The sequence below is a fragment of the Stigmatopora nigra genome, chromosome 8 (genome assembly GCF_051989575.1).
Source record: "Stigmatopora nigra isolate UIUO_SnigA chromosome 8, RoL_Snig_1.1, whole genome shotgun sequence".
In the NCBI taxonomy this organism is placed as follows: domain Eukaryota; kingdom Metazoa; phylum Chordata; class Actinopteri; order Syngnathiformes; family Syngnathidae; genus Stigmatopora; species Stigmatopora nigra.
In genome coordinates, this window is record NC_135515.1 from 5115185 (window position 1) to 5233499 (window position 118315).

General features: G+C 38.7%; 9 protein-coding genes across 15 annotated transcripts; 6 read left to right on the forward strand and 3 right to left on the reverse strand.

Annotated features, from left to right (window-relative positions):
* Nucleotides 1-1768: 1768 nt before the first annotated feature.
* Nucleotides 1769-53946, forward strand: gramd1bb (GRAM domain containing 1Bb). Of its 4 annotated transcripts, none has more exons than XM_077722109.1 (20): nucleotides 1769-2034; nucleotides 12550-13562; nucleotides 17799-17891; nucleotides 34924-35134; nucleotides 39117-39137; nucleotides 45298-45382; nucleotides 45804-45907; nucleotides 45992-46087; nucleotides 46225-46305; nucleotides 46453-46568; nucleotides 46936-47095; nucleotides 47195-47387; nucleotides 47523-47666; nucleotides 47748-47866; nucleotides 47933-48075; nucleotides 48173-48276; nucleotides 48588-48888; nucleotides 49160-49267; nucleotides 49419-49539; nucleotides 50037-53946. In XM_077722109.1, the coding sequence occupies exons 2-20, from the start codon at nucleotides 13153-13155 to the stop codon at nucleotides 50124-50126; spliced, it is 2700 nt and encodes an 899-aa protein (XP_077578235.1). In that variant the 5' UTR covers nucleotides 1769-2034; nucleotides 12550-13152; the 3' UTR covers nucleotides 50127-53946. The 4 variants fall into 4 exon arrangements, with proteins under 4 accessions (XP_077578235.1, XP_077578236.1, XP_077578237.1 ...); XM_077722110.1 differs by lacking the exons at nucleotides 1769-2034; nucleotides 12550-13562; nucleotides 17799-17891 and adding exons at nucleotides 27070-27537; nucleotides 35685-35705; nucleotides 49066-49077; XM_077722111.1 differs by lacking the exons at nucleotides 1769-2034; nucleotides 12550-13562; nucleotides 17799-17891 and adding exons at nucleotides 27071-27537; nucleotides 49066-49077.
* Nucleotides 53947-56374: 2428 nt separating this feature from the next.
* Nucleotides 56375-70447, forward strand: dact3a (dishevelled-binding antagonist of beta-catenin 3a). Its single transcript, XM_077722570.1, has 4 exons — nucleotides 56375-56846; nucleotides 62749-62854; nucleotides 63200-63310; nucleotides 64485-70447. The coding sequence occupies exons 1-4, from the start codon at nucleotides 56619-56621 to the stop codon at nucleotides 66014-66016; spliced, it is 1977 nt and encodes a 658-aa protein (XP_077578696.1). The 5' UTR covers nucleotides 56375-56618; the 3' UTR covers nucleotides 66017-70447.
* Nucleotides 67689-69753, reverse strand: c5ar1 (complement C5a receptor 1). The gene is made up of 2 exons (XM_077722571.1): nucleotides 69715-69753; nucleotides 67689-69262 (listed from the first exon to the last, which is right to left on the reverse strand). The coding sequence occupies exons 1-2, from the start codon at nucleotides 69720-69722 to the stop codon at nucleotides 68212-68214; spliced, it is 1059 nt and encodes a 352-aa protein (XP_077578697.1). The 5' UTR covers nucleotides 69723-69753; the 3' UTR covers nucleotides 67689-68211.
* On the reverse strand, nucleotides 70104-74510 carry lbhl (LBH regulator of WNT signaling pathway, like). Its single transcript, XM_077722572.1, has 4 exons — nucleotides 74127-74510; nucleotides 71979-72051; nucleotides 71551-71854; nucleotides 70104-70868 (listed from the first exon to the last, which is right to left on the reverse strand). Exons 2-4 carry the CDS (start codon nucleotides 72045-72047, stop codon nucleotides 70789-70791), a joined length of 453 nt encoding a protein of 150 aa, XP_077578698.1. The 5' UTR covers nucleotides 72048-72051; nucleotides 74127-74510; the 3' UTR covers nucleotides 70104-70788.
* A 797-nt stretch (nucleotides 74511-75307) lies between these two features.
* On the forward strand, nucleotides 75308-76659 carry polr2i (RNA polymerase II subunit I). The gene is made up of 6 exons (XM_077723394.1): nucleotides 75308-75505; nucleotides 75639-75693; nucleotides 75772-75845; nucleotides 75962-76036; nucleotides 76219-76270; nucleotides 76459-76659. Exons 1-6 carry the CDS (start codon nucleotides 75444-75446, stop codon nucleotides 76519-76521), a joined length of 381 nt encoding a protein of 126 aa, XP_077579520.1. The 5' UTR covers nucleotides 75308-75443; the 3' UTR covers nucleotides 76522-76659.
* Nucleotides 76660-77166: 507 nt separating this feature from the next.
* On the forward strand, nucleotides 77167-78438 carry snrpd2 (small nuclear ribonucleoprotein D2 polypeptide). The gene is made up of 3 exons (XM_077723395.1): nucleotides 77167-77314; nucleotides 77941-78120; nucleotides 78203-78438. Coding segments are annotated over exons 1-3 (357 nt in total). The 5' UTR covers nucleotides 77167-77312; the 3' UTR covers nucleotides 78378-78438.
* Nucleotides 78439-80175: 1737 nt separating this feature from the next.
* Nucleotides 80176-98030, forward strand: vaspb (vasodilator stimulated phosphoprotein b). Of its 2 annotated transcripts, none has more exons than XM_077722264.1 (15): nucleotides 80176-80496; nucleotides 80579-80695; nucleotides 89967-90138; nucleotides 91816-91996; nucleotides 92356-92422; nucleotides 93931-94028; nucleotides 94292-94530; nucleotides 94810-94922; nucleotides 95083-95134; nucleotides 95247-95274; nucleotides 95358-95403; nucleotides 95605-95661; nucleotides 96313-96382; nucleotides 96470-96527; nucleotides 96711-98030. In XM_077722264.1, exons 2-15 carry the CDS (start codon nucleotides 80691-80693, stop codon nucleotides 96743-96745), a joined length of 1221 nt encoding a protein of 406 aa, XP_077578390.1. In that variant the 5' UTR covers nucleotides 80176-80496; nucleotides 80579-80690; the 3' UTR covers nucleotides 96746-98030. The 2 variants fall into 2 exon arrangements, with proteins under 2 accessions (XP_077578390.1, XP_077578391.1); XM_077722265.1 differs by having other exon boundaries at nucleotides 80594-80695.
* Nucleotides 98031-98409: 379 nt separating this feature from the next.
* LOC144200242 (clathrin heavy chain 1-like) lies at nucleotides 98410-115655 on the forward strand. 3 transcript variants are annotated; one of them, XM_077722263.1, is made up of 34 exons: nucleotides 98410-98751; nucleotides 99603-99810; nucleotides 102186-102454; nucleotides 102579-102740; nucleotides 102850-102963; nucleotides 103128-103301; nucleotides 103800-103997; nucleotides 104111-104311; nucleotides 104393-104545; nucleotides 104694-104816; nucleotides 104967-105104; nucleotides 105285-105449; nucleotides 105541-105721; nucleotides 105803-105966; nucleotides 106060-106185; nucleotides 106486-106628; nucleotides 106709-106943; nucleotides 107015-107137; nucleotides 107315-107460; nucleotides 107530-107713; nucleotides 107806-107998; nucleotides 108100-108257; nucleotides 108345-108509; nucleotides 108615-108722; nucleotides 108826-108993; nucleotides 109188-109337; nucleotides 109422-109553; nucleotides 109675-109785; nucleotides 109910-110080; nucleotides 110207-110428; nucleotides 111565-111585; nucleotides 113733-113770; nucleotides 113869-113944; nucleotides 114093-114232. In XM_077722263.1, exons 1-33 carry the CDS (start codon nucleotides 98710-98712, stop codon nucleotides 113897-113899), a joined length of 4917 nt encoding a protein of 1638 aa, XP_077578389.1. In that variant the 5' UTR covers nucleotides 98410-98709; the 3' UTR covers nucleotides 113900-113944; nucleotides 114093-114232. The 3 variants fall into 3 exon arrangements, with proteins under 3 accessions (XP_077578389.1, XP_077578387.1, XP_077578388.1); XM_077722261.1 differs by lacking the exon at nucleotides 113733-113770 and having other exon boundaries at nucleotides 114093-115655; XM_077722262.1 differs by lacking the exons at nucleotides 111565-111585; nucleotides 113733-113770 and having other exon boundaries at nucleotides 114093-115655.
* cfap45 (cilia and flagella associated protein 45) lies at nucleotides 114518-117988 on the reverse strand. The gene is made up of 9 exons (XM_077722883.1): nucleotides 117839-117988; nucleotides 117597-117767; nucleotides 117271-117449; nucleotides 117064-117193; nucleotides 116852-116998; nucleotides 116632-116745; nucleotides 116370-116563; nucleotides 116067-116291; nucleotides 114518-115990 (listed from the first exon to the last, which is right to left on the reverse strand). Exons 1-9 carry the CDS (start codon nucleotides 117986-117988, stop codon nucleotides 115930-115932), a joined length of 1371 nt encoding a protein of 456 aa, XP_077579009.1. The 3' UTR covers nucleotides 114518-115929.
* Between the last annotated feature and the right edge of the window lie 327 nt (nucleotides 117989-118315).

Below are 118315 nucleotides of genomic sequence, written 5' to 3' on the forward strand. Positions count from 1 at the left end.
GACTGTGGCTGGTTTTGAAATGCTTTTCTTGTATTTTATATGTGACAGTGGAGTTGCAGCGTTTGCACGAGCACACTAATGAGGGTACAAGTCAAAGTCGTGACTACTGAATGAGAAAGCTCAGTTTGGGAATTGATCTTTTTTTTTGCCCTGAAAAAGCTCTGATCAACATGTTGAAAAAGAGCCTGATGATGCATTTCCACTCTTCCGCTACCTGTATTGTTTGAAAAACTTTTTATAGGGGTTATTTGTGGTTGAAGAGATGCAGATCAAAGAAATATGTTGAAAAATGTTATCTCATGCATTTGTTTTAACTTTTTGGTACATTTTTGCAAAAATCTGAGTTTTAGATTAGATGTTTAAGGAAAGTAGGGCACATATAGCAGACCTTTGGTTTAAGAAAACTATTTTAACATTGACATTACGTCATGTGTGTGTGTATATATATTTTTTTCTGTGGGGCTGTAGCAAAGCATTTTCATCTAGGTTACATTTTAATTTTAATCTGCTGTGTGCTGCAAATAACTGGCGTTTGACTCATAATTCATTGACCGTATAAGAAATCCAGATGATAAACTGCAATGGCAGTTAAACTCTTTGCAAGGTAATTAAATTCATATAATCCAAACAACAAAAGCCATAATTCTGTTTGAATTTACTATGTTTTGTTGGTATTTAACTGGCAGACCAGTTAACAAAATTCAGCCAGAGAGATTATAAAAACTGAGCCCTTTATTGGATCGCAAACCACAAGTTACTCTGCATTATGTTATGCCATATGTCATAATTATCTGTATGCCATATGTTTTAGCAAAGTGTGCGTGTTCAGTCAGTTGAATTATTACTCCGTTTGTATTTCATTATTTTAAATTGTCCATAAATAATCAAGCTGCACTTCCCCAAAATATGCATATAGGCTGACTGAACACTCATTTTCAGCGTGAGCATCAATGAATGTTTGTCCTGCCAAATTAGGGAGCCCCCCACCTGCTGCCCATATTTGGTTCAGATTACCTCCAGCACCCCCGTGCTCCTTTGTAAGAATAAGCAGTCGTGGATTATGAATGTTCAAAAATATTGTGTGTAGTTGATATTGTGTCAACTAATGCTCTGAGCCTGAAATATCCCCTGAGGGCATTTCCTTTGAGTCTGACCTTGATTAATCTCTCTTTCTCATTTTTGCTTGAATTAATATGCAGGATCAAGAAAAACCAATGTGTCGCCTGAGTTGTGGCTCAGCAAAGCTCCACCACTTATTTCTTAGTTCACACTTTAGGGTCCTTGTTAATTATCCACCAATGAAAAGTAGACTCTTTAAATTAATAAGCCTATTGAGTAAATGTAAATGCTATGCTGTAAAGGCAGTTTAGTATATCATATTTCACTAAATTAACCAGCCTTTTCACAGTGCAGGAACAGATTTTTTTTAATCCGCTTGTGTGACCACCATATGAAGTCATGATAATATCCTTATGGTTCTCTTTAACTTCCCACACACACACACACACACAGATGCCTACAGTTAAATTGTATGTGGCTCTAAATCAAAGACTGTAATATTTTAAATTAAGATGTAAATCCAATTGTCATTGTCATGCAATCCTTACTATCCTGGATGAAGGTTGTTGTTTTGTCCACATGGTGGCAGAAAAACTTCACTCTCAGTTGACATAGAAACGTCAATGCATTGAGAATACACCAATCACATTACAGGTGTTTTCAATTGAGAGCCAGCACACGGCTGGGTTAACCCAAAAAAAGAAGTGTTGCTTTTCTGCATAGCGTTTTCTTTATACTAAGCTTTACTTTGCATTTCTAAAGATCTGCAGGATTACATTGTGCAAAGGTATTCATCAGGAAAGTGCACATGCATTCCCAATTTTCCATGAATCATCATGAAGACATTCACAGTCATGTGGAGAAAATATGGCACAAAATGTTTGTTTGCCATGTGTACTGGACAGCACTCCATAACTGATGGGAAGGAAAAGGCTCAAGAGAACTCAACTGAGCTACAAGCTGCAGGAATTTCTGGTAAGCACAAGCTTTTATACAATAATATCACATTTTCCTAACATGTTTGTGCAATGAGGTACTTATGCTAAAACAAAGTTATGTTTACTGAGATGCACACTCAAGCTTGATATTTTACTTCCTTATTTTTTAGCTGCTGGAAATTGAGATACTATTTTATTTTATATATATATACATTTTATTAAATAGCACAAACAAAATGAGGAGTGATTCGTAGGTATTTGACGAGTGCAGTTCATTTAATGAGTTCATTTCATAGAGGAATTTGAATGAAAATTAGCATTAAGCATTTGAAATCCTTCCTGCATGTGAAAAATTGATAACTGCTGCAATGGCTTAGGTCACTACATGACTACTATTTTCATCCTCAAGTCAAACCCATCACTTGCTCCTTGCCTTGCACTTGTTATTAACCTCAAAGCGTAAAATTGTTCTTAAAGACAAGAGTGGAAACTGGTATGGATGTGATGAGTAAGAAGAGTGGTGCACTTTTCGGACAGATTCTCCTAAAAGAGTCACAAAAATCCCCCACCCCCCTTTCTACCATTGTGCATCACAACTGAGGGTCTCAAAATAGCGCATCTAATCCGATCCTGCACACACACTCACCAGCTCACATATAGTGTATTTCATTTTTTTGCCATCATTGGGAAAGCAGCCATAGGATTAGATTTTTTTGTATATATGTGTTTATATATATACTATATATATAAAGATGAGTCACTACATCTGTCCTCAATACATGAAAGACCTTTTATTCTGTCCCATTTGTATTGTACCGTTCAGCAATTAAGAAGCAGAAAACATCGTCATCCTTAAAGATTTTGCTTTTTTTTTTAGCCATCCCTATTTAAAGCATCTGTGACATCATCTACACATGTTCTAGTGTACAACAGTATTCTAAAAAACTGAGTTGACTGGAGGATTTGTCTGCCTTGTAATATTTGCATCTGATTGAGTATAGCACAGTGTGCTGCTCTGTGGTTTCCTCTATGAATGCACACCAGTGAGTGAGTCCAAGTGGAGCGGGACGAGGAAGTGCAGAGAAAGGAGGCGGGCGACGTATGGTGAGAGGGGGGCAATGGCATTGTGCAGTAGCGGCAACAGTAGCAGGGGGGACGGGGGGACGTTGTGATTCCTGAGAAGGAAAGCATCCTTCTCGTTTGCCTCACAGCTGAAGGAGAGCAACTCTTCCTATTTGCCTCCTCATATTTGGGGGGGAAATACACTTTTCTCCCCATCAATAGAAAGCAACAGGGGAGGAGGAGATAGGCTTGCTTTCTTTTGTAAATCTGCTTGACAGATGGCAGAATGATCTTTGACTCTACTCCACGCCGAGGTAACGTATACGTACCACCTCGTTTTTATAGCGTTTGAAGAGCAATACATATACAAAGCTGCATGCTGCTAACGTGTTCTGTCTGCATGGTTTGCCTTGATTGTGCTTGAGTGAATGAGCCAGTAGGGAATATGTCCCACTTTTACTAAATGTTTGGGCAGTGTCAGAAGGGATGTGATAGTTGAGAACTGAGTACTTTGACCCCATCATCACCCCATCAGCACCTAGATTGAGAGACCGTGTTTGTCTTGTCAGGAGTCTTGAGATAAAGGTGCTTTACCTTCGTCAGCAGGCGGGTATTTTGATTAGTTAAAGTGAAAGGTGCCACTTTAGCGTCAGCCTCAAATTTCTTAGCTGAAAACAGCCATAAATAAAGTATTTTGCCCTGAAATGCAGTAAACAACAGCTGTGGCTTGTTATAAATGGATAGGGTTTTGTCTAAAATAATAATACAATGCATCTGTTTTTTGAAAATGTGATTTGCCTTGAAATGGAAATATATGAGGTCATCAATATTTAATAGCCTTCTCAATATTTGTTTGTTGTGGACTGTGGCAATATGCAAAATAAATCATCATTTGGCCTTTTTCCTGTACTTTGTGCTGTTTTGAACTGAGAATTAGCATCAGGGGATTTGGATAAATGCCATTCTTTTCATTTTAGGAAAGTCTTCACACAATGTTCTTTCTAGCTTCTCCCCAACATTTGACACCGTAGGACACATATTGTTTGATTTCCTTAAGAAAATACAAATCAAACAGATTTTCAATATCGGGAAGTTAGCTTCCAAAACAATATTGTGTCACACAGGTTTGTGCACGCACACATTTTCAACATGATCCTCATAACAAAACTTCACTCAGAACATTAATTCGACCTATTTAAGAAGTTTTTGCATTATAATTGTAGGGCAAATGTTCTTTTGCTTTTAATGAAACTACAAGAGACATCTTTAGAAGCTCTATGACTCCTAAATAGTAAAAGAAATATTTAGAATTGTCTTTGTTATTCTTATCACAAGTATTCAGATTACCATTTTTTCTATTAGTGTAAGTTTTTTTTTGCAGTTCAGTAATACTGTTAAGAAAAAGTACTTGTGTTTTCAACTCTCTCAAGTGCTCTGTCTTATTGGGAAGAATGTTTTTTCTTCTCTTTACGTCAAAATTAGCGAGGTCATAATCAAGTACCAACAATTAATATTAAATTGCCGTGCCTGACATTGCCTAGCATTGTGTTGAAAGGTATGCATTCTTTCTTTTCTTAGTTAAAAGATTAGATTTCTTTAATAATAATAATAATCCTTTCACTAATAAACAACCCTTTTATTAACATTCCTCCAATAATCGCTTTCATGCCTACTCATACAAATGAAAGGCTACAAAGGATTTGCGTACTTAGAATACTTGACCGGTATTAGTAGGTGTTAATAAAAGTTATATTGATCCCATTCATAGAGCTTGTGTTTACTACATGTATTGTATGCATATATATGACTTGAATCTACTTTTCATTGCTGACAACTTTTTACATGGAGGCATTTTTAAGTGTCAAAACTACAATTAGAATATCACTCGCCATTTCACTCCCAAGTCCTTTTCTTCAGTCTGGTTTCATAGCAACAGCGTGTAAATAGAGGTGACTTCTCCTCCCTCTAAAGAATTAAATAATTATTGCATTTCAGCAGACTTTTTTTAAATAAGGTTAGGGCAGAATTCTTTGTTCCATATCCAATTAAGTAAATCACTGCTGTAATTACCTATGTATTGAATGGCATATATAAAAATGGCTTAGTTAAATCCAGGTGTCCCCTATGACATCTGGATATAAACTGTGTCATTTAGTAAAACAAATGAAAGTAATTTTCTTTGAGCTCAAGTAACAAAGCTTGTAATGTGTGCATTTTTGCCCTTGGGAAATGATTAACCAACTTACTATCTTTTTCCATAATTGTGTCCGTCATTAGGAGGCTGAATAAAAGTAGATTGTAATTATTACCTCTGAATGCTAAACACACCCTTAACAGCTATTATGCATGCATAATGTACTATTATACTGTCCATGTTCCACAGATAGCCAAAGGACAACATTAAACTGTCCACAAAACACTTTCACGGGGCAATGAAGCAGATGTTTATACAAGATGAAAGCCGTAATTGCGATAGTATTGTTCACTGGACAGGTTAAATGCGTGCTCTATTCTTTACCCACGATAATCTGTGTGATATATGTACATCCTTTGTTATACCAAACACCTTCTTGCCTTTTTTTAACTTGAATTTGTCTTGATAACAGATTTATGCAGGATCATAGCGTGGTTTTAAAATAATATTAAGTGGTTTGTTAAGAAACCATAAAGGAACTTGGTATGCCCTTCGAGTGTGAGATTGTGCTTAAAGTTGTTAAACTAATTTGCTACTGGAAATTGAATTCTTGCGGCAGAGTTTTACTTCCATACCCAATAGGACAAGCTATTCACAGTGGATGATGATAAGATGACATATTAATAGTGTGTGGAGGAATTTCTCATAATTCCTACTTCAAAGTTGGGGCAAGGGTATTGAATCAGTGTAGTATAGACCAAAAGTGTTTAATTAAGATTTGGACATTCAAAAAACACTACGTAATTAACTTCATTGTACACTAGAAACAAAAGTGGAAACAAATTGTTCTAAAAACACCAGGCATTATTTTTCATTGAAAACCAGAAATCATGATTAATTTAAAAAAAAAAACTGCAATTATGCAATCAGTCACTTTAGCAATTCATCTAGAAGAGAAATATGAAATGCATACAAATCTTGTTTTCTCATCTCCTCTCAGGAACAGTTTAAAAGCGCACAACTCCTATTTACTTTGCAAAGCTTTTAGCATATGTCATCTTTGAACATCAGTACAACAGCTCTATATCAGTTTTCTGGCAACAATCAAATAATTAAAAACGTGACATGAATGCTGTCTTCTCTCTCGTAAATCAAATATCTTTGTGTGTGTGCGCGCCATTGACTTCTTGTTTGTTTTTAACCATTAATCAATGGCCCACTTTAGTCCGGTAGTCTGTTCAATTTAGCTAATGAATGAGCATATCGATTAGGGAGAAAAAACTCAACTGAACATAATAATTGCAGATAAAATGTAAACCTATCTTCACCATTTAGTACAGAGTAGATGAATTTGAGTTTGTCCAATAGATGATTGATCCCGTTTTCTTTGGCTGCAGAACAAGTCAGTGATGTAATGAACTAATTTAGGGTGGATGCATGTCCATCGAGCAAATCTAGATGGACGTGCTGAAACTTACAAGTAATCATGTACATCCAAGCATTACACATTATGGAAAAATAAGATATATTATGGATATATCCTGTAATTAGTGTATTGATTAAACACGAGCTGGTAAATAATCCTTTCCCAACAGATTTTTATATTCAACAAATTAAGGTCACAAACATTGATGAAACATTCTCTTTTATAAATTATAGATATTGACTCTACATGCTGTTACCATTTATCTCAGATGACAAAATGGTGATGTCTTAACTGGGTTTGATTCTTTTACCAACCTTTATACTTTCATAGCTGATATTTTCCTCTCTGAAATATATTAATGAATTTGCTGGGTATAAAAGTAACAAAATCCATGTCATTATGAATTATTGCTTCCCCTTGCTTTAAGATTACTTTTTTCTCCTTGTATAATTTATTATAGGTTTGTTTTTGTTTTTTTAGTCAAATGGTTTCCCTCCTAACTGCACTGGCATTTTGTGAAGTTTACATGTCCTGGTGTGTAGTTTTTAGGCTTATTAGAGCATATTTTTAGCATTGTGCTGGCAGCAAGTTGTCTGTATGTCTGCAGACGGTGGAGCAAAAGGGAGAAAAATATAACATATTCAGCAACCTTTTCAGCATAAATTGAATTTTCTCCAATAGACAAAATGATTTATTCACTCCGTAATAGATTGACTGGACAAAGAGGAGATCTCTTAAGGGATCCAATTGGGAGAATTCATTCAGTATGAATATAGACAGGTGAAATTTTGAATGGAACAACACCAGCACTGATAAAGGCCTGCATATTAATAAATTAAAAGCAGCATTTTACCATGAGTTAGTATAGATTGTTCCCCAATCTTTATAACTAGCTACTATAATCTCTTACCTGGAAACATTATCGTATATTGAAACAATAATGTTTCGTAACCTGTAAATTTTGTCGGTTGAAGCATTGGTAAGTAGAAGTACTGTTGTAGTTAAAGCCCAAGTTATGTTATTTATGGGCGGGGATTGAAACAAAAGGAGGTTCCATTGCTGTGTCCGATGTTATGTAATATTAGTATTGCCAAACAAGACTAACCTTCACCACACATTTCAGATGTTAATGAATTTGAAGTGATCACTAGGGGCTTCTGTTCATTCTTTATTATTTAAATGTACTTCTCTCAGTCTCCACTGTGAGTAAATGGATAACTGAGATGGGATTTTATAAGCATGCTATTTGGCAGTGATGCCAGGTATTTGACTGGCCAATATAGTCACTGTGTGCTTGCACTGAATTACTCTGGGTGAATTCACATTACAACCAAACCATTTAACTGCCAGTTCCGTTCCCTGACAGTACAAGCTTGTTCTAATTGTCCTATTTTTGTATAGTAGCTTTAGTGTCATACATTATTTGCCATTGTATTAATGTAAAACAAATGTGTAAACATGAGGAAAAGAAAACAACCCCATTATTAAAATGTAACTATAAGCTCCAGTGCTTTTAATTACAACTTAAGGAAGTGTGAAATTCCATTAACATTATTCAGCAGTCATAAAATGCCACTTGCAGTGAATGAATACATGCTGATTATTTACTCAACTGTAGAGAGTACACATGTATGTCACCATCAAATCTCAGTCACAGCAAACTTAAACACAAAAGCGCATTTTATCACAAGATCTATATTTTGCTACATTAAAAGAATAAATCAGTAAATAAATGGAAAGACAAAGCTAGTATAGCCTGTTTCAATGTCTGTATATTTGGACCCAACTAAAGAGGCTATACATTGTGAATCACAATCAATATCAAATTAAGAGCTATGTTACGTGTATTGTATTTTTTCAATAGTAAAATTCACATTATTAGAGTGTGTCTTAGTTTGCTTGAAGACTTATTTACATGTGACATGAGAGCATTTTCATACTAGCAATTTGCATCAACTCAAAATATAAGAGCCATCATTTGGCATTTAAATAAACACCTGACCAGCAATATGATTTGTTTGGACAGTGTAATCAAACCTAAACTGTCTTACACCCTGCTTTCTTAAAGCTATTGTGTGTTTTAATTGGCAACACTGTCACAATATTTATTGTTATATACTTTGCAGGCAAGTTATTTTATCACATTGGAATTCTGTACCCACAATGATATCTTGCAACAGTACAAACATAAAAAAATTCATGTTTAATTATTTTTTATTCCTCTTCTGTTCCACTTATCCTTATAATGATCATAGTTGCACTCCCAACTAAGTCCAGTAGGTAGCGGGACACTCTTAATTGATTACCAGCCAAACACAGGGCGCAAGGAGTGAGTAACAGTTTTCCTTTACTGCAATGTTCTGCTGGGCTGCACAAGGAGAATACAACTGCTGACCCTTGAACTTTTAAAATTTAAACGCTGGCGGTTTAACGGGAATCTCGGCTCAAAGTTGTTTTTCCCCTGCCTGTTAAGGAATATATAAATTGGATGTGAAGTCAAGGGCTCACTTCCTTTTGCTTGTTTGTGAACCTTTAGGGAAATGGTTTTACTGTTGTTATAAATATAGTCGTCGACTCTTGAATATAGTGAGTGTTCAGTAAATTCTGCATGATTTACTTTACCTCCAAATTGTGCAGTCCATACACATTTTCAGAGCTACTAAATAGTTGTTGAAAGAAACTGCAGACTTGGATGTTTTTTGTCCCCCATGGTGAAATGGCTTCAAGCACCACTAAAATGTTTGAAGATACTGTATAAGTTATATGGTGTGGATCCATAATAACAGAATTCACTGACTTACTCTCAGCACTCACACAGTTGTGTCACATACAATATAGTTTACCTTACCATTAGTGACAGTAATGGTTTTTGTGCTGCAGTTGCTTCACAGTGGAGCTGACAGCGTGTAACATTATCACCATGACCTGTCCTGGTAATGTTGTTTCTATGAAAACGCTCACTACAGATTTCTTAAAACTGCTCGTTAGTTTTTCAGCTTCGATTCCAGGTTTGTGTCCCTTTTGGGTGAAACCACTTTGAATGCACCTCACACTCTCGACAGCCTCTCTTTTCTCAGCTGTTTTGAAACAGTCAGGCCTTGGGAAAGGTCTCCTTTAAACAATGGTCATTGGCAGTCTGTCTGTATTTATCAGCAGGGAATGAAGGGTTTTTTTTTACATTACACTATAGATGTGTACCCAATCAGTTTTTAATAATCCTATTCTCATTGCAAATTTCCACCTTTAATTTCAGATAAGTATGCATTTGAATGTGACTGCGTAAATTGCAAAATTGCAGTGATTACGATTGCCTTAGCAACTCCTCCTGGCAGGCTTTTTCGGCCCTTTTTGTGCAGTAGTACAATCTATAAATGTGAGACTCATTATTTGCTACTTGTGATTAGAATTTTTTTCAGGAAAGGTAGGAGCGACTAATAGACAGGCTATTAAAAAAAATGGGCAGTTGGGGTCTTTTACCCTTTTTTCAAAGGAGGGTTACAGTACGACTATCCAGAGGAAGATGGCAAGCTTGCAACAACGCTTGACATCGGAGACTATAAAGTCAGCTGTAATTAAATTCTGCCAACTGACAAACAGCCGTTGTGGTTAGTCTTGCACACTGACATGATAAAAAGCTGAGTTGCATTTCCGGACAATTGAGCTTGCAGAACAGATTTCAGCAGAAGGGTTACCTTGACTGGTTCGGTTCAATAAATCAGCACTAATATCATTAGCAGAATTAAGTAGTAGTTGCTTTTTGTATAACATGCTAATCACCAGATTCTCAATTTATTGTGGTGAAGCTTTAGTCCCTTGACTAAAGTGAAGAATGCTTGAATCTCAGCAATGCTTACTTCAGTTATATGCTGTTCGAGTATTCCCATGAAGAATGACAATAACAATTAACACTCACATTTTTTCCCTTACTACGTTCACCTTGACAACAGTGCTTGTTGAATCTCTTTTGTGTTGTTTGTCAAAGTTTGACAATTATTTATATCCACATGAAAGCATTTCATTATTTGCTTTTCGTGGTGTAAAAACACACAATGTTGTTAACAACAGTGTTGTCCAGGGAAAAAAAACTCATGACTCAATGCAGTTAAAGCTCTTTACAATAGAATAAAAGGCCTACTGACACAATCTATGTGATTTCCACATTTTAGAATTACATGAGAAATCAAGACTATATTTAACCACAAACACCATCTGAGTATAATCATTTATTTTTAAAAGGTCAAGCAGGCCCGGACATAATATTCTGTCCCCAATAACTCAACTTTTTTTGACTATGCCCTTACGCTCAAACATATATTTTATTAATAATGTTGTTTATTTAAAAATATGTATTTAATTTAGGGCTATTCATTTTTTTGTTTATTCATTCATACTGATAAATATTTTGCTAAAAAATAGGTCCTCTTTGGGAGACCATGAAGATCAGATACAGGACTTTGGTCCACATATTGTCAGTCAGCAGTCTTTGCTTCGGTTATTCCAGCAATGATTATAGCAATGACCCTGCAGCTAAACAGCTTGGAGCACTGTGTTCTCTTATATCGAACAAGAAAATTGTAGTCACCCTTTTAAATGCATAATTTTTTTTAATGCTGTGTGACTCCAGTAAACACAACAAAAAATACATAAAAGTCTGTTTTCTGCTAGTTTTGGAATTCAAAAATGAATCAGAAATTGTGATGAACCATTTAGACTGACTCTGATGGTCAATTGGTGAGATTTGTTTATTTTTCAACCCAGCTTCTGCGTATTTAGTCCATCTTTCATGACATTAATGTATGGATGACAACTTTATCAAGATGGGTTGACAGAAAATAGCTGGACTGCTCGGCTTTGCCACCTGCTTTGCACTCTGTTTTTTAATATTGTGGCGTTCTCACATTGCACAGTTGTTTTGTATCTGCCATATGGTTTTCTTGATTTGAATTACACTTTCTCATTTTAAATGTGAAAGAAAAAACCTAGCAAAAAATCAATGAAGTAGCAGTCATGAGCACTACATTCTTTGACATCTCCCTTTAGCCTGGAAATAGCATCTGACCCAAAGCTGCCAAAACATGTGAGGCTGTAATGAGAAACGTCTCGTCATGGCTAATTCATGATGTTTTCCTGCTTCCAAACCACAGCCTGCGGGTCACTGGGAGTACGTTTTAGTATTCACCCCTCAGCCATACATAAAAGATGGTTTGCATGAATGTTGCTGCTCCCTTTTGCTTTCCTCTGCAATAGCTCCTTCTTTAGAATTCTTTCCAATACTAATTAGGTTATTTTTTATCAATAGAGGAAGATTGATGAACTCTTTTAAAATGTATGACAAGAAAATTCAATAACAGAGTTTGAACTTAAAGATGCATATCCATTAACAAATAATTATGGTAATGTAATTCGTTTCTCACAAGTATCTACTTAATATCCAATAATATTTGTTTAAAGCAAGCGTACACCGCATATAAAAAATGATGAAATAGTGACTTGTTCGCTGAGCTCAATCAAGAGTTTATTTATCAAGTAAAATACATCCTCATTTGAATTAATAATTTTATCATACGATATTTCAGTTGTATAAATTCTGCTGTAGTTATTTGCGTGTGGCTTTCATGTTTGATGAATGAAAATCTGTTTGTTGACACAGTTGATTGCTGCTTAAATGTCATTGAGCCACAGTGGAAAGATAATATAATACGGTATTTAGGCACGTGCATGGTGTTGGCTTTAGTCCGTTTGTTTATACAATCATGTAAGAGTGTGTAACTTTGTACACCCATTCACTACAATGCTACCATTTTTTGTGATTGACTTAATGGTGTGTATGTGTGGCTGTCTTGGGTATGTTATTGATTTATTAACTTAGCCATCAGCACCATCAGGCTTATCTGAACCCTGCAGTTCTATCACTTCACTCTAACCCTTAGGCTGTAACTGCATGGAGAAAATGATACCATCCAGCGCACAAGATTGGATGCCACAGCCAGGCCTACAACAACCAGGATCAACTTTACATTAAGATCATCAAATTACCTCACTAACCTTAAACTACATCAACATATACCATATCAAAAGTACCGCCCACATTACTAAGGGGCCGAGGTGATAGCTCTGGCAGGAAAGACTCTGGACTCGACCTAAACATTTGTCTGCAGGTGCCCAGAATGGATGAGGACAGGGAGTTAAGTTACGCTGCCTGACATGCCTTATACATGTTTCATCAGTTACTCAAAAGCTCCTTTTGTTATCCAACACCACCCCTGTCTCCTCCTCTAACCTGAGAGTTTTGTACGATAAGAATATCCTACAGCCACAAAACAAAGTATATCTTCACAGAACCTTGTTAGACCCAAAAGAGCTGCTATCAGGACTTAGCCATTTAGTCATTACTCCAATTGATGGTGCCTGAGGAGCATGAGGACCACCGACTAGGCAAGGATACACTGTATATTGTTACTGTGTTCTTCAAAAGCCACAAAGCTTCCAGGCGACAGCTCCGTCATTCCTGAATTGAAATAAGTATATTTGCCATGAGTGACACACTTAGACCACCTTCGCTCCAAGTAAGCATTCCGAACGATGTACCTGTCTACTCCGATGGAGGTGGCCACACAGTGTCAGAGAGCTCCATGAGATCTAGCTCCTCGACTCCGACTCTCCGCCGCAAGCGCTTCAAAATGCGTCGAATGAGAAACGTACCCAGTGAAAGGACGCAGGAAAGTGGACAGGACAGTGGCATTCACCTTAAGGCTCGTTCGCACTTTGGGTCCAAGGAATACCTTCAGCTGCCATCTATTGAGATCACCCCATCCAGCGATGAAGATGCTCCCTCTTCATGGTCTCGCTGCTCAACGCCCAGTGCCTCTCCACGGCGGAAACGTTTCCTGTTAAGGAAATGGCTGAAAGTCAGAGAGAAGAAGGACCAATGCAGTGAGAGCAGGTTGGTATGGGCCTTCCCTACGTAGCTTTTCTCTTTACTATTACTTCACTCATCTCCATTTTCCACGCTGATTCAGGCCATATGATAATTCACTAAGGTATCATATAGTACATGATTAACTTGAGAATTTAACTTTAAGATTTTGGCATATTCTGTCTTCTTTTGACATTACTCCATCATCTACATTGGAAATTAAACCATCACTTTGAAATAAGAATGTGTACAAGAACTAAGGATTGGCCTGTATTAGTATTTGGGGCTGAAACATTCCTTCATTCATTCATTTTCTGAACAACTTATTTCTAAAAAGAGTTGTAGGGGGTGCTGGAGTTTATCCCAGCTAACTACGGGCACCAGGCAGGGGACAGCCTGAATCGGTAGGTAGACAATCGTAGGACAAAAGGAGACAGACAACCATTCACACAGGGCTTAGCTAAATCCTCAAAGGAAAGTTAAATGAATGGGTTTGTTGCTCACATCATCAATAGCTTATCTTTCTCCAAGATTCCATCTTTCCTTAGAGATCATTCTTGGAACTGATTCTGTCATTGTACCCAGTGAAGCATCAGCACAGACCTGCTTTCCCCTCACCTTGAAATCTGCTATTTATCCTCCATGTATTTAATATTCAGACTGCAGTCTGGCATTCATCAAGCATAATCTTCAGCATCTGTTGGTGTATTATAAATCATTCAGGTATTACAGGTTTTGTCATTTACAATTATAGCAATATCACATCTGCATGCAGATGTGTGTTATTTTTGTATGCTTTTGTATTTTTGGACACCTGTATTCAACCTGTTTTGTAGCAAGAAATGAACAGAACTATAGACTATGCAACATCAGTTTATGGATTTATTCTGTTCTGTAACTTGCAAGAACATTTCCCTTAGAAACTGAAGCATTAGTCTGTTTCTGCCAAAGTGCAATTATTGTTCATTTGTTTTCAGTGCCATGTGGAAACCAATAACTACCTTAGACATAGGGGAAGCAGTTCCCTGGCCAGGCTGTCAATTTTATCATATACACTGCCCTTGCTTACCCACATTTGCATCACTCCTTCACATTGATGGGTTAATGATTGTCAGTCAAGAATCTGGCAACAGTTATAATAAGGTGGTAGTGTGATTGGTGTAGAGCTTCTCTCTTCATCCAACGATGCCTGTGATGGCCTTGTTTTGTTATTTTGACCTCCATTTTTGTCCCATGTGTTCCGGGTTAGCCGGCATACTGCCCTGCCCGAGGCAGGTGGGGTGGGAAGCATACACTTTTTTTTCCAGATGGTGGTCTGTTCTTGTGCTGGGTCAGTTGGTAAAGGGCTGCTGTGGAAAGGTGGTGGTGGTGGTGGTGGTGGTGGTGGTGGGTGTGGTCGGGTAGTCATGTACTCGATTACCTAATGTCTTAAGGCTGGTGGGAGGTGACTCGGATAAGATGGGGGAACACCCTTGTTGCTGAGGTGCAAACAGTGCATCATCAGTTTCAGATGATGAGATGCCGCACAATACAATTTAGGATGCCAATTGATTACTGCCCGTACACACTCCTTGGGCTGGTACTTCGTGAAACATTTGCAGTGAGAAGTATATGTAAAAATTCAAGTAAGAGAAGGGTATTTGCATAGAACACTATTTTTAGCACAATCACACGAGCTCTCTTACAATACAGTAGGTGACGTGGTACCCAATTATTTCTCTCAATGTTTTTCAAACTCATTACTTCAGTGTCAGCAGGTTGACACAATAAAAAGGTGCTTCAAATAGATATTTGTTCTAAACACTTTTTTTTTGGCATGTAGCATCACACTCAGTATTAAGCTGCTGCCAAGCAACTAGTTTTGGAATAATGATGTTGCAGTTCACAATCTTTGGAGCTATACTTTAGAGAAGGAAAAATGTGTATTTGATAAAAACCTATTATATATTCTGTAGAAAATCACAAGTGAGACTTCTTGAAACCATAAGGCCGTTTGTGAAGCAATTAGTGTTTGTATTTTTAGAATTTTGCTTTGCAAATTTTGTTCTGATACATTTTTCGTCAACTGGTAAAAAGCAATTGGCCAGTCATTGTCTACTGTAAGCATTTCAATCTATATATTTTTCTATATACACACTTAAGAGTTATGAATTGTTTTACTTTCAAAACCTTGTATCTCTTGTGAAAGAACATCTTGCGCAGTAGCAATTTACTAGATGGAGATACGTGACTAAGCATTGAGTAAATGTTCACTTTTAGTCCATAATCAGTACAGTCACATGAACTACACAGTAACTAAAGTCATTTTAAAAATTCACTAGACTGAAGGATCACCAATACCTTCACCACGTCAGTTAAAAGTCCACTCGGTGTGGCAGGCAAGACTATAACAACTGGATGCAACTGGAGTCCACGAATTAGAAGCGTAGGAACCAAAGTGAAGGGAAATCATTGTGAATGTTCTTGTTCTTGCTGGGACATTTTGCGTAATTCTACAACAACCACGAAGATCTGAAGCAAAACTAGAAGAGGTGACTTGCTGTTGATTTGTTTGTACAACTGCATTAGTGACTGGAAGGACTTCATATGGAGTGAATTAAATATGCCTGAGGTTTGATAATGAATGGATGCAGATGGGCATGGATGCATGGCAGTGAGTGGACAGAATGGGGTACTTTAGGAAGGAGTGGATTCAAAACGGTTTGATGCATATACGAACACCAATTTGAGTGTTAAGGATTGTAATTCAATTCTTGCATTTGCTATGCTAGAAATAAAAACTATAAAACTATTTTTTTTAATGTGATGAGACAGTTTATCTTTTAATGTTCCGAAACCTTCTTTTGCCATTGGCCTTAGCAATGTGTGGCATTTGAACAAAATGAGAATGGCATGAATTAGTTATTTGCAGAAAGAGCTCCATTTTCTATGATTTGTATTTAGTTAGACAGAAATGCTGGTTTCACTAAAATAGTCACTGAAAGTTGGGCACTACTTTGTGTGTTAGCTACTTATAAATGAACTAAGAGCTATCTTTTTGATTTCATTGTTTTTTGGCAATGAATGCTGGTGTCATTTTGTTCAGGTTACAGCTCCTTTCTGCCATGTTCAAAGTGCTATGGTTGTAAATCTAGGGCACTCATTAATTATTTACTGAAAGCCTACACATTACTAACTTAAATCCTTCTTTCATATGAATAAGAACTGAAAAATGGCATTGAAATATGAACTCCTGCTTTAATAGAACCACAACGCATAAACAACACTTAAAGAAAAGGCTTACTAGGTCTGCAATTTTTATTTTTGTGCAACCAAACCTATATATTTGTGTGATTGACAATTCATATAAGATTGAGCCCATGCACAAAATGTTTTCATGCTAAAAAAATGAAGTCTGTCGAATTTATTGCATGACAATTCACTTGTATTTTGGTATTATACTGAGGCCTACATGATAAAACAATAGTGAGGTAGGAATGAGTATCACTTACAATATGATACCCTAAAAATGAAGTACAATGAATTGGAAATACCAAATACGTGCATGATTAAAAAAAAAAAAAAAAACAATTCTTAATATTTTTATTTTTATGCTGCATGCATTAACCTGAATAGAATGCTTGCAGACTAACAAACATTACAACTCAATCAACTATGAATTCTGGCCCCAAACAGATAACATTCTTTTATAGGGCTTGAATAGGGATTTTTTTCAGCTGTTTTTATTTAACAACCTAACCTAAGTCATCATAGTCAGATAGATATGATGTAGCCCCATCTTGTGTCACTACTGGATATGTGCATGTGAGGAAGTAAAATAAATCTCTTGCAAAATCATGTTTAGAAATTATGTATTTATGTTACCTTCCATGTGTTGCATAAATTATCTTTTTTTTAGACTACATTATTGGAGAAAGATGTTTGCTTTAGTTTTGTGATTTTTTTTTTTTATAGTCCTGAGTTTTGCAGAGCAGTTGCATGATAGTGTTTTGGTTTAATCTATTCTATAGTCAGCATAAGCCGTTAGAGATTTGTGTCATGTCAACATATTTGGGGCAGCATGATGGATAATGCAATACTTATGCCCCGCAGGTCCAAAAAAAAAATGCTGCAATGCAAAATGAATCCTACATTAATAATGCTGAAGATGTGTGCTTTGCATTATTTTCTGTGTCCTAGATCCTATGCAGTATTCTTTTTTTGTGCAAATGCAAGTACAGTTTTAGTGTTGAATAAATAATTGTCTCTTTTTTTCTGTGACAGCAGCAGCCAGCAGAGCAGCCAGCAAAGCAGCCAACAAAGTAGCCATGAAGATGATAACACTCGCTTCTTAACTCCAATCTTAAGAGAGGGCAGGTGAGCATTGTGTTTTATATTATTTTGTCTACTTGTGTGTTTAGATGCTGTATGTGCAATTCTTCACTTTAAATATCACATCACCCACCTAGGAGAATAATCACTTAATGTACACGATGCTATTTGTCTACTAGAGGCCACATTGTCCTCCCCTAAGAAAAAAAAGCAAGCTCAAGTTTCCATCAGAATCTAGTGTATTCACTTTGTCCACTATTAATGGTATTACATGAATAATCAGTTGCATTTTCTGTGGTTCACACTTGTGCAGACACCATATGAATATTGGTTCAACCTGAAAGGTTGTCTATCACTGTAGGTACCCTGTGAATGAATGAAAGTTCTTATTCCAGGACATTGTCTTGATTAGATTCCAGCTTCCTTGCAACTATTTATTTTATTTATCTTTTGGACTGGGCAGAGCAACTAGTTTCACTACCCACACTACCTGCTCACTACCTTTTGATACTATAAAAGGACAGTTTTATATTATTCTAGTATAAAGGCTAGAACCACACAAAGTTTTTGCGGGGATGAAAATATGCTGTTGTTAATGTTTAGTTTTTTAAAATAAGGGGTGGAGGGAAAGAATATCACCACCCAGTACACAGTCTTTGAGTCATCGCATCTACTTACAGTATTCTTTCACTGCCCCTCTCCAATGATTCTTTCTCAGGGTTTACCTCCTACTCATTGCTTAAACACCATCTTTACTCGCATACTCGAAGCAGTACCTATGGAATGGCTGGCTGCTCTTTTTTCTTCTGGAGTGGGGCATATGCAGCTGCTTGCAGGGCGAATGGCGTTCTGTGGCCAGCTTTAGAGGGCACGGAATGTCATGTCTCCTCTGCAGGTAAAACGGCTGCATGTTGGGTGGAGGGGGATTGCTGCACTGCTGCCTGTTAAAGACTCTGCCACCTTCATTTTTTGTCAGTTGCTCTGCACTCTCGGGACTTTTGTTGCTTTGCAGAATCTAGCCAAGTACTAGCTGCAGTTCATCTGCATAGATGTGTTTTCTGGTGTCCTAGCTGTAGGCAAAGTGATGCTGTTGTTGCCAGCTGCATCAGCATTGCTGACCAGTTGTCATTTCCGGAATGTGCTTGTGGACTTTCTTTCATTTTAATGTAATGGCTTATATAACAACACAATGTGACTTTGAAAATGTATCTACCATGAGTCATGGATGGAGATGAGGCAGATACAATTTTGGGATGAAGTGAGACGTCACTGTTACATCATCCAGAGTTTTGTATATTAGCATATTCATAGTGAAAGAAAATCTTGCCAGACGTGGAGATCAAATTTAGATTTAATGTCAATGCTACTTTGATTGTTGTCATCTATTGAAGTTATTTATATAAAACATACACATTACGAAACATAATGACAATGAAATTACAGTACTCAATTGGCCTATCATCCCATATATAGATAAAGCTATCATTAAAAAAGTATTGGATACTCATAACTTTTACTTTTGATAAAATTGAGTAATTTATTTGACTTTTTTAGCAAAAACAGTTATCATATTAGGCGTAATTCTAACTTTGTTAGAAATATTAACAAAGGAATTTGATGTGACAGTTGGTGTAAGCACCATTGCGGAAATGCACTTTCTAGCAAATGGGTTGCGATGTGAGAACGGTGCGGTCTCACCGGAATAGCTTTGAATGCCTGTTTCAATATCAGGTCTATGTTGAGCAGACTCATGTTAGCCAGTGAAATTGTGCCATAGTTTGAACTTCCCATACCTTATATCTTTGTACTTGCCATATGCAAAAAAATGATTGGTGAGGAATTAAATATGGGCCCTGCATCTGGTTGCAACCAAGTGTAGTCAATTTGTGTGTGGGAGGATCACGTTGAAATTGTGTTTGTTCTTGTACAGGTCTGACAGTGCGACTGACAAAATCAGGTGAGTGCGCATTGCAATCCAAATGTAATATTGGGCTTGAATTATAAAAGGGTATAGCGAGTTGCTTTACTGCTGTCACCCCATTTGTCGTAGTTCTGCCCACTCATCCCGTGTATGACAGGCATTGACGGCTTTGTGAGAGACGAGCATGTGTCTAAATGTGCTATGCCTGTGGCCTCAATGCAGTTGCAAGCCATGGAATGTCATTGTCGGCTTTGATTGCTGGAACCACACAAACAAGGGCAAAGGGACGGGCGGGGTTCAGAGCATACATTGTTGAGTAGATGTTGGCGTGTTAAAACAGCAAAGTCAGACCAGTTCACCCACAGATGTAGCCAGAAGTATCTTTGCAATGGGAATGAACCTGAAAAGGTGGGTTGAGATGAGACAATGGTGTTAAATGAGAAGATCTGAATTTTATGTTTGTTCTGATTTCACTTAAAAATGTTAGATTCTATAGGTCTTTGATTTCTATGCTTTGGTGCTCTCTGCTGGTTAAAACTATTGCGAGCATCATTTTAAACAGTGCGTCAGTGGGAATGTTTTTGAGAGGCTAGACAGGACCTCAACGCAGGTATATGAAGTCTAAGTGGTGCAGACAAAATTGATTATATAACTACAGTAACTCAGCGTCTCAATAATGCATGGAAAAGGGATTGTCAGAGAGTGCCTGGAAACGTCTAGGTTCCATTCATTCAGGTGTTGAATCCATATGGAGGGCAGTGTTTATACTTATTTCAAATGCTTTTATACATTTGCATAATTGATATTACTGTCAGGGAACTTTTGTGATATTGCATTGTTGGTAGATAGTAAATCAAAACCTTTTTTTTTCCCTTTGAGTTTTTCATCTTCAATATCTTTGTTGCTCTTCCGCTCTCTCGATTGCAGAATTATTGATCTTTTGCTTACGTTGGATAGTTGCTTCCACTCAAAGAGGTCAGCATAATCTGATCTCAAAAGTCTGGAGGCTCATAAAAACAACATCCTTTGAGTGATTGTTAAAACAATACACAAATTTTGGGTATTTTGGGCTTTTTAAGAATATTAGGTGACCTTAGTAAGATCTATATATTTTTAAAAAGGTGTTTGACAAGTTATAACATGTTTTTATTTCTAGCATAGCATTTAACATGATAATTTTGAGTTGTCAGATACTATCTCATTAACTGTTTGTGGAAAGTGATTGTTAATGCTAAGAAACATCTGTCGTGTTTTGTCGCAAATGTTTGGATTCTCCTCAGTGAATTTTAAACACTTGGCTCAGCAGGTCCAGCTGCAGCTGCATAAAAGCTCAGCGTGATGTTATGGCCATGATGATGTAAGAGCACGACTTGGTGAAATTAGGTCACGGTCGTAGGCTAGTTACGTCGGAAAATGATGAATTTGGTTATGCTGTCGCAACCTAGTTGTATCTGTGGTGCTAGCCTTCCATGGAGAGGCGAGGGAGAAGGAGAAGGAGAGGGATGGAGGGGGATGAAGCCAGGAGGCGATGAAAGGAGGTGAAGGACCACCCTTATCGAGCATAACCGTTCTCTGTGAGCCTACCAAAGGGGCCTTCCCACACACACACCATACCCAACTAACCAATCAGAGCACTCGTATCCTTGAGCCGTCCTCCCTCATTCGACTGTTCATCCATGCCTCAGCTCTCACATTTGAACTGATGAGTTTGGAAATGAGGTTGTGCACCGCCTGAGCTACTGGCTATTGCTTCTTATTATTATTTTTAACTCTTATCTTATGTCGCTTGTGTCAGATCACTCATTTTTTTATCGTACTCTTGACACTTTTAAAATGACAAGAAAAGCTTTTTTTTTAATGCGTTTGTGCTGAGGGAGGGGGAAAAAAAGCATCCTTGGCGTGACAACATTCTCTGGTTTTTAGCCGGTTTGAAGAAGACAGGTGATTCATTTCTGCATCATTGGGATTTTTTTGGTCAAGTGCACGCTGATTTTTACTTGCGGAGGTGATTTAAGGACTTAATGAGGATGGGCGATGCTTTCTGGACAAGTGACAACAAACGAGCAGAATTGAAGTGATTGGGAAAAAAAGGCCATGACAGCTAGAAGAGAGGCCAGGATGGTGTCCACCTGTTCACCATGCACAAACAGAAGGTCAGGTTGGATTTCTGTTACCTTATGTTACCTGAGTGCATCAGTAATGCTTTGGAGAGTTTGTGTGACTCCGATATTAAGATCAAGACTTGTAGTGAAATTTTAATATTACAAAGGGAGACCCAGTATGCTTTTGAATGGCCATTTTACCTCTTTTTAAATTTGATAAACCTCATAAAATTATTCAAAAATTAAAAAATGCAGTTTCTAAGTTGAGCTTTGATTTTTCTGTTGCCATTTGATACATTACAATTTTTTTAAACTGCTCTGCTGTACCGAGTATTGCGTATTTGCTAATATGTCCCCATTTAGTTGAGCTTCGACTTTAGTTTTTTTTTTTTTTTTTTGTCTTTGTTTCATCAGAATTTGGGCATTAATGTCTAAAAACAAAATTAAATTAACTATTACTTGGAAGGCACGCATTAGGGAAATACAAAAGCATGTCTTTTTTTTACCTTTTTCAATTAACTCGTTCTATATTTAGTCAGTCATTCAGTTTACAATTTGCACAAACCCAATCACCCGGATTTAAACATAAGTAAGAATAAAGGATGCACTCAAGCTTGCCATTTACTCTTGAAGTATGCTCTACTTCTTATGGTAGTTAGTGCTTGCTGTATTAGATTACCTACACACATCATAGTTTCCTTACACATCATGTATTCGAGTACTGTGTGTGTTCAGGCTTCCACAGCTGAGTCATCTCAAGGCCTCTGGTGAATCACTATGTAATTCACATTGTAAGGTCATCACCAAATGCTGATTGGACTAATGTTTCTCTTACACCATCAGCCCACAAGTTAAGGCATTTTACATACACACAGCAATATGTTCCCATAACCTCAAAGATTTAAAATAGATGTATCTTCTTTGCTGTAGTGACGGTGGATTTTGCAAAGCGGCTCAATTTCTTATGCTGCTTCCTGGTGAATGACTGACCTACATATAGGAATGGTTGGCTAGTCCAATTCATGAGGAAAACAATTGGCTTACTCTATGAATTTGTTTTATAGCTTAGTCTTTCCACAGCAATTTGTCAACATAGTATATATTTTTTTACGTCATATGAACGAGCAGTGACAGCTGCTCATTAAGTGATACATTGATCTTGGATGCTTCAATTCGGCACCCTCTGTTGGGACGAAGCCTGTGTGTTAGACCTTACTCGGAGTTGATCTAGCTCTTATTTATCCGGTTTTAATGGTGTATACAGTGTTCTCGTTACCTCTGCGTCCTGCGTCTGATACGCACAGCTTTTCTTCCAGACGCACAATTTCAAGTAATGTGCTTTTTTCGGACGCAAAGAAATTTTTATAAAAAAAAAAACCAAAACACATATATCCGATAGCAAACCAATTTATTCCACATAATCTTTGCGAAATAATTCTCGCGTGAACGAGACTAGCAGACACTAGTAGACGAAGGAGAGAAAGCGATAGCAAGAGTTTCGTAATAGTGTAAGAAAGATAAAAAATGTTTCAGAAAAAGCAAAACAGTCTGGATAGTTATTTCGCAGTTAAAAAATACAACTAGTAAGAAAAGAACTGCAGAAGATTCGATCGATGATCATGAAGCAAAACGGGGGAAGCAAGGAAAAATACGCACATTTCAAAAGACTTTTGGCTGCAAAGAGAGGAGGATCTACGAGCTGAAAGACTAGTACAATGATAAATAAACCCTAACCCTAAACCATATAATAAATAAATTAAATCTGAATGTTTATATATCGTTGTTTATGTTTTATTTGCATCCGTAGTATGTTGGGACTCGTGACAAGTTTCCTGGGACGCGCAGTTTTCAGACAAGCGAATCCCTGGGACTCGCAGTGTGCCAATTGTAAAATTATCACTGTGTATATATTGTATGTGTGTGTTAGAATATGGCAATTTAGCAGCATCATTTTAAATCCCTTTTGTTTCGCTGTTCCAATATTATATAGACATCAAGATACGCTTCTCTTTATATTTACTTCAACCTAGCAAGGCCTCTCACTTACTTTTCTGTACCTTCACTGATAGGCCAAGCAAAAGAAGTGGAAGAAACTGATATGGAAACCTCAAAGGTAGGATATAATGTTACGCCACACATTGAGCAGTTATACCATAAAGCAAATACGTATATTGTATATAAGTGTGATATACTATATAACTTGATAAAAGGTTTCCTAGTATTGCGGCATTCAGCTGAATTGTTTTCCCACTGCAGAGCATTGAAAGCCTTCAGCTTTGGAGTTTATAATCAATGCTGAAATGCTTGAAAGTTGTGAAGCGTTGTAGCTCGGTCTCTATAAGTGACGCCCATCATTCATAAGGTTGAAAATAGCTCAAGTGGCATCCTTGTCTGAGCCTTGTGGGTGATAATGGCCTAGCAACCAAATCAAGCAAGAGTTTTGGTCCCTGTTTATACTTGACATAGCGTTAACTATTTTAGTGGCATTGTCATGTTTAAAAACAAGATGGAAAACAGTCGAAAAACAGTCTGAAGCTGTAGACTAGATAAATGCATATCATAGGGCTGGTATTGTAGACTTGGTTGTTGCTGTGGTATGAAGGTGACTGATTGACTTGACTTTGTTCCTATAAAATGCTCTGCTATAGATCAGTGACTCCCCTTGGAGCATGTGGTGCCACTAGGTGGCTGTATATAACTTTACTATATCTCCCAGCAGTCATGGCATCTGTAAAGCAGGTTTACAATGAAGAATTGCTTAAAAAACATTTAAATACGTGACAAATGTATTTGATGGACAGCTCAACTGTCAGTTACATTGTGCTTTACAGGTACAATATTAATCTTAAATTGTGGACTATTCTGTCAGCAGTCATATTGGGTTGTCTGGAATAATCCTGATAATCCCAATGTTCACCCCCTTTCTTCTCTGCCCCCATCCCTCTTTGTTATAATTGTGATGAGTATGTGGTGGGGGTTATTGAGAGTTTATTTTTATCCTGCTTGCTCCTGCTGTTGCTACTGCTGCTGATGATGGTGATGATGATGATGATGAAAACAGGCTCCAGTATTTATCGGCCTTTTCTTGCTATTTTGATGAGAAGACCAACCCGCGTCATCTCGTCATAGTATAAAGTAGGGCACCAAAGACAAAGCGTGGGCCATGGCACGCCACAGCATCAAAGGACTCATTTTGTGCAGCACACAAGCAGGACAAATGCACAGCATGGAATTCATGGGGTTTTATGTCAGAATTTCTGGACACACTATTGGTTTGAATTCAGGCTTCAACTTCTCATGGTGGAGATTGCGTCTTACTTTAGCTCAATTAGTTGTAAATGTGTTTTTTATTTTTTGTTGCACAACCTTTTCCTAAAGTTGAGCTTGTCCCTGCTTGCTCTTAAATAGAAAATATAGAGAATACGGATGGCTGGGTCATGACAAAACGAAATTGTTAGCTAACCGTTAGGGGGCGTCAGTGCTGAAATATATATACGTACACTGATTTTGACTATTTGATTGGGAGCTGTCCATTCAGCACCACTTGAGCGTTTCTGTTAAATGCAGTACATATGAGGTAAAATATCGCAAAAAAACACAAGTTTTCTATTCCTGACTTCAATAACAATCCATTTTCTAACTTTAGTCCGTGCTGGATTCTTGAGGTCATTATATTTGCTTTTATTTTTGTTATTTTTTCTTAATTTATATTAATTTAGGTCCTCTTCCATACCCCAGTCAGATTAGTAAGGCTGGTATGACCAGTGTGCTTAGTTGTGATATATACATAGCATTAATTATAACCCTAAATTAGGAGTGACATCAAGCACACATTTAGTGGGTCCATTTCCTCTTTTGCCCGGCTAGTGGAAAATGGCGAGGTGGACACCAGATGGACTCTATGTGCGATGACTTACTGCGCCTTCCCTGAAAGCTCCCGCTGCGTCACACTACCATCTTGTCCTCATTTTTCCCTCACTTTCATCTCCCTGCTGTGTTTCCGTTGGATAACAATACTATAGAGATGGTGGCCTCGTAACTGATCTGATCTGATGTGTGTTGCAGAGTCTCTCACTGTTTCTGTTCTGAATTTCAACAAACATATGCTTTCCTTTTTTCTGATTGAAAACTCTTCACATTTACCTGTTCTTGCAGGAGCTTGAATATTGTGTTCAGCAAGTGCAAATGTAGATTCATACATGTGTCATGCATTTGCTTGCCAGAAGTAGATCAAACTTCAGATACAGATACTTCAGGAAGGAATCAATTTACATTTTATTAGCTATTAAATGTTTTGTACAAGTAATATTCATGAGGAATTGAAAATAATGTGCCCCAACAACTCATTTATTCTACCAAATTGGACATTTTAATCATGTTTGTGACGTAGTTTTCACCTGAAAATTTTAGGTTCAATACCATTTAAAGGATTACTACACTTTGTTGCATCAAATTATTTTTGAGTGGACATTAAACCAAAGTCTCAACAGGCAGAAAATCATTTTATCAATCAAAATACTGACAGTTCGTGTTAACAGGCTGTGCTAAGAGGATGGAATTAATCCGTAAATATGCATTAACTTTATTTCACTCTGCATAAGTAGTACGTTAGCATTCCTTCATTAAAAGTAAATGAGAATGTGGTGTCAAGAGGAACCCTGACCTACTGCGGCCATTATGGTTTTCAAAATGACTCATTGTTTTTAAATCCATGGTATGCTGGTCCCTGCCCTTGTGACCTGCAGATTAAATAAGTAGTGCTTCATTGGGCAGTGTCACTGTGGTGCTGTAAAGGTTAATCCCGTACAAATATAGCTCGCTAAACATGACGCCATAGGTAGTGATGTGGTTAGAGATGGAGTGCCCAAGTATAAAACATATGACCCTTTACAAAAGGTGCTCTGCACTGTGTATTCTGGTCATGATCACATTATGATTGACACGGAGTGGAAACCAATACAAAAGGGAAGACTTGCATGAGGTCCCTTTTTTTAATACCCTTCTCATCGTGGAGCATGGGATAGCCAGCGGCTGCAATCAGCGTCCCCGTCCGGCACTTGGGGTCAGCCGGGCTTATCTTAAAAAGAAGAGAAAGGGAGCCATCTAGGGAAGTGGACAGAGGCAGAACGGGAAAGGGTGTCGAGGGCGGGGGAAGGGAGCGCTCCTGCGCCTGCTCACTGTGAGCGCAGCAAGTGCAGCTTTCATCCGCAGAGGCAGTGGCGGAGGGAGAGACGGACGGGGGAGAGTTTGAGCCAGCAAACTGCGAACAACATCAGCCACAGATTTTGATATTAGAAGGTGTCATTTTTTTTCTCCAGTCATTCTTAACACGCCATTTTGTAGATTGCTCCAAGAACGCTTGTTTCCCATTTGGGAAAACTGAAAAAAAAGACTGATTTTTTTTTTTGGCACATGCACCTAGCGCTGCGGCACAGAATGTAGGAGGAATCCAGACACATCTTTGGCGGCCCCCAAAATTATCTGTCCTTTCGGCAGGCTGTTGCTCTGCTTTTCCTCCCGTGCATTGCTCCTCTTCTGCATGGGAGGTGAGAATCGTGGAGGCTGTCAGTCAGCATGCAGCGGCATCAATGGGCAGCCCAGTGCCCACAACACGCTATGGACATTAGACCCACCTCATTGTACTGATGAAAAGCTTCAAGCTCGCCTGGTAAGTTAGAAAATTCAAATCAGGTCATCCCCCTCTTGTGTTCTGCAAGTGCAATTTGACAGCTTTAACCAAATCATGGTTGCAAAGGACAACCCAGACAGGGTCTAGACTTTGGAGTTTTTAAAGGGTTAACAATGGTGATGCAGTGTTTTGCGAGACTCAGTGGAGCACTCACAGACAGAAAGGTTTCTAAATGTGTTTATAGAGCACATGCAATCAGTGTGGACTTGTCTAGCTGTGTGTGACAGGGGTGACCTCCCTCTGCTCCCATCTGGTGGGCTTAATATGAGCACAGAGCAACTCAGGAGGGGCAGTCACGTGGCTGGAATAAAATAACATGAAATAATAAAAGCGGGATGCAACTGCACCCTGTCATCCTTCTCATGTGTCCACATCCAAGTGGCTCAGTTTCTGCCTTCACTAGGCATGCTGATCCTTGCTTTTCCAGCTGCCCTCCTTTCTTTCATCATCTCCTCCCCTTGTTTGTTTTTTGCTCCTCCTCATCTTCTTTGCATGGTATTTTTAGACAAAAAATTGCAGAGCACTGCAGGGGGCTAAAGAAGAAAACATCGGAAAAGCAGTTTCAGCAATGTGCATCCTATTTGTTTCTTTGGTGTCCATTCAGGACTTGATGATCCTAATGAAATTGATTACGTGGTTGTCAGCAAATTTGCTGGATGGCTTGTGAGTGGCAGGCGTTCCTTCCAAACAAACTGTTAGACTTTTGTTTGACATGACTTAATCAGCCTGATAGACATGAGTTGAGAAGCCATCTGTTTGCGCACTTTGGCCTTCTATACATGAAGACATGGACTGTCTGGATGCTACCTTGTTGTATAACATCATGTACTGTAGGTGTAGTCTTTAGTAGTTGGATTGTCACCATTTGGATTTAGGGTGATCCCCAATACAAGAAACTAATGCAAATAACTCTTGTCATCAGATTTTTTTTCCTGGAAATGGATAATCATCTACAAATGCTTGATCAGAGTAGCACAGTGGTTGAGTGGTTGCCATGCGTTCCTCACGGTGTCAGGATGTCAGAGCAAAAACTGGGGCTTAATACTTTCACGTGGTAGTGGGAACCAGCTTTACAAATGAATTGTTGGTTTTTACATGGGAGCATGTTGTTTATGACTTTTTGGGGGGGATTTTTTCACCTCGTCTCATTTTGTGAAATACTTCATAAGTATGATGTTACACAATATAATTTGAGAGTATAAATCATCAAAGTGTATGAAATAATTAACTTAATGTGTGCTCAGGAAAGGAAAAATGTCTTGAAGTATTTTAGGTAGTTGTTGCAGTGACTCAAAATGGTGCGCATCTTTTCTTCTTTGAGCATAATGAGCTAAAAAGCTGTTCCTCTGATATATCAAAAATCTACATTTTTCAGACAGATGCTTCTTATTTAGAAGCTGCAATTGTTCAGTGCTGAAACCAACTGTCCATATATATACTGCAATACATTTAGTGTATATATACGCATGCGTACTTCTGTGACGTCAAGCAAAACATCTAAAGCATTTGGAAATTTCCCCTGACATGCACAGAGGCTTCAGATCTTCAGAAGAAAGCCCGAAACATCCTCAGGCGTGTTTCTTTTCCAAACCATATCCCTGCTCTCTTCTTGAGTCATTTCTAATTGCATCTACTGTGCCTTTTAAACTCTGCAGAAATATTAGTGAATTAAAATAGACCCCTTACATATGTAGTGCTGGTAAATTCTAAAGGACTGATTAACTTACTTAAAGAGATGCACAGTTTGCAATATGCTCACAAACATAGAAAAAATACTTGTCTATTTGTTATGAATAAAAAAATTAAAAATCACTAATACATGGAGTGCAGTACCGATTTAAAGATTAGCACTGCATCATCAGATTGGTCCATAGTGGAGTTCCCTTCAGGGTTTCTGCAGCAAAAGCAAATGACTTTTATTACCCCACTTCTTGGAACGCTACCCAGCTTTCCCTATTGCATTTTAGCCACATGCCATTTGTCATCGTCACCAGACTCTTTGCTCGGCCCAAAATGCTTGATTTTTGTTCTTATTGTTGGCACTTTAAGGGGACTTGAGGGATATAAAATTTATGAATGCAGTGACAGAAAAAGACGGAGGGATGTTGGGTTATTGCCTCATGATGGAGGAGTTTGTTCTAAATTAGTGGAAGCTCTAGTTCATTATATGTACATCACTCATAGATTGGTTTTGGAATTAGATATGCAGAATCCATTTGCTCTATCTCTGTTAATTTCCTTTTTTTGTGCTTGAGTTTGCTGTGGCAGAATAGGTGCAAATTGAGTGCTACATTCTCGGATTAGATTTTAAAGTATGTGTAACAAAAATTCTGAAATAATTTGATTCAAGGTTTAACCGAATATGGAATATCTGCACAGTATTTTGACAACCTTAACAATATTTCAGACTAAACATTGCATTTTAATCAGCAACAGATAATATTCTTGTCAATAATTGGAATGATTATATGTTTAGCCTAGCATTTTTATTGAAATATCTATTTAAAAAAAATCATTCCCTGGTGTATTGTTGCATAGACATCTTCCGATTTCAATGTGCAGAGATATTCTGCAGAAGACAGCAACAGAGTCCCTTTGGGCTTTTTTCTGGTTGTCAAACTTCCTCTCCCTTGAGACTTAAAGTCTCAAAATAACCTCCCCAGAGTTGCTTTTGCTACTGAATTCAATTCACTGGATACTTGTTTCACCTTTTTATATATGACCAAACCATCTTAACCACACAAGTATAATGACTAATGAATTTAATATCACAGTGTCCTATTACAGAAAGTAAAATGAGTGTTTAAAATGATAAATTCACAGTTCAAAATGCACGTTGATGAGAAATATTTCTTCTAGATATTCTTTTCCTAAATGGATTCAAGCAACTGGCTGCTTAATGCATTAAAGTGTGCTTAAACAATTGTCGCCAGCTAATCAAGTGTGAAAGTAAATGCAACATCATCCTCTCACCACACACACACACGCTCACCCTTGCATCCGGTTGGGAACGGTTCAAGTGACGGAGAACATGAATGGCTTGACTGGCTGCCATGGTAACTGCACGGCCAAGACACAGTCAGACATATCCCAGTTAGCCAGGCGTCGGTCCATTAGTGTTGCCAAGACCATGTTGCTAAAAAGCACACCCTCCCTTCTAATCTGATACCACATTTAACCACTTTGTAGTTTTTCCAACCTAAAAGGGCAATTCAAATGTCAATAACCCCTGTTTACTGCGTTGTGGAACCCATAACCGTTTTTTTTTTGTAGAAACTTGATTACATTTGAATTTGAATCAACCCTGCAAGGATGAAAAACTAAATTCAAAATTCAGACAAGAGAACATACATTTCTGCCAACATTGGTCTGCTAACAAAAAATATTGTTTTTGATTGACTATGATGGGGTAATAATTTCTGCAGGAAACAACAATGAGAGGACAAAAAAATATATGTAGCATTTAGTCAGATTTTTGAGTTTTTGGGTGGTTTAATTATTCATTCTAAAATAACAAATAAAAATAATTAAAAACATAGTATTTCACTAATTGAATAAAATACTTAAATTCAAAATCATCCATATTCACATTAGGACAACCTTTTCATGAAAAAAATTGAATTGAAAAACTAACAAACACAAATACTTTGGTAACAACACTGTGTTAATTTCATCACTTTTTTCTATTGTTTATCTGTGCCAGTGGATTTTTTATACTTTAGTGTTCAGATAATGTAAGGTTACCTAAATAAAATGTAAGAGAAAAAATAATTCTCAGTTGGTTATAATATTTAATTAGTATTGAATATATGTATACTCTTACTATATACTTAATTTTTTCCAATTTAATTTTGACCATCTGTTTCGCCTGCCTATTTCCCAAGTAGTTCACCTACAGTGGTTGCCCCAAGTAGGTCAGTTGCTGTGTGCATGTGCAAGCTCATGAGCGCATGTAATGGAAGGCTACCTTCCTCCTTTTTGTTCCACTGCATTCCTCTGCTCAGTGTTCCCACTGATGCTGCCATTTTGAGGGGGTCACATCTTTTTGGAGCGTTTGGCGCACGTGTCTTGTTAAGTGATGATATTTGTGGCTTTTTGTGTCATTTGCATTTGCCAGTGCTTTTTGTTATGGCTCTTTTAATGGTGAAATTGAATGCTAATATGTTGAATTCTGGTTAGGGATGTATACCATCTTACCCGTAGAAATGCAGTACTGTATATTTAGTGATTAAAAACAAACCTTTCTGCTATTCAGGATTTAATTTATTATCTAGAAGACTACATTGCTGCCATAATTATTGTCCAAAATTGCATTCGTCAATGCTTTATCTTTCGGCAATTACACTTGGAAAACAGTTTGTATGATGGATAATGTTTTCTTTTATTGTTACTGCTGCAAAAATGCCTGAAGGCACAATCAAGCTACTCAGTTGTTGTTTTTTTCAATGGCGAGATTCATTTTAGTTGCTGCTATTTGTGTGTGTGCATGTTTAAATTGAAATTTGGAAAAACTCATTCAGAATCTCTTTGGGAGATAATATATACACCTTTGTATATCCAAATATATTCATATATTTATAATAGACTTAAATTACTATATTACCTTACAATCTTTTCCTCGATAAATGGCCAATGCATCAACCACAAGGTATTTTTTTATGGATAATGTGGTGTTCTTTAATATGTGCATTGGTTTATATTGTCCATGATGTTAATTTTCTGAAACAATATAAATAATTGTAGAACCAAATTTGTTTGTCAGTGAGTCATTGACAAAAAACAGCCCATCTTGTCGCTTGTAAATCATCATCGTCACAGGAAAAAATGAATCTGGCTTATATAGGTGTAACCTCAAAGACGGAAGTCACCACTTGTGAGATGTAGGGGAAGCGCAGAATGTAAAGTAACCTGAATGCCGATGATGTCAACCCCTCCATTCATGAAACACATGAATAATTGAGCTTGCAGCAGGCTCCATGTAGCAGCAGTCACAAAAAAAAAGAGGTGGAATGCAACAAGCGAGAAAGAGAGATAGAGAGAGACACTGTCATTCTCCTTGCTCATATGACGAACAACAGAAATCGCGAGAGAAGAGGCTCGCTCGGGTTGTCGCAAATGCTGCAATCAAGCAGATGATCCGACGAGAGGAAGAGCAGAGTAGAGAAAAAAAAAATGAGGACAAAACACAGCAGCTTGCCCGATGGAGCCTATCAACCTTAATTAGACAAAGAAGAGGAGAGGGAAGGATAAAAGCAGACAAGACAACCTCCAGTGTAGCTTTCCTATTTATCTGACGCCATCGTCTTCTTCTTCTTGTTCGATTTTTCCTCCATTTCTGCTGGCATGAATTGGCAGCCATCCTCCCTCCTCTTCATCATCCCTCTTTTTCTCCCGTACCCTCCTCCTCTTCCTCCTCTTGCGCCTCATCGCCGCTGCATGAATGAAGCCGCTTGAAAAGGGAAAATCAAGCGGCTTCCTACATGGCTACAACCAGGTTAGTGGCAGGGAATCACCTTGTGCAGCTCGTTCGACTCCCCACAGGCTAAATCAACATGTGCTATTTAGGATGGAGGGCAGCCTACCCCTCAGACCCTCAGCGTCTTTGCTTTGGCAGCCAGTGTTAAGGGCGATGTAAGCTGGTTATTAGGAGATCAGAACTGGCCGAGGGGAAGATCAGTGGCTCTAAGCCTCCTAAAGAAAATCTCCCTGCCTGTGTCGTCCATCTTTTCCTCTCTTAGCCTCCTGTCCTTCTCGCAGAAAGACAAAAGGAGGTAGAGAGAAGGACCCTAGCCGTAGTGGGATGATCCGTTGGGTGAACAGCTCGTTGCTGGGGATCGTCTACGAGGACATGGTGGTGTTTGAGTGCGTGAGCGTGGCCGACAAGGGTTGCCGATGCCTCCAGGGCTGTTACGGCGACGTGTTGAGGGATCCAGTCTTTCACCAGGGGTATGGACAACTGCATTTTGTGGTAGAGACATGCTTTCAAAGTGAATTGTTATTGTTGTTGGTTGCGTATGGCAGCTGGATACATGTCATAGGAAGTCTGGAGGTCATTCCATTTGTAGGATTTCAATATTAAATCAAGATTTAACAGATTGGATTGGATAACTTTATTCATCCCGTATTCAGGAATTTTTGTGGGGTTTGTCTGACAATGCATCTTTTAACACACACTAGCATGTTCATCTGTGTTTGTATTTTTCTCCCTCTGCATGCACACTTTGTGAACTATGGCGTGCCGCATGGCCTTATGCTGCCACAAGACTGTAAGAAAGGCTTTTTGCCAGATGTTTTTTTCAGGGTTCAGTAAAACCATGGAAATAAGTATGGGCCCTCCTAGAAAGTCCCAGAATCTGAGGATATTGTGGAACATGTTTGGTTCATTTAAGCCAGTCGGATTTGAGAGCTTTAGATACTTTAAAAGAGACTGTTATAAAACAGTATGGTATTTTTTTTGGATTTGTGTGACTTGCTTATGTGATTGACACCTAAAAGCTCTTCTATTTGTGTGTGCAGTATATGGCATGCAGAGTTCAGAACTCTCGTAGGCTCTTTACTAATTGTGGTAACTCATTGATAAGATCATGATGCATATAAGTTCAGAAAAAAATGTTTCAATCACATCTGACTGTAGTAGATCTCCCAGCACCATTTTTTTAACCTGCGAATAATTGTGTCCACATACATCTCGCTTTCTCAGCTGTTCTGGATCTACCGGATCTACCTTGGGAATGCAGCCACATAACTAGCACATTTAATGTATACGTTGTCCTTCATCCTGTGAGATTTCCCAAGCACCGAACAGTGCAAAAAAAAAAAACTGAAAGGACCTGGTTGTCAGTCTTTTTTATGCAGTATTTCCTCCTCAGGCAGCAGGCCAGAAAAGTATTTTTAGTCACAATGAATATTTAAAACTCCGTTGCTATAGTGATCTTCACTCCAAGTTGAGATTTATTAGCTGTGTCGTTAGGGGCACTGCTCCAAGCGGTATGTTTTTTTCATTTTTATTTTCATTAAGTCTATACTCTCCCATCTTGAGGTGATAACTTAACTTATTAGTCCAATGGATCAATGCAATTATTATTATTACCCAGATTGCACATAGAGCGGCTATCCTAATGTTAAGTTATGAATGCCAACTGCAAAGATCTCATATGAAGGAACCACAGATGTTGATAACTCAATAATTGTCAAGCCAAGGAGATGGTTCAATGATAATTGAACTTGGAATTGTCAAGTCACTGCATCATTATTGTGCTGTCATTCCATTTTTATCCAAATATTTGCATTTAACAAATGGTGTTACAAACTAATCCAGTTTTCAATAGTTTTCTCATCTCTTATCTTTCTTTTTTTTTTCCCCAGCACTACCAGTAACTCAAACAAGAGCACTCCAGCTTGCTCACCAGTCCTGCGCAAACGCTCGCGCTCTCCCACACCACAGGGCCAGGAGGGTGACAACATGGTGGAGAAGGGCTCGGACCACTCCTCGGACAAGTCCCCCTCCACGCCCGAGCAGGTTGTCCAAAGGACCTACTCACTGCAATCGGCACGCAGCGGGGGAAAGAACTCCAAAGTGAGTAATGCCGTTTTGCTTATCTAATCTGCTTCCTAAATAGAACAAATACTTCTTCTAGTACAGTAAAAAAATGGAATTATGGAATGTTACACTTTTCCGTGGTAGGTTATTCCAGAAGGACAACCATAACTATAGTTCTTTTTTTATATGGGCTTTAATGATCTATATATCCTGCCCACAATTCAAAATAAGTGTGTTTACATTATATCAGGAGGTATCCATGATGTTCTTAGAGTACTTTTGCCTTTTTTGAAGGGAAAATGTATTTTATATAATGTATGTTATTGTAGTTATGCCACTGTCATAGTCTCATTGTCTCTCAACTTTTAAAAAAATCATTTACTGACATCTTTGTTCATTCATCCACTCGCAGTTTTCACTCCCTCCTTCCAAGTAACTTATAATACATGATAGCAAGTACCATTTGATGAAGCCAGTTTTGTTGATATTTCCAGCTGTTTTTTTTTATTTCTTGGTATTTATTTCTTTGTATTCATCTTTTTATCTGATTTTGTTTTTCTTTGTTCTTCTCCTGTTTGCATGCTAGTCTCACAAGCGACTTTCCAAAGTAAGCATTACTCTTTCTTTCTGTTCTTCAAATGTTTCCGTGCTTCTCCTCCTTCTCCTCCTCCTCCTCCTCCTCCTCCTCCTCCTCCTTCTCCTCCACTGATCCTTTTGCATCCTTGCTCTTGTCTTGTGAGCTGCTCTGTGGAACCATCTCACCCTCAACCCAACCTGCTTCTCCATCTTGTATCCATGAACAATAGTCTATTATGCCTGACTCACCTGCTCTACCTTCCCTTATTGTTCCTCTCCAGTGATTTACAATGTAGCACTTGTGTTAGTTGATTGATGATGCCTTTACACTCACTGGCTACACTATTATGTACATCTGCACAATCTAATAAGAACGAAGCAACAGATGTACCATATCTTGACTTTAAAAAATAACCTGATGATTGATACATTTTCATCAAAGAGATGTTAAGTTATCCATTTTGGTTCAAGTTAGAAGTCAAGTAAGATGCTAATGTAGTTCATTGCGTCCCTTTTCTGATATACTACACATACTAATATGTCTCTTTTATTGAGCTGATTGAGGATAGGAGCAGGACATCATTGATAAAGGCAAATAATTAATCTCACAAGGTTATGAAAATAGTAATTAGTAAAAAAGTATTATTAATTCAGTAAAGATATCATTTGTATCATAACTAGTATAGTGTGTCTTACTAGATTGTGCAGATTTGCCTTTTGGGTGTAAATGCATTTGGTTACTTTGGAATTTCTCTTTGGTTAGGTACAAAATCAAATCAAACAGTACTGTTTTTATCACAAAGCAGCTTCATGATATTTTTTAGTGTGCTGCACGTAAACAATATGGTAGGAGTTCTTAAACTGTGGTGCCCTGAATGCCCCCCAGAGAGTCTCTGGTATTATGAATGCACACTGAATTAGTTCCATCTTATTTTTTTATTTTTTCAGGAAATATTATTGGTTAAATATGTTTCCCCTAAATGCTTTTCAAAGTATGGTTTACAAATTATGGGGGAAAAGATCCTCTCCTTTCACATTTGATGTGGTCTAATTCTAAATGTTCTCTATTTTTGTTACAAAAAATAATAATATAAAGCCTGGAAGGAGAAAAAAATGGCTGGCAACCAGTTCAGTGTGTACTTTGTTTCCTCCCCATAGTTAGCTGGGATGGATTTCAGATAGAGCTGAATACTCCAGTGATATATAAAAAAAGAGAGAGAAAAGGGAATAATAATAACACAACAAATTAACAGGAGGGTTGTATTTAGGGTGCCTCGTGATGCTCTGTTTGCTGCAATGCACAATCTGCTTTATACACACGCACGCGCACATGCACACAAACACACACACACACACACACACACACACAAATACACACACATACACAAACAACACAACACAAAGCACATGCCAAATGATTACATCACTCCTCACTTGTATGCCACAAACTAAGCCGTCCACAACAAGCTGCTCCCTCCGCCCAACTGCAATCCCCCTTCATGTAAGCCAGTCAGCACTGGTCACATGACTTCAGACCATGGCGTGAGGTCGTCTCAGCAACGTGAGCTTGATCACCCTGGCCCTAATGCAATCCAAATAAAAGTGCATGTTCAGCAAGTGGAGCACCCTGCCTCCCTGCACAAACACCAACAATCACGCCGGCCCGGCGTGTCAAAGCCAACAGGGGGGACATCCTCACCTTTTTTAGGCCTACGTTCAATCAGTAGTTCCTTCAACTCGCTGTGTTCGAAGCTCATTTTATTTATGCGTTGTTTTCTCTTGAATTTTCTTTCAGTATGACAGACTAAACCTGATTAAAGTAAGCATTTCTTCTTGTTGTCTTTTGCCCCATTGGCCTTCCTTTCCGCTCAATCCCTAGACTTTCCCTAATTCCACGTGACACTTGTCAAATCCTCTGTGATAGCTACAGTCCTTTACAGTTTTCTCTCCTCCTGATGAAAGGACTTTCTTGTCACGCTTTGGAAGATAAACAATGCTGAAGTATTTACATTTTGACATTGTTAATAATGGTGCAACTTGGCCAGAGCTACCAATATTTCCACCTTTACACGGAGTGATGTTTGCGTCCCGAAGTATGAATATTGCGCAGCATCGTCATATATTTCTCAGTACTACCTGATACAGATTTCTGCCTTTTAATGTGGGAGCCCCTTCTTATATGTACAGCGAATTGGAAGCACTATTGTAATCCAGAGACAGTCTATGTTATCGTGAATAGACATGATGAGTCAATGTGTCTTGATTCCCATGGCAGAGGCTCCACCGAACCCTTAGGGTTCCATCAAACCCAGGTTAAGAACTAAGGTTCTAGACCCTACGACACACCAGTTGTCTCTAAGCTGCAATATAATGTAGTCACCCCATCAAACATGAACGAGCACACGCATACACACGCACACACTCATGCATGTGTGTTATCAAGCCAGCTCCCTCAAAGTAATTCTCTTGTGTCTCTGTCACCTTCAAATCAGATTAGTCCACATTAACCCAGTGATTTTCACAGCCAGGCCTACAAGTACTGCAAGAAGAACTTTTTTTTTTGCAGGGTGGAATGAATGCATGGCCTTAAATAACTATTTGTCATATTACTGCAAAGCATTACCGTCCTTAAAAGCTTTATATTTAGATTTAGATTTTACGTTTTCTTTTTTTTAGATTAGAGAAAATGTTAAAAAGGCTTTCACACTTTGCTTTTATTATTGCATCTATTCATTATTATTCCTATCCAGGACTTTTATCCATCTGCCCCATGTATCGTCCCTGAACGATGTTCCGTATGGTTCCCAGTAAAACGCTAAATGACGAGGCAGGAAATTGTTATCCTTGACATATCAGTACACTTTGCTTCCATCTGCTGTTTTGAAACTGGGAGGTACACTGTTTTTCATGAGGGCCACCTGTGACTTGAACTCAGTCAAATCTAGAATATTAAAATGTCTTGATTGGTATGGTCAGAGGGCTATTTATCGACAAGACAGTCATTTCATTTTGTACAAATTATTTTTTTATTATTCACAACACAGGTTATGTCATTTTTAGTCCAAACTATTCAAAACGGTTTCACTTTAAACATTTTAAAACACAACCATGCATTCTGTTTATACTCAAGATTTCAATCCCTGCCTTAAAATAGTGTTCAGTTAATCTTAACACAGTAAAACTCTTGACAATATTATGCCTGAAACCTGCAACAATAAGTGTTATTTTAATTTCTCTCTCGCATTATTAATCCAAACTGAATGTTGTTGTTGTGAATGTATTTTTGTGAGTTTTTTCCTTGAATTGTGTTACAATGCGCAAGTATGCTTGCAACAATTTTGATTTGAAGTGTTTTTCATTTTCAAATCCCCGACCTGGAGAAATATTCCTCATTTTAATAATCCAAATCTCCTTTCTCTGTTTTATCTTTTTGCCTCTGCAGAAGAGCCAAAGCTGGTACAACGTAAGTGCCTCAATTTTTTACTGTATATGGGATTGACATGATTTTCCGTGTTCATTATTTGTGGATGTATTGCTTACATGTTTGTGACAAGTATCATGTCTGTCAAAAGGGAGTTTAAAAGCTCAACAGGCGGTCTTTTGTGCAGCTGTCCTAAACATGTTGTCAATCGTTATGTGATCATGCTGGGAACACACTTGAATGTACTTTTACTGTATTTTGTATATTTGTGGTTGGAGAAAATGACACAACTTTCTGGAGGAGCAGCAGTAGTGATATTCTAGATGTACTTGGTATATTTTTTGTAAATTATCTTGGGCTCACTAGGTGTTTTTATCTTTTTTTATGTGTTAAACACCAAGTACATACTCCTGTTGAGCCCACCTGACAGCTGTTGTGTTCAAGAATTTGACATTTATTGACCTTTTATAATGCAAGTAATAGAAAACTAACTTAATATGCGTGGTTACATTTTCAGATTAAACGTGTAGATGAATTTTCACTTAGTGTATTCAGCTATATTTACAAATTCCAGTCGAATTTTTAAGAATGTCATGTTTTTTTTTGAACCGTTAAACAATTCTTGGGACTTTTTTCAAATTATACATGAATATTAATGCTTCTTCATCAAGAAAATCTTGAAATTTCTGACTCCAACATACAGTATCGGAATTTACTTTATGAGAACTCAAAAAATATGAATCCATGTCAGTGACATGCAACATTTGTTGCAGTTTTCAAGCAGACCACAGGGTGGTAATAAACCCTGTATGTAAATTTGCAAGGGGACACTGCTTCTTTTCAACTTCTCCCTGGCACACTTTTTTGACTGCTTGTTGTTTTGATGAAACCCACAATGATGATTATTGGATTTAAAATAGTCTTTAAAACAATCCAAATAATTGTTGGTTTTACCTAATCAATATTCTTATTCTTTTTATTCCTATTATTCTCTTTATTATTGTTGCAGCTATTATTATTATTATTTAGTTTGTATTATTGTTGTTATTAGTAATATTATTAATATTATTAATATTACTATTACTATTATTGCTATTATTATCCCCTCTGTGTGTACGCTCTCTCCCCAGCATGAAAGACAGCACATCATGAGAGTAAGCATGACCTGTATTTTGGATTGTTTTGAAGGTTTTGAGGTTGTTTTGCTCACTGTGGCCTTTTAGACAGGCGGCATGATACCAATCTGGCTCTCCAGTCTGCTTGACACTTCATTTCCAGTTTGTGGTTTCCACCTTGCTGCAATACTAAAATTACAAACTTTTTTTGTATGCCTTTTACAAAGCTTTGAATGCAAAATAACTTGGGGTTATGTCAAATGCATTTGACAGTCAAATCTAGATTGGGATTCCACAAGTGCACATTTAAACTTCTAATTCTGGTACGCAACAGGTGGTAACCCACGCATGGAGGTTCGCACTGTACTAAACAAATCCACAAACCATTAAGTCGGCATTATTGGCAAGCTTTGAATGCCTTTTACATTATATGGCAATGGAGCATGATGGCTGAAGGTTCCGTGTCCGTACGCATAAATTGGAAAGTGGGATACTATTTGCCGAAGACCTGGGCTCTGTCTGTATCTGTCCACAAAACCCTAAACAGATTCTTTAATACCTCACCTGCAAAGTGGATTACAGCTTCCTACTGAGCTACTCACATAGCCTACTAATATCAGCATAACAGTTACTGCTCTAGAGTTGACATAGTTGAAGATGATGTTACTAGCAACTTATGTTATTGACTAACTTTTACACAAGGAAAAATATTATCATTGTCTTCACATCTAGATATTTAATTGATAACATTGCAAAAATAATTTGTTCTTTGAAAATATCTTCTTGCTCCTGTTAATATTCTTCTTAAATTTAGGCAAAAATCTTATAATGCCAAATAGCATGACTTTTTTTTTCTTTTTTCTAAGTATTCAATAGTATTTTATCACTTTTTGTGAAACACGGAAGTAGTGTGTTAACTAACAGATTGAGGAAAAAGGACAGACTTAGATTTTTTGCCACTGTTTCTTATGGAGAATCATTGTTTTTGGAGGTTTGCCATTTGAGTCACACATGCATGAGTCACATGCAGCAAAAATGGTGTCTACTGAAACATGAGTCTTACTCTATAATAACTAACTAATATAATATATTGATCGCTCCTGTTGTAAAGTAAGAAATAGATGGAAAAACAGGTCCTCAAACTTCAAACCCAATTCTAAAAGCTATTTATATTGCTATTTCTTTACCTAAATTTGTAAATAGACTTTGAGTTTTGAGGGTAAATGTTTGACATTATCAATTTTTGGGGCCAATGTTTTAGTTAAGAAAAAGTGAAATAATTCTTTTAAAGTTTGCCAATCTAAATTGGTTTTACCTTCCGTGTACATTTTGGAATACTTTTCTCTTCATATTCAACAGATTTGAGATGTCATAGGAAAAATCATTCTATGAATAGTTTTGATCATTTTTTTTGTTCTGTATGCCCATCCTAACAATAGAAACCTCCAACCGCACTGACACCTTTTTTTTTAATCCCAATTGTATTAGTCTGACTTTTGACACTCTATAAGGCAAGATAAATCTGCAAAAGCCTTATGTGAATCTTTCCTTCCAGCTCTCCCCTCAGGCTGCACACACAAGAGGGAATACATTGGCAAAAAGTGGGGGAGTGTGCATGTAGTTGTTATTCAAAACAGCAGAAGAACTGTTGAAGCTGCCAAAGCGATGCAGTCTCCTAACGTTTTATTCCCCGTTCTTCACCAGTATATTGATACAGACACCCACCCACATTGCTGGCGTCTTGATGTGATGATAAAATGGATTACTACAGTCAAATATTAATGAAAAGCTGCTGTAGAGGAACAATGTTTATCAGACCCTGGCACCGTTAAAATAACTCCAACCCCACCCTAGTTTACCGTACCAGTCTCTTCCATCGCTGTCTGTTTGTGCACAGTGTTAACCGTTAACTAGATCCATAAATATTGTCTCTTGCTGAGTAACCGTGAACTGCTTTCGTTTAACAATGGACTCATTCTTCACAATTATTTTGAATCAACTGCCCTGCAAGTCCTCGCCAGAGAAAATTTACTGCTACTGAAATTTTTAACTGTTATTTAATTTTCAATCTAGATGAGTGGTGTTTTTATGTGAATTAACACCACTTTTGCATCCTATTCTGCTACTATGATTTCAGTTCTTAGAGATGGTTTTACGGTATTTAAGGCAGTTAACAGATTCAGTCCTTGAAATCGAGGGGAAGACTCAAACTGCCATAGCCTCCATGAACTTGAGGTCTTGTGGATATTTTTAGTCTAGTGTCGCATGAAGTTATGCATACCAATTGTATATGGAGTGCCGTCAAAGTAGATGTCGCAAGCTTTGCATCTTTCTGGCCCGCTGAGTGGCAACATAAGGGGATCATGTATCATACCACATACTTGAGTGGCCTCAATACTAATGCCAAAGTGAACAAAGGGGTGACTGCACAAAGCTTACTATGGCTTCCAAAGTGATTCGGCTATAATAATCCTAATATAATCAATTGTGTATATGTTCGTCATTCATTTGTTATTTGTATTGCTTAAACAGCAAGAGTGCCAGGGTGTCAAAGAAAACAGGAAAACTGAGGAAACCCCCCTACAGGGAGAATATGCAAACACTATACAGGAAAGGAGGAAAGTGGGATTGAACAATTGATGTCTGAGCCATTAACCACCAAGTCGACACTTATTATTGGTTTAAAATGTTCAATTTCTAAATTTCCAACATTTGTTTAAAGATATTTTTTCAGTATCTTAAAATAGGCCTGTGTACAGTTAAGTAACATTGACATGTCTGTAAAATAAAGTAACTTTTGGTATCAGTATAACTGCAACTGAAAAAGTGACAGCAAACATTTTAAACAGAAGTTTTCAAAATACTGATAATAATCAATTTGGTGCCAATACAATCTTACTGTTTTTCAATCAATTGGCTTTATCCATGTAGCAACTTCTAGTGTTGCTTAGCTGGGGTCTCAAGATGTCATGCATAACAGCAGATAGAACTGAATGTAAAACCTCAACTTTAAATGTTCCATTTTATTGCGATATATTCAGAACAGAACAGAATTATTTGTTTTATTGACGCAGGCAAGATATCTCAGAATTCATGCTGCTTTCTTAATGGGAATTGCAGTTTCACGTGTTGTCATATCTTACACTGGCTATGTTGTTCTGCAACCCAGTTCCTACAGTGTCATGATTGATGGTGTTGTTTTGCACATAGAGGTAACTGGAGGTTATGTTCACATCTGTTCTCTATAACTCAATCACTTGCCAGACTCAACACTCTCTGCAGCAGCCTTCAAACTTTACATTTTTTTTCTAAACATCCTCAGCCACCTTTTGCTTCTTGACATTTGTCGTCCTATTGGTCCAGAAGGGATTATAATTGCAATGCTCTTAGCACCCAACGCAACTCGCACACTTCCTTAGAATAAGAGCGAGGAGTGGTGTTCGTGGGGAGGTGGGAGCTTCTGGCATGATAATAAAGGACTTGTTGCTCGGGGTTACTCGAGGGCAATGGCCGTAACTCCTCTCCCTGTGTGTAAAAAGGAAGAGAGAGAGAGACACTCACACAAGGCTCATGTGCTTGAAGTGTGCCTATGTGTCCACTGCTCAACATTGACAGGGAGCTGCAACCTAAAACACAGAAGAGGGTGGACACGCAAGAGCGACTCTTTTTCTCAAACTATTCACTGACAGAGCTCTTCAACATCATAGGATATTCCCTTCTATCCATGAGACACAAAGGATCCAACATGGAGCTGGATGACGATTGCTTGATGTCGGATTGGGAGGCTGTGCTGGAACTTGATGAGGCCCTGGCGGGGTGGATACTGCAGGGTCCAGCCAGAGGGGAGTGGGGTTGGGAATGGGGCTGGGCTGCCTCAGATGTTCAGGAACCTGAGGGGAACTCTGAGGAGATTCCTGCAGTAAGTTTTTCCTCTGCTTTGTATAAAAGAAAGTTGTGATGGAAGGGATTGGTGATTTTGAAGGATTCATTTGGCTGCAAGGTCAAAATGAGAGTAATGCTGGATGCGGTTAGTTCTGTGGTGATTCTCCATTATTAAAGAATTAATATATAGTAAAGTGGTGGCTTGGATGGGGTTCAGTGCTCAAAGAGATTTGTTTTAAAATTAGCGTACATCTCGGAAAAAATCACTTATTTTAAAGAATCATAATTGGATGCCATATATTTCTTTCCCAACAGCTTCAGTTGAAGCAATTGTATTATATTGTCGTTTTCAATATGCGCCATGTTACTGGTTGGCAGCTATTGTTTTTTTTTCAAGATTTCCTGTTGGAGGGAAAAGAATCTGGCGCAGACGGCGAGAACTGTGGTTCTGCCACATTTTGGGAGATTTCATACATAAAATCCTCTTAACACAAAAAACAAACACAATATTGTCTTATCAAGAGTGTGTGGTGAACATTTTTAAAGCTGAGGAATTCAATTGTATTTAGAAATTAAGGACTTATCAGTACCTTTTTCAGTTTTAGTGACAAGTACATTTTCACATATTGCCACAGCATCATTTAGACCTGCAAAATAAGATAAAATATCTAATGTAGTGTTTGTGTTTAATTTCATAAGAAATGCATTGATTAAAATACTACTTTATTATTATCATTAGAATTAAGCATTGATACATTAGAACATTATACATTTTGTATGTTTTTTTTTAAACAGCTCTTGTATTTGGACCTCATTACATTGTGAAAGTGTAGCTAATGTTGTGGCTGTTTATATCTTATACATTGACTGTGTGATGCTCAGCTGAGAATGCAACTCATATATGGTCAAAGCATGTTTATGAAATGGACTGCAATATGCTGATGTTTTCTCATTAAATTTTTACTGCAGCTTTTTATGTGTAGGCCTAACACTGCTTGCCATTGAGTCAATATCCATGTCGAACAATCTTGTCAAAATCCCCTAACACAACTCTTGATTATCTTGAGTGCCAGTTAAGGGATTTGACAAGTTTTGAAGTGAATGAATCGGACTGCATAACAGCCTGTTGGTGAACAAACAAGTGTGTGTAAGTGTGTGTGAGATGTGTCATGTTGCAGTTTGTCTCACTGTGCTCATCCCGGCAGGTGCTGAGCCCCACATACAAGCAGCGCAATGAGGACTTCAGGAAACTCTTTAAGCAGCTACCTGACACAGAGAGACTCATTGTGGGTGAGTCGAATGTCAGTGACACACCGAAACCACCTCAAACTGTCGGCTTACAATGACATCACATGGCTTAGGAATTTTTTTCAATGGTATCATACAGTTTGACGTGGATTGCTGTATTTGTGGAAAATTCTGCTTAAATAAGGGGAAACAAAACATTGAACTGTAAGGCAAAAAAATGTGGATATGTTAGAGTTGAATGCAAAGCCAAATAATGTTCAGGAACGGGTGTTCTTTGTACTGATTGACCGTTAAGATTACAGTAATATCAATCATGATAAGGAGGGCTGTGGTACACATTATCTTATTTGCCATTTTGATTTCCCACAAGACCCAAAAGACTGAAACACTTGTAATTCAAGATATACACAGAGTGGAAGCTGTGTGTATTATGCTGATGGTGTGTCATATTTTCATGTTTAAGACTATTCCTGTGCTCTGCAACGGGACATCCTCCTACAGGGACGACTCTACCTCTCCGAGAACTGGATCTGTTTCTATAGCAACATCTTCCGCTGGGAAACACTGGTATGCCCACTGCTACGAGCATGAAAAACAAGTTGACTGTTTTTTTCTGCAAATGATGTGCTCTTTACACCTTCACTCCTCCAGCTAACTGTACGGCTAAAGGACATCTGCTCAATGACGAAAGAGAAGACTGCTCGCCTCATTCCCAACGCCATCCAGGTCTGCACTGACAATGAGAAGGTACGATCCACTATTTAAAAACCCCTGGCCTAACCACACACCGGTAATGGGGTGCTGGAGCTCAGCGCAAACCCTGAACGGGATGAATAGTTTTACAATCGGCTATATGCTCACATACAATTTATTTTACTTTCTAGCACTTTTTCACCTCTTTTGGGGCCAGAGACAGGACATACATGATGATGTTCAGACTATGGCAGAATGCGCTGCTTGACAAGGTAAATGTACATATTTATATATGAAAACTAAAATGTTTACATTTCCCCGCTTCATTGGGCCATGAGGCATTTGCGGAAAAGATTTAATAATATACTGGAATGACCATGACGGCATGATTTGTATTTAAATTTTATTTTTTTATTCAGCCACTCTGCCCCAAAGAGCTATGGCACTTTGTACACCAGTGCTATGGCAATGAGCTTGGCCTGACTAGTGATGATGAAGATTATGTTCCCCCTGATGATGACTTCAACACCATGGGGTAAGTGTGGCTACACAATGTACGAGTACGTCCCTACAGCTGTGAAAAATGACACATGCACAACAGACTCAATGATTTAAATGTGCAATGTTTTAAAATATTTATATATAGTTTTTGTTTTCTATTATCTTGGCCGGAAGTGACTTTTTAAATTACTCATTTATGTTTTTATTGGGAAACACGCACTTCTTCCATCCCCCCTGCATCTCGCATATGTTTCTATGAATGGCTACACAAAAAATTTAAATTCTTTTTTAAAATCAGAAATAGGCACCATACCCTGCAGTGTGAATGTTGCATTAGTGTACAAACAATCTTATAATTATACAGACTTTATATGAATGTTGTGTGTACGTGGTGGTTTCAGGTTTTGTGAAGAGATTCCAAATGAAGAAAATGAAATGAACAATGACAACTTGTCTAAAAGCAGTACTGAGGCCAAGCCTGATGGGAGTCCGCCTCTTCTTCAAAAGAAGGTCATCCCAAACAGCACTATCGACCGCATGGGCAACAACACACCGATCACAGTAAGCTTCATTGGTCACCTATTCCATTAAAAAGCCAATTATACGTTCATCTTCCCATCACCAGACTTACGTGTGTTGTTGTTTCTCTCCCCACCCAAGTTTGAACTCTCCACAGATGATTTCACAGACTGTCAACCTGATAGTGAGCTGCTAGCTTTGCCTCTGCTGGTGGATGAGAAGAACACTGACCCCAGCAGGACTGGTGGCCCCGTTCCCTCGCCCTCACTCGACTTCAATGACAATGAGGATCTCCCTACGGAACTCAGTGACTCTTCAGAGACGCACGACGAAGGTGAGCACAGTGTGGAGTATCAAATGTGACAATTTTGCATTCATTTGGGAAATTGGTACTGAAGCTCTGTACAGAGAAATTCATAGATGTACTATAGTAATCTATCACAAGACTTAAACAATCTGTTATGGATAGGTGAGGTTCAAGCCTTCCACGAAGATCTGAATGGGAGGCAGCACATTAATGAGATCTACAAATTCAGTGTGGACAAGCTCTATGACATCCTCTTCACAGAGTCACAGTTCATGAGCGACTTCATGGAGCAGAGGCGATTCTCAGGTACGTACTGGTGTTCTTTCAACTGCCAGACTTTCAAACCCTATCAAGCATGATAAATATTCTACATTCTGCTGTGTTCAGATGTGGTTTACCATCCTTGGAAAAAAGAGGAGGCTGGGAACCAGAAAAGGGAAATCCTGTACACCATCTCACTGTCTAATCCTCTTGCTCCCAAAACTGCCACTGTCACTGAGATACAGGTATTGCCTTTTAATACATCAAACCAACTTAATGGTGGAATGTTAAATCTAAATGAATTATTTCAGACTCTGTACAAAGCCAGCCAAGAGAGTGAGTGTTATATCATTGATGCTGAGGTCATCACACATGACGTTCCCTACCACGACTACTTCTACACCCTCAACCGCTACACGCTCACCCGAGTGGCTAAGAACAAATGTCGCTTACGGTGAGATGAATATCAGATACATTTTGTTTTTTCTTGTGTATTCTTATCGTTTTTGTTAGCATCAGTCATATAAGCTTTTGTTGCATTTGTCTCCAAGAGTATCAACAGAGCTGCGCTTCAGAAAGCAGCCATGGGGGCTGGTGAAAGGATTCATTGAAAAAAACTTCTGGAGCGGACTGGAGGAGAACTTTCGCCAACTCGGTAAACTTGAGTATTATTGTATATGCTGAAAATCTGGTTTATCATTGAAGATTAGGTTTTTCTGGGGTTTTTTTTACCAATATTGTTGTTCATTTTCTACATTAAGTATGATAAGGAATCACAGCATTCAAAGGTATCTGATTCATCACATAATAATTAGCTCTTGAGTTATAAACTACATTGTACACCTATTTTAACTGTTAAAAAGAATACAAAACTTTAGTTCTCGAATGAAACTCAAGATTTAATCTTGAATTAAACTAAATCGCTCATCGTTCACACTTAATTTGAAAGAGGTGGGTCATTTTCAGAGGTGGAGCTGTCCAAGCTAGAAGAGCTCTTGACTGAAGCCCACCAGCTTTCCCCCAAGGCTAAAGTGGTGAAGAACACTACAGTGAGACGGAAGAAGAGGCCTAACCCACACATGCGCAGCCAACATCTGGATGAAGCTCTCAGTCCTGTCACCACGCCAACTGACGAGGAAGTGATTCAGTGCATCAAACAAGTGGTGGGCTCCACGCAGACCAGACATCAGAGTCCAGAGCATCGTCGCCTGCCTGGAGGCTTGGCATTTTACAGTGTCTCCAAGCTGTTGCTCATCATCAGCTTTGTGTATGTACCTCATTGTATAACACAGTGGAAAAAAATACATACTCTTTTTCTATAGTGTACATTAGTCCTCATTACAAGGCTCGACACACACATGGCAACTATTTTCCAGAGGTTATCGGTTTCCATCTGTTTGTTATCTAATGTATCCTCTTTCTATTTTTTTAATTGCATCCGTAGGATCTGTATAAGGTACATGTAATGTTTATCTGCATAGCCATGATAATTTTTCATTTGTAATTTAATATTAACCTTATTCTCTGTCCAACTTCAGTCTTGTCCTGTTGGTGTTGCTCAATATGATGCTCTTCTACAAGCTATGGATGCTGGAGTACTCTGCACAGTCTTTAACTACCTGGCAAGGTCTGCGGCTCCATGAAAGGTTTGTGCATACACACATTTTAAACACTATCTGTCATATAGTTGTGGATACTAGAGATAAGTCTTTTTTCTTTGAATGGAAAACATGCTTCAGTGACTGTACGTACTTTCCTAATTTTTAAAGTATATGTGCATACTTTGTGTGTCCTTAGTAAACTTCCTCAGACACAAATGGAGTGGGCCCAGCTCCTGGAGACACAGCAACGTTTCCATGAGGCCGAGCTTCAGAAGTGGCGGGAGATTATTAAATCATCGGTGGTCCTACTCGACCAGGTAAACAAAATTTCTACTTGTAAATCTGATAGATGTCATGTTATTTAGTTTTGACTCAAAAAGAGCTTTCACTCTCTGATTACAACATTTAGAACACCATTTATTACAGGTGAAAGACCTGTCATTTCAAGGTTGTTGTCGTTTGGGTTGTGTAGTACACTGTCAATTTTTTAATGTATTATTTATGGGTGGATAAAAATGAAATTTGGTTGGATTATTTTAGTGATTCATAGATAAATCCATCTCATCAAAATGCATACATATATTGAAACTTGGGACAGATTTATTTTTAGTCGGAGCTGATTAATTAATTGGGAACTTATTGTGGCCTGTAGTTTAAGACTCAAAAGAAATCTCAAGTACTACTTACTACTTATTTCTAAATGAAACCCTTCAACATTTGGATTTGGCCTATGCTCAAACCAGCAATGAGGTTAAAGTATGAAATGTACTGCTGTTTATCCAACATAATTTTGTCTTAATCCTGCCTTGAACAGATGAAAGACTCTTTATTGAACCTCCAGCGTGGCATCAGCTTAAGGGACTGCAGTTCAGAACCCGACGACAAGAGGACTCAGTATCACTGACCCCGCCGCTTCAAACAAGGCCATGAGGGCATGCTGTGCAATATTGGACTGCTTTTATTTTTTATGAGCTGTATGCAGGGAACATGGAAACAAAGAGAAAGCAGGAAGAGTTGGCGACGGATGAGGACGCAGCCAGCAATTGAGAAAAATGTGTCCAGCGCCACTGACTCCATCCTACTGTAAGCCATGGGTGTCACACTGGGGATCAAGCAGAGGGAACGAGTTCATACTACCGCATGTATTCCGTCATCTTACAGCAAATCCAGTTAGTATTCATGTGGTTTCCAGTTTGTGTCTGTCAAAAACAACTGGAAGAGGAGAGACAGGGTTCATTTAGAGAGCCCCCAAGGCTTTCTATAGTTCCTCAACGTCCCCCTAGAGGTCCTCGCTGCAGTGTCTCTTTTAACATAGGACACCCAACAGCAGTGTTGTAAGTATTTGACCATCATGAGTACATAATCTTCTTTGAAATCTGGTCTGAGTGGTCTTTGTCAGGGCTGGCTCCCTGTCAGACACCCAAATATGAAGACAACACAATCCTCTGTTTGTTTTTGCACTGTCGATGTACCTTTTCCCAGCCAATGGTGGTCGAATGTCGAAATAGAATGAATGTATGTTTTAATTTAGAAGGCTTGAATAAGGGATGCTGCAGCCAGACTTATAGGGAGACATCTTCTTACATGTTTTATTACTAAGCTGTGACTATATCTCTTTAGAAGTGTTTCAAATTAGAAAGAATTCTATGAATTTATTTGAAATATATAAGAGTATGTCATTATTTAATATATATTTCAAAATATATAAGCATTACCTATATTTATTGTTAATGATGTATATACAAATTGAGAGCTCTATGGCTGCTAAAGAAATTGTTTTAAAAAAAGGAAAAGTTTCTTCTTTGAAAAAATATGCATGCCAGATATGTCTGTGACATGTCCAGTGTGCAAGTACGAGTCTGCATTTGTGTGATTATATTCGCGCGTGCGTGTACGTGCACGTGTATGTAGACTGTGACATTTTTACCATTCCACTTGTTTGTTTAAATATCTATCTATATATATATATATATTAAATATATCTCTATATATAAATATATATATAGATATATATATATATATGTATATAGATATATATATATAGACTGCCTTTAAAGAGAAACTGAATGAATTTATATGAAGCCTTGCATATGCCCCAACTATATTCAAGTTTAAAATCAAAATACCTTCCGTATTAGTCAAATGATTGGAAAACTGATGGTCCATTTTGCCTGAACCAGTGGTATGTTTCTGTGGAAAAATACATTGCTGATTAAGTATCAGTCACTGAGGTAGACCTAACAGCTACAGTATTTACTTAACAAAACTGGTGACAAATCTAGCAATAATTTCAACAAATAGGGTGCGAGTAAATTTTAAGACAGTTTTTGAAAAGTAGAATTCCTGAAAACTATAAATGATACATACATTTGGTGTGTGCTGGAGGATATGCTCACTAAAATGCTTAGATAATATGAGGAGAGTTTTTTTTTCTGCCCCAGCATAGAGGAAAGTTGGAAGTGTTCCACTTTTATATCAGACACAAACGCACTCGAGAGAGTATAACTTTACTTAATGCAGTTTATATACAGCACAAAGTGAAAAGGTTAATGTTGATACTTCAATTGAACTGAACAGGTAATAAATCAGATTGCTTTTTGTTAACTTATACTTTATTTAAAGTACTCATTCATTTTTAATTGATCAATCTTTGTATATCGTGGAATATCAGGGTCAATTGATAGTAAAAAATAAAAGAATAATAGGAGAATGATCTCATACAAATTCAAAATTAGATAAGACAAACTCTTACATAAATAACTTTTACGCAGATTAAAGTTTGATAATAGGAGAAAAATGCAAAGATAATTGAGGAAAATGCTATGGTGAAGGTAAAGTACTTTTCAAAAAGCCTGTAATATTATGGAAACTTTCTTTTTTCATTTTGATTGTGATATAATGGCCCGAATACTTTGCAGTATTAAATAAAATCATTAATTTATTTTTCCACTTTAGCCCCTGCCACATCTAAACATAATGCAAAAGGACCAAAGGCAACATCACATTTTGCCAACCTTCCAAGATGTCACTTTGCCCAATTTGAATGACTCCAATTATTTCCAGTATTCATCTGGGGCGCATCAAAGGTATGAGAATGATTTTAACCAAAAAGAAGCATTTTAAAAATTGTCCCTCAGTATGTTTAAAAAAGTTAATATTATACTATGTGTAGAAGAGCAAAAATTCAAATAATGATCTTAAATCATAACCATAAGCACTTACAAACCCTTTAACTTTGAGTTTCAATCATTTCTATAAAGAACATAGGAAAAGCACTTTATTCCAATTTTGATAATGTCACCGTTTAGGACATCTTTTAAAGATTTCTTTCCATAATGGTGTTGATCAGAATTACTTTTCGCAAACCACCAGAATTCTATTCATGCATTCTTCAATGTAATTGTTTTATGTGCTTGTGATGTATGGGAAGGAAAAGGAATCTTAATCGTGTATGAGTAAAACGGATATGCTCCTGCTGTGTGGGGGCTCACTTGAAAGTTCTTTTTTGCTACATGTTACACTGCTACATGTTTTCATAGAAAATATATTCAATTGAGAGAGTGGAAAAACCACAATGGCAAACTTGATGACACTGAAAGAGAGTCTATGCTTCTACCATGGTACAGAATGTCGCAAAAATATATATTTTTACCTTTCCAGATGATTTTTGTTTAATTTTATTTTTTGTTTGTGAGGGTTAAGAGTTATTTTCAATTGATTGAGCTGCAAAGCAACTAAAATTGTTCATTTGCAGTGCATATATTTGACTTTCTTGCTTTCCAATTTTACAACAAATCTCATTTAGATGACTCCAGCTATTCTACCGAGTGGTAGGTCCTGCCGCTTTATTATATTTAAGATTGTATTGTTAGGGCACACATTTAAATCGTACTGATTGACTTAATCAGCAAAATAAAATAGAAATTGTAAGGAAAAAAATAATCTGGAAATTTAAAATACCCAATATACAGTGTATATCTAATTTGCAATTGCTGCCATTTAGGAACGGTTTGCTGGTTTCAATCAGATTTTTTTTCCTGAAAGCAATGGTGAAAAATAAGTATTGCCTTTGTAATGTTGTATATCTTTAAGGCACTGTGACAGTTAAAGTGTGCATTAAGAAGCTATTGAATGTATGTGTCTAACGTTAGAATTGGAACGGTGTTCTGGCTGGTCCACAAATATTACAAATCCCTAATGGTAGGTGAGCTCTCATCTAAATGGCAATAACTAAGAAATTGACAAATGTTAGTGTCCTCATGGGGTTTAAAACATTCAAAGACGCAAATGTTTGATGAGCCCCTTTTGTCAAGATCAAATTGTTATATGTTGGTGCTTTAATATGGAAAATTACAACCTTCTAGAGATGACTTCTTATAGAGTCACAATCAAAACAGTTTGATTTACTGTTTTAGTTTTCTTTCGTTTTTTTTTAGAAAATGTTTTGATCTTCTCCATGGAGAATTTAGTAACATTTCTACACAAGATAATAATATACTGAAAGTATATGTTATGTTTGTGCGTATATCTGCACTATGCGCGCACATACATAATCTTGAGAGAGAGAAATCCAACCTGCGCTGCGCGTAGGCTTTCTTTTGATTTGCTGATTTATTATTTTTTCTTTCCTTTTTTTTGCATCATAGAGACTGCAAGGGACAAAGTGGCTTTCTGGTTCTTGTGAAGTAGAGAATGAACGTAAGAATAAAGATATTAAGATGATATATCTACTCTTGTATTTCACTTTTCTATTGTAAGAAATGTGTAATCTCAGGAGAGTAAATGTAAAATGCATCAGTGGTCTAGCTTGGATGAAATATGCATTCAATGTTGCACTTCCAAATCTGAAGCACAGTTAAAATACAGACTTTGAAATATTGATGGCAAAGGCTTTTTTAGGGCGGCGTTGCTACTGTAGAGTGGCTCCCTAAAGACCATCTGTTATATCTCTACACTTTCAATAATCCTCTCAATCTCTAGTCGATGACCTCATTTACACTCAAACCTGATTCATGTCTGAAATCAAGTATCTTCAGCTTGTGCTTACATGTATCATAGTTATATCCATATATATTGTTTTGTTTAGCTACCATATTTGCAGTTTTAAATACACAGTCCGTACATCGTATTATATATTTGTGTCAATCCAAGATATTTTTTTTTCGGTCTTCATTTATGGTGGGAGTGCCAGAGCGGTGCTGTGTAAAGTCTTGTCCAGCACATTCCAAAAATTCCCAATGGGGCTAAGGTCTAGACTCAGTGGTGGCCAATGAATGTGTGAAATGATGTCTCATGTTCCTTCAAATAAGCTTTCACAGAACATTCATTGAAAGAAACACTGTTCATTCAGTAGATACTTGTAGTTGGCGGACCCGCCTTTAAAATCTCACAAAATGATGCAGCTGATCATTTAACAAAAGCATGGACAGTCATCAAAACCTTTCTGTGGCCATCACTCTCCTGAATTTTAAGTATGCTTCGAATTCAAAGATGAAGCCCTAAGAAAGTTTGATTATTATAATTATTTCTAATTTGTATTTGTAAATGATCTTTTCTGATGAAGGCCCAAACAATGAGTTTTCTTAATAGTTTATCAGTAGATATTGTCCTTATCCACACAAAAGAAAGCTGTTGGTTGAAGATTACTTGAAATCGAGCATTTTGTCCAGCCCAGTGTGCCGAAAAGCTGATGTAAGTTTAAGAAAATAATCCAAATTGGCACATACGACATGGCATGCCAACAATTAGTTGTCTAAAATAACGCTATATACAGTAAGTCCTTTCCGTTGTTGCCTCATGCATCTGCATGCTCATTCACAAAAATTAATCGTAAAAAGAATACAATGATGTAATGAGGGAACACTGATTGACAGAAATTGTGTAATGCGACAAAAAAACAACAACAATAGCGGCAATGGCACTGCTATGGGCATCAGTAGCTGATCTGTAAGGACACGCATCGGCTTCAGAACTGTAGGGTGATTGTTCAAGTCTGGACAAAAGCAATTACAACCAGATGTTGGATTCTATTCTCCGTTTTGACTACTGTAGAGATGCCCTTGAGCAAGACACTGACCCTCCCCCTAAATTTAGCCTCTTTCCTTTTTTATGTCTCCATTAGGGTGGTCGCTTCTCTGTGTGTGGGGTCCAACGAAAGTATACAGTAATATGTATATTTAGTCAGTGAATTTTATCACTCGTACTCTAATTTAGTAAAAAAAAAAAACCTGAAAAAGTTACTGAACAGGAACAGAAAGAAAGTTGGGAAGTATATATGTACATATATAATAGTCTGATCATTTTAAAAAGGTATTCTAATGAAACCTGGCATCCACGGTGTGTGTGACAGGGCCTAAGAGTGTTGTAATTTTCTGTGTTTAAACATTATTTTCTCTATTATGGTAGTTGTGAGAAATTTGAGATTAGCCAATTTAGATTCTTTGCGCAATCATCTTCTACTTGAAGGCCAGGTTTTGCCTGTTCTTTTCAGCGTCACACAGCCAGATGAAAGCTATTAATGAGTGTGTTGCATATCCACTGGAAGGATGTGAACTATTTTTTTCTTAGTTGAATCCAGGTGGGGAAGCCTGGCTGCCAAGTGGTTAGCGCATCGACCTCACAGACCTGGGGTTGAAGGTTCGATTGCAAGGTGGGTACCAATTGTGTGGAGTTTGCATGTTCTCCCTGGGCTTGTGTGGGTTTTCTTGGGGTACTCCTGTTTCCTCCTACATTCAAAAAACCTGCGGGGTAGCCTGGTTAGACACCCTACGTATGAGTATGAGCATGAATGGTTGCATATCTCCTAGTGCCATGCGATTGGCTGGCCACCGATTCAGGGTGTTCTCCGCCTAGTGCCCGAAGCTAGCTGAGATGGGCTCCAGCACCCCTGTCGACCCTTGAGAGAATAAGCGGTTCGGAAAATGAATGGATCTTAGTGTTGATCGTCTCATTTGAAAGTATGATAGACTATATTTTTGTCTTCCAGCCTTCTCTCTCTTCTGATTCTCTCAGATTTCTTCTCTTTTAGCACTTTTACAGAGCGAAAGAGAGAGGGAGCCCTCCCCCTCAAGTATTCCACTCTCCCTCCCCAACAGGGGGGGACGAGGAGATGGGTGAGGTCGCTGAGTCTGGAATGAATCAAGGGGGATGGGACGACACCCACCCTAGCCGACTCTTGCGCTCCAATCCCGGCCCAGATGGGGACTGTGGCGGAGAGAGGGCGGGGCTCCGTGGCAGCGTTTGACAGCTGCAAAAATAGAAAATGTATCGCGCATAGAAGATGAGGGAAAGCACGCTGCTCCCAGCGCACTCTCGTAGAATGGAGTAAAAGCTTCTCTTTTTGGCGTGTACATGTTTTTTGGTTCTCCTTACTGTTCTCTAGGGGCGATTTTGGACTATGCAGCGCGCCTTCTCCTTCCCGGTGACGCTGGAGCGTAGCCGGACCAAGGAGCGTCTGGAGGCCAGTCTGGCCGGCCTGTGTGAGCTGGAGCTCCGCAAGCAGCGTCAGGAGGGCCTGGTCCTCGGGGCGCTGGCTCTGGGAGACCACCTCGAGACCACCTCTGCAGGGGATGTCTCCTTATTCAGCTGTTGGGGTCAGGATAACCTGACGTTAAGGCGCCAGCTGGTAAGGACTTTTCCTTTATTTCTTACTTGACACTAGTATATTGGATTTCCTAATTGTTTTCTTCATCTGATAGGTGACTTTTACTCTGAGTTTTTGCTATTGGTGACGATTGAATCTTTGCTGGGAAGGGAAAAAAAGTTAGTCAACTTGGTTAATAGGGTCTCCGTTCGCCGGGGTTGGAGGTTTATGCCTGTGGGCGAGCAGATCAGGGGGTGGAGTGGCCGCCGTTTGGAGCCCAGGCCGACTCTTTAATAGCCCATTGTTCCCCCATCATACACTTTTGTGCATTTTACGGCTTTACAAGCGCACTTCTTATTGCAGCTTTCTCCACATCATAAAGGCATGAGTTATTTTCTCCTATTTGCTTGTGGCCGACGCCTCAATGCCATAATTGATGAGGTGCTTGAATCCCCCCAGTGGATTAACTAGCGATTTAAAAGTAGGATGCACGAGTTATACTATTGGGAAGAGGATTATATTTCTTTTTAGCCTGGAGCATGTCAGACAACAACTTTTACGCACTAGTGAGCATCAGTGTTACTCTACATTGTAAATGTGTGTTGCTGTTTCTCATGTCTTGACAATAGCCTGACAACAAAAGAAAGCATTTATTAAATAAATGAGGGTGAATGAGAAATTAAATCAACCACCTCCCCCCCAGCAGGGGTCCTAACAATAGATGCATGTGGGCTAGAATACTAATGATGCCAGAGAGAGAGGTGATGGCCTTGAACACGCCTGGTCACAATGTTAGGCACACCTGAGCAAAACAGAAAGTATCATATGTCATATGATAGCTGGATCCCATCTAATTTAAGAAAAAAATTGAGCAGAATAAACTTGTGATTGGTCACCCATCAGAGTTGAGAGAGTCAGACAAAACACGCACTGTATTGATGTCAGATAACTGTAATCCGTTTTTACCCCGTCTTGTTACGCTGATCATTTTAAAAGCATTTAATATCTTTGCTAGGGGGTCATCAAATGCTCAAAAAGAATCTAGAGTGGATATTTACCCTTGTTCCCTGTCACTCCTGTACATGTCTAATGCGAGGAATATCCTTACATAATTGCTGAGCTTTGTCAGTGGCCTGTAAAAAAAAATAGATCGTTAAAACTCAACTCCTTGAAGTAGAGCTTGGAGCAAAAAAACCTTGAACACCCTTCAGTAAGTCATTTGTGATACCTTTTTGCAAATGTGGCATGTCATGTGCTTATCGTTTCAGCAAACCCCAGTTGGTTAAAGTGTCTGTGGAATAAAAAGCTGCACCCACAGTGGCCCTTCGGGACCACTTTGGCTACCCCTGAATTCTAACCCTAACAACAAAGTAGATCGCGGTAGGTTGGCTCTTTGAAAAGTAGATCTTGGAGCAAAAAATGTGTGAGCTCCCCCTTCTATAAATGAAGCAACATCAATGATAGTGTAGTGAGTCACTCGCTTGACTTTCATCCAAACAGTTCATTTCTCATAGATTGTGTGCGAGTGTGTGTGTGTGTGTAGGTAAGTTCAAGCACTCCATGTGTGCATGACGATTGATTGGCTGTAGTTCAATTTTGGCTCTCAAAGTCAAATTGGATATGCTCCAGATTCTCACAACAAAGAGAAACTGAATTACGGCGATTGTATGAGAGAATTAGTAGTAGTATCAATTCAATGCGAATTTTGTTAACCCTGTTACATTTCTATTCTAGGCATATCCTATGACATCCAAAAAATCTTGGCCCAAATCCCAGTTGGACTCTACCATTATTAGACTAAAAATTCCACAATATTGGTCTCTGATTAGGATGATATGTGATTTTACCAAGTTGTATTTCTATTCAAGAGACAGACTAAAACCTTACTTCCCAATCCCTTCCCCTCCACCTCACCTCTGCAAGACGTAGCAGAGTCAAAAGCTTGTCTTCATCACAAACAAACTGAGGAGAAGCAGTTGTTTTCCAGGTCTGCCAAGGAGACACACGCCTTTCCCTCAGGAGGGGCGGGTTTAAGGATGAAGGATTTTGGGGAGGGGGTGTATTTCCTGTTTTCATTTTCTCCCCAACATATGTGGATCGATGTCTATTAACAATTTTGCCAAGCCAAGCGTGTGAGTAATTGTGGGAGGAATGTCCCTAGAGAATAGATGGCAGGCTTCGAATTAAATTCAGCACGCCATGTGTGTCGGGTACAACTCCCTGTGTAGTTTACAGAGTGTATTTGTGGCTGTATTGTATGTGTGTATACATAGTGAGTCCAAACTCTGCTGCTGGTCTACTGCGTGAGGTGTTGACAGGGTCGGGATGGCAGACAGCAGCTGGTGACGCATGAAGAGTTGACCTCCTGTCCACTCACTGGTATTGTTTTAAGACCTACGCGTCTAGAAGCAATAGCAATGTGTTTGTAGCTCAAATAGAAATGGTTTATATCAGGGGTGCTCAATATATTGATCGCGGTTTACCAGTTAATCCCCAAGTACTATTAGTAGTCATTGTGATTAAATGAATTCCTACTCACAAAGATTGGCAATTCCACTCAACACTCAGGCTATTTTTTGGAGGATGTTTATAATGAAGCATTTTTATTGGTTCTTATCAAGTTTTGTATATGTTCCAGTTGTTGTTTTTTTGGTTACTGTAGGTGTATTTTTTTAATTGAACAGAAGGCATATTGTGCGCCCTGGTCAGATGTGGTCTTAGAAAACCAATAATTTATTCTGAAGGATTTGTACTATATTTTGCCTCCTTTAATGAAGTCCTCAGGAAAGTGCACAATGGCTGAGTCATCACGTCACACTTGTATTTGCACGTATACGCTGAGCTGTTACAGCTGTCACTCACACGGCTTAGCGTGACACATTACACTCCTTTCACAGCCTCATGACATCCCTCATTTGCATGCTAATATTGAGGTTTTGCAAACACAAGGCTCAAGTGAGTGTTATTTCATGCTCTTCAATAACATTCCAATTGTCAGAATGAAGTAGGGAGGTAAGTTGTGATTCAATCTGCAGATGTGTGTTTAGGAAAGCACTTTGAACTGCTCACGCTGTGAAATGAGCATATTTAGGGTCACATTCTAACGCACTAGCAAATGACTGTCGGACTGTTGACAATTTGCAGTGATGTTGCTAGGACACAAAATACATTATCTTCTCATTTTCAATTAGCATGCAGCATATCAAGTTACATTGCCATCGTCAAACAAACCACATCTTGAACTTATGATCGTTCATAATTCAAACTAGAAGGACTTTTATCATCTCTTCCAGCATGTGATGCCAACATCACTGCGCTACTCTATTTGGCTTCCAATATTTTTTTTCATCTGCTATTAGTAAATTCAAGCTGCTCTTTTATTTTCTTTGGTCTCTAAGGGGAAGTTGTACCACATAGTATATGTTTGCCTAGGCGTTTGGTTTACAGCAGCCGAGTAGGAACTCTGATATTAGAATACCTTTCCAAAAAAAAAACCCACCCCAACTCGGAACCAATTTTAAAAGGCCCCATGTCACGATGGCAACAGAACTTTAAAGTTCAATGCAAGCCAGAGATGTGAAGTATATAATTGGAATCAATGAAGTATTGGATAAGGTCCTTAAATGGCTTTATGTTACTAAATAATCAATGTCCTATTACTTGTGTCTTTGTCTTTCTACCTTTGTTTGGCACAAACCCTTCACTTTTATTATGTGGACATTTTGCCTGGTCTATGCAAGAAAGGGGTCTTCTTCTGTGTGAGGGGGGTGTGTACGTTATGTCTGTGGCCTCCCACAGTCTTGTCTGATTTAATTATAGAGGGTCCAGGAGTGAAGCGGTCTCATTGGTCCATTCCATAGATGTTTACGTCCTGGTGACGAACCACTGACTGCTTTATGATCTCAGTCCTCTTCAGCACAACCAGTGAGCTTTTATTTTGTATTATTTTACACTCTACAGTATTAACCCTCCTTATTCTCCCCTACACTCAATGCGGAAACAAGAAAAAAAATAGTAGTGATGTTATGATGGATTTTATTTGTCCCCATAGACTGTAGGTGTAGATGTGTTAAGGTTAGGTGAGGTGGACCGAGAATCGGTGTCAGTCTGTCCCCAACCCCCATCATCCCAGGGCTTGGGATGCTGTAAAAGGGTAATGATAGATTGTGCACCGTGTGGTAAAAGCAGTGTGAGGGCATCAATAATAGACAATAATCTCACAGGAGCCTGCTAAAAGCTCACACTTAAATGATGAAGCTGCACACCCCATCAAACGCTGTAAAGTGTCAGGCTTCGTTTTTTATGCAAACTGTGGAAAGCTCGCTAACGGTTGAAAGACCGTAATCAGTGAAGTGAAACTGCATTATTGATTTCATTGATTTCCAATGGTTTTTTTTTTTATTGTGAAAATGAAGATCCCCATACTAGATCTCAAGCATACACGAACCTATTAGTGGAGGGATGCAAATCGCTTTGTTTGGAGCCACACAATAAGCACCCTTGTTGAGACAATAGGAATGAGCGCGTTTGTGGGGGTGACAAGGTTATTGGGAAACAAGGGTTAGCGTGGGTCAGTTGACCCTTTTGCGTCATCAGTGTATATAAACAAAAAGTCTATTTTGAGGTGCGGTTTGACGGTTTCTTTTTTTTTTGTGACTGAAGTAAGCACTTAAACTGCCGTAGACGATTTGGGAGTTGATATCGATTTGAGGCAATGCTGACATTGTGTCACCTTTAATTCACTTATGACTGATCACATGCCCGGGGCAGTCTGAGGAGGGTCATTGTTGTTCGATTTGGCTGAGCAATAGATGAAGCTTCAACATGTTTTGAGCTCCAAAGGTTAAGTTTGTGTTGATAAAACAATGCTTTTAATGTGGTTGTAGTTTGCTTTGTTGATGTGTATGTTGCATCATAACCTTTTTCCATTATTTGACCCTTTTATTCATCAAAATGTCTACATCAGTTTAGGGTAAATAAAACTATTTTAGTGCCTATTGTCACAAATAAAACCACACAATCGTCATGAAATTTTTACAGAATAATGCCGATCTGTGATCAGATTATGTCCCACATATGTATCTGCTAATTATAGTGTGTTAGACAAGAGGTTAAAAATATGAGATGAAAAAGAAAAATGTTCTTCGCTTTACTGCCCACAAGTTATTTGATAAAATATCTTTTATTTTACTGTCTATTCCATTTTTGGATGTCCCTAAAATTGCTCCCTATGTATAGTAAGTACCCTGTCATTATAGCTTAACTCCCACTATAAGAAAACCTCTGATCTATTTAATGACTTTGTTACTAACAGTATTGTGTCATTCCTCAATGCAGTGGTCAGTTAAGAAATTATGATGTACCGATGATTCATGTTTTTCCTTGTGTGTATACTTGGAGGTTGCATATTTTTGAAGTAGAAAATGTAATTACATTCATCCTATCAAAACATTTCACATATTTCTTTTCAACTGACCCGATCCTTTTAAGCTTTTGTCCTATCACACACATCTCATTTCTTTTTGTACAAATGCAGACCCGTCTGAGTCTAAAACATTGACTATCTTGCATGACATTTTCTGTGGCCCCGCTCAACATGAGTGGAACATTACACCCACTCTTGTGCATCCCCTTTCCAAATATGTTCCAATAATTCATGTTCCATCTGGCTGCTTCCTGTGTACTTTAAGTATATACATCTTTTGTAAGTACGGTTACATAAGAAAGTCCACTGACACATGAGGAGGAGTCACTTAAGATATGCAAGTTAATGTTGACCTTTACAGCACAGTTGAAGTGAAGAATTTGGTTGTTAAGTCTGACATTTTGTTTGGGTTGCAGTACATTGCACTTTATTTCACTTTGTGTCTTTGATTATTTCAGACTATACACTTGCTTCTCTAGGGATACCATGCAAATAACAATAAATGTATTTGTGTTCTAGAGTGCTCTTCAGACTTCGCCATGGGGTCTCGTGCAAACAATCGAGCAGCAAATGGGAGAACTGCGTATCAACATGGACCACTACGACACATCTCAAGGAGACACAGGTGATAGTTGGCCTAGTTCAGGTACCTGTAATTGGAGAGGGACTCCAGGCTGCAAGATTTTTAAGATAATATAAACAAAAATATACATTTTCCTGCAGAGTTTGTCTTAAATTGATTGCAAGCTTTCCCATCGCTAACACAATTTTTAAGTGCCCTACAACTGTTGACTAACTCTTTATTTCTTTATAGTTGCTCCATTCTAATAGACATTGTCTGTATTTTCTTTGAGTACTATTTATACATATTCCTTCAGTGGCTAACCCGCAACGTGTGCTTCCAGAAGCGTAGGCTTCATTGGAATGAAGTAAGCTTCTCTTCTCTCACACAAGATGTACTTTTTCTTAGGTTTCTACGAGTCAAGTGAAGGTCAATCGCCTAAAGGGAGAACTTGTTCAGCGGAGACCACAGAGATGGTCTCTTCCTGGCCTTACACCAACGACAGACCCAAGTCTGTGGGTAAGAAAATAAACACACATGGTCCTCTTTCACCATTTCCTGTTCCACGTGGACATCATTATAAGGCTTGTGTCAATAAATAACGACCTTACTGCCTTTCTTTTTCATGCGTCTTAAGTATGTCTTGCAACTTCTTCTCTTATGCGTAGCTCCATTACTTCTTCTAAGTGCTAGTACCAGTAATTATTTTTACAAACAGGATGATTGATTTAAAAATACGTGTTTAGAGTTTAGCTTTGACAGAAGCATATCCAGAAAGTGTTAACAACACTTACCTTGATCCACATTTTGTTAGGTCACAGCCTTATGACAATATTGAATGGCTGGCTTTTTTTCATTATAAAATCAAATTTTGACCAGTTTTGAGGAACAAAAATATTTTCTTTTTTAGACTAAAAGTCCAATTACATGGTTCCTAACAGCCTTAGTTATTTTTAATATGGCAGACATTAATTTTTAGCAGTTTCATTCTCCTTTGTGCCATTTCTCAAGTGCAATCAAGTTGTATAGAAAGCATGGTGATTTTTTATTTTTTAAGATCCCTCCAGTTATATTAAATTTCATACAAATATACTCAAAAGGAAAATAGTCAAGAGCTGTGAGTACTTTTTAAATTTAATGTAAACAGATTATAGATATAAGTAGATGTAGCGCAAACCTTTTTGTTCTTGAATGAATGATTAAATGAAGAGAAACAGGGGACTAGGCATGGGTTTACTGCTTTAGTTAAGTGTTGCCCTCAGGACATCAGCACTCCAACTAGAGAAAGCGTTATTGGAATTACAACGTGCTGCGCCATGTCTGCAAAATCTGTGCGATCCTCATCTTGTAACCTTGTGACCTTTTTAGCCAGGAAAACATACCAAGCTTTATCCCAAAATGTTTCTTTCTTGTCATTTTCACTCCCCTCCAATGGACAAATATCAGCATAACAGCCATGAAAATAACACACATTTGTCTCTGATTTAACAAAAACATAAGGTCATGCTTGAAATTGTCATTTTCATTTAAAAAAAATAATTCCAGGAGTTGCTTTTGACAGGACATAGGCATCTCAAATCGGTGCTCATAATCTTTTTGGTGGCAGATGTACACTATAATACACATCGATGGGAGTTAGCTAATATAGGGATGCCCCATTTTCTATTGCTTCATGCACTTTTTCTCCCTTCAGGTGACACTCTTCTGTTGAATGGAGAATCGGACATGGCAACCCCTCAAAGTGGGCTGCTCCGCTCTTTTTCTGCTCCCCACCCACCCCTGGAGGGGATCGCCGAAGAAGCAACACCAATGGAGTTTTGGATGCAGGAGCCTAGCCAAGTCGAGCAGCCCTCGGAGCAGCAGCAGCAGCAGCAGCCTCTGGGAGATCAGGTTACAGAGGAGGACTACCAGCAAGCCACGAGGGTGGAGGGTTACATACTTCATCTTGTCCAGCGTCACACCCTTTTGCCAAGGCCATGTCAGCCTCGTACAACTCTAAGCCCTGATCCGTCATACAGCTTTACCCCTGCACATGCCTCTCTAAACAGAAAAAGCCCTTCTCTTTCCACAGAGCAGGGACATGCAGGTCCCCAAATTGAACTTTCATCCCACCCCAAGAACCCCAGTTGGGGTTGTGACCTCCCAGAGGGTGAGGCCTGTGGAGGAGAGGCTCCATCTCTAGAAGAAGAGCGTTATTTGATGCTGCCCTACCCCCAGTGTAGACCACACTCCATGACTGGGAGGTTGCCATCACCTCTGCCCTTCTTGGACCCCAACTGCGGTGGTGGGGCGCTTAACCTTTGCTGTGAACCCTCACCCCCTCAGCATTGTCCTCAGCCTCCAATCAATCAGAAGCACAATCTAGTAAGTGCTCAGTACATCCCAGGGCAGGTCTGCCATGCTCCCTTACGCTCACCAAAACATTTTAACCAAGCACAGTCCAAAACCCACCAGTCCTCTCCTGACCACCACAATGCCAAGCCCAGAAATTCTAGGAAGAGCCACAATGAAAAACAAAGGGCTAAAAAGTCCAGCGGTAAAGCAGGTCGATCCCAGTCAGAAAACAGTCTGCTCGGCCAGCGGGTATTGCCAGAACGAAGGTACAGCACTACCGAGCGGCATCAAGGCAGAGGAGATCAGGCCCAGGGTCAAGTTGTTAAGGTTCACGTAGGAAACAATAGCGACAAAGCAAACCGACGCTGGTGTTCCAACTTGGAGCTCAGCCAAGATGAAGGAGAAAACAACCACATGGAACAAGGCCATCGGAGGCCACCTCGAAAAGCTCGCCCTGGTCACAGTGGTCACCACCACCATCACCACCACCAGCAGCAGCAACAGCAGCAGCCTCCTCATAATCATCATCCACAGCAACATAGCCAACGCTGGCACTCAGACTTCCAGCAGCGTGCGCCACTTTGCCAAGGAGAGGACCCCTACGCGGGGGCTGCCCCCGCCGAGTCCTCGTCCAGCATGAGCGAAGTGTACTCACCAGCCTCCAGTTCACTTTCCAGTGACTCTGACGAGAGCGGTGGCCTGGTGTGGCCCCAGCAATTGCCACCTCGACTCGTTACCACATCGTCTTCCTCTTCGCCCACAGCGCAGGCCGCTAGCGCCAACCCTCCCGCTCAGCCAAAAGCTTTTGTCAAGATTAAAGCTTCCCACGCACTCAAAAAGAAGATCCTAAGATTTCGCTCTGGATCCCTCAAAGTCATGACCACCGTGTGAATTGGTTTTAAAAGCAAAGCATCATAGCGTTTCCCACCTCCATGCTCAAACCCTAATTAAAGGCTGACGTTTCATGTTTACTTCCGACATGCATCCACAGGAAAAGTCACAGCCTTTATTTTCCCCTAAGTGACGTTAATGAACGTGATGCCAAATTACACAATGTTGACAAAGCCTACATTGTTGCCATGGAGCTGATGTCCAAAGGAATTATTATTAATGACGTATCCTTTCATGCTTCATAAATTATCCTTGTTTAAAGCCAGGGCCTGTGAAAATAATATTGTGACAACAAATTAAATGCTGTGGGAACACAACCTTTGGTTGTGTTGTTTTAATTAAAAACAATAGATTTGATAAAATTAAAAAAACAGGTAGTACATTGGCCAAGACAGAACCCATAAAACTTTATTGTGACTGTCCAGATCAGTCCATCCATCACTTGATGACTAATCAGCAGACATAATTTGTGATGTTGTTATTATAAATGGTCTTCAGATAGAACAACTATGAAGGATAACCTGAGTCATTTTGCACAGTGCTGTTTAAATGACTTAGTCTTGGTAAACAATTGTCTCCTAAAGTCATACATTATTAATCTTGTGAATGACTCTACTAAAAGCTTGAAAATATCCTCTTTTTGACCGAAAAACTCAAAATAGGAGATTTATGTGCTTGTAACGTACAGCTCAAATGAAATACTCACTATAATTTTTTGGTGTGTTTGCATTTTGGTCACTCGTAAATTATGGTCTGGGCAGGAAAGTGTAGGCAGGCTGTCTAGATTGGGAATGTTCTCATGAGAATTTAGTAGTTTGGTAATTCAAAATATAATTATAGTAATCCTGTCGGCGTGAGTGTCAAGCGTAACTGCCTCCCACTGAGGTTAGGGTTTCAAATCAGGTCTTTCTGTGTGTCAATTTTGGTCAGGTACTTTCTCACTTTTTTTTTTTTTAAACATAGTAGGCTGATGGTCACTTGTTGCTATTTGCTTTGGATGTGAATGTACTCATTCCTCATGTACGCCTTGTGATTGGCTAGAAACCAGTTCCAGGTTGTAGACAGATTCTTTCCCACTGGGATTAGTTCCTGTGAATCAACAAGATAAGTAATAGAGAGTGAAGGAGGTTTTCTTATCTCTAGATTCCTAACTGGTCTTAGATTAGAGCAACTGCTAAATTGTACAAAGAGTCTGACTCTCATGTCACTACAAAAGCATGCAATACATTTAGTTAAAAAAAATCTTAGTAAATTCTCATGCAAACATTTACTTTTCTTGCGCTATGACATTGATGACAGGCTCAATTTGTAAGCAGCTGCTGTTCGACCAGCCAGTCATTATAGCAATTCATTTAAAAGGCAGCAATTTAAATACAAGATTACTCACTCGTCATAATTTAACAATGTGTATAATCCATGAAGTGGCCTTTTATGGAACGAATGTAGTTTTTAATAAAATTGAAACATTTTGGCCTTTGCTATGTTGACGTGACTAGTCTGACAACTTTATTTTACGTTGTATTTCAGTCAAATGAAATATAATGAAGGATAATGCTTGACATTGTCTAATCACCAACTAATATTAATTAAAAACACAGTTTGCTACGTTTCACTTGTGCTAATCTCAAAATTTATCACGCAGTGTTCAAAGAAAACAACACCCAAGCACATCAAGAAAAAGAAAATATTTATACAGTACTAATGGTGAGCGCTGTATACTTTATTTATGTTCATAACTTGTCAGTAGTCACAAAGGTATATGAATATCATATTTGTATTGTTTTCTCATTACAAATAAACGGTAAACATCAAACACAATCAGTTATAAGATGTAATACTCAATTTTTCTCCCCTCTGTGACAGAAAGAAAGAGCCAACCAACAGTAAACAGTAGTTGTTGTTTATCATCCTCTGCACCGCTTGTTGTGGAGGGTGCTGCAGCCTATCCATCCCAGCCAATCACCACAAGCAGGTGGGCGACACCCCGACATGGTTGCCAGCCAATCACAGGTCACACACAATCAAACAGACAACCCACCACTCACACTCACAATCAATGCCCAAATATGGAAATTTCTCTTTGAAGAAGTGCAATATTTGTTCAGTATGTCTAGTTAATTTAAGGAACAAAGTGTCATTCTCTTCATCTATTGCGTAACTGATCCTGAACCATGTCAGTGTCATGTCTACCGCCCTCACACGTTAGTCATCGCCTTTTCTGAGGAGCTTGCGGCTTTGGTTTCACGAGCAGTCATTTTCCTGGACGTGGGGTCTTCACCGAGTAAATGCAGAACGTTGCACAAGGAGCGATTCATGGTGTTTTTGAAACCTCTACCCACACATACGTAAAGTAGCGGGTTGAGGCAGCTGTTAAAGTATGCCAGGCAAAGCGTCAAAACATAGGCCAAGTACACAGATGGGCTGTTAGGCGAAGTTCGAGGTGTCACCAACGTGAGGAAGTCCATGATGTGTAAGGGCAGCCAGCACACAAAGAAACTTAAAACCACTGCAATGATGACCTTCAATGTCCGCATGGAGCGTCTCCCCTTGTCTGTGATTCCACTCTCAGCTCTCCTGTAGACCCTCCAGTGGCAGATAACGATAACCAGGAAAGGCAGGATGAACCCAAAAACCAAGCGCATTTCAGTGAGGAGCCATGCGGTATTTTTAGGGAGTAACAGCATACACTCACGCTTTAGCTCGCCCAGTTCAATCTCCTGAGCATATATAAATTGAGGCATGCTGCCAATCAGGGCAAGGCTCCATACTACCACACAGCCCAGGACAGCAATTTTGGGTCTTCTGTTGTTGTGGCACCACACAGGCTTGGCCACCAGCAACCAACGATCTAGACTTATTAAGACGAGTTGCAGGACACTGCAATACATCACCCAGTAGAAGAAGCCTTTGAACAATGTGCATCCCAGCGGGCCAAAGTGCCAGTGGTCATCGTGGGCCAGGGGCACCATGAGAAGAGGGAGCGAGAGGCAACATAGGAAGTCAGTCAGTGCAAGGTTAATGAACCAGATAGTTGTGACCGAAGTGGCCATTTTGAAACCGGCCACCCACATCACTATAGCATTCCCAGGAACACCTAACAAAACTACAAGGGCATAGAAGGTCAGCGCCATGATCTGGATGGGTTGAATCTTGGGCCTTTCGATGTCAGTAAACTCTGTGAAATTGAAGAATGAGTCTGGAAAGGTGTAGTTCAAATTCCAGTCGTAGTCGTCGTCCATGTCTGAACTGTAAATTGAAAATACAATGTTAGTAATGCACCTAGAGGTGGAAAGGGTCTTATCTCCCCTTTTTCCAGGGCCATTTTGCTCTTAGTATTTAACCCAATCAAGCGAACACACTACACACACTTAGACCTGAATCCTCAAACATACACAAATTTTCTTACAATCTTTGCATATCTCGTAATGAACTGACATCTTTGAGATATTACAGGGTGAGCTGATATCTTATGACATATTTTATGTTAGGATTTAAAACTGAAATTTTGCTTAAATTCACTTTCCCTATTTGAGATTAAACTCTACATTCTATCTACTGTCCTCGCTTCCATTAATAAAGCAGCATAAATCTAAATGATCAATACATAAGTTAAAATACATATGGAGAAAATATTTATTAACAACAACAATCTTTAAAGTTTTCACAAATAATATATGCCTTTAAAAAGTTCAACTTACAGTGACATTGTTGGCGTTGTTCACACTTCTCAGTCAAAAGGAAGTTTATGGGCTTTCCTCTTGTTGCATTACTTAATATACGCAAATACTTACAAATACACACCCACACTCTTCGTGAGCCAATTGCTCTGTACAAGATTGATATGGGCTTTCACTACATTGCATCTTTTAGCTCTTTCCATGATTTTAATCAGGGTTCTTAGAAAGCCACTTCATTATGATACAATGTAATGCTTATAGATATTCTTGTGTGTTATATTTCATGATTCCTTTGCTAAATTATGTGACCTAAACCAAGCTTTTCTGACAATCTGTAATACCTTCAGTCTTGAAATGGGCATGCAATAACAACAATAATAATATAATAACTTTGAATCCTAAATCAGAAGTTGTATGAATATTATACTTTATTGGATGTGGAAATGGAATAAAATACTTTATCACAGGTACATTATATTTATTCATACAGTCCCAAAATCCTACTGTTGCATTCACAAGTCAATTTAGACAAACAAAAACAGATTAAAATCCATAGAAATGCACCATTAAAGTTCTGCCTTTATCTGAATGGCTCTACAAACAAGAGCTGCCTTTTTTGTTAGAAGAGAAACAGGTTTTTAAAAAGTTTTAATATTGGAATCTTTAAATTCAGAACTAAATAAAAATATAATCTCTCAACAGAAGTAGCCAGAGAGTTGAAAACTCTTTAGAAAATAGAGGAAAAGGAACAAAATGATGAGCACAGCCATGTATGTACATATATAGCGCTATTGCTCAAACACCTTAAAAAGTGGAAGTTAAGGAAATTACATAAAAAGCAAAAGATGACTCTAAAGGTTACAGGGGAAAAACTTGGTAATGTTCTGTGAATGTTTGCCTCATATTACAATGTGTGTTGCTGAGATTACCTTCATCAGCCAAGTGAGCAGACATGCCCATTTATGGCTTCATTGTGAGATTCATTGGCTGTTTATCGGTGCTTGAACATATTTTTCTTTTTTAGGCTTTCAGCTCACCAGCATAATTTTTCATTGTCAGTGTCAGCTTATTACTCTTTCTTCTTTACTGGGTTTTTCAGAGGTTGCGGTGGAGAGCCGGAGTACAACTTGGTGGAAGGGTGGGGGTGTCATCACGAAATGCGTCTGATTGTAGATCTGCACAACAGAAAATTGTTAGGTGGCTGTGAAAATAGCAGAGATGACTATGAGGTTTAGTTTTTTTCTGTATGTTCATTTGGTTAAGAGCAACCATTTTGATCGGTACAAGTATTGGAACTGAACAAATGGAAATATTTTTTTGGCAAGACCTTCAAAAAAGGGCCTGCAACATATTAAGATAAACCGATATGGCATTTTTTGTTTGGCTACTTGATATTGCAGATGGTTTTGCTTTATTTCAGTGTCAATACCTGGCTTTTGGGATCTGAATGTGGCAGTTTCAAACATAAAAGTCTTGTATTTGATTAAGAAAATTAGAATTAAGATGATTAGGAGTAATGAATGCACTTTTGATACATTAATCTAGCAGTTTTTTTTACTTGTCCTGATGCTGTCATTGTGCTAATTGTAATTTTTGGCAGGCATCACAACCATGGTAATGCAAGTGGTCTGCATATGCTCCAACAAACCCACATGACTATTTAGCTAGACACCACTGGCTGTAATGTCATCATGCGGATGACACAGAAAATGAGGAGATGATGTAATGCTTCAGTGTTTAGCTGCCTCTCCCTCAAAAGTCATCTGGGCTGTGTTCCTTCTCAAGTTTAGAAGAAGAAAAAAAACCTCACTAACCTAAATACTTTCCCCACGAAAACATAAAACATAATTAACTCACCAATAAGTGTTAGTCCTTGATGCTGGCTCAAAATAACAGATGTTCTTCCCCCCTCGTCCTCCTCTTCCTCCTCTCCCCAGTCAGCAATATTGGCTGGGGGGATGCATTGCTCCAAGAAGAGGTCTTCCTCATCGTCCTCCATGTCTATGTTTTCAGGAGGCCAGCGTAGTTCTCCGCTCTCCACTTCGCTCACCTCAGTTGGCTCGACAACAATGGAAGGCAGACGCTCCCTCTGGTGGTTTTCAGACAAGTTGTTCAACGACCTCTCTGGGTCAAGGACTACTCCAACCGGGTCAGGGAATATCTGAAGAAAGAGAAGTATAGTAGAAAGGTAGCCATTGCCTTGAATCCATCATAAGTTAAGTCTGAATTTTTTCGTAAACAAGGATAGAGGCATTGTAGAAATGAAGTGATATGAAGATAAGTACCTGGTAAGGCAATCGATCCTTTCTTTTCAAATCTTCAGAATTTGAATCCTGGCCGCTTAGTTCTTCCATCCCTCTACAGAAAGGACAAAAAGAACTATACTGTTAAAAAACTAAACTAGTCTCTCCCATTTAAAGGTTAATGTCAAAGGAAAAACCTTCACGGAACATAAAGATTAGCACTTGGCGTTCATAACATCACCAACATAAAGCAGCGGAAAGGGCTCATCAAGGTTGTTTCTAACAACTTTATGAGGTCTTACACACAACCACAAGCAGTTTCCTGAAGTCACGTGATGATAAATTAAGCTGAAAACCTTCATAATTGGATGGAATGTCATCCTAGGGGCCCTTCGGAATCCCCCAGAACTCATAACTGGACTGGAAAGAAAATTTGCTCTCCAATCCAAAACCGTGTGGTGTATTTTGCATTCCTAACTTAATGACATTTGCAGTAGCTTTGAATGAAAAAAACTCATGCAGTTGATTTTCTTGCGATAAACACACCCTTTCAAAACTGCAGCGCAATGACATTCTTCACACTGTCCTTCAAATGCCTTTGTTTTGATACAAAAAAGAGCATATCTTTCCAACTAAATTTCAGCTGTTCTTAGGCTATAAATTCCCAGGCTCACATTCACTCCTACATTTCTAATGCTGCCAGACTAAGTGAATTAGGTGGCTGTTCCTGCATGTGTCATCACATGGTGTCCCCTGTAATACACAAACACACACACACACACACTACAGATTAGCGCAGAGTCAAACAGAGCTTTTCTAAAAAAAATGGATTATGTCTGCTACAGCTCATAATTCATGTTGTGACTGTGAACCATACTGAACACATGCACCGCACACCCTTATTTTAAAAGAGAGGGAGTGAGTGTGGCGGCTGCTTTTCATCTGCCACCAACCATTCGCTGTACTACTCTAACCTGATAGTACATGTGAGACATCCTGAGGTTATCTAGTTCACAAAGATTGTGGGGCCACGGTGTGGTCCGTAGACGGTGTGGCCTCCATTCCAGCTCCATATAGCTTCAAACACTTTGGGTGTCCATGTAAACTTTTTAATTCTATTTTCTTTTTTTTTCCACACTCACTGCTTTAGTCATACTTTGTTGAGGTCATGGTGTAACATGAAATCTGTTAAAACCATGCTTACTGCTTACCTCTTAATGACATCTGTACTGGAAGACAAATCTCATCTAAGTGTTTGTACTCAATCTAGAATCTGCTTTCAGCACATCAAATGTTTGGTAACATTAATATCAGCAAACATATTAGAGAGAGATTTGTTTTTAAGTCTATCAACAACCAAGACATTGAGGATATCTTTGTAACGGAAATAAATAACAACAAAAAACTATTGAAAATATGAGAGAATAAACCACTTTAAGAGGAATTCACTGATGCTGAAATGCAAATATACATGCTTTTGCAATTTTTTAGATTCTGTGAGATTGTGTTTTGTCTCGGTAAAAGATTGTCTTGGATGGGGGGGGGGGGGGGGGCTAACAGTTCAAGTCAACATTTCCTGTGAACTTTGTTTTAATCTCTTCATCAAGCTTGGCTTTTGTAAAATTAGTTTGAACATGCTTGCTACAAGTACATTTAGTCTCTGGCTAGACTTACTAATTCTGCTGGAATTGAAGAAACACTGCTTGCTTAAAAACCAGGACACTTATTTGTTCTCATCCCAACAGGATCAGTTTTGAGTGGGGAAGTACCTTTTATCCCCCATTTATGGAATGTGCACAATTTTTTTTTAGATGTGCAGATGATGCGTGTCACCCTAAGCTGTTTGTGTGCCACCTGGGACGGAAACCTACCGAAGCTATTATGAAGAAGCTTAACGTCCATGTAATCCCTATCATATACACTCTCTCTAAACACCTGTACATTTACACTTTTTCAAATTTCTACCAGCCCTGTTGTTAAATAAAACAACAAAAACATAGCCAAACCCCCAAAATATGGTAAAATATGATACAACTTTAACTGAATACAATCACTTTTAAAGGATTTATTCAAATGATAGTCAATAATAAACACTGAACTAGTCATACAAATATCTTAATGTTACTTTTCTAGTTTGAGTTAAAGAGGAGTTTGAGTATTGGAATTCGGCCTCCCTCTATTGATTCTTACCCTTCATTTGCTGTCAGATAGCTGTCTTCTCTATCTTGGAACAGATCCACCGGGGAGAAGACAGGCTCTCCCACGGTGGGCACGATCTGGACATTGGGGGCTTCAGAAGATGCTGAGCAGCTCCCGCAGTATTCCCCCTCTGCGGAGCGTTCATTGAGGCTGTTAGGGTCCAGGACGAGGCCTGGATGAGGGTAACCCACCCCCTCAGAGATGCTCAAGGATGGGGATACTAGAAGGGAGGGTAATTTTCTATGATGGCTTTACTCCGAGTAGGTAGCAACTGCCTCACTTTTGCATTAGTCCAAGCCTTCCAACAAGTGCTCCCTTCGAACTTCCCTCCTTGTGTCAGTTTCACCGACCTCCCTCTCCTAGTCCAACCCACAATCAGGCTTTGGATTAGCGTCTCTTTCGATTATACAGGCTTGATGGGTGACGTCAGCCGGGCTTGACAGTCGCCTCTGATGAGTTGGCACAGGGCATCGTAGATGTATGTGCAAGGGCACACAGATGGTCCAAGAGTGTAAATGAAGGCTAACATCACCCCAGAGCTGCAAGACTGCTTTTAGATTTACCTATCTTTACAGAAATTTAGGACAGTAGTTTTTTTGCATATCTTTGTTATTTGTTCAAACGATTACTTTGTGTTATTATAGCAAGCTGAACTCTCAACTTGGTGTGCCGCTGCATTCTCGGTAGATTTAGATTTGGGTGATTCATGGAATTAGCTCAGGGATCAAGGGCTCAGGGATGGGGTAGGGAGGGGAGATTGGACAGGATAATATACAGTATATACTGTGTACACACACACACACATTATTTAAAAAAATATATATATTTATATGTATATGTATGTTTATATATATTATGCACACGAATAGCCAATTATATTTTGATTATATTAAATACTATATCAAATAACATCTTACAACATTAGAATATTGTGATAATAGGAAACGGGGCCCAAGTGGGGGGCACCCTGAATTGGGGGCCAGCCAGTTTCAGGATATTGGGAGTTTCTTTTAATTGGTCTACCAATTTAAGATGGTGAAGAATTGTTTACCTTTAGTGTCCACATTGATAACCCCCATTTGGGGGGGTGCATTAATATAAAATTCACATTATCACGACTTCAGTGTAACCTCCAACCACTGGAGGGAGCTACCTTTTTTAAAGTACAGAACTCTAAGCATGCGCAGATTGTCTGTTTTCATGGTCCCTTACCATGGTAGCATGGTAGCAGCCGTGTAAAGTAATTGAATTGAATTTAGATTTTATCTCCTTTTTATATTTTTTCATCATTTCACAGTAGTCATTCCAATGGATTTAGAAACCGGGACATACGAGCCGGGGTTTGTAGGGATCCGATTTTGTCAAGAATGGTGAGTTTGTGATGCTAACGAGCTATCTATATGAAGACTACAGAAACGGGTCTCCATAACTTCATTTATTGTGTTTTGAAATTGTATTTTCAATTGAAGGTTACATTATTATAATCAATGTTTTACGTTGCAGTAACAACATGTTGTATCCAAAGGAAGATAAAGAGAATCGGATCTTACTTTACGCAGTATGTATGAAATAGTCAAAAAGAAAACACAAAGTTGACATGTTTAATAATTGGATTTTGAATTATGTCACTTTACAGTGCAGAAATTGTGACTACCAGCAAGAGGCGGACAACAGTTGTATATATGTCAACAAGATAACCCATGAGGTTGAGTAAGTATGAGCTTTTTTCTCCAGACTTCGTTTTCAAAAGAAGTTTAAGTCGATGTCATATCAATTGTTATTTATTTTTTTGGTGAACGTGTCTCTTCACGCTTTTTTTCCTGCAGTGAACTGACCCAAATTATTGCCGATGTATCACAAGATCCAACCTTGCCAAGGACAGAAGACCATCCCTGCCCAAAGTAAGTTTGACCTAGAAGACTCATTCATTCATTTTCTGTACTGTTCATCCTCACAAGGATCACATGCCATTGAAGACCAGAGATAAGCTTGCTGATTAAATACATTTAAAAGCTTTAAATATATCTATCATGTAAAAAAGACTTGTCCACATGATAACGCGACTGTTACACTGTCTTCCCAGATGTGGCCACAAGGAGGCAGTGTTTTTCCAATCACACAGCATGAAAGCTGAGGTAATCATTTGCCTAAATAATTCTACAAATTCATGTTTATTATATACTTTTTGAAATGTTTTAATGAAAAATAGACTGTCTATTACAGTATCATAAATGATAGGTTAAACTTTATGATTCTTTGTGTTCTTTAAGTATTCTATGCATTTTATATATACTAATCATGCATTTTGTTCTTTTCAAAATAGGATGCTATGAGACTTTATTATGTCTGCACAGCCCCTCACTGCGGACATAGATGGACAGAATAGTGTGCATGACAACTTTGTCACAAATCTTGTGCATAAAGTTGTTATTATTTAGTTGTTTTTTTTTTCTTAATTTTTTTTCTATCCAGTTGTTATTTTCATGTTGTTTTGCTATTAAACTAATGTCTTGTTTCAAACTTAGACTTTCTATTTTTTAAGTGACCCATGACATTTGTTTTCGTTCAATTTAATGAGGACGACCCGGCGGGTGCTCACAGTTCAAATCCAGGTCAGTTCACCTGTGTAGAGTTTGCATGTTCTCCCCGGACCTGTGTGGGTTTTCTCTGGGTACTGCGGTTTCCTCTCACATTCCAAAGATTTGCATTGCAGGCTGATTGGACACTAAATTGCGGAGTCACCTGGGATAAGTTGCAGCACCCCTGCAACCCTAGTGAAGATAAAGTTGTTCAGAAAATGAAATGAGAGAACATACAAATACTGATATGTATGGTAAGTTGCAGCTCAATTAAGTGAATTTAATGTATGCAGTGACCTATGTGGATCTAAGGCTTTGCTGTTTCAAAAATGTTAAATTGATGCGTCAAATTATTTTAACAATTTGGGAGTATAGTATATTATAATACAGGGCACGAAAATATCTTGTTTTAAGAATAAGAAACTCATACTTAAGTATATTTGGTGTATCAGCGATGCGTTGAAATGACCCGGAAGATGTGGGAATTTCAAGCGCGGAATACCCGGAAGAATTCTACATCCATTCAAAGAGGAATCGTTGCAGCTACAGAGGAAGGTAAAACGTGAGGACACAAGGCCGAACTCATTTATTAGCAAACATGTGAGTATTTTTGACTATATTAAAGAGGGATGCAGAGGACTATTGTCTACATCTGTTAAATGTGCAACCCAACGGCGTGTATATCGTTTTGCATTAGTATTGATGCGCTTATATTCAAACAATGCTTCCTATGTTAGCCACAGCTACTACGCTGGAGCTAACAAGTCTTGCATAGCAATACGTTCCTAATTTTTTTTTGTATATTTTATTTAAGCTATGGCCGTGTCATCTATTTTTTTTTATTTTTATGAAAACAAAAACCAGATCCGCAACAACAAAACATGGTTTTTGATCCTAAGGTACTTGCATGATAATGCTATGCTACTTCATTTCTGTGATAGCACTTTCGATCCTGTTAACATTGGTGTACTCAATACAACTTGTATCATTTTGATCGTTTTTAATACTTCATTTAATTTTTTGGTTATTTTATAGTGATGGATAATGGTACAATAAGCCGTTGTGCTTACGTCCTAGACTAACGTTGCAAATGTGTCCTTACAATATGTTAAAATGCTTAAGATGTATGTATTCTAGTATAGCATAACAATATACGAAATTCATAGGAAAAAAATCTTCTTGCCATAAGTGAAATTGCAATAATCAATGTTGGGTCTTTTTTGTAGGAGTTTGTTAACTAAACCCAAATCAGAAATGACCCCTGAAGAACTCCAGAAACGTGAAGAGGAGGAATTCAACACAGGCCCCCTTTCTGTGCTTACACAGTCTGTCAAGAACAACACCCAAGTCCTCATTAACTGTCGCAACAACAAAAAGTTGCTTGGAAGAGTCAAAGCTTTTGACAGGTACTTTGTGATTTATGGGATATATTTTTTTGATGCTGGATAAATGTTTGGAGGAGCTTTTTCTAACTAGTTGATTTTTCAGGCACTGTAATATGGTTTTGGAAAATGTTAAGGAGATGTGGACTGAAGTTCCCAAGAGTGGCAAAGGAAAGAAGAAGTCCAAACCAGTGAATAAGGATCGTTACATCTCTAAAATGTTTCTCCGAGGGGACTCTGTCATTGTTGTTCTCAGAAATCCCCTCATCACAGGAAAATGAACTTGAGGTTGGCTTATGGTCCCCATTTTCTTTCTCTGTCCTAATTATGGAAACAGGATTGTTTTTTTTGTTTTTTTTTACTTTTGTATGCATCCTGATTCCAACACACAATGCCCAAATAAAGTAGGGCTTTAATTTGTCGACCAAAGTTTTCTGCATTCCTTCATTTTAATAGTAAGTGTCATTTCAGAGCTTTAGTTGTCCTCGGATTTGAAAGTTGCCCCAGAATGGCATTAATAGTCGCAGTTGCCCCTCAGCTTGTTTCCAAGCACAACCAACAAAACTAGACTTTCCCCATACGAGGTGAATTACCCCACTTTTTAATATAATGTTGAAAACCATTTCAAAGTCAGAATAAATACAAAATCACTCAGGATCAAAAGCTCAAATCTGCCGACGAGTAGGATCTATTGTGAGTGCGTGAGAGGAGCATCCCCTGAGTTTTAACGGGTTGGGACATGCCTTCACACAGTCTTGTGATGTAACAGGGCTTCAAATGCGATCTCACAGTGCCCACCCGGAATTGGCACACAACCTTAGTCTGAATAAAGATGGACATACAGAAAAGCTGGCCAGACAGGGATTTTTGTTAATTACTCAGTAGCTATGTAGAAAAATTAATGTAGGCGAAGAAATTCATTTCTAGAGCATGAAATGAACTACTTAATTTTCAGATCTATTCAACTCAACTTGAACTAGTTGCCTTGGAAAATGTGCTTTCTCAAAACTGCATGTCTGCTGGCCTTGAGTTCAGTGGAATGTCTTCATTTGTTTTCTACTTGCATACTTGAACAAGTACTGAGTCGTTAATTTTTCCAACTTTCACAACAATCTCTTCTTTCTCCTTGGTTTACTCCAATATCTTGACATTTTCCATTTCATTCTTCTTGTCAGAAGGCCAGCTGTTGAGAAGAGAGACTGGCTGACGTCAAGCTCTGGAAATAAAGTTGTGGGATTTTCAGAAACCTATAATTACAGTATAACTTTTTCCTCAATATTTTAAGAGCGAGCTGGATACTCACCCAACATTGACGACAATGTTTTAGCACATGTTCCACACATGGTCATATAGGATCTGTTTGCTTAAATCTGGAATGTGCCACATTCACTGATGAGGAATACATTTGACTTTCTCTGACAGCCTTGGTGGACAGCAGGGTTAACAGGAGGTGAATGAATGGCTCAAGAATAACCAACTGACAGTTGGTCAGAGAAGTGTGTGTGTGTTGAAACTGCAGGCATATTTGGGTTTGTGGATGTTTATGCATGCCATGTAGTGGTAATGCATTCCTTTCTCATCTTAACTTCCACTACTGCCCCCATTATAAAAGAAGGAATGCTTTTAGTGTTTTGTGTCACTGAGTTGAAACCAGACCAAAAAAAGACTGAAAACTACTTATTTTGTCTCATTGGAAACTAATGATCCATATTTAGGTGGTTATGTAATCACATCACTTTACAGATAATTTACCACTGCTTGAAAATCATGCATGCCCCAAAAGTGGATTGCTTAACATAAAAGTGGATTGCTTAACATAAATACAGCAAGTGCCTTTTCAAATTGAAGGCATTCTGACATGTAAAAACTACTACAGTTTGTATCCCAAAGAGTACAGTAAGTCCTTTTTACATCTACACTCCTGCAATTCATTGTCTCAGATATTTGTCGTTCCATTTTAAGTTTTTCTTCAAAGCCACCAAGATAAAATAATAATAATGACAGCGTCGCCTAGGATCCAGAAGAACTTGTCTAGCGAGTGTTTTTTTCCCGAGGATTCCTGAACGCACCACAGCAGGACCTCTCGGTCCACTTTGAAGCTGGCGTGCAGGGCCCACAATGAGTTTAATACAGACTTATCGATCGCGGAAAAAAGTCTGGTTTGGTATTACGAGCACAGAAAGAGAATCGGCGCCTCATGCGCTTTTTAAAAGACGGGTTTTTTTTCTCTCTCAAAAGTATTACAGTGGCGTCGCTACTTTGAGCTAGTAGAAACCAAGGTTAGATAGTGATTGGACTTGACAAGCCCGCTGCGCTACTGTATCCACCCCTCCTCTCCCCTCCCATCTCCTCCCTCCCCTCTCTCTCTTTGCAGCTCCACACAACCAGGAAATCGCCGAGGTGTGCTTCGATTATCCCGCTAGTTGCTACCCCGTCTACGGGTGTAGATGCGACTTTACTACCCGGATAAATTTCCGCTTAGTCTTATTTTCCTCAGGTACATTCAGCTGAGTTGACTTTATTCCCAACTGGCTTCAAGATTTTAAGTGAGTCAAAGTTGCCCGCGAGGAGAGGAGATCCACTCCGGTCGAACAATGAGGTGGGTAAATAGCGACTCAAATCCCTTCATCGTCTTTGTGTTTCTGAGCTAGATTCTCGGTTTTGGGCCATTAGTTTTCCAACAAAGGCACTGGGACACCATTCGCTTTGTATAAACAACCGTTGCTCTTGCACCATTGGCTATTTTGAACGCGCGCCTGCTTGGATCCGTCATGTTTAATACACAAAAAAAGCTACAAAAATGCTTACATTCATGCCTTTAAAGTGTCTGCAAACAAAATGTTTAATTTTGGACGTTCACAAGAACTTTATCGATGTATGTGAATGCTATGTGAATCCGGAAGTGGGTACGTGTAATGACAGTCCGGTGCTACCTGTTCAATCTGCCCAAAAGCTACTCTTATAGTTAAATAATGATTAGATCGTATTATTTTGTGCATTTCAAACGAAGCTTTTTTTTAACCTTTCAATGATTTACTGTGATTCTGTTCCTCACATTGAAGTAGTTACCTACTAATGCTTTCTCTTTCGGTGTGTTGCACAAATACAAAAACTTTAGGATCACCAATTCCCCCCGAAAATGCACAGCAAGCGGTTTTTTCCAACCAAGGCATGCATTTCTTAGCCGCATATTATGTTCATGTGTCTTGTACTATTTAGCTCCCTGTGGGTTTTGCAGCAGAGATGAAATTGCTCAGTGGAAAGAAGATCGTGTCCTCAAATTCCACATCCTGTCACAGCCTGTGCAGTTGGAAATGACATGTTTTAAAACCACCACTCCTTGCTTAATTCCTCAATGCAAATTTGCTTTATTATTAGTTCATTTCAAAGAAGTCAACAGCAGCATTTTAGAGATTGCAATTTGGAGGGATTTGGGATTCATGGGCATGAGATTGGAACAGTTCAGAGCAGGTATGGTAACCTGCGTGACTAGTTCTTTATCTTAAAATTCTTACCCGGCCGGGCCAATGCTGTAAGAATTGGTCTCCTCGGGTAATCAACTCTCCTAACCTTTATAGCAATTAATCTGTAAGGAAAGCCTATTGGGTTCTGGTTCTATTATAAAACGTGTGATGATTTTTCTTAAGATTTTCCCTTCAAAGTAACACATTCATACTCCCTATTAAAACCATAAATATGGAGGAGAAATAGTAAAATTCATCCATTTTAAGGGTATTGCTTATATGCGGAGGCAATCAATGTGGGAAAATACAGTACTAGTTTATTCTCTATCTTATTTTCTCAAGACAAACAATAACAAATTGGAAAGAGTGATAAAAGTGTCAATGGAAGGTTTAAAGAAAATTTTTAAGGTTGTGTTTTGCGCCTGTGCAAAAAGATACTTTGCTACTATGTTATGCAATGTCTAATGATTTTAATTTTTGCTCCATAGTTTCACCCCTCACCGCGAGTCAGTGTTTGGCACCATATCTGTGTCTAAGTATGTGGGTTTATCAGTTGTCTCATTGTAGCGTCTTCAAGAATCACGCAAAGTCACCAGACTTAATGTATTGATAACAAAAAAAAAACAGCTTCTGCATGGTCTTAACTGACCCTCAAACAAAATGTACTGTTAAGTACATTAAGTGACTAACAAATCAAGGTTAGGTAAGTCTTACCTGTAGTCTGTAGCTTCCCTTGGGACATTCTTAAAGGCGTAATCATCTGTTCTGTTGTCTACTTTCTTCAATGTGACCTTGCATTGAAAGATTTTGTGGTATGGCCTTTGAATAGTAAACATTGTGCATAAGGTATTTTGCTAAGGAATGGATTAGTATACTAGTTTCTGGTAGCTGTTAATGTCATTAAACCATAAATTGACATTAATTTTCTCCCTTTTCCAGTCAGATGTGTAAGGTCCCTTGTTTTAGCACATCCAAACGCAGTTTTACAGTATTTTTGACATCTTTAGAGGAAATCCCCTTGTGTGTTTAATATTGTTTCTATAAAAAAAGTATGTATGCGTGTGTTTAAAAACAGAACAGTGTAAATAAGTTCACATACCTTATGTGCACACAGGGCATCTCTTCTGCTTTCGTTTCTGCTTTATTTTTGTAAAACACTTGGTTTTTCTACTTCATTTTATGTGGATCAAAAGCGCTCCATATTTAAAGGTGTATATAATGGACCTCCATTTTTATTTTTTCCCCTGTTTTCAGGCTAGAGTTGTCATTTTATTGCATCCCCTTTATTTAGGTTCTGTCACATCAATATGTTCCAATTCTCATTACGTACCTTCAACAAGACCGACAGCCAAATTGTAGACGAGATATTTATCACTCATTTTCTGACTAGTGCTTAATTATTAACTATTGAAAACTTTCCATGGCAGGAAGTAAGACAGATGCATGCCTTCACCTGTATGACTCGACAATACAATAAAACTATTGCTTGTTGCAGTGAATAGAGATAAGAGAACAGGTTTCAGTCAGCAAATAATTAAACACTAGATGGTAAAGTATATGACCCAGTTTAAACAAGGGCCTCTTTTGAATTATTACCCTTATGAACAAATCTAACAATACACAATCATAACGTTCATCCTCAAAAAAATTAGCAACAGACTTCAATGAGTCTTGCAAAAGGGAGAGTCCTATCCACTCCCGTAAATCAGAATTATCTAAGAATTTTATTAAGACATTTTTACAGCTTTTAGTCAAGATGAAAAAGAAACACTTAATGAAAGAAATATATATTTCCAATCATATTGTCAGTTATCTTTGGATGCCATTTAAGACACCCATGAGTCTTTTGGATAACAGTGACTGACGTGTGTTCTGTCTGACCAGTCAGTCGTCTCTTGTTGATATCACCCTGTTGACGTGTGGACTGGAATGTAATGCTATGTTCTCTGCCATTTGTCCCTGTGGAATGTAAATGTTGACCCACAACTGCCACCACTATGTTGAACGTGTAAGAAAGACTTTGTCCTGAATAAGCTAAAAGGCATATTTGGAGGCTCCTTTTGTTATGTATTCATCTTGGCATCGCTACACATTCTGTTGTCTCTTTGCTCATCACATCTTAGTTAAATATAAAGTTGCACAGCAACAAGAATTGTGTCAAGCGATATAGAATTCCACAGATATTTCCCGTTCTTTCTGTTGAGTGAATTTTTTCTTTCTCTGTTACATCATTGATGTTTTGTTGGGTACAACATTGTTAATGGTCTGCTTGATGTTAATGTTAGAAGTTGAAATTCCAGCCCACACGAATCATTTACAGTTAAAGAAAATAGAAGTTCAAAATGATGGTGTTTCTAAATCAGGACCATATTTGCTTCATCTTGCACAGACGTGCGTAATGCGTTTTCTAACCCACTTAAATACTCCATTGCTGTTTCAAAGTCAGAGCAAGACTTAATACGTCCCCACTTCTTAACTCACTGTCCTATTGATCAGCTATGCAATTAGCAAAATGGAATCCTCCATCAATTTCATGTCTCGGCTCTCTTTGTTTGTTTTGCACTACTGCCTCAGTTTTAGTCAGGCCTTTTCTTTATTGTTCTTGTGTGTGGAACAAAAAACTTCTTGCCATAATGTCCCAACAAGCCGGAAGCCTGGCTTTAGCAATATTGTGCATGCCATTATACCCAAACCATGCAAGATGCAACCCGCTATTTTTGCAATAGCGGTGTGTCTAACTCATGAGGTTATGTAATGTCCTTAGCAGTACCATTGTTTATTCTTACATGTCTCCACTTGTGGTAACTTACTTGACTCAGTATTTTCTTTTGCAATTTAAACTGTGCAGCACTAAACTGAGTTTTTCTGAAGGGTTTCTTTTAAAAATCTGAAAAGTTTATTGTTAATGTAATTGTCCAAATACAGTTGATGCAAATAGTACATTTCCTCAAAAATCTCCTTTGAACTATCACATTTAGGGAAGTAGAAATTTCAGAGTTGAGCAAAATAGCCACACTGTACTTTAGTGTATTGGATAATGCTTCTAGTTAATAAGGAAAATCTGGAAAGTCCAGCCTGTGATGGATTAAAATGAATGGCTTTATTCTATGTATTGTGAGGGGCTATGTTATATGTGCTTCAAACTAGGGAACCAAAGTGTCTAAAGTATCGCACAACTTGTGAGTCCAATCTTTGCTGCTCTGTGAATTTGGCTGGCACAACACCCCAACTCTGCAGTCTCTCATCTCTCAAACCTGTACCTCTTTTGGTCCTCCCACCTCTTCTACTCATAAATAGGCCATTATTCTGTCCTGCCTTTTGGATTAGACACTTTGCCACGACATACAAAACCTTCTATTGTCCCTTTTCCTCGGTTGTGGCCGATGTTTTCCTTCTTTAATTTGTGGCATTTGGCTCGTAGGATACTTGTGTATGACACTATTAGCTTTTGATCTCTTGAGGTTTTCTGCAATTAGATAATTGTGACTGGCATTTAAATATGAGCATGTCAGTTGTAAATGACAAAAGGTTTAAGGCTGACATGTCTGCAGGTACAACTGGTCTTTTTCTGTAGAAAAATTAAGTAATGTCTCAACTTAAATTATGTTCCTAACAATTGTGATCAGCATTGGTAATGGCTTAAATTGAACTGAACTGTTAATTCAATTTGTCTTCATAATGGTTGAGATAGCATATTAAATATAAAATGAGCTTCTCAGAGTAGTGGGCTTTTCACAGAAGTTTTGATGGATTCCCGAGGGTTGTGCAAGATGATCTTGATGCAATAAATGCACAGTGAAAAAGAGTCATCTACAGTGCATTACATCATCTAATGTTTAAGCAAATCTGGAAGAATCTCTGTCCCTAAGTGTTAAGCCTGAAAAAAAATGTTCTGGGTATCCATGATCTGCAGTCCTTTAAAGCTGCACTATCACTTCCGAGGGTACTTTCCTGAATTCGATTGATTGGACTTAACTGTGCCACTGAGTAATACTAAGTGGCACTACTGCCTAATTAGAAAGGATCTCAGGGTGGGGTCACCAATACTTCCAGAAAACATTTTTAGGTACTTATTTCTCTGAAAAGCAAACTTTTGACACTATCAATGTTCTCTTTTGAATACAATAGTGAAATTTGATACTTTCACATCTTTGCTTTCAGCGTATATTCACATTTTTTTAAGTGTTAGGGAAGAAGGTCATGAATTGTGACCTGTGTTACCCCACCGGCTGTTAAAGAAAGCACTAGATATTTCCCTTTATGACCCCACTGGGACTCATCTCCCCTTTGGATGTATTTGAATGGTACAATTGTCAGTTTGGGATTCAGACGAGGGGTCTGTTGGGTTACTGTCGCCATCTGCTAGAGTAGGAGTGGCCAAACTATTCCACAAAAGGTTTTTTGGTTGCAGGCTTTCGTTCCGACCCATCAAAAGGACACCTTTTCACCAATTGGATGTCCTACAAGCGTAGTTAGGTGCTTCTTGCTCTCGCAGAGACCTCATTGGTTAAACTATTTGTGCTGGATCGGTTGGAACAAAAACCTGCACCCAGAGCGGACCGGTTTGCCCACCCCTGTGCTAGAGTGTCAAAACGCAGTCATATTCCCTTGAGTCTTAAATCAGACAGCAGCTGAAGCGCATAGCCAGTGAATTTTCCTTTTCTTGAGTTTGTCCACCTAGTTTAGGATTGGAAAGGGGTTTATCCATTTAAGAAAACATTTATATGACATGCAAAACACCACCAAAATAATTGAATGGTTGCAAAGTCAGCTGGGATAGGCTGTAGCACCCCTGTGACTCTAGTGAGAATAAAGCAGTTCAGAAAATGAGATGAGATGAGGAGACTGATATCATATTTCACGTCAGATAGCTTCATTGTAAGACACTAATGATAGAGCAAAATAGCCTGTCATATAGTTTTAAAACAAAGGTTTGAACAGAGAGTGTAATTGTGTCAAAGACTATTTTTAGCCATGCTTTCTTTCTTATCCGGTTGTACAGACTTATTGTACTAAGAATGGGTAGATGGGGGCAATAGAAGGTTATGTGATATGACTCAAAAGGTGAATTTTCTTCAGTATGTCAGGCCCCTTCTTTGGCCCTTACTAATAGTTAAATAGAGGATTATCCTCCGACCTGTAAAAGGAATTGAGCTTTAGGACAGAGGTGAGTTGGTTCCAAATATGGGCATTGAGTTGTGTGTGCTCGTACACACCAGTGCCAGAGAAGCAGGAGGGAAGTTAAGTGTTCTCTTGAAATAGGGTAGAAAAAGATTGTTTTCCAAAGTCTATTCACGTTTACCTCAATGCTCCATAAACAACGCCAGTAAGAGTATGAGTCAGCGTGCAAAAATGCTGAGAGTCTTGTGGAGTGGAGACGTTTAAGCTGACGATACGATTCCATTCACACAGATAGCGAGAGGAACTAAGAATAGCTTGGAAGGCCAGAGCCCTTGTTTCTGAGAATTTGAAGTCAAAAGCAATAGATTTCCAAATACTATTAATTCAAGTGTGTATTTTCTTGTCCACCAGGACATGACTAAAAAGCATTAAGAGTTAAAGAAGTCGGTCAGTTGTATAGCAGCAGATGGACATCAGTCACAGTGGCGGACATGGTCCGAGGGCATTCAAGAGGTCAGCCTAGTCTCAATCCCTGGTGAAAGAATATCACATTGCTGTTGTGTGGACCGAGTCCACAATATCAGCCTCGTATCATGACCTCCTCAAATATGTGCTATATGGCCTACCCACATTTTCCACACCATTCAATAAACAATTCTTCAAGGATGTACTTCTTTCCTAAGAATAACTCTCTGAAGCCTGAAGATCATTAAAAAATAATATTAGGATTTTGATGTGAAAGCAAAAGGACCTCTTGTTTGGTGCAGTAAAGCGGTCTTTCCCAACCACTCTGCCGTGGCTGGATATAACGATATTAAAGTGTGCAGTATTTATCCTCTTCATCCAATAGTAAATCAGGATTATTTAGCTGATCTAAGTTTGTCCTACCATATTGCATAATATAACTCCTCAAGAGTACCACCAAAAGACGCATCTTGTAAAATTGGTAGATTTGGAGAGAGACAGAAAGGAGACGGACATTGTGACAGGGCCTGACCAAGCTTTTAAAATGACACATTTGGCGAGGGAGGAGAGAGAGTAATATTGCCTGACCAAGCTCGCCAGTGATGTGGCAAAGAGCTGCGAGTGCCTTACTCCCATATACAGACATTTCCAAGAGAGCATGTTTCCTGGCTCAGCGCTGTGATTTCCTGTTAACCCCTCACTCCCCAATGAAGGTCAGAAGGATGAGAAGAGTAAATTGAATGTTTATAACCAGAGTTAAGTCATCAGGTCAGTTTTGTACCCGATTTGCGCCATAACTTATTAAATATAATAATGTCACCTTTTCCACAAGACCAAAAGTGAAAATTTGGAAACAATTAAATATGCTTCCCCTGCACGTTTTACTATATATAACTTCTCAGACATATTTTCCAACAGAGTCATCTTAACTTTCCAAAGTATTAATTCATATCACATAGCCCACTGAAAGGAAGACTAGCAGTTAGGCATGAATAAAATGTTATTTTTGTGCTACCACTACTTAATCGCTTATAAAGCAATGTATGTTTTTGGTTTCTGGTGAATTAAAAAAAAGTGGCAATCAAACAAGTTAGACTAACATCATTATTATGTCTGTTGCTGAGTTTTCCAACACTGAGTAATGTTGAGTCACTGAGCCTTTGTCCATTGTGTGCCTTTTTAAACTACACACAAGAACGTTGAGGTGTGAGAGATGATGTGCGCAGGAGTCTCGTCTGTATGCACCTGCGAAGCACAAGCTTTTAGAGTCTCTCTATAGTTGTTGTATCAATAATGCAGTCACTCACTCTTGTCTTGTTCTCACCCCTGAGCCATCACTTTCACAGTCATTAAATATGCATCAATTTCCCAGTCCTAAGTATCCATCCCACCCCAGTTCTCATAAGCCCTTTCCCTTGACCGCATATCAACAGTGTATACTTGAATCTCATCTGATCAGAAATCCTACAGCTATTTTTTTGGTTTTTAATCTTCCAGCCCAATTATTGGTAACGTTGTAATCATCTAGCCAGTAAATGTTAAGTCTAATGGTATGAATTTTTATGATTTATGTCAATGAATGAATGAAATGGTTAAGAATAAGACAACAACTATGGTCAATGTCACAAAAAATATCCTTGCTTTTTCCATGTTTTTTAAGACTGCCAGTAGAGAGGTCAATGGACCTTACATTTTCATTACTCACAACAAACGTGTTTGGGAGTGTCTATTGATTGATTGGGCCAAAGCAGTCCTTATAAGGAGGAATTTTTAACAGGAAGTGGGTTGTGGTCTACATGTTGTGTCACTGGAATGGAAGGGGCAGATTGTTTCATGGATGAGACAGTTGGAGGAAGAGATGGATTAAGGCACTGTGGGGGTGAATGGGCTGTAGGGTGGGTTAAAAAAAAGAGGATGGTAGTCATCTATTTTTTGTTCCTCAGTCTTCCTTGTGTGTTTAAGTACTACTTGTGTGGGATGTGATTCAGTATTGGATATAGTGCACTCTGTTATGGACGCGTTATTGGCCTACAGCTTTAGATACAAAATACATTTCATTTATTGGTATCAAAGATGGTGCTGTAGAAATTCCCGAGCTTTGTACAACATCCTGTCTTTGTCTCTATTGTGGTTGTGCCCACCATTTGGTTAAAACATACACACACACACACAAGCGAGTATAGCACATTTTGTTTCGGTTTCTCACCGATGTTATAAATGAATCGTTATTTTTCTGTCAGTTATATGATATTTTCTATCAATTATGCAACTGTTACACTTGCATGGTTGACCTGACAGTGATGACCTGATTACTTATCTTACCAGGATGTGGTTTGGGTAATGTCTGAGAAATGAGACGCCAGACAGTATGATGAGTCGTCAGACATTATTATGGTGTCTGTTAGTGAGTAACGTGGAGGTGTTTACATAAAATTAACATGAAATGAAGCGTGAGACCATGAAAGGAGCATGCCAATTTTCATCACATTCTAAATGTTAATTTACCATACATTAAAGTAATAATGGAAACATCACCTTCAAAGAGAAATGCCGCAAGGGATGACTAATCGTGAACAAAATTGTATATTAGACTTTCGGTCAATGCCACTTGTAAAACTAATGAAGCCCAATGCCAAACGCAGATGGCAAGTATATTAAAAATTGCCATGTCAAAAACTATTAAAAGAAATTGACTGTTATTTATTTACATGCTCATGCTGTCATTTAACTTGACCGGTGCAGTTATTTGTGTGCTGATACTAATGGTACGTGCTCTTATATTCAATTGTATAACATTATAAATGTTCCTTTTCTTTTTAGTGAGTCGAGTATCTGCCAGGCGCGGGCCACTGTGATGGTATATGATGATGGCAATAAGAAGTGGGTGCCAGCAGGGGCTGGACCACAGACCTTCAGCAGAGTCCAGATCTATCACAACCCCTCCACCAATGCCTTCAGAATAGTGGGACGCAAGATGCAGACAGACCAGCAGGTGATGTTCGTCTCTTTGGGCTATGTGTCTGAATTAATTATATATTGTCCTTGTATGTATAATTCATGTCTCCATCTGTCATATTAATTGTGGACATTTTTCCACATTTTTTTTATCATATGTAATTGCTTGTTTCATCTGGTCTTTGTGTATTGTATTGTACAGACCATGATGCATCTGAATCCAACTAAATTTAAATCCTAATCTGTGCACATTGCGGAATTCGCTTATTAGTGACCATGCAAAGTGCTTGGCCAAGGACCGCATAGCAGACATTAGCAAGTCATTTGGTCCAAGTCTCAAGTCCCAAGTCTTGCCTGTTTTAGGTGAATCAAGTCCAGTCACGCTGTGGTGTCAAGTTGAGTCAAGTCACAAGGTTATGTTGAGTCAAGCCGCGTCACAAGGTTTTCAAGCTGCTTAATAATGCGGCAAATGTTCCCTACAAGTTAATGATCTGGATTTAAAGCTGGTCATTTCAATACCCAGATCCGTTTCCAACTCAGCCATGATGTTTTAATTAATGCAGTGTATGGCCTGGCATGATTGTGTCAAAAAATGCATGAACTTCCCTAAAACGGGCAATTCCTGAGAGACTGTTAATCTATAAGAGAGCATGGACATTCAATGTTTTTTTTTTTTTTTTTGGCCTTGAGACTTCGGCACAGTGATTGATGATAACTTCAAACTCAGCAATTTTTCATTAGCAACCACTTCTGATATTGTTCTATAAATCATCTGTCAGCATTGAAGAAATTGATCTTTTACCCATCTTGGTTTCAAGTCATTCATGTTGCGAGTAAACCTTAGTGCTAATTGATCTTTCAGCTGGCAGCTTGGTGGATAAATATTGAAATTTAGCACATCCACATAGTTTGAATCAGTCCTTTATTCACAATTTGGCATAGAATACCAACTTTTGGGGGATTCAGTTTGTAATAATGTTTTTCCATTTCCTTCACTTTTAATGGAAAGATATAAGTCTATATCAATGTGATTAAATTCCAGTACAATCCAGTTAAGACCATGACTCATGCGATAACATTAGTTAATGTTGGTACCATCAAGTTTCCGTAATAATGGTTAAGTGAGTTTGGAGGGATCTATTTTTGAGCTCCTCCTGCTTGCTGCATCAGCATCTCGCACTTTAAACATTCACCACACTAAAGTGCTCCCTAGAGATGGAGTCTTAATGTGGATGATGTTTCCTGTGAGATATTTGGCCTGTTCAAGTATTTCCTGTGACAGTTTGGGAAATATGCTTGTTCCTCGTATCTCTATCTTTGCGTCTCCAAAAGTGGGGACTGTGATCACTATGTAATAATGCATCTTTCCTGTTCCATCCCACCCCAATGCATTTTGCTCTCTGATATTCACCCTCTTCCAATTTGTGTGTACTCTTCAATTCTGAGGCTGTTTAGCAAATAATAAAATGGCCTGTCAGCATTAGCACATTTCAGGCAACAACAAAAAAGAAATACAATGTTGTTTCCCCCCCTTGTTCATCAATAATGTGGACGCCATCTGCTGGATTCAATGAAGAACCATACAGTATGAAGCATGATTTGGGAGTTTTCAAACCCGTGACACAACAATTTTCTAGAATCGGCTCAAATTGTACATTTTATTGCCATTTTAATTAGTGTCATGTTTTTAATAGTCTTTGTTGTCTTTTTTTAGGTGGTTATCAACTGTCCTATTGTGAGAGGGTTAAAGTACAACCAAGCAACACCAAATTTTCATCAGTGGCGGGATGCCCGGCAAGTGTGGGGACTCAACTTTGGCAGCAAGGAGGATGCTGCTCTTTTTGCCAATGGCATGACACATGCTCTAGAAGTGCTTAACTCCCTGGCCGATGCAGGTATGGAACCACACTGCCACATGTAAATTCATCTCATAAGCAGCATCTCCAGTCAGCCTTCTGCCTACTGGAATCTATGTATTGCATCCTTGTCAAATTCATCTCGACTGTTTGTTGATTGTTTAGTGTTTGAGTAAAAGTTGAGTATAAGCAAAATATTCTCATATTAGTTTTTGTAGAGGAAAAGATTTTCCTCTCTTTGCTTCCAATTTTGTGTTCCTGTAAATGCCCACATCTTCTATTTAAATGCAACATTACAGCACTGTTATTTTTTACTTGAACACTATATGGAAAGATGAGTCTGGTAGGGTGGAGTGACTTAATCTTCAATAATCTTTTCATTTAAATTGTTTTGGCAGGCTACGCGACGCTTCCACGGCCAATGTCAAATGGTCCATCTCCCGAGGAGATCGAGCAGCAGAGGAGGTAACACATCATGCCTTAGTTTTTAAATCCCCAATTGCATGCATAATCCACCATAGTCTTTAAATGCTCAGGAATATTATCCACCAAACATGTTTACATTCCTGCAAATTGGACCTAATTCAGTGTTGGCTTTAATCCTAGGAGTTTTTAGTTGAACATAATACAAACCTGGTTTGTATTTTAAATTTGTCTGTAGCAAATGTGATAGTTAAAGAGCAGCCAAACAGTTTTTCTTTTGCTATGTCAAGTGATACTAGGAATAAAAAAATAATTTACACACCGGTGAGTTGATTTAACAATCAGTAGCCGTTTTTGGCAATTTAAGTCCTCTTAGCACTTTTGCACACAAACATATGCACAGGATTTCATGGTATTAGCCTGACACTGTTAAACTCTGTCAGCCCCTGTGGGTCAAAGGTTAAACAGACAGCAAGGCTAACACATTTCAGATCAGCTCCACCTTCTCTTCATCCATTTATCTATTCCTCCAGTAGCGGCCATTAGCTGGCCCACATGGACTTGGTATTAACTTTTAATCTCATTACGACTGAAAGGTCTGTGATTGGCCTACGGGAGTGCCTGTCAAACCGGTGTTTATCCTGCTGGTTATTGCCATGCTGTGGCTTAAGGAATAAAGCTTTATCATTAAAAGCTTCAAAATCCATCACAGATTTACATGCCAAGCAATATTATTTACACTCCTGGTTTTTAGGCAAGATGAGTGGATATATTGTGAGAATTCTGACTAGCTAGAGGTATCAAACTGTTACTAAGAGATTTGGTCATAATCAACTATTTCCTACAGCCTTTGTTGATGGAGCAAATGTCGTAAATGGCTCTGGTCGTGGATGTGCTTGCACACATTTAAGTTGTTTCTATTGTATGTGTGTTGTGCTGCATACAGGCTGCAGAATGCCAGATGTGCTGAGGACTTAGTCGAAGAAATGTGAACTAGCTCGAATTAGGCCACACTGTCCATCTGTGAAGTTCTTAGTGACAACACTAGTTGTCTTGTACATCACATTACATATATTATAATGAAACTTAAATTGATGGAATTTCTCATTTTACTACTCTGATTGACCTAAGGGAAGGCAGAGCCTCCAATGTGATGGACCTTAACATGCTCAATGCATCCCATTGGGGGATCCAGGGATTATTAGTGGTCCGTCTGTTTGGATTTATTTGGATCCTATTCAAATTTAAGACTCACCCACGGAAACCACTAAATTTCATCTGTAATAGATCTGTTACGTATCCAACATGGTATCTTGCAACATTAGGCATTAATTACTGTATGTCCTTGAAGAAATCACCACCAGTGTCTGGTTTTATACACAAAACATACTTGTTCCTATGTACATATTATTTAATAATCATGGGACGTCATCCCTCAGTGAAGCTTAGTCATCTCCCAGCCCAAACATTAAACATATCAAATTATATTGGGGGAAGTTGTTAAAGAAATGGCACAAATAGAAATGCAATATTTTTTTATGTATTTGCAGATTGGAGCAGCAGAGGTTGGAACAACAAGAACGGGAACGACAAGAGCGAGAGTGCCAGGAAAAAGAGAGATTAGAGAGAGAAAGACAGGCTGCCACAGGTCAGAAAAAAATCCTCATGACTAGGACCCATCTAATATATTTTTTGTGCAATGCATGTTATTATATATACCTTCAGCACATGGTAATCTTGACAGGGTAGAAAATGCAGTGACAATACAAAATGTGCATTAGTTGTAGTTAGCTGCTAAAGCATTTATTTAAGTGTTAATAGATTTTCTATAAAACACAAGCCCATATTAATGGACAAACAGATGTAGTAAGAGTACCTTAATTTGTTTCTTTTTATTATTTATCTTTTTAGCACATATCCCACCTGCCCCACCTATGCCCACCGGGGGCCCTGCTCCTCCACCTGCCCCTCCTCCTCCACCAGGGCCTCCTCCTGCCTTAGGTGCTCCGCCCCCTCCAGGACCCCCACCTGGATCTAGTGGACCCCCGCCTCCACCACCGCTGCCACCAAGCGATGGAGGTTTAGGTGGTGGACCAGCTGGAGGATTGGCTGCTGCCTTAGCAGGTGCAAAACTTCGAAAAGTATCTAAAGTGAGTATCAAGTATATAATATAAAGTATGTACTATTCCAAAAAAAAAAAAACATTCTTTGGCATAGAAATTATTATTTTTGCAAAAAAATGTTTTTGTGAACAAATTGTCTGCCACTAAATCTACTCTTTAGGGTTTCAGCAAAAAAAAAATCTTGCAATAATACCAGCCTTATTTGTGTCTTAAGACCCAACTGTTTTATTGCTTCTTTGTGGGCCAATTGATGTTCCTGTAGTGTCGCCATTTAATACATATATTCTGAACATTTTATTTGCTCAGCAAGAGGAAGGAGCAGCTCCAATTGGCAGAGCAGACGCTAGCCGTGGCAGTAATTCTTCCATTGGAGGAGGTGGGGACCTGATGGGGGAAATGAGCGCCATCTTGGCTCGAAGGTACATTTTCCATTCCAAAAATAGTGAATGTCAGTTACTTGCTACAATTTCACGCATTTGTGGTCATGATTCCTATTCCCTTAAGTCTTAATCATTGGATGGTTTGAAGCATAGACAGAAAGGCGCTTTGACTCAAAAACTAAATTCCTTGTTACTTCAGGAGAAAAGCAGCTGACACAGGAGAAAAAGTCGCGATGAAGACACAGGAAAATGTACGTCGCTGCTTGTTCGCTAATTAAAACCAGACAATAGCCCCATCCATTAAAGAATCTCTGGCACAGTTTTACACTAAGGTTACAATTCTTTAATTTTTTTCCTCCACAGGAGGATTTGGAGCTTCATGGTCAGAGTGGTGAGAATCCATATTTTTAAAGAGTTCCCTCCTGTTCATAAACAAATTCAATATTTATATTTTTTATACATTATCTTTGTCAGACACCATGAGAAGACCGTGGGAGAAATCCTCATCCACCATGCCCAGGTAATCAATTTTCCACATTTTACCAATTGTTTCACCATTGTGTGTGTGTGTATTAAATCACCATTAGTGCTGTCTGTCCTTCATCAAAGTGCATGTAATTTCAGGTACATGTGTATGATTTTTGGATTCCTAATTTTGTTCAAGTGTAGTGCACCAATGCTTTCTATTTTAACAAAAAGAGTGTGTGTATGTCTCTAACAGGAATAACTCCATTCCCAAGAGCTTGGACTCCACCTCCTCACTGTCTCAAAGTTCCAGGTATACATAAAATGTCACTCACTTGCCTTTTTATCTTTACCTTTGCTTTTTTTTACCTTCCCACTGGAGATTTTCTGCTTATATTTGATAGATTGATCTTTACATTAATCAGAAGTTCCATAGTATCATTTATCTGTTGAAATTCAATTGGTTGACCCTATGTTTGTGCTGCCCTCTGTTGGTAAAATTGCCACTTTGACACGTTTCTCTTAGCTCGTTTTGTGAATTGGGTAAATTATGGTTTGACTGTCAGTGCTGTGCAGTTACACGGATTGAAATTGAAAATTAAAATTCAGTCAATTTTCATTGACACTTCGTAGAGTGTACAGTCTAAAAAGTGAGACTAGTCTCCTGCTCTTTTTTTGCACCATGGTGTAACCCACTCCCTATCACTAGTCTAAAAAAGTAACACTAGTCTACTGCTCGTTTTTGTGTCATGGTGTAACCCACTCCCTATCACTGTAGTCTAAAAAAGTAACACTAGTCTACTGCTCTTTTTTGTGTCATGGTGTAACCCACTCCCCATCACTGTACAGTCTAAAAAAGTAACACTAGTCTACTGCTCTTTTTTGCAGCATGGTGTAACCCACTCCCATCCCTTCTTTCACGCCTAATGTATTACTTGTATATTTATTTTCTTTTGTTGCACAGGGTGAAGCCTGCCAACAACAGTAATGACGCAAGTGGATATGATGAGTCTGATTTAGAAAAAATGAAACAGGTAACTTAATTATGGAGCATTCTCCTCTTCCTAAAATAGATTTCTCTTGTTAAGTTCTTTTTGTGACACTTGCCAATTATTCTGCAGGAAATCCTTGAGGAAGTGCGAAAAGAACTTCAAAAAGTAAAGGAGGAGATCATTAGAGGTGAGACTATGAATCACTTTCTCGTTGAATTGCTGTAAATTTCGGTTTTACTGGTAACTGGTTCGTGGGGGTTAATAGTTGAGGCCAGTGTTTAAAGCGGAAGATGAGATGAGTGATTGTTTTCATATGGTTTATGGGAATATAGTATATGACCTTCTACTTTGTACATCTCCTGCTTCACAGCATTCATTCAGGAGCTGCAAAAGAGAAGCACATAATTTTGATCCTCATCTGATGGATGTGGTTGATGGAGGCTTGCTGGGACATTGGCTTCAGTGCGACCTCTAATGTAGCCCAGGGACCTCTTATTTTCTTGTTTCTGTTTCCTAAAAGCATTACTTCATGTCACCATGCATACATACTCTAGATGTCAATGGTAACCCAGGGAACGTTCTCGGGGCCACCATCCAATATGTTCAAAGATCACTCACTTGTCCGGTGATCCTTTCTCCTTGTTCATATTTGTTCTATTGCATTGTGCCCTCAATGAGAATCAGTTAAGTTCACAGCTGCAGCCACAGCACCAATTTGTTGTCACCCTCAAATCTTCGTATCTGGGGTCTTTCTGCTATTTATGTTTCTATAAAGCAGTATTCAGGGATAAGGTATTTGCCACATTTTTTTACTGTAACAGCTGAAGTGTTGGGATTTTACTACTCTGCTTTCTCTCAGCATGCAACACCTCAAAAAACAGCTATAAATATTTAGGTCAGACATCCACTGGTAATTCATTTGAGATTATGCTTATTTGAAAGACAGAAAATACATAGTTAGGGAGAAGGCAGAGAATCTATCTCCCAGATTTGTGCAGTGTAGTTCCACTACGTGGATTGACATCTATTGGCACAGCACAAAGCCTTCATTGCTGCAAGAAGAAATGGATGCCGATGGACAACCGGAATGCTGCGAATGAGGAGTGTGTTGTTTTATGACGTGTGGGAAATTTATACTCTTTGCATTGCACTTGTTTCAGAGTCAAGTGTGAGCATATGCCACACTGCCTTGATAAACTTTTTTCTCCCCTTCACAGTCTAAAAGAAATATTTGTTATTGGCCAGTGCAGTGGTTTTAAACTGTGCTTCTGTCAGTTGTTTTTCTTCAATTCTTTGCTATATTTTCTACTTTTTTGATGAAAAACATGGCCATAAATAGGTCAATTAATTTGGCCATGAGCAACTGCCTTGAAAATGAATATATAAATAAATATATATAATATATATATTATATAATATAGTATATATATTATATATAATGGATAAATATGTTTTGAGGGAACGTGTTAAGTGCAAATGAACTTTTCTATTTTTAATTAAAGTGACTGGTGAATGGGAATTTTTGTTTTTCCTTTGATTGTTTTCTAATGAGATCAAGTTTTTGGGGGTTTTCGGTTGGTTCCTTTTTCTAATAGTCTAGGCTTTTTACACTGAAATATAAAGGAAACGGCTTAGAGACACTGGATTAGAAATGCCTTTATAGTCGAATACAGCTGCTTCTTGAAATGCATTTTCTTGTCTTGCGTTGTCTTTTTTTCCACCCTAGAAATTAGTGATTAAGTGCATTTTCAATTACTTTCAAAATGAAACTAGTTTATTTATTTTTGCCATATATATTTGTTGTTTTTTTACACCTTTTTTCTGCTGAGAAATGGCTTCAAATGAAAAGATCCAGCAATGCACTTGTGGAGTTGATGCTCACTGAGCAATAAATGCAGTTGATCTAAATTGCAATGCATTTATACCTTCTGCACACAAGATTTACAGGTGGAGAAAATTTATACATTTGTAAAGGAAATGAATCAAAAGTGAAAATGTTGCCAATGGGATCTTAAATCTGCAGCCACTGTCCATTTCGTGTTGCATTGATGCTTCCGGATGGGAAGCCACTCAAAACCGCTTCCGCCGCCATTGCGGAATTCGGACAGATCAGCCGTAGCCACAGCCGCTATCCATCTTGCAGTGCGGAGAGCAGAAACCAAAAAAAGCAGATCTATTGGGCATCTTTACGGCTTCCAGGTTCGGCTCCCACTATCAAAAGCCGAGCATTTTTATCGCTGTTATTTCCACGGACTTGATCCGACCTACACGTAACGCAAAGAGGTCGTAAGCTGGCGCGGTGCTGCTGCTCTGCTAGCTAGCACAGCGGCTAACATTTCAGCACTCTGGAGAACACCGAGGAAAACAGCATGACGCAAATCCTGCCTATCCGCTTCCAGGAGCACCTGCAGGTACGATGACAAAACCAATTATTAATTGCAATCCACGACTTTTTATCCATGCATGCAGTAAAAAGAATGACCGCGTCGTTTGACAGCTCGCTGGCTGAGCTAATGTCAATACCTGCAGCAAATGAATGACCTCCCCTCCCCCGTTTAGCATCAGCTAACAAATAGCCTTCGAGGTTGGCATCTCATCCATTTGTAACGATGACACTGCGTTGTCCATTATACCAACCCTTGCTAAGTAGATAAATGCAATTTTACTGAACAATTTCATGTTCCAGCTGCACGATTTGACCTACATTTCATCTTGATCTTCTAAATGGGCTCGTCTCTTCATAATTGTGTCGTGATGGGTACTAGCAGCAGTCACGTCATCTAATCGCAGCGGCTCTTGAGTCGTAAAATGAATTAAAACCTCGCGTGCATTACTGATTGTGGTTTATTCTGCATATTACCGTACCAAATGCTTAAATGCCCAAATATTTTACACTTGCAATTATGACAGGAGGGATGGATGAGTCAAGCAAGATACTCCTTTGGCACAGAAGCGTTGGCTTGCAGTGCCCAATGTGTTATGTTGTCCTCCACAAAAAGCAATCTTTAGATTAAATCATGCATTTCTTTGCAACTATATAAATAGAACATTTGATTGAATACATTTCTTTAATGCAACATATACTAGATACAATTTAACTAGTACACGTTTCGGTGTTACTCAGACTTAATCTGAGGTATTTCACTCTTGGTCAAAATACTGTAATGTGCAAATTATACTGAGGGAAAGATGTATTTTTCTACTCTGATGGGGCTTTGTCGTTTTAATTTGACTAAGAAAGTGATTTCTCTTCATATTCTAGCTCCAAAACCTGGGGATCAACCCGGCCAATATTGGGTTCAGCACTTTGACAATGGAGTCAGATAAATTCATCTGTATAAGAGAGAAAGTGGGTGAGCAGGCCCAAGTTGTCATTATTGACATGGCCGATCCCAACAACCCCATCCGCAGGCCCATCTCTGCAGATAGTGCTATTATGAACCCTGCCAGCAAAGTTATTGCCCTTAAAGGTAAGTAAATAACATTCTTAATGGTGCATCATTTTATAGAGAATGCTGATTAATTTTCTTTCAATGGTGATTCCATTTAGTTTCTAACTTAAATGATTTGTGTAAATTATTCTGTTGTCAGCCATTTTGATGTTCACATATAGGCCACCTCATTTGTTTGTCATGACATGTAATCTAATGCAATGTAGATGATACGTGCTAGTTTTATTAATGTGAATTAAAAGTAGTTTTATATAGTGATGGTGAAAAATGTCATGCTGTCATGAATGCTTTGTCTATTTTTGTTTTTGCTCTTTTTTTCGTTTCCTAAATGCTTTCTTATGTTTGCAGACGGTGAGTTGAATTTTACAAATCATGAGTTGCTAAAGTGTATTTCTGTATGCACTTGTCTTGACCCGAATGCACAATATTGGTCATAATTTCAATTAATGCTTGAATTGACCATTTATATAGTTATTATGCATTAAAATTGTTGTTTTTTTAATTACTATTAGTCCTCTGTCAAATCAGTAAAATTAAAATAATTGGAAATTTCACAGATTAAATGTTTTTCTAGAATGCTGTTAATCTCATTTTCTCAGTTAATCTTTCTGTATTTCCATCATGTTCAATGTAGAGATACAGTATGCCATTACATCCTCATCGATCTCACCGTTTACCATATTTACTCGCATATAAGCCGTATTTGTCGATCAAAAGAATTATGACTGAATCGAGGGTTCGGCTTATATGCGCATAAAAAGACGACATGCACTAAACTGCAAAGTAATAAAAAACGAAATGCCTCAACGCAAGACAATACCGCCGATACGGACACTACGTATACCACTATGGGTCCAGTTTTATTAAATATGCTTTTATCAGTTTCTGGATATTCAACTCTTAAGTATTATCACGTTCTCTAATAAACTATGTCAATATTTTTTATTTCAAGAAATGTCAGTACACTAATCTAATCATGCATTGAGATGCAGTGCACATTAAAAATCACTGTCCATCTGGTTTTGGATATATATACATATGTATATATTCCACTATATACTTTTTGGCCCTAAATTACACTGTAAATGATATTCATGTTTAAAGCAAAAGAAATAGTGTGTATGCATCTGTCCAGCAACCTTTACATCATTACATCCATTTGTGTGCTTTAAAGTCTCCTTTTGAAAATCTGCATTCAGACCTATACCACAGTTTAGCATCCCTCATTTTAGAGATACACTTTCAGGAATTTCTCTAAGATTCATAGTCATTCCACCAAGAAAAAAAGCATTGTTTAAAAAGGAAATTTGCATAGAAAATACAGTTGAACTTTTGTGAAAGGCGTGCAGGGGTGCTAAAAGATTAGCTCACTGTTAAGGAACAAAAATGAAAAAACAAAAAGAGCATTTTTTTCATGAAATCTAATTCACATTAACGATTTTTTGTCGTACTACCAAATTTTTGACTCTGAACTTGCTTCAGCTTCACCGCTTGCTTGCCTCACACAGCCTTACTCACAATGCTGCTCTCAGTGATGAACAATTTAAATGGCAGAGTCATGTCTTGTGGCAGGAGATACAATGCACACAATTAGTCTATTTCTAGTGTGCAGGGAAAAAACCCTCCATTTAGATTCTGTGCATGTTAAAATTAGATTGCCATTGATGACTCAAAAGTGCCAGTCAAAATATATAGAAGGTCTGGATCGCTTCTGGCTTCATCCCAGTGTTTTCTTATATAGGACCCCTGGTTTAATATGTAAACAGTTGATTACAAAGATTGATGAACTATTTCACACTAAGAATGGTGCCCCCGATTCTATTCTTCATTGGTTTAATAGCAGAGAAAACACAAATTAAATTTCTTGCTAATGGAATGTGCCCAGCAAGGTCAATGCAGCAACAACAATGAAGAGGAACTGTATTGAGACCTTCGAAATGAGCAGTGCTTTGTCAGTCTGAACACAGTTTGCCTCTTAGGCTATAAAAATGGTGGTTTTGTCCACATTATATGCCATTTTACCAGGGGTTTGCATATACATTCTCGAACGTGCACACATTAATGCACTGAATGCAGATCTACCACATAGTGGTGCCCTTTTGTTGGTCTTGCTTCTTGATTTGACACTGCCTTGTTGTATGGTGCTTTTATGTCACTGAAAGCAAACCCTGACTCCCTTCTCTAACAACTGGAATTTGGTATTTCTAAATGGTATTTGACCCCTCCTCTTCCTCCTCCTCCTCCCTCCTCCTCCTCCTCCAATGTCTGCTGTTGGTGATGTGTGGTAGCTTAGATTACTCCATTTGTTGTTTTCAAAACAACTCATAGTTATCTTCAAACTTGGTGATGGGGAATAATAAACTAACTTTAACATTAACTTGACACACTTTCAGCGGCCAAGACCCTGCAGATCTTCAATATTGAAATGAAGAGCAAGATGAAGGCTCACACAATGACGGATGACGTGACCTTCTGGAAATGGATCTCTCTTAACACCGTTGCTCTGGTTACGGATAACGCTGTCTACCATTGGAGCATGGAGGGTGACTCTCAGCCAATCAAAGTCTTTGACCGCCATTCCAGCCTGGCCGGTTGCCAGATCATCAACTATCGCACTGATGCCAAACAAAAATGGTTACTCCTGATTGGCATTTCTGCACAGGTATACATGTTGAAACTGGAAAATTATTGATTTTGGAATTGTTGGACTCATTTGTTTTGTATCGTATGTGTATGAACTTTAAGATGAATTTATATTTGTATTGGATAATTGTTTTATTTTTTAGCAAAATCGCGTTGTTGGAGCAATGCAGTTGTACTCGGTGGACAGAAAGGTTTCTCAGCCCATTGAAGGTCATGCTGCTGGCTTTGCACAATTCAAGATGGAGGACAACACTGAGGAATCAACTTTATTCTGCTTTGCTGTACGAGGACAGGCAGGCGGAAAAGTAGGATGCAGTATTTGCTTATTGTCTTTTTAAAGAAATATTACAGTTTAACTTCTATATTCTAACATATTTGAATTACAAATGACCATTTTTGTCTTTTTTTTTAAAGCTCCATATAATAGAAGTTGGCACTCCACCCACTGGTAACCAGCCATTTCCAAAGAAGGCTGTAGATGTCTTCTTTCCCCCAGAAGCCCAGAATGACTTCCCTGTTGCTATGCAGGTATAAAACATTTTTACTCAAACATGGTCATTTGAACTACTGTGTTAATGAATGTGATGGGCACTGTGTTTATATTTCTTTAAGTCTGCTCTTTGACTTCTTTGTCCAACATTATTTTAATAATGATTTATGCAACAGGAATTTAAAATACTTTCTCTTAATAGATAAGCTCCAAGCAAGATGTAGTCTTTCTTATCACCAAATACGGCTATATCCACCTCTACGACTTGGAAACCGGTACCTGCATTTACATGAACAGAATCAGTGGGGAGACCATTTTTGTCACAGCCCCTCATGAGCCAACTGCCGGAATCATTGGGGTCAACAGGAAAGGGCAGGTATTTAAAACACTTGCACATTACAATTTTCTGTACATGTAAATTTTCACTCAAGAATTGGTACACTTGCCTCTTTTTGGTGTAGCCAATGGCAGTTCAGTTTCTTTTGACTATTGTGAGAGTTATTTTTTGAAAACCTGGTGACCATGCAAGCTCTAGATTACCTTTCTCCCCTCATTGTTAGGACAGATAAATCCCATGTCCTTATTTGATTGATGGAGGGAAAGAGTTTCCCCAAATTTATCAGGTAGTAGCAGCACTTGAGATGGTATCCGCAAAATAGCTGAGCTTCTCCAAACAGAATTGAGCCTAATCCTGTTATTGTACTTAAGTCTCACATTTACCTCTACAGTTTAAAGCTTAATGTACTGCACACACAAAACATTACATAGCACAGAATTTGAGCTATTCAATTAAATTAACAATGTAAAGGCTTGCATTTCCAAATAATGTATACATAAAAACATGTTTTCAGAGGTTCAAAATGTGTTTTTCCAGGTGTTATCAGTATGTGTAGAGGAAGAGAACATTATTCCCTACATAACTAACGTGCTCCAGAACCCTGACCTGGCTCTCCGCATGGCTGTCCGCAATAACCTTGCCGGTGCTGAGGAGTTATTTGCACGCAAGTTCAACACCCTGTTTGCTGCTGGGAATTACTCCGATGCTGCTAAAGTGGCAGCCAATGCACCCAAGGTACACTAAAATAGTACTTGGTCAAAGTCATGGTTATAATGGTACTTTGCTCAACTTTGACAATCTGTTATGGTTTAATTACTGTAAACATCCATCTGTCTGTCTTTGTCCAGGGTATATTGCGAACACCAGACACCATCCGCAGGTTCCAGAGTGTTCCTGCTCAACCTGGACAGCGTTCACCATTGCTTCAGTACTTCGGCATCTTGCTGGATCAGGGCCAGCTCAATAAGTTTGAATCACTTGAGCTGTGTAGGCCAGTCCTTCAGCAGGGTCGCAAGCAGCTACTAGAGAAATGGCTTAAAGAAGACAAGGTCTGTGCCTGGAGGTTTTTTGTTTGTCTACTGGTCTTTGGTGCCCCCTCTACAAATGTAGCATTCCTACTTTGCCTACAGCTAGAGTGCTCAGAAGAGCTTGGAGACTTGGTGAAGTCAGTGGATCCCACACTTGCTCTCAGTGTCTACCTGAGAGCAAATGTCCCAAACAAAGTCATTCAGTGCTTTGCTGAGACTGGACAGTTCCAGAAGATTGTATTGTATGCCAAAAAGGTTTGTTGCCATATTTGTTTTTATGTCATTCTTTATTGTGTGAAAACATTTAGCCAAAATGACTTCAAATCATGATTTAACTGACATGTTAACTTCCATCTATGTCTGAAAATAGAAATAAAACTGCAGTTTCCAATTTTTTTTGTAGGTGGGGTACACACCTGATTGGATCTTCCTGTTAAGAAATGTGATGCGGATCAGCCCAGAACAAGGCCTTCAGTTCTCCCAAATGCTGGTACAGGATGAGGAGCCTCTTGCTGACATTACACAGGTATAAACAAATGAAGCAATTCTGTAGCTGTTGTTTGTGTGCTCCCTTTTTGGGTTATAAAAACTCTGCACTGTGGTAATAAATAGACTAAATCAAATTTATGACAATGATTTTGATTTTCAAACAAACTATCTTTCCTTTTGTCTCTAGATTGTAGATGTTTTCATGGAGTACAACCTGATCCAACAATGTACATCCTTTCTGCTGGATGCCCTGAAGAACAACAGGCCCATGGAAGGAGCACTGCAGACACGCCTGCTTGAAATGAATTTGGTCCATGCACCACAGGTACATAGAAAAACTAACGCAAAAACTAAATATTCACAAAAATAGTTTGACATTCTCATTTAACTTAGAATGGAAATTCCCATTGCATTCATTGTTTTTATTTTAAAAGGTCTATTTTGGGGGGGGGGGGGGGGGGGGGTTGTTTTTTAATATTAAACAGTCCTACGCTGATTTTTGCAGGTTGCAGATGCTATTTTGGGCAACCAGATGTTCACTCATTATGACCGTGCCCATGTTGCACAACTGTGTGAGAAGGCTGGTCTCCTGCAGAGAGCCCTGGAGCATTATACTGATCTGTATGACATTAAGCGAGCTGTGGTACACACGCACCTCCTCAACCCAGAGGTACAGTGTCAAATTAAAAAAAGAATACCCAGAAATTATAATGTCTTTATGTTGCAGAATACTTATTGTTGTACATTTCTGCCCATTTCAGTGGCTAGTCAATTTTTTTGGCTCGCTATCAGTGGAGGACTCTTTGGAGTGTCTTCGAGCCATGCTATCTGCTAATATCCGTCAGAACCTGCAGATCTGTGTTCAAGTTGCCTCCAAATACCATGAACAACTAAGCACCCAGAGCCTCACAGAACTTTTTGAGTCATTTAAGAGCTTTGAAGGTACAACTTGAGCTGCTTTAGGAGTTAACAAAAAAAAATGTTGTGACATTGCAATAATTTGTCTTTGATTTTGTCTTCCAGGGCTCTTCTACTTTTTGGGTTCAATTGTTAACTTCAGCCAGGACCCTGAAGTTCACTTCAAATACATTCAGGCTGCTTGCAAGACAGGCCAAATCAAGGAAGTGGAAAGGATCTGCAGAGAGAGTAACTGCTATGACCCTGAGCGTGTGAAAAACTTCCTCAAGGTACAAAAGAGTTTTCAAGTTGCACTCCTTGAATATTAAGTCTTTCATATTATATGCATTAATACTGTGAAACTTTTTTTTTTATATCTTAAGGAAGCCAAGTTGACTGATCAACTGCCATTGATCATTGTGTGCGATCGCTTTGATTTTGTCCACGATCTGGTCCTGTACTTGTACCGCAACACTCTGCAGAAATACATTGAGATCTACGTACAGAAGGTACCATGCTGAACTTTGATCATCAATACACGTTTGCTTTTATGTAGGGTCGAAAAAGAGACTTTTTTTTTGGTATTTATTCAAATATACAATTACCCAAACAATATAGAGCCCGAAACAAAGTATTTGCAGTGTTTTGTTTATCATAAGTGATGTGAAAATCATTTTTAGAAAAAACAAACAGTTGTACACAGGTTAGAACATTTAAAAAATAATAATAATAAAAACTTAACACAAATTCAACATAAAAGTAATAAACTAAGTAATTATTTGATCAAATAAGTGATTTTTTTCCCCCAGGTTAACCCAAGTCGCCTCCCAGTGGTTATTGGAGGTTTGCTGGATGTTGATTGTGCCGAAGATGTGATTAAGAACCTGATCATGGTTGTAAGAGGACAGTTTTCCACAGATGAACTAGTTGCTGAAGTGGAGAAGAGAAATCGGTGAGAGTGAGGGAAAAAAAAGAAAAAAAACACACAGAGGGAAAAATTTCTGTCAAAATAACTGTTCTATTTCCCAATAGACTGAAGCTTCTCCTCCCGTGGTTGGAAGCCCGTATTCATGAAGGTTGTGAGGAGCCTGCAACCCACAATGCCCTGGCTAAGATTTACATTGACAGCAACAATAACCCTGAGCGCTTCCTTAGGGAGAACCCTTTTTATGACAGCTGTGTGGTTGGCAAATATTGTGAGAAAAGAGACCCCCACTTGGCTTGTGTGGCCTATGAAAGAGGGCAATGTGACCAGGAACTCATCCACGTGAGTTGTCGAAAGCCTTGAGTTTAACAATGGCGCATATGGTTGTTCATTTCCCTGATTTTATGTTTCAGGTGTGTAATGAGAACTCGCTGTTCAAGAGTCTGTCACGTTACCTAGTTCGCCGCAAAAACCCAGAGCTATGGGCAAGTGTGCTGCTGGAGACCAACAACTATAGAAGACCACTCATCGATCAGGTCTCGCACCTTTTCATCATTTGTAACAAATATTGCAAAAATATAACCTGAACTATTAAACACATATATACATATTGTTTGGTTTCAGAGTTCACAATGTATCGTACAATATCTTGTTGTTTTTTTTTCTTTCCTCAATACAATATTATCAATGCTTGTTGTTGTACTGTGATGCAGGTGGTCCAGACTGCCCTGACAGAGACCCAGGATCCAGAGGAAGTATCTGTCTCAGTCAAGGCTTTTATGACGGCTGATCTTCCCAATGAGCTTATTGAGCTTCTGGAGAAAATTGTCCTTGATAACTCTGTCTTTAGTGAGCACAGGTATAACGAGATGTCCTTTTTTTTCTTAATCAGGTCAACAACAAAAAAATCCTTCTTTGTATGTTTTAGAAACCTTCAGAATCTGCTCATCCTGACCGCCATCAAAGCCGATCGGACCCGGGTGATGGAGTACATTAATCGTCTTGATAACTATGATGCCCCAGACATTGCAAACATTGCCATTAGCAATGAGCTTTTTGAGGAGGCCTTTGCTATTTTTAGGAAATTTGACGTCAACACATCAGCTGTGCAGGTGAGTGACTTTGATACTTAACTTCTTTGTGCTTTGATTTCTTTTTTTCTCTGACTGAATATTTTGTGGAATATTCTCTCATTTATACATAGGTCCTGATTGAGCACATTGGTAACTTGGACCGAGCCTATGAGTTTGCTGAGCGCTGCAACGAGCCTCCAGTGTGGAGTCAGCTTGCAAAGGCCCAGCTCCAAAAGGGCCTCGTCAAAGAAGCAATAGATTCTTATATCAAGGCAGATGACCCCTCTGCTTACATGGAGGTTGGACAAGCAGCAGCTCAGAGTGGTAGGACCAACTCAAAAATCAATTGATGCTTGTTTAAACTCTTGACAAAAATTTTGAAATGACCTTGCCCCATTAAGTTTTATGAGCTTTGCTGTGTTTAGGAAACTGGGAGGATCTTGTAAAGTTTCTGCAGATGGCCCGAAAGAAGGCCCGCGAGTCTTACGTTGAAACAGAGTTGATCTTTGCTCTGGCAAAGACCAACCGCCTTGCTGAGCTGGAGGAGTTCATCAATGGCCCCAATAATGCTCACATCCAACAAGTAGGTTCACAGACACATCAATATCTACTCTTTGTTGTTCTTTTATTCCTTAACTAAAAGTTATCTTTTCACCGGCCATTCCTCTAGGTGGGTGACCGTTGCTATGACGACAAGATGTACGAGGCAGCCAAACTGCTTTACAACAACGTGTCTAATTTTGGTCGCCTAGCTTCTACTCTCGTGCACCTAGGAGAGTATCAGGCAGCTGTGGATGGAGCACGCAAGGCCAACAGCACACGTACATGGAAGGAGGTGGGAAATGGGCAGATTAGTTTGCAAATAAATTCACTTGTGTTCTTTTTTGAGTGTAAAGTGAATATTTTGAGTCTAATTTCACACTCTCTTTCTCTTTCTCAGGTGTGCTTTGCATGTGTTGATGGCAAAGAGTTCAGGCTTGCCCAAATGTGTGGCCTGCATATTGTTGTCCATGCTGATGAGCTGGAGGAACTCATTAATTATTACCAGGTACAAAGCATGACAGTGACCTCAATCCTTTTTAACATATCAAAAATGTCAAGGGAAAATTTGTTTTTAATAAGTTGTTGTTTTTTTGGGGTATTTTTTTAAGGACCGCGGCTACTTTGAGGAGCTGATTACCATGCTGGAGGCTGCTTTGGGATTAGAGCGAGCTCACATGGGAATGTTCACAGAGCTAGCCATTCTTTACTCCAAATTTAAACCCCAGAAGATGAGGGAGCACTTGGAGCTCTTCTGGTCCCGTGTGAACATTCCAAAGGTAGATGCTATAGAAACGTGTCACATCGCCTTTTAACAACTGCTTGTTTTATTAGTGTTTCCCACAAGATTGAAGAGAATTGCTTTTTTTAAGTGATGCATTTGTCTTTGTCTATGTGGTGCTCCTCTGACTAGTCATATAGGCCTTGATTTTTTTTTTAAAATCCAATAACATTTATGCATGTCAATTTGAAGGTTCTTAGGGCAGCTGAGCAGGCTCACCTCTGGGCAGAGCTAGTGTTTCTCTATGATAAATACGAGGAATATGACAATGCCATCATCACAATGATGACTCATCCTTCTGATGCCTGGAAAGAGGGACAATTCAAAGACATTGTCACCAAGGTGAGGCTCCTACACTTGTTTAATGTAAAAGAAGTGACTTATAACTGGTGTTATAATATATTTACTTTTGTTTTTTTACTATAGGTGGCCAATGTGGAACTGTACTACAAAGCCATCCATTTTTATTTGGAGTTTAAACCTTTATTATTAAATGACCTGCTCATTGTTCTCTCCCCAAGACTGGATCACTCCCGCGCTGTCAATTTTTTCACCAAGGTGAGTGATTGTCTCTATTGATGATTCTAGAATTATGCACACATTCTGCTGATAAACATGCTGTTTTTTTTTTTTTTATTAAATCGGTAATAATTTCCTTTGTGGTTGCTTCACTGTTTAGGTGAAGCAGGTACCTCTGGTTAAACCATATTTGAGGTCGGTCCAGAATCACAACAACAAGTCAGTCAATGAATCTCTCAACAACCTCTTCATCATTGAGGAAGATTATGCGGTATGATGTGACTTTAACTGAACACATTTTTACTTAAAGTTACCATTGTTGTTTAGGATTAAAATGTGTTGTTCTTTCTTCGTTACTACAAAACTTTTAATCTACCTTCTTTGCTTGTATACAGTCATTACGCACTTCCATTGATGCTTATGACAACTTTGACAACATCTCACTGGCTCAAGGCTTAGAGAAGCATGATTTGATCGAGTTTAGGAGGATTGCGGCATACCTTTTTAAGGGCAACAACCGCTGGAAACAGAGTGTTGAACTTTGCAAGAAAGACAAGCTCTACAAGGTGGCAACACTTACATGGACTGTGTTCTCGTGTTCAATATGTTTCATTTAATATCAGGCACTAGTTTAAGCATTAAGCAGTAGCCTATTTTTATTGATTTACTTTTACATATCTCTCCTTGTGTAGGACGCCATGCAATATGCATCTGAGTCCAAAGATATTGAACTGGCTGAGGAACTTCTTGCTTGGTTCCTGGACGAGGACAAGAAGGAGTGTTTTGCTGCCTGTTTGTTCACCTGCTATGATTTGTTGCGACCTGACGTAGTGCTTGAGACCGCTTGGAGGCACAACATCATGGATTTCTCTATGCCGTACTTCATCCAGGTCATGAGGGAATACCTCAGTAAGGTGGGTCATTCACACGTGAACACAGTAAAACACTGTTCTCATTTTTAGTTGGACAACATAAATGCAGTTATGAGGGTTTAGGGCAGGGGAACAATTAACTACATTTAAAGAAAAGAATGTCTTCTGTGCAGAGTTTTAGATCATTGTGGGCTCCTTTCTAGTGACTTTCTTCTTGCTAACTAATTTTATAACCTAATGTGCGCAAATGGCAACGAAAAGAACTATTAACATGGATTCTTTGGAATCAGAGTTTCCCCAATGGCAACTAATGCTGGAGTTGTTTGTAACAACAGGCATTTGACATTTGGCTGTGGAGTAGTTTTCCCAAGCCAGTGTCATTTATTGAATATTTCCTTGCTCCTTTTTATGCTCATCTTCCTTTTGTCCTTTTTATGTGCAAGTGTTATCCTTTTTCTTTTGGGTTTTCATCCACTCTACTCTAGCTACTTTCCCATACAAATGTCCTTCAGAGGAGATTCATTCCAGATTAAACCACTTCTCATTTTAAGTGGAATAAAACTGTTGGAGGAAGAAGGAAGTTGTCATTGAACGGAAACATACTGAGGCTTTCACAGGTCCCATTACAAATCATAAATAACCATTTTTGTGTATTTTTGCAGTATGCACAACACTGTGTATTTAGTGGAAAGGCTCCTGGACCAAATTAGTCATTATTCTTGTCTTATCCTCGTCTCTTTTGAAAATTTAAGGACAGACAGTTTAACCAACAAAGTTTCTGCTATAACAAGCAATATCTGATTGAAAATAACCGATTACACTTGATGCCAGTTTAGTAACTGAAGTTTGCATTACAATTTTTTTACTCAAATATCTTACCTGATATAGCATGCAGGTCTAATTCAAATTGGATCCAGTCAGCTAAATATTAAAGATGAGAGGCTCAAATGGAAAATTAAAATAACCTTGTTAACAAAATGAATCTAGGAACACAACTGGGAACCTCAAGTATACATTTGTATCAGAAATAGCATTATTACCTGCACAGCCTCTGTGTTTTTGTGTTGTCTTTCAATATAAAGTCTTGTTTGCTTGTTTCTCACTGTCAGTTTCTACTGTGGGAGACTTCCACTTGGCTTTTTTTTCCCTTAAGTTGCCTCTCTGAATTTCCTTTCCAGGTTGACGCGATAAAGGAAAAGGTGAACGTTGAATCCATTTCCTAATTATCCTTATTGACTTGCTCTCCCATAACATGTACTAGTTTAGGAGGGGTAAAATTAGCAGAAAGTGCATGATTTCCCCTCCCACTTTGTCACTGCTGCTTTAATGTGTACAACTATGCATCTCCACTAGATCACTTACAGTAACAATTTCCCCTACAATCCAGAGTGGAGCTTTTTATCCTTTTTTATATACACATAACTTCACATACAAACTTAAATAGAATTAGGATAACAAATGAATAAAATAAACTCCAATGTTTTGCTGAAAAAAAATAATATTAGTTTTTATTACCAATTTCACTAAACATGACCAATGTTGGTCCAATTGAATTTGGGAATGAAGCAGTGTTAGTTTGTTTTAAATACTACATTCATTAATCTTTAAAACATGTCCTCAATTTGTGACTTATCCACTCAATCATTGGGTATATATGAGTATTAGGCTATCCTAAAATATGTTGACAGAAAATTCCCACCATGAAACAAATCCACAGCATAAGAAATTAGAAAGCAATGCCTCCTTTACGTCAGTGGGTGAAAAGTGCCACTCTGGATCACCACCTGCCGTGTCAGGTTTGTTTCTTACACACTTTCCAATTAATTTTAATATTAAACTTGTTGTTACCTAGCCTTTTCAACATCATCCTGTCCATCATTAGCTGAGAGAGTATATTTAGTGGACACTGAGTTGGAATTCTTTTGTCTTGAGAGAGTCAGTTTATATCTATGTGATACATTAAAACCAGCATCAGGTACACAGAGATGATTTGTGTCCAGTTATTAATCTTGAGCATCCTTCCCAATAGAATTGTCGCAGCTTTTAGAAAAGCAAATACTATGCAGTTGATGTAGTTAGTGTATGTCATGTGTAAAGCAAAACGCATGCGTTGACCCTCACTTAGTCGCATTAGCAGCACTGGGCTAGGAGACATCGTTGTTGGCTTTGCCTGCTTCTGGAAACTTTTAGTGGCTGTACAAGAGCATCCTATCTGCCCTTTTTCTCTCTCCCTCCGATATGGTGCTTTGCTTCTCTTCTCTCTTTCTCACGCGCTCTTCAACGTAATAACAACAACAACAAAAAAACTACTGCTTCCGCATGTCTTTGAACCCTTCTCTTTTCAAAATGCAAGAGTCTGCACAACTGGATTGACTGACACTAGTGAACTACAGTATGTAGAGAGCTGAACCAAGTACCTGGACAGGGATCCTACATAAGTACTTAATCATTGCTCCAAAATTTAATGTTCAAGCTGCAGATATTTGTGAACTTTTTTTGCTGGCTTCTTTAAGTCTTTTTGACTTTGCTTTTTTTCCTGCTTCAAAGCTGCTCTCTGGCCAAAAAAAAAATTAATATACCCAAGAAAGATAGTATCAAATTTAAAAGTAACTAAGTTGACTCAAAACTAATATTTTACTGATCAGTAAAACCTGTCTCAACCACACAGTTTTGATCCAAAACAGAAATATTTAGATGTAGTGATGCTCCACTTGTGGAAAAGTGATTTTCCTACACATTTAAAAACATTATGCCGATTACAATTCCATCTGACTAGACTCTTGATTCTACCGCAATGTTGTGCTTTTGCACATGTATTTTTCTGTTCCAGTAAACAACAGTATGTTCCTCTTTAGTTGTCCCACTTGCTTATATTGTTTTTGTTTTTCCCCAACTTTCTGCTACTTTATTTATTATCATTTTGCCTTGAATTTTAATCCACTGGTAAATATATTTTAATCCAATTACCCAAATGAGTTCAGGAACATTACAGAATCTTGTAAAATACAGCAAAGTAGATATACTTATATTGTTCAGAGCAGTGAAACATACATTGAGAAGAGGTTGCTTGTACTGGTGACGGTTTGGTTCTCTGCATACTCTAAAATCATAGAGTAGATAATTGAAGTGGCTGGATGGGTGGGACCATTATTTTCATAATTTGTGTCTATATCCCCCCCGTAACCCAACATTATACAGTGTGACCCTTTAAAAGAAAAGCAGATTAGACCCTGAGTAGTCGCCTTTAGCACAATAGCTGTACAGCAGTGGCTTTAGTTGTTTAATGGGGGACATCCAGCTGCACATTTTCACTTAAAAGTGGACGGTGCTCATCTCCGCCTGTCAGGAATGGTCCCATCCTTCAGCCAGTGAAATAACCCAGAGGTCAGTTTTTTTTTACCAACCTGGCATCTTCAAGAGGCTTGGCTTTTGCTCCTTCTCCGTCAAGCTTGTTGTCACACTATCACTCTTCTTCTCCACAGGTGGACAAGCTCGAAGCCTCAGAGTCTCTGAGGAAACAAGAGGAGCAAGCCACAGAATCTCAACCAATCATTTATGGTAAACATGTGCTGTCGTTGCCTCTTTTTGTCATTTTAGACAAGTAATGCAAATATAATCCAATTTATTTTGTTTTTCCTCTCCCCTGAACTTCAGATGGTCACTAGGCACGTGTTTTGACACAAAATTTTTGTTGGTTGTTTGGCAGGCACACCCCAACTCATGCTCACTTCAAGCGCCAATGTTGCCGTGCCCCCCCAGCAGGCCTATGGCTATGGGTACACAGCAGCAGCACCAGGCTATGGGCAACCGCCACAGGCCAATTTTGGATATGGCATGTGAACACCCTTTCCCATCCCCTCCCTTACCCTCTTCCTCCCTTCTTGTTCCCCTCCAGCCTCCCATGATCTTCTACCCTCAACAGAGGCCACAAGCAAGCAACAATCCACTTCTATTTTTTATTTATATTACTGTTTTTGTTACATAGAGGTTTTCCTGTTTGAAGTAAAACAACATGCACACGTTACAGAGGACTTTAGTTTGTTCAATTTGAACTGAAATTGGACCACATTTTTTGCGTTCCCCACATTCCATATTTATAACTCCCTTTTTAGACGTGTGTGTGTGTCGGTCTTGTTTTTTTGGTTTGTTTGTGTCTTGTGTTTTTTTTAAAGGATTTGTTTGAAGTGGACTTGCTAAAGCTGAGCTTTGAAACTTTGAAGTAGGTGGAGGAGCATTGGATTTTGCACTTGTGAAGATATTCCGTGTGGAGAGAAGCTCTTATTTGATCTGTAGAACATGTGACCATCTTAACGGTGTCTCGTTTTGTCTGTACAATGCATTACATTGTATATTTTGAGGAGTGTGAGATGATAAATAACATAGAGTATTTGAACATATATTGCCATTCAGATGGCTACCCCCCTAGCAACACTAAGTACAGTCATGATAGTATATTCTGCACAGGTGTGTAGCTTTATGAGTTTGAAATGCATTCAGACGTTTGTCACTTTATGATTGAGGCTGCGTTGCGTGTGTGTGTGTGACCTAATGATAGTCTACTACTATTTCAACCCCCTCTCTCTCCTTTTACAGAGGGGTCCCCCGCTAGATGTTAGCTCTCCTCTGTGTGTTAGGTGACCTCTTGTGCCGTGTACAGTGCTTGTGTGAGACTGTATCTGTGTATGTGCAAGGGCGGGACCACGCACACATGCACTGAGTGTGCATGTGTGTGTATTCGCACTCAGCTGTCTCTGCTGAGGCCGTTTTAAGCCAGGTGTTGTGACGTTTCCCTTGGGTCACCATGACATTTTATTTTGTGGGAGTTGATGTGTACAGATGTGAACAGGATTTGAAAAAATATGAAGAAAAAATTAGGAAATTATAGATGGTGCGACAACAGTACCGACACAGACACTAATCTGCCCTCCACCTCGTTCATCCTCCAGAAACAAAGACTTTATGATGTCTAAAAGACAGCTCAATGAAACCCACAACATGTAGGTTGCATGTGTAGATGGTTAAGAAAATAGGGTCTCAGTACATCCAGAATGATGTCCTATATGAGCCTGTATTTACCTTGATGTATTTCCTTACATCCCTCAAGCAGTGTGAGTGTGTATAAAGTGTCACCTTACATTAATTCAAAATCCTTTTTGTTGTCATAACGTATGAATAAACAAAGGGGCTCTGTCATTGAAAAAGTAGAAGATTATGACCTAAGTGAAAGGGAAGTACTAGCCTAAATAAAATTGAAAAATTGTAAACTGTTTTTTTTTTTGTTCAGTCTATACTGGAATGGTGGGACTTTATGTATTCTTTAAATTCACTACTACTCTTGATTTCAGGTCTAAGGTAAGTTTTGATCTCAAATTGTGTAGTTTTCTGGCTCTACTTGTGATTTTTCTTTTGTTCTTGGAAGGATGGACGTTCAATTAAATCATTGACTCATTTACGCACAAAAAATATGAATTCACTTTACATTTAAACGTCAACTTAAATATGGCGTCCTCTTCATTGGAGCCGCATGCTGAAGATTTAGTGAATCAAAGCAGCCAGACCTTTCTTTCCACATCACTGCAATATTTTTCATTAAGCCCCATTGCCCTGCACATGGATGAGAAAGGTCATATTTAGACAAAAATCACAAGAAAATTGAACACTTGATGCCAGCAATATTTACTTGAGCTCCTGCAACTTCTTCCTTTTGAGTTCACTAATGCGTTGGTGTCGCTTCTGCGCCTCCTTATTCAGTTTTTCTGCTTCTTTTAAGGTTTCTTTGTGCTTGGTGAGGGTGGACTGTCCCAGCTCCTTTACCTGCTGCCTGATGGCCTCGGCATGGCGGAGCGCATTCTGACGCTGCCTTTCGTCTTCTTCTTTCTGTCTTGCACTTGCCTCTTGTTGAACCCTAATTGTGTCACAAAGGGAAGGTAACGAAGAAGGAAGAAAATGCAGTTCGATCAGTGTCCCAAGTATAACGTCTCACTTTAAAACTCTCTCAAATTCGGCCTTCTCTCGGCCAGCTTCCATGGATAGTAACTGCTCTTTACGCCGAACCTGCTCCAGACGAGCAGCCCGAATCATTGCCTCTTCCCGTGCCTTTTTGGCAGCCAACTCCTTTTCCTTCCTCCTCCATTCTCTATCTGCAATCTCTTGGTTCCTCTTAGTACGAAGTTCGTCCTTCCGAAAGCATCCACGGTCAAGATGAATATACAAAACTGGATTTAAGCTATTTAGTCAATCCTGACCTGATCGGCCTTGTGGTCTCTGGCTCTTTCCTGCTGAGCTCTCAGCCTGGCGATCTCTAACTCCTTCTCCCTCTTTATCCTCTTCTGTTCCGCTTCGTACTCAGCCTCACGTTGCTGCAGGAAAAACGCAAATTAGAGGCGTAACTGTATTCCAAAACGGCGAGGAAGAACTAAAATAAAACTAGTATTTCCGGTAGCGGCTTTGTGGTAAGTATCTCACCTGTTTGTTTTTTATATACTCCATTTCTCTCAGGTCTGCCATCTTCTCTTCTTCTTTCCTCAGCTCCCGTGCCCTCATCGTCTCAGCATTGATTTTCATCACTTCTTGCTGTAGATGTTCCTGTTCCTCCCTCTTCTTCTCCAGGCCCTGGAGCAAGGTATAGTTTGTAAAACCCACTTTTATATTTTACTTAACAACATAGATTGTGGTACCATGATGTCCTCCATGTTCATCCTTGCTTGTTTCTCTCTAGCTTGTTGTTTCTCCTGCTCTCTCAGCTCCTCTTGTACTATCTTCTCCTCTAGACGCTGCTGGATCTGTTCAAAAAGTTGTTGTTTCCCACTGGAGGGCACAAATAAGACACATTTCTAATAGCAGCAGAACATAAACAGCCATGCTTTTGGGAACTTATTTTTTACCTGATCCTTTGTTGTTTACGCATCTCATCAGTCTGATCCACCTTGTCCAGAAGTCTTCGGCGCTCTGCTTCCATCATGGCATCCAGACGCTTCTCTTCCTCCAGCATTTCCATATGGATCTGGATCTTCTCCTGGATTTGTGCATCACGTGTAGCTTGGCACTGAGCACCTAAAATTGCCTGAGGAGCTCCCGGAGAAGCAGACCAAGATGAATACCGGGAAGTAGGTGTTGTCTAAAATGTTTTACCCTCCAAAATAATACTCTCAACAGATTCAGTTGGACAAATTAATACACCCCAACATATGTGTGTATACATATTTACTACCTTGTTGAGTTCTCTGATCTCTTCTTCCTGTTCCATTCTCAGGGCATCGGCACGCTTCAGCAGATGCTGTGCTCGCTCTTGAGCCTCCAATTCCACCTCACTCAGAGGCTGCTTCTCCTGACGGGACTTGTCGGCTTCTAACATCTGCCGCTTCTTTTCCTCAGCCGCCCGCTACGTATAATCAGGTGTTTGAATTGTTGATACAAAGTCCACAAAGTGAATGTTTTGGGAAATTTGACTACCATTTCATCCTCTTTCCTTTTCGGATCCGTCTCCTTCGAAGCCTTCTCCTCCTTGGAGATAACTTTGGATCTTGATGTGATCTGTTTAAAGTCCGCTGAAGGTAGAATGATGGACTTTCCAGAGGGATCATTGCATGGAATCCTAGCCATAACAGGAGTACCAGAGGTAAGATTTAAACCCTTTACCTCAGAATAATGAGGAATTTTCTAACCTGACTGTCGTTTTAAAAGTTAAAAAAAAGCTTGCCTGAGGTTGCGAATGAGGTCTTTAGTAACAATTTGGATAGTCTTCCCTCCCACCTTCTCCACTGGCACATCACTTAGCTTCAAAGCAGATTGTTAGGATTTCTTGCACATCTGACAAGTATAGGAAACATACTCACCTGTATCTTCTTTCCAAACAAACTTTCATCCACCTGAGAGGAGGATGCTCGTGTTCGGTATCGATGTTGTCTTCTCAACGTTGATGCGGACGAG

Bases quoted from the DNA above. Each gene is read 5' to 3' on its own strand.
- gramd1bb (XM_077722109.1), top strand. From the start codon at position 13,153: ATGAGTGACACACTTAGACCACCTTCGCTCCAAGTAAGCATTCCGAAC. The intron at 13,563-17,798 runs GTTGGTATGGGC...TTTCTGTGACAG, and splicing joins GACCAATGCAGTGAGAGCAG to CAGCAGCCAGCAGAGCAGCC. The intron at 48,076-48,172 runs GTGAGATGAATA...TTTGTCTCCAAG, and splicing joins AAGAACAAATGTCGCTTACG to AGTATCAACAGAGCTGCGCT.
- dact3a (XM_077722570.1), top strand. From the start codon at position 56,619: ATGCAGCGCGCCTTCTCCTTCCCGGTGACGCTGGAGCGTAGCCGGACC. The intron at 56,847-62,748 runs GTAAGGACTTTT...TTTGTGTTCTAG, and splicing joins TGACGTTAAGGCGCCAGCTG to AGTGCTCTTCAGACTTCGCC. The intron at 62,855-63,199 runs GTGATAGTTGGC...ACTTTTTCTTAG, and splicing joins CACATCTCAAGGAGACACAG to GTTTCTACGAGTCAAGTGAA.
- lbhl (XM_077722572.1), bottom strand. From the start codon at position 72,047: ATGGAAGAACTAAGCGGCCAGGATTCAAATTCTGAAGATTTGAAAAGA. The intron at 71,855-71,978 runs GTACTTATCTTC...CTCTTTCTTCAG, and splicing joins AGGATCGATTGCCTTACCAG to ATATTCCCTGACCCGGTTGG. The intron at 70,869-71,550 runs GTGAGTTAATTA...TCTGTTGTGCAG, and splicing joins TCAAGGACTAACACTTATTG to ATCTACAATCAGACGCATTT.
- polr2i (XM_077723394.1), top strand. From the start codon at position 75,444: ATGGATTTAGAAACCGGGACATACGAGCCGGGGTTTGTAGGGATCCGA. The intron at 75,846-75,961 runs GTAAGTATGAGC...TTTTTCCTGCAG, and splicing joins AAGATAACCCATGAGGTTGA to TGAACTGACCCAAATTATTG. The intron at 76,037-76,218 runs GTAAGTTTGACC...CTGTCTTCCCAG, and splicing joins GAAGACCATCCCTGCCCAAA to ATGTGGCCACAAGGAGGCAG.
- snrpd2 (XM_077723395.1), top strand. The intron at 78,121-78,202 runs GTACTTTGTGAT...TTGATTTTTCAG, and splicing joins AGAGTCAAAGCTTTTGACAG to GCACTGTAATATGGTTTTGG.
- vaspb (XM_077722264.1), top strand. The intron at 95,662-96,312 runs GTATACATAAAA...TTTGTTGCACAG, and splicing joins TCACTGTCTCAAAGTTCCAG to GGTGAAGCCTGCCAACAACA. The intron at 96,383-96,469 runs GTAACTTAATTA...ATTATTCTGCAG, and splicing joins ATTTAGAAAAAATGAAACAG to GAAATCCTTGAGGAAGTGCG.
- LOC144200242 (XM_077722261.1), top strand. From the start codon at position 98,710: ATGACGCAAATCCTGCCTATCCGCTTCCAGGAGCACCTGCAG. The intron at 107,999-108,099 runs GTAGGACCAACT...TGCTGTGTTTAG, and splicing joins ACAAGCAGCAGCTCAGAGTG to GAAACTGGGAGGATCTTGTA. The intron at 108,994-109,187 runs GTAGATGCTATA...GTCAATTTGAAG, and splicing joins CCCGTGTGAACATTCCAAAG to GTTCTTAGGGCAGCTGAGCA.
- cfap45 (XM_077722883.1), bottom strand. From the start codon at position 117,988: ATGGCTAGGATTCCATGCAATGATCCCTCTGGAAAGTCCATCATTCTA. The intron at 117,194-117,270 runs GTAAAAAATAAG...TGTGCCCTCCAG, and splicing joins CGTAAACAACAAAGGATCAG to TGGGAAACAACAACTTTTTG. The intron at 116,564-116,631 runs GTCAGGATTGAC...TGCTTTCGGAAG, and splicing joins GAGACCACAAGGCCGATCAG to GACGAACTTCGTACTAAGAG.